The sequence below is a fragment of the Engystomops pustulosus genome, chromosome 6, assembly GCF_040894005.1.
Source record: "Engystomops pustulosus chromosome 6, aEngPut4.maternal, whole genome shotgun sequence".
Taxonomy (NCBI): domain Eukaryota; kingdom Metazoa; phylum Chordata; class Amphibia; order Anura; family Leptodactylidae; genus Engystomops; species Engystomops pustulosus.
In genome coordinates, this window is record NC_092416.1 from 129,572,362 (window position 1) to 129,704,060 (window position 131,699).

A 131,699-nucleotide genomic window follows, 5' to 3' on the forward strand; every position below is an offset into this window, starting at 1 on the left:
TATACATATATATATATATATATACATATACACTGTATATACATATATACACATTTATACTGTATATACATATATACACACACAGATAAATACATATGTATATACTTACCTTTTAGGGTGACCAGGTGCTTGTTCTGGCGGGTTGGGGGTCTTGCGGGTGCTTGTTCGCCCGGGGGGTAGTCGGTCGGTTGCTTGTTTGGCCGGGGGGGGTTGGTGGGTACTTGTTTGAGTGGGGGGTGGAGGGGGGGGCGCTTGTTCGGCCGGGAATGGGGGGTCGGCGGGTGCTTGTTTGAGCTGGAGCGCGGTCGAGCGGGGTTGTTTGGGCGGGCCGCCGGGGGCTTCGTGGCTCGGCCATGCATGGCAGCGGGATGGGCGGGCTGGGAGGCGGTCACCTGTGCCGGAGGAGGGGGGCGAGCATGGAGGTGGAGTCACCTGTGCCGAAGTGCGGGCAACTCGATATGCAGTAGGATGGGTGGGCGGGTAGGCCATGTAGGGGGTGGGTGAGCTGGGAGGCGGCTCGGTCGTGCAGGGAGGCACTCACCTGTGCCTGGAGGCAGCGGGTGGCTCGGGAGGGGGGGCATGGGGGGTGCTCTGGTTCGATCTGGTGGGGGGGCCTAGGGGGGGGCAAGATGGTGGGGGCCCCTGCCTATAATCCGGCTCTGCTGCCAACCCTAAACTCAGAAGATACAGGGTTGGGTCCAGGGGCAACCATAATTATGTCCACCAGGACTGATAGAGACAAGTTAGTATTATATCTATGAAATGCTGTAGTACTGTTTTGTTAATAACATTGAATTTGAGAATGTGTTATTTTGTTATCCTGAGTATATTTAAGAAACTTGTCTTTGTGGAAATACGCATTTAAGCCAGTGGACGCCATCTTCTAATACCTGGTGGCCAGGATAAGAAGTGCTGGCATTACTCAAAATACATCACTCCATTTACTGAATGTAAATGACACTAGATGATCTCCAGGATATGGAGAGCTTAAGGTATCACCCTCTGATGGCATCCTCTATTAACAGGGTTGGCTCAGTTTCTTCACAGCCAGGCAATTGAGAAGTTTTATAGCCATCAACAAAGAAATCCATAAAAGATAGTTATGGGTCTGTCATAGTTGTACAATTGTAGATATGCCCACCCCTCACCCAGCCATGTACGGGCCAGAGCTGCTTACATTGTCTGAAAAGGGCTCACAAGGTGCATATTGCCTCCTTGATTGTAGTGGCTGCTGCCATCTTTATTGAGAATGTCGCTCCCAAGATGTCATTTTAAGACCCGATGACTTCTACAGATTTATTACAATGTGTCAGTGGCATATTGTAATGAATCATATGGAAAAACATCACATACTTCAATACAGTAGTATTGCAATATATGGTAGGAACGACCAGACCTTCTAGGGTTAAAAAAGGCTAAAAAAAGTTAAAGAAATTTAAAAAAATAAAAAAATTAGAAAAGCCTAAAAATTCTAACCACCCCTCCCCCCATTTCCTACAACTTATATAAAACAAAAAAAAAACTGTAAAAATCAAAAACACGTTAGGTAATACTGTGTCACAAAATGCCCAATCTATCAAAACGGCAGTGGACCTCGTAACGGAAAATAGTGCCCAAATGTCCGAAATGCTACTTTTACACCATTCACATCACATAAAATATTTAATAAAAAGTGATCAAAATGCTGCATAGTCCTCAAATTGGTAGCAATTAAAACAGCATCTCATCTCGCAAAAAAAAAAAATCTGTCTTACACAGCTCTGTACGCTTAATTATTAAAAAGGTAGTAGCGTCAGGAGATGGCAAATTTGTTTTTTTCATACACATTGGGGCTCATTTACTAAGGGCCGCAGATCGCACTTTCATCTGACTCTGCATCTTTTTGGGGATTTGCACAGCGATCGGTTTTGGGCGAAGCTGTGCTGGCTTCCAGTGGGGGGCGTGCTGTCTGACGATCCAACTGATTCGGACTGAACGCAGGATTTAACTTTTAAATTTTGTCGCAAGTCCTAGCACTTAGATGCACCACGAAGAAGAAGGTGAACTTCCTGGAACATGAGCAGGGAAGCGACTCAATATCGGGTGGACGATCTTAGTGAATAGCTGCACACTGCATTATCATCGGACAATGCAGTTTCTGTGAACTCCGTCGGACAGGTAAGTAAATGTGCCCCATTGTTTTAATTTTTGAAAATGTATTAAAACACAACAAAACCTATATAAATCTGATATCATCGTGATCGTACCGAACCAAAGAATAAAGAAGATATATCATTTGGAGCGCACAGTGAAATTCGTAAAAAGTAAGCCCACAGGAAAATTATGCAAATTCATTTTTTCACCAATTTCTCCACATTTGGAATTTTTTTGCAGCTTCCCAGTACAGGGCATGGGATAATGAATAGCGTCACAGAAAACTTAAATTTGTTACACAGAAAATAAGCCCTTACACAGCTCTGTACACTAAGAAGTAAAATTTGTTACACAGAAAATAAGCCCTCACACAGCTCTATACACAGAAAAATGAAAAAGTTCTAGATCTTTGAACATGGGGAGCAAATAATGAATGAAAAAATAATGCAAGGACTCAATGCTGCATTGCAACATTTTAGCAAATCCCTTGACGAGATGTAACTCAAAACTCACAACTATTTCCTAACTGCACATATTTGTATTGTAAAATTGAGTTATTTGAAAAGCTGACATGATCTTGACATGTTAAACTATGAGAACACAAAATTATAATTTGAAGGACATTGCTAATTCTGGAATGTGGTTTGTGACAAGACAGTGAGAAGAAGGTATGCCATCCATTAGCTCAAAATTTTCAAGGCTGCTCAATGCAATCCCTAAGACCAAAGTATCATACTATATTTAACCGGTTAAGGACCAGGCCCTTTCCTGTTTTTTCATTTCCATTTTTCACTCCCCAACTTCAAAAATCTATAACTTTTTTATTTTTACACGTAAAGAGCTGTGTGACGGCTTGTTTTCTGCGTAACAACTTGCACTTCATAGTGATGGTATTGAATATTCCATGCCATGTACTGGGAAGCGGGAAAAAAATTCCAAATGCAGTGAAAATGGTGAAAAAACGCATTTGCGCCATTTTCTTGTGGGCTTGGATATTACAGCTTTCACTGAGCGCCCCAAATGACATTTCTACTTTATTCTTTGGGTTGGTATGATTACGGGGATACCAAATTTGTATAGGTTTTATAATGTTTTCATACATTTGCAAAAAAATTTTTTATTTTTTATTTTGCCATCTTCTGGCGCTAATAACTTTTTTACACTTTGTTGTTTACTATTTTTCAGACTCCCTAGGGTACTTTAACCCTAGGTTGTCTAGTTGATCCTATCATATACTGCCAGTATGGCAGTATATGGGGATTTTCCTCCTCATTTATTACAATGTGCTATCAGCACATTGAAATGAAGGGATTAAAACGAAATAGCCTTGGGGAGCGACAATCCTAGGCAAGATGGCGGCGCCATCTTTTTGAGGCTGCCGGCAGCTTTGCCGTGCTAGCACCGATCGCGGGTGTTACCGGTAAGTCTTTGCTGCAATATGCAGCAAAGACTTACCGGCTATGGAGAGGGCTCAGCCCGTAAGCCCTCTCCATGCAGCGGGACCCGACCGCCACCGTGAATACACTGCGGGCGGACGTGAACCAGTTAAAGTAGTGGGAAAGTTATTAGATTGATTAGTTCAGAACACAAATGTAGCTCATATTGCACACCAGAGTCCTCCTCCACTTATTCAGTGTGGAAAAGAGAAAATCTTCAAATTACAATCTTACTGCACTTCATCAGATATTAATTTTCACTTACAGAATGAGGAGTAATGACAAGAATAAGTCTTCATTAGATTATTTTATATTCCAATGTTTTTGTATTTTATTTGTATTTACAGATTATCCCTGATCAGTAAAAACCCTGAAACATAAAACAATATTTACAATATATAATACTATGTAGAGCAAAATTTAAGGTGGTGGAGCATGAGACTCCTAGCCCTGCACCAGGCATAACATAACACAGTGTATTAATTGTACCAGAGTTCACAGGGCCATAAATGATTTTCATATATAGTACAATGTCCATTGGTTCCGCCCCCAAAAAAGTTTCCAAAGGTGAAAAAATATTATATATTGAATCACAGTCAGGATAAATCTTCAACGCTGTGGCCAAATAAGCATATTGCCACCCTGAGATTATTTTTGTTAATTACAACATGTCTTTTAAAATATGTTTATAGAGTGGGTATGAAAAGTATTCAGAACACTTTACATTTTTCACTATTTGTTTCATTGCAGCCAATTGGTAAGATCAAAATTGTTATTTTATTGCTCATTAATGTACATTCAGCACCCCGTCTTGATAGAAAAAAACTGAAATTTAGATATTTTTGCTAATTTATTAAGCATGAAAAACTGAAATATCACCTGCTCATAAGTATTCAGACCCTTTGCTGTGACACTCATATTCAACTCACATGCTGTGCATTTCCTTCTGGTCCTCCTTTATTCTGCTCCTTCATTGGAGTCCAACTATGTTTAATTAAACTGATTGGACTTGATTAGGACAGGCACACATGGGTATATATGACTTCACAGGTCACAGTGAATGGCAAGGCACATGAGAATCATGAGGTCTAAGGAACTGCCCAAAGAGCTCAGAGAGAGAATTGTGGCAAGGCACAAATATGGTCATGGTAAAGAATTTCTGCAGCACTCAAGGTTCCCAAGGGCACAGTGTCCACCATAATGCTAAAATGGAGGATGTTTGGAATGACCACAACTTCCTCGACCTGGCCATCCAGCCAAACTAACCAATTGTGGAAAAATAGCTTTGGTGAGAAAGGGAGACAGAAAACAAAACAAGATCATTGTGGCTGAGCTCCAGAGATGCAGTAGAGAGATGGGATAAAGTTCCACAAATTCCACTATCACCGCAGCCCTCAATCGGTCAGGGATTTATGGCAGGGTGTGCCTATGGGATCCTCTCCTCGGTGCAAGACATATGAAAGCAGCCCACAGTGTCCAAAAAAAAACTAATGAAGGACTCCCAGACTATGGGAAATAAGATTCTCTGGTCTGATGAGACAAGATTGAACTTTTTGGTATTAATTCTAAATGGTATGTGTGGAGAAAACCAGGCAATGCTCATTACCTGCCAAATAGAATCCCAACAGTGACACATGTTGGTGGCAGCATCATGCTATGGGGGTTTTTGAGCTGCAGGGAGAGGACGACTGGTTGCATTAGGAGAAAAGAGGATATTTCACCAAGTACAGAGATATCCTTGATGAAAACCTCTTCCAGAGTGCTCTGGACCTCAATCTGGACTGAAGGTTCTCCTTCCAACAAGACAATGACCCTAAGCACACCTCTAAAATAACAAAGCAATTGCTTCACAACAACTCTGTGACCATTCTTGACTGGCCCAGCCAGAGCCTTGACCTAAACCCAATTAAGCACTGGATTATACATCCAGTCTTGACTACATGGGACAGTCTCATAACTGTTATACTTTTGTTCATATTGGGCATTATAACTGTAGTCATATTGTTGCTGGGACTTGATAATTGTATATTTATGTTGTAATTTATTATTATATGTTACTAAAATATATTATATAGAACTGAGTATCCAAATATATATTCCTTATGCCAATTTGACAATGGGGGAGTTTCACTAATTTACTGTGTACCAGAATTTTGGCTCAAGCTGTCATTGGCAAGAAACGTTTTTCAGCCTTGTCAAAATAGTGTCACAAATTAAGCCATTGAGTAAATCATGTGCATCTTCAGACTGGTTTAAACAGTGTACAATGTCTATATATTTAGACTGGATTAGTATATTTGTTACAAATATTTGTTTCAATTATGTAGAAGGACGCGTCAATGATCAATGGAGGAACATATTGAGGCAAAATGGGAAAATCAAAATACAAAAGTTAGGATAAAGTATGGATTCTGCTGTGGCATCAACTCCGCATCATATCATGTCTCTCTCCATCCACCACAGGCATATTCAATATGTATAACTTGGAGACATTTAACCATTCAGTTCAAAAGTAAACCAACCACCATTCAATGTGTCCAGAAAAGTAAATTGCTATAAAAAAAATCTCAATGACTTTCAGTGAGATAATGAAAAATGATATGTCAATATATGATAGCATCCAGCTTGACATATAGAGTGCAGTTCAGACATAGAAGATGACTGGGGTCATCTCCATTCAATGTCAAAGTCCAAAATGCAGGTGAGATGAAGAAATGGAAAATCCACCCAGAGCTTGCCGACCGACACAGCACAAAAATCTGACCCCTCATTAGGGGTATGTGACCCTCGCTATTTTTGAACTTTGTCTTCCATTTTCAACATCATATCTTACCATACATCAGCAACATATTGTGATTAGTTGCTTTCAGTTCACAAGATATGTAAATTAGTTGACACATGATATCCTATTGTCTAAAGATCAGTCGTAGGAACTTTCACCATGTGGTCTTCACAAATGTTCTCTAGTACGTTGAATTTTGACCCAAAGCTCTGAAGACTTGAAAGACTGCCGGTACTGCCGGAGATGCTGATGGCTTCCAGAGAAGAAGCGTGAGATAATTCGCCTTCCTCAGCATATACACGAGGCTTGTACATGTCTTGTGTGTTCATCTGGGCCTGTAGTTTCTGTAAATAAAAATAATGCATAGAAAAAAGCCATGAGGTATTGAATAAAGGTGTTACATCAGGCATAAATGAAAACTCAAAGATAGAGACAAAACGGGTGCAGGGACTGTAGTTGTAGGACCACAGTGTTTCTAAGCTCAGTAGTTGTGTTCTCTGTTGTTATTAATATGGTATTGTATGTACTATCTGCATTTTCTGAGAAGATGATTGGTGTTTTTTTTAAGATTTTCCTGTTTATTTTAGAAATGTAGCATTGAGAATCTGCAAAAAATAGGGCATATAAAAAAATTTTATGGATTGGTCACATGGGTCAATTTATTCTGATGCAATTCACTCACTGAAATGAATGCACCAGTGAAAAAATCTGGATTTATTTTTAGTGAACATGATTTAGTGAGGGATCTACGTATTTAAAAACCCAAAGGACTATTTGTGGGCCCAAAATGTCAATTTACAGGACCCATGATACCCTTAATCTGCCACTGATTATTGTTTAAACGAAGAGATATCGCAGGAGTATTACATTTTTTTGGCATCAGCTTAAACTTGTACACATTAGCATATCATCAGTAATCCGGTACAAGAAATATTAGAGGTCTTAGGCTCTAAACTAGAAAAATAGCTTTGGTTTAGCAAATCCTAACTCGCCACTAGCCCCCAGCTATTATCACAATGGTAAATCTCCTTCTGCTTATATGTGATATGTGTACAATCTCATGTAAAACTACACACCCTTAGATACCTATCGATTCTTTTCCATTACATGGATTCAGTTGTGGGTATAACAACATCATAGTTTATTGAACTAAAGGTAAATTTATATGATATAAAATCATATGAATAATGTGCTATACGTATAATACATATCAAGTAATCAGCACAAAAGAATTATGTTGCAAAACGTTAATAAGGCACCAACAGCTTAGATTCTGTATGTCTTGATTGTTCTCTTTTCCCCATCCTTTTATCTTTAGCAGTTTATATATTTCTTAGATAATTATATATTTATAACCTAGAATACTGCAACCTGGAGACATCACACTTTAGGAAAGCATTTCGCAGTATAAAGACAGTAATTTGTTAGTGCAGAATCATTATTTTTTTCTGTTTGCTGATTTGTGTTTTTAGAGATCTGGGAATGATCATTAAATGCCTAGAATAGAATTCAGCCTCTCTCATCCAGCTTATAGTTTAACTCTCATATCTCTGTGTGCCAGGATAAAGATTCAATTCATTATTAGCTGTTAGAGATGTGGGGAAACAACATAAAAGATATTTGAAGGGCATATGTAACCCTTTGCGACATTTAAAAGTTTTTTCATACTCATGTTGGCCTTTTAAATTATGGTATTGGTGGGGTACGGGGGTTAATGAGATGAAATTTCCAATACATAGAACTATAAACAGCAGAACTTGGTAGGGGGCAGAAGCCCATTTGAAATCCAGTTTGCGTCACACATTTGAAATGTATCAGGATACAGGCACTTTCTGATAACATATCAGAAGGGAAGATATTAAGAGATGAAAATAAGACAACACTATTAAATGTAAAGAGATGTGATGAAAGCCTGTGCAAAAATTAAATCTAAACAAGAGCATATAGTAGGATTTCTCAGCAGGACACCACCTGGGGTGTAGTCTCCAATTTAACAATGTATCTTTGTACTTATATTTGTAAAGATGCTAAAGCAGCTGTACTGTAATGGGTCCTGCATTGAATCTATCTGGCATAAACATAGAACTTCTGCTAGCGCAAAAACCGTGCATCACAGTGCAAAGCCAGATTCATGACATGAGTCCCATAAATAGTTACTCCAGTCCCCAACTTGTGTATGTGATGGGACTTTTTGAGCAAATTATGATTTATTAAAGGGCCAAAGCCACTTTAATGAGACTGATGGGCAGCGGAGCTCCAAAACTAGACCTGGTACTGTCCCAAAGGGCTACCTAATTATAAATAACCCCCAGTAGGTTGATAATCCCTCTTTCGAAATGAAGAGACATCATATGGGTTGTAATGAAAAAAGCTTTGATTACATGGAAGGAAATTTGTGCAGACAACAAATTAGAAGCCTTGGCTGGCAGAGACAATTAACCAGATGAGTCACCGTACTGGGCCTGCTTCTTAGAAAAATGTAGCAATTGGCATTCAGCTGTGATTTGGCACTATGGGGGTTATTTATCATTGGTTTTCCTGGGATTTCTGGTGTAAAAACTCTTAAAGTAGTCGCATTGTGGTTTTTTGAGACTTTTCACTGCTAAAATGTCTCACAGGACTATTTATACTTCTTTATTAATCTGGTATAAACATAGAACTACTGCTAGTGCAACACAGTGCAAAAAGTCCCTTAAAAATTCTAATAGTCACTCCAGTCCCTGCTGGTCTATCTACTGGGACTTTTTATGCATGTTTAGACTTTTGTGGGACTTTTTGAAAAAAAATCCCAGACATAATGCAGATCATAAGAACATTTATTAAAGGGCTAAAGCCACTTTAATGAATGTGAGGGGCACTGGAACTCCAAAAATAGACATAGAACTGTCCCAAGGAGCTGCCTAATGATAAATAACCCCCTATATATCTCTGCCATATTACCCCCAACAGTTCTATTACACGTAGAACATATTATAAGTTAGTAGGGTGGGGCCTTGAACACACACACATAAAATCAGTATAGTCATATAACTAGGCGTTGTACCTTTATTAATGTTGTCTCCAAAGTCCTGGAATATTTTCTTTGTAAAGAGTTGTAGTTAGCAAGAAAAGCCTGATTTCCAGCATTTGCCTGCTAAAAAAAAAAAAACATAGTATTAAAATAATTATTTCTGGTATTTAGTCATGGTAGAAAGACCCCCTACATCCACGGAGCTTAACAAAGAACTTGGATGCCTGAAGGAGTTTTGCAGCAGTTTTCTCAGCATATGTTACCATTCCTACAATTCACTTGTCCCTGTGGATTAACACAATGACCCAGTGGCTGAAATGACTAATTATTGCTCCACTAATATACAGAATGGCAATGTCCACAACAGTATTTGATTCACAATGAGTACCTCTGGAAAAATATGAACGTGTGCATAATTGCAACCAATTAGATACAGCGAAACTTACTTGAATTCTCAAGGAACTACCTCTTTGCAAGCTCATTTGTCTTCTCCCAGCATGATAACTCTATAAAAAAAATTGTACACATTTCAAGTTTTTTTAACTGAGCACAACATTGCAGATTTTCTATTGAAGTTGGCCTTATCTGCCATAATTTGAGCATAAACGTGTCGTTTGTTATATCTAGTTTAAGATCTATTGGGGAGCATTTATTATATACTTTCAAACAGAAAACTGGTGGAAAATTTTTCTTTCTCTTGCTGCACCTCTTACGCCTTATTGTCACCACCACAATTTTGGTGGTTTTCTAACACTTACAACTTGTTCTGTTTTTGGGTTTTGCAGCTTGTGAATTCAACACTTCTCTGGTTCTATTTTTCAGACTGTTTTTGTGGCGCAATTTGTCTCTAAAAAAATGAGAGCAGCGTAATGCAAGTCTAGGGAGTTCTATTTCACCCTCAGGAATAGGGAGACAGTTCTAAACCTTATTCTTCATGCACCGAAACATTAATCCCTTGCGCCACAAACTTAAATCACACCCAAAATAATAGCACACTTCCAGCGTCACCCTTCACCCAAATTAATAATTGCCCCCCAATTTTTCTGACTTGCTTGGATAAGACTCCATGGGATCTGCATGGTTTTGCACAAATGAAGGAAAGCTTTAGGTGCAGAGTTTTCCCTAGAACTCTGTCCCTAAGTAAGCAATCTGTAAGGTGGTCATACAGATGAGACAGACTATATATGTGCTGAATATATGATTAATACATATTTGCCATATTGCAGTGCATAGTGAAGTTCATATTGGCTCTATTCACAAGATCTACATGACAGAGTGGTCAGATTTAGATACCAAATGCGACTGCTACATCTGCTAGACCCTGTTCTGATTCCCACAGAGGCCCAAAGCTTACCGAATGTCGGCGCCTGTTTGCTCGATCAAAAGCCCCTGCTCCAACCCGGGTGTCTTCATTATTTCTACTTGAATAAATCTATGAGAATGAAAATGAATAAGACTTTTTGTAGATCGCTACAGCCAGAACCAGAGGGATTTTCAAACCCTACATAAACTTACTTGAATGCTGTTGGAGCGACCCACTTTTGTCTTATTATGGACAACCACTGCTGGTGCCTGGATTATATAAGACATGAAAAAACTTTTTACCAGTGTGAGAGATATATAAGAGCTTTGCAATTGCAGTCAATAAAACATCTTAGAAAAGGGATCATGCAGAGGTGTTATAACAATTACAGTCTTTATGGATGAAAAGCCATTGCAACCACATTAATGCGTGACCCAAGAAATTAATGAGACTCCCTCACGTGGGTTCATGCAACCCCACAATGATGGTAACAGACATGCCTGGCAATAGTACACCCTCTTCCCAAAAATTGTAAGGCTGAAGGTCTTGTAAGGAAAAAGAAATTCTGTAGAGGGTCTCATCACTGATAGACGTATGACATAAATAGGGTGTAGATGGTCAATAACTTGGGCAATTCTAATCAAGTGATGCTTCATTAGCTTGTGTTGTGTCACAAATTACCTCATTATATACAATAAGGTTTTCAGTTCAAGTGAAGCGAAACACTCTGAAATTCACAGAAAGACCACTGTGCAGTGCCAGCTATTGTTGGGGGCATCTTGATACATAGCATGTATGGTTTACTCGCCTATTTGTGTGACACCCACAGTATCAGAACAGCATAAAGATGGATTGGTGTTGTGGAAATTACTAAGCCGCTACCTAACCTTCAACAATACATCTATAATGGGGCACATTTACTTACCCGTCCCGTCGCGATCCCCACTGTGCGTTGTCCAACCACATAGCTCGTGCACCCGATTTCCTGCATCTGTGACTTCCCCCCTGAGGTCCGCCGGAGTTCACCTTCCTCTTCCCGGTGCATATGAGGGCTGATCTTGCGACATTTTCGTTTTAAAATTCCGCAGTTTGTCCGAATCAGTCGGGTTGTCTGATGTCCACCGCCCCGATTCGTGTTGCATGCAAGCCGGGGCCGATGTGCCACAATTCGATCGCGTGCGCCATAAACCCAGGGCAATTCAGGGCAAAACGGTAAAAAGTTGGGAAACCTGACGAAAATGCGCTGTTCAGACCCTTAGTAAATGTGCCCCATTGTTTTTTGTTCAATTTCAGTAACTCCAGTGGATTTCCAGATTGCAATGCTTTTTTAAGGAGGTGCTCCCTAAACTTCTTAAATGGTGTCTGACACACGCACATGTTGTTGATGTTCATTTTTAGTTTTTTTTTTCAAATTTGAAAAAAAGTAGAACACAGGGACCCAATACAACCTGCCGATACTAGTCATGAGACACAGCAGCCACAATTATGCTTTTCAGACCCATTTTGGTTGTTCTACATAATTTTTTACCTTTATATAATTATAACATAAACAGATCAATTTTCTACTTTTACTTAGCATTACCATAAATTGCTCCCCCTCCCACAGTCATCTCAGTCTCTGGGGTATAAGAGAGATTGCTGGTTTGTTGAAAATAAAAAATAAAAAAATTGGAAATGTTTTTTTTTCGCTCTAATTAGTCGTTTTTACTGGCATCGTTTTCTACCTTTTACCTCTAAATATGTAAATTTATTCCCAAAGCCTTTGCAGCAGACCTGAGAATAATTCACAAGTTTGCTGATTTGAGATTTTCATTGAATATTGTGAAATTGCTTACAACGTGAACACCTCTCTTTCTTAATCTTCTCCATTCCATGCTTTCATGCAAAAAAAAAAGGTTTATACTTCTACTTACCGACAGCCTTCTGGTACTGGATCTGTGGAATGCGGAGTCAATCTCCTCCTACCCCAGAGATAAAAATGTGTTCAGGACCTATAAGCTCAGCAAATATATGAAAGGGTTGTTCACTCTCCCTTTTTGTCAAAAGAAAATCAACCATGAAAATCCAGCATGATAAACTAAGGACACGTACTCATAGATCCAGGCATTGTGATTGTGGCAATCTTCTTGTATCTTTCATGGCCTGTCATCATGCTACAGATTTACAGTTGTAAGATTGTATCCCCCTCTTCTTTCTCAGCACTTCAGACAGCAGAGGATGTTTGAGCATGTGGTGGGAGGGGGGAATGCTTCTGTACAGTGTAACAGCCTGTGAAACTGCAGTAGCAAGGGGCTCTGATAACTCCCCCAGAGATCTTTCGTTAATTGCCATACTTTTAAAGTTACATTTAGAAGGAAGGGGCCTTGGATAACAAATATTAGATTACCACAATCACAATGTCCAGATCTAGTAATAAGTGTACCCAGTTTATAATGCTTGATTTTGATGATGAACCCTGGTTGTCCTGATGCTGAGAACATCTAAGTGATCATCTAAAACTTGTTGAGCCACCTGGTAGGAGGTTAAAATTTCTTCAGCTCTATTACCATGAAAAAAGTACTAGTACAGGGGCGTAACTTGAGGGGGTGCAGTGGGTGCGGTCGCAACCGGGCCCAAGAGGCTTAGGGGGGCCATAAGCTGTAACTTTCCCATATGAGTAGACTAGTATTATCTTAGGGGGCCAAGTACAGACTTTGCACTGGGGCCCGTCAACGTCAAGTTACGCCGCCGCTACCGTCTGATTTTTCCTGAGACAGTGAACTCTTTGTAGTTTTTAGTTGTCCTTCGGGATTGAGTACGTTATTATGGTGGTTTTAAAAGTTTTTTAAAGACAAGACTGCTTTGTTAGAAACAGCACCATATGTATCCACAAGTTGTATCCAGGGCCGGCGCTATGGGTAGGCAAAGTGGGCAATTGCCCAGGGCCCCCTGCCCCCTGGAAGAGGAGAATCTCTTCTTTCAAATGAATCTTGAATTGTGTTTCTAGGTGCCATGGATCCAGAGATATTCAGGTTTAAAGTGATAATATCAGGTGGCATTTTTATACATAAAAATCACTGACAACAGCCGTTAAACAGTTAATATCTCCGTTTTCCTGACACTTCCAAATACATTTCTATAAAAGAGGAGACTCTTCTTTCATAGGAAAAAAGAAGTGAGGTTCTAGGTGTCAGAGAGCCAGAGATACAGCCGCCTGAAGTGTCTCCCCCCCCCCCCCTCCAGTCTCTTAGCCATCAGGGTACAGGGAGCATTTGCTGCACACAGGAGCTGCTGCACCTCACAGATAATGGAAATATTCACTTTATATGTTACTACATTTTGAGAAGGAATAAAATCAACTAATATTCATGTTTTTAACCCTTCTCTATGCAGAACTATCTGAGAACACACTTGCTCTCTTATTGCCTTTTATTTGGTGACAGTTCTTTTTGCAAAAATTGACTGATATGATGGACATTCGCTCCTCTTCGCCTAATGTCGCTACATATTAACACCGCAACCCAGAACATGCCCATAAAGTTATATGTAACACCAAAAACACACACATGGAATAAAGTTATTATTTCCCACCATCCCCCATTACTTACACCTATGTTATGACGTTCTCACTCAGATTCTTATGAAGCGCGGAGGGTTCTGTTATTGTGCAGATAATACATTGGCGCGTATCTAAAAGTGACTTTTATTATGTCATAAGAGGGGTTTATGGATATATAGTTATTATTTGGGTGACCATTGTGTAAGGAGCATATAATGATAGATCTGTGTGACGCTCACGTAGTTTGGTGTCCCCTGTGAATGTAACGTTCCCTTTGCTGTAATATTTTGGTGAATATCCACATGTGGGGTCTGTATGATCTCCTCACCTCTTACTGTTTTAGGAAAGTAGATTTTCTTTATATAAGTATCTGGATTTGTAAATATTTTAGAGCCAATTTTGAATGTTAATTGCCAAATGCATCGCCTGGTTGTTGGATTTCAAAATTATAAAGGTTTTATGTCGCCTTTACTGTTTATTCTGTTTTATTGCTATATTTTGCAGGTCTTGACTGTCTTAAAATTTCTTGCTGAAAAGCAGATATCTAGTTATTACAGTTTTAGTGATATTATGTGGATTTATATATGTGAATATATCAATATGGGACATTTGTGAACTCTACACATGTCTATCTATTACATTTAGGAGATGTTAAGGTAAATATTTTCTGTTTGGAGAACATTTTTTGCCATCAAAGTTCAAATTTTAAGTATTTTTTATAAAATGTTTCAGTTTGAATCAAATTTGCATGAAGGCGCCTATGTCTATAAACTGTTTAATGCAATTTTGAAAATAGGGCAAAATTTTATTTTTTAAACATCAAAATTGTAAAAATTGCTCTGGTCGATAAGGCGACAAAATATCCAGAAATGCCTGGCGGTGAAAGGGTTAATAGCCCTTGGTTGAATTCCTGGGTGAAGGTGCTTATCATCTATCTCCTGTCTATATATCTATCTGTCTAGCTATCTATATCATATAATCTGACCATTTATATATCTCCCTTTTTCTCTATCAATTTTTTAATCAATCTTCTATTTCTCTTCTACTGTATTTATCTCTCATCCATCTCCTGTATATATACTATAACTACGTTATAGTTCTGCATCTGGAAATCATCTTTCATATTTATCTTCTATCATAATAATTATAATTAATAATGCCCACAATCTATTCAACCTACCAGTCATTTTGTGGAGTGTGGGAGGAAACCGGAGGACCCGGAGGAAACCCACGCAAACACAGAGAGAACATACAAACTCTTTGCAGATGTTGACCAGCGCTGCAAGGCTGTAGTGCTAACCACTGAGCCACCGTGCTGCCCATCAATTTCCCTATCATCTATCATCTCCTATAAAATACTCCCATACTACAGTTTGTTTTACCATACTAAAGGGGGCCTCTTACTGACTGACTGGTCATAAAATAGTTTTATTTTGGGGCCCCACTTTTAGTTTTGCCCAGGGCCCCACTTTGTCTAGCACCGGCCCTGGTTGTATCTGGTATTACATCTCCGTGAAGTGAATGGGACTGTGCTGTATTACTATATACAACAGTACAAATGGGCAACCCAACCAAAAACATTAATGGTAATTTTTATTTGTGTGGCCCCTGAGCACCTGCATTGTGTTAGTGCAGTCCTGGCCAAATATTTGTCTAGAGCCCCCTAATGCATAGCCCCCATAGAGCAAAGAGTCCTAGCTTCAAACTGTTTTGATTCAGAAGGCACTTAAAAAAATGTAACACATGCAGGAAGTATGGAGGTTTGCATCCTGCTTCTCCATGGGAGTGATTCTGCCCTTGTCCAAGTAAGAGAAGGATGATATGTCACAATCCAGGTGGCCTTACTACTACTACTGACATTTTTTAACACCTATAGATCTCCAACCAATAAAGAGTGTGAATGAAAATCTTCTTAAGGTGTCCTATTCTGGTCCTTTTATAATTCGTTCAAGACAGAGATTTTTGGACATCACCAGTAACTGGGTTTGAACTGGTGTTTTTTTCTCTCATTTAAGCACACCATTTTCAGTATAATTACAGAGTATATGGACAATGATAATAATATTAATATTCTATTGGTAAATCATTCTTTAAGTTATGGAAAAATTACCTGATCATTGGTTGTAACATTAGCCATGTTCCCCACTCCATTCAAAAAATCTGCAGCCTAATGAGAAATAAACAAATGACATAGGTTTATGATAGATATGAGTTAGATAAAAGATATGAGATAGATAGTTTGTGCCTAGGTTCTAGAGCTTGTAATGTATACTTGCATAAGAATTCAGAATTGCTATGCAGAATTTGGGAAAAGCTGGAGTGCCCCAAAGCAGCACAACAGTCACCAATTAGAATAAACATAACTTCATACCATACAATCCTTCTTCTCTGATTCCTCATTGTATGTTATCATTGAATTCAGAGGCTCATTATCAACAGGGACCATGGATTTCTTGGTTTGTATCTTGCACAGTAGGAGACATAGTACTGTTTGTAAAACAAAAGAACAGAAAAATGACACTGATAAAATTAAAGACAGGTGTGGAGTGGGGGCGTGGCTAACCAATGATAGGAGAGACAGCTCCACCTGTGGCAATCTAATCCTTCACCATCCATTCCTCCTGGCACCCCGAATCGCTTGGCAGTGCCCACTACAGACCTGCTGAAACCCCCACGAGACCCTGCATATTGATATTTTGCAGCCTGGGCCACTCCATCTGGATCCGGAGCTCCCTTTCTCCGCATCTGACCACCTGGGAACTGTTTTAGGCTCCATCCTACATCCCTGAGGCCCCATTTGCAGCTGAATCCCCGACATTAATTAGGGGCCCCACCAGGTGCTGGACCACTTCTGGCCAGATCGGAGTGCAAGGAACTCCCTGCTGGTCCCGGCAGTCTTCCTGTGCTTTCAGGATAACCTTGGTGGCCTTGGTTAACCCTTGACCACCAAAAGGCTTTGGTGAGTGTGTATAGCCCACAGCATTCTTCACAGCTACAGCCCTGGAATCAATTTGTGCGATGACCCAGTGCTCCCCTCAGTGACCACACAGACCATCACTGCAGCCCAAGTGCCCATCCTGCCTTGATAGTGCCCACCGAAGAATCTGGTACACCCACACTGCCTGTAGCTGTATCCACTTGTGAAATAAAGAAACCTTTTTCCACGGAGTGTTGCCCGTCTGCCTTTTCCTCTGAAACTTCCAGGGTCCCTGAATCAGACCCTTCGAGCTTGCACCCACCTTTGGATCTTAATCCGCTATCTCACTGTGCTGCCCTCCTCTGACGTGTGTTCCACACTGCCTGTAGTCCGCTCTCTATGTCAAGATCTGAGCTGAACCAGCCCGGGACACACGGGGTGCTGGCTACAACTAATAACTGACACCCCAGTGTAACATCCGCGGTCGGAGCGGGCTCCGATCGTGGGTGGTTAACCCATTAAATGCTGCGGCATTTAACATGTCTTTGGGGGGTCTTTCTTCCACGATGCCCCCCACACACACACCGTTTTCAGGGGGTGCTGATCATTGCTATGGCAGCCCTGGGGTCCGATCAGGCGCTGCCTGAAAGATGGTGTCCCTGACATGGCTAAGAGCAGTTAGTTACTATCCTGGGCAATGCCAGAAGATACAGCTAGTATGCTATGTAATAGAAAACATGACTGTAAGATGCAACACTGTGTCTTAAAGGACATATCCAAAATGATAAGAATGCTTGAAGTGATATTCAGTTCTTGGCACCTCAATATAAATATCTGCAGGTCTCACTCTAGTCTCATATTATATCTGATGACTGTGTTTGCCTCTTACATGCACCACTTACTAAATGGTGAACTCTGTCAGAACTGAGTGGGGAAACAACACATGCAGGATATCGGGTGCACGGTCTGAGTGAATCGTGGCACAGTGCATTATCGTCGGACAATGCACTTTCGGTGAACTCCAGTGGCCGGCTAACTAAATGGGGCACATTTACTTACCCGGTCCAGTCGCGATCCAGCGGCGCGTTCTCTGCTCTGGATTCGGGTCCGGCCGGGATTTATGAATGTAGTTCTTCCGCCGTCCACCAGGTGGCGCTGCTGCGCTGAAAGTCATCTCATCGCGCCGGAATGCACCACCTCGGACCAGGTGAAGGTAAGCGCTCCCCAAGCGACACTTTTTCGGTTTTTAAATGCGGCGGTTTTTCCGAATACGTCGGGTTTTCGTTCGGCCACGCCCCCCGATTTCCGCCGCGCGCATGCCGGCGCCGATGCGCCACAATCCGATCGCGTGCGCCACAATCCCGGGGCAATTCAGGTACAATCGGCGCAAATCGGAAATATTCGGGTAACACGTCGGGAAAACGCGAATCGGGCCCTTAGTAAATGACCCCCACTGTGTTACTTAGTGATCAAGGTGTTTAAATAACATACTGTTCATCTGGCAATGCTCCACGTCAGTCAGAAAATTAATAGATAATGGGGGTCATTTACTAAGGGCTCGATTCGCGTTTTCCCGACGTGTTACCCGAATATTTCCGGTTTGCACTGATTTCCCCTGTATTGCCCCGGGTTTTTGGCGCATGCGATCGGATTTTGGCGCATCGGCGCTGGCATGCAAGCGACGGAAATCGGGGGCGTGGCCAAACGAAAACCCGACGGATTCGGAAAAACCGCCGCATTTAAAAAACCGAAAGTGTCGCGGAGCTTGCACTCACCTTCATCCAGGATAGGCCGGTGTATTTGAGTGCGTTCCGATGCTCTTCAGCGCAGCAGCGCCACCTGGTGGACGGCAGAGGAACTACCTTAATGAATCCCGGCCGGACCCTAATCCACCGCAGAGAACGCGCCGCTGGATCGCGAACGGACCGGGTAAGTAAATCTGCCCCATTATGTTACAATAGCAGAAGAGCTGCAAGTTGAGACCACTTAGGTTTGACAAATTTAACTAGCTTCTATTCTCCAGGAGTTGCCATTTTATGACAACCAGTTTATGTAGATAGTGGTTGTTGCTGAACTTAAAAGGGGTTTTCCAATTGTAAATTTTAGGAGCTTGCCTGGGGAGGGATTTAAAAAAAAAAAACCTGTACTCACCTCCTCCGCCCTGTGCTGCCATCTCGCCTGTCCGTGCCCCTGTAAGCTCCATTGAGTTCAGCTTATGGCCAGCCGAGGTGGCTGGCTATGCCCACCCTTCTCCATATATAAGTGCATTCTACAGTGCTGGGAGTGGTCAGCCACCTCGGCTAGCCGGAAGCCGAACCTAGCGGAGCTTCCATGCCCCTGTAAACAAACAGTGGTATGGACCGGCAAGACAGCAGCACGGGACACCGGGAGTGACCCAGGAGGTGAGTACGGTTTGTTTTTTTAAAATCCCTTCCCAGCCTGGCTCCAGAATTTAATAACAATCGGCAAAACCGCTTCAATGCTTTAAGTTAACTTTTTTTAACAGTGCCCCTACAGAAGCATAGGATATAACATAGGGTTTTATGAATTTAGACTATATTAATAAATCTACTCACAGAGAAAGATTACTGGAACCAACAGTAGTAGTGCAATGGCACCTCCACCCAGAGCTGGTGGGTCTGTCAGTTTTTCGATACAGACTTCACCACCCAAGCAGTCGCAAACATACACAGTGATGTTCTCAAAAGCTACATTGCCTTGAAGATCATAGATTTCTAGATGTAAGGTGTGGTTTCCTTGGTAAGCATCTTTTTCCTTCTTCACCTTAAGGATATCATCTGAAACACAGACATTGACAAACATCATTTTTTGGCTATAAAGAACTCCTAAGTATTGAAGAAAAAAATATCAGAGTGTTAAAGGAAAAACTGATACACTGGGGCATATTTACTTGCCTGTCCGGAAGAGTTCACAGAAAGTGCATTGTCTGACAATCATGCACTCTGCCGCGATTCACTAAGATTGTGCGCCCGATATCCTGCATGTGTCGCTTCCCTGCTCAGGTCTGACGGAGTTCACCTTCTTCTTCCTGGTGCATGTAAGTGCTTGATCATGCGACACAATTTGAAAGTTAAATCCTGTGCTCAGTGCGAATCAGCCGGATCATCTGACGACACCCCCCCCCCCATTTCTGTTGCATGAAAGACAGCACAGCTGCATCACAATCCGATCACATGCGACACAATTTTCTGCTAAATACCTGTCCCAGCTGTGCAAAACCCGAAAACGACGGAATGTAAATGCCAGTATTAAATTTCCCCCACCAATGCATGTTGTCCCAGATCTACTGAGTGGCTCAAGCCTCTTAAAAAATCCAAATGGGAACCCTGTCAGGTTGCAGCTGTTTAAACCAGGTCTGACTCGGGGGAGACTTTAGCTATAGTCTCCTAAGGTTTTTGTTGCAGAAACTATAGCAATTATGTGGGACAAGGCATTCACGACCACTGCCACTCCTGCTTTGGGTGAGACAGGGTGGAAAAGGAAGGAAATTGGTGGGGCTGTGACTTTATAAATCCCTTTTCCATCAAAAAAATGATGGAAAAAGCTTTATAAATTCCACCATTGTAGTTATGACAGCCCCTATATCCTGATCGCTCTTGGGTACACCTTCTGACAACACCATTTGTGAGCCTTTATTACAAAGGGAACCTGACAACCTGCAGAAATTTAACAGCTGTTCATCTACTGTATAAATGGGACAGGTCAACAAGGGAAAGGTCTTGAGTTACCTGCACACAAACGAATAGGGGACATTATTGTCTGTTTTTCATGGCCAAATTGACTCACTCTGGCATCTGTTTTTTATAGATCCTAATAAATTGAAGTCTAAGAGTAATTTGTGAAAATGTTTCTGACTAGAACAATGTTAAGGAAGTAAGACTTCTCCTTATGGAGACTGCCAATTAAGGCCACCATGTAGGTGTGTGGAGTCTTATAGCCATGGATGCTCCACAAGGGGATTCTGGAAAAATATGCAAAGTTTTCCAGGATGGGATAAGGAAAACCACGCCTCTTTTAACTACCTTGTAGAGCAGCTCCCTTGACATCAAGCATGACCTACAAAAGGCCTTATGACATGGTGTGGGATTAAAACCAATCCAGTTTATCTATTACAGAAGGAACAGACTCCCAACTGTAGACACCACTGTTTCCACCTGGTTGGGTCTCCTCAGTACAGCGTAGGAAACTGGTTTGGCTGGGTGAGAGGCTTGTGATTAGGGTTAGGAAGTAAGAAGGAATAGATATACTGGATTTGTTTTAATCCTGCTATTAAGCAGATTAGTCGCCCAGACCATTAAAATAACGTCTGTGGGCGCTGATCCATTATAATGCATGCATGTGTCATCCACTAAAAAACTGAAAGCACATGGATGATTTTGAATGTAGTGCTCCACTGGCCTTAGTGATTGATCAAGAAAAGTCACCAGCCTGCTTCATAACATTTTCTGTGTAGTTTGTATACCAAATGCAAATTAAAGGATACGTTTTAAAGTCTAAGAAAAATAAGCCATTTTAAGACTTGCATGTACAGGCAGTCCCCGGGTTACATCCAAGATAGGGTCTGTAGGTTTGTTCTTAAGTTGAATTTGTATGTAAGTCGGAACTGTATATTTTATCATTGTAACCCCCAGCCAAATTTTTTTTGGTCTTGGTGACAATTGGATTTTAAAAATGTTGGATTCTCATAAGAACCAGGATTAACAATAAAGCTTCATTATAGACACCTGTGATAACTGTTATAGCTGTTTATTGTAGCCTAAGGATAAATTACAGTAAATTACCAACATCCAGAGGTCCGTTTGTAACTCTGGATCGTATGTAAGTCAGGTGTTCTTAAGTAGGGGACCGCCTGTATAGCAGAATTGTGTGGTGACTTTTCATGGTGACATTATAGATTTTCCACTTTGCAACCATAAGAATGACTTCACTTTAAGAAAATTTACAATACTATTCATTGTATGCAGTTGACTTTTTTGTCTCTTGTTTTTTAATAACCTCTGCCTTACATACATAGATGGGCTGTTAGCTGCCTACCTTGACATTGGAATGTGGCATGATTTGTAGATGATGTCTAACAAACAGAAGAACTTGTTAAGATATTACCCAGAAATAATTTTCACAATGTAAGGTCTCATCATGGCTCTCACTATGGGCTTTGCCTACGGGAGCTTGTAGGTGTTTCTCATTCCTTTAATAACCAGCTATTCAGGTTTGTTAGTGACTGTCCATCTATATCTATAACAGGTTACATTATTTGATATATAGACATAATTGTTAGTTTTGAGTCATCTAATACCTCAAAGACAATACCATCTGTTGTGTATGTAGCTAGTCCAGCATCTTCATGGTGGTGACACCCCCAGGTCTATATGTCACTACAATCTCTCTCCCTCATCCTTTGATAAATGTTCATATAAACTTAAATGTGATCAGTAGTTTGATTATAGGTCTACATCAAGACAAATTTAATGAATGTAATGTTACAAGAATCAAAAGGCCTATACTTTTATTTCATATAAGAAAATACGTTGGCGTCTGGTCAAAACTATACAGTAGTCATTTCTTCCCTTGGTAATAAAGAGTAATAATAAAGAGTATTAGACGTGCACCCAGCATTACAGTTAAAATATTTAGCAAGACAGTGGACTTACAGCCATGAATCATATTCCACATGTATTGATAAAGCCGAATTCTAGTCCTTTCACACGGGCACCTTACTTCACCTTCCCATACCTATTTATGCTAGTATGGCCTCCGATCTTCTGTTCTGGGATAACAATAAACTTGGTACAACCCCTTGAGTCTCAAAGACTCACATTGCATAGATATAGAATTAAATGTAAAAATTTAAATTACTGGCAAGGAAAATGACTATTTACATGAATACAGAACAGTATTTAATTTTTATAGCAATATGTGTATCATTTTTAACCCTTTCCCTGCCAAGGGTTGGTTTTTTATATCCACAAAAAACACTTCAGGATCCAGCTTTTGTGTAGAATAAAACCGCCTTTATTCAATACTTCATGGCATCCAACAGGTAAAATACAGGTCAAGCCTGACCGTTCCACCTGTATTTTACCTGTTGGATGCCCTGAAGTATTGAATAAAGGCGGTTCTATTCTACACAAAAGCTGGATCCTGAAGTGTTTTTTGTGGATATATTGCTCTGCAGCGGGGAGGATCCGTGCTAGTGGAAGGAACTTGCTGTGGATCTAGGTGAGCTGGAGAAAAACCCTTATATACATTGGTATTTTATATGTCCTCACAGGATGCCACCTCAGTGGCCAAGGACATATCTAATAAACCCTGGCTACTAAGAGCCACAACTTTGGAATGGAGGCACTAGACAGTTCTAGTGTCATATGAAACAGGAGAATGTCTTTCATATAATACCAGACATCTGAAGATATTCACAGTCAAGAGTAAAAGCTGTACATGAAGATCGCAAACCCAAATTTCACTTTAACCATGAATATATGTGGTTTCTTTGGAAGCTTGAAACACAATGATTCTCCTTTTTGAGATGACACCAGAATTGTGATTCTAGATTTCATCGATCCAATGTTAACCCCCTCTGAAGTGTTCCTCCCTCCAGCCTTTTAGCAGAAAGGGGGAATTACAGCTTACAGATAACACAATTATTATCTGCATCTGTAGCTAAACCTGGAGGAGCATTAACATGAACTTATGTTATTAATCCCCTCCTACCTATACCAATCAGAGTGCACACTTGCTCATATAATGAGTGTTCTTTTACTTTTCTTAAAGGAGCAGTGTCACGGGTGCTCCCGCGATACCTGTCTCAGATCACAGGTACACCCATGTCTCTCCGTGTACCCCCGGAGCCACTAAGATTTAAAGGGCCAGCGCGCCGATAATTGATATAAATTCCTGCCTCTTCCTGTGACCCTTGCCGGATCTACAAGCCTTCCCCTGAAGAGAAAGCTCCCCTGTGTATTCCTGCGTTCCTGTGATTCCTGTGTTCCTGTGTGCCAGTCCGTTCCTGTGATTCCTGCGTTCCTGTATGCCAGTCCGTTTCAGTGTATCCTGCATTCCAGTCCGTTACTGTGATTCCTGTATTCCTGTGTGCCAGACCGTTTCAGTGTATCCTGCATTCCAGTCCGTTACTGTGATTCCTGCATTCCTGTGTGCCAGTCCGTTTCAGTGTATCCTGCATTCCAGTCCGTTACTGTGATTCCTGCGTTCCTGTGTGCCAGTCCGTTGCTGTGTTCCTGACCGGCGTGCCTGCTCCTGCGATTCCTGACGTAAGTCCTAGTGTGCCTTTCACTGCTATTCTCCTGCCGTCACCCCGGGTACAGACTGTCTCCTGTATTACTACCTTGGCAGCCACCTCAGGCTAGTCACACCTGTGTAACGACCTGGTGGTATCCCGCCGCAGCAAACCCATCTCTGGGCTCTGGTGAAGGCCAGGTGCCATTTAGACTCCGTTCCCAGGTCGGCTAGCACCATCTCCCGCGGCTAGCACAGACTCCCAGCCCTGACAAGCAGTGGATGAACATTAGATCCTCTGTTCTAATGTAGATACATGTTAACACTGTGACCCAGAACTTGTCCAAAAAGTTGCAGGTAACGTGTAATACACATACATGTTCCTGAATAACTATAACTCAAATTCTTATGAACTGCAGAAGGGTCCGTCTTTGCGCTGCTAACACATATTACACCCATATAAAAGTGAGCTTTGTTATCTCATTAGTTTGGTTTAGGAATACAGTTTTTTATTTGTGTTACAGTTGTTTAAGAGAATGTAAAATAATATATCTGTGTAATCCTTCTGTGGAATGTGGGGTTTTTATAAACTCCTCATTATTCTGTTTGTACATTTTCATTTTTATAAGAAGTCTGAATTTGTCTGAATTTGTACATATTTTAGTGGAAAATTGTTATTTTTACGTAAATTTTTCATTCTATACTGTGGATAGGGCCTAACATTTGTTCATGGGAAAACCCCTTTAAAGTGATAACATTGGGATACCAGGGAGTGTCATGCATTCATCAATTTTGCATGTTAATTTAATATGCATCATCTTATAATTATAACATCCCCATCTAGCGGCCTTCTTTAGTCATAATGTGTTACTACAAAATACCAATTTTGCCCCATGGGAGCCACTGTAGTTTTCATCCTTGACCTGCTGACATCATCAGTCAGTTATACAGGAGCCATACAGGAGAACCTGAAGTAGAGATGGTAGCATCTTTGACCATCCTCCAGTCTACAGTAACATCGCTGGTTTTTAGTTGCCATCCAGCCTTGTACTTCATATATTAGTGCATATTATTCTGTCAGCATGTCTCCATCTCCTATTCCCTACCCATAGATCCATGTTGGTTATATATAGGACACCACCTGTCCTGTATGTATGGATGTTCATCCTCACTGTATTATTACTATGACCATAACTTAAAATGGGCACCACTCCAGATTAAATGGGGCTCATTTACTAAGGGTCCGTCAGATGCACTTACGTCGGGTTTCCTTGAATATTTCCGTTTCGCGCCGAATTGCCCCGGATTTTGGCGCACGTGATAGGATTTTGGCGCATCGGCGCCGGCTTGCAGGCGACAGAAATCAGGGGCGTGGCCGTCGGACAACCCAACGGATTCGGACAAACCGCAGAATTTAAAAAAGGATTTGTGTCGCAAGATTAAGCACTCACATGCACCAGGAAGAAGCAGGTGAAATCTGGCGGACCTCAGCGCAGCAGCGACACAGGAAGGAACTCGGACCCGAATCCACGTCGGACAGCGCACCGTGGGATCCCGACGGGACCGGGTAAGTAAATCTGCCCCAATGTGTTCCTAGGGGGGAGTTTAGCTAACTTATGCCCCTATCGCAAAAGGAAGACAGAACAACATGTAATACATTACAGAGGACATCTTTCTTAGAGAATGCAAATCCTTTTTACTTCTGTTAAATACATTTTTAGTATGACAATTGTCACTGGCAAAATATAGAAATGTAGAAAGTCTAAATGCAATCCTAAACCAAAGGCCCTATTGCAGTGATGGCGAACCTTTTAGAGACCGAGTGCCCAAACTACAACCAAGACCCTCTTATTTATCGGATAGTGCCAACAGAAAAATTTAATTATTGATTTATACTCCCTTCTCTGTCACAGTTTTCATTGATACCTGCACCCTGAGGACACCAGTAAAGCAGAAAATAGAATAATTTTGGATGATCATTGTAGCTTCCCTCCAGGGTCCCATAAACAGGAAGAATTGTCAGGGCAGGAGCTACAATGAGCTACAATGATAATCCAGATCTGTCCACACCATCCCACTCCTCCAGTAGTCCCAGTTAGCACTGTCAATTTAAAATAGCTCTGTGCACAGCAAGTCCTGGGCTGTCTGGAACTGCAGGAAGATACCTGGACTCCTCTCTGTTCATGGCCTGGGTGCCCACAGAAAGGGCTCTGAGTGCCACCTCTGGCACCAGTGCCATAGGTTAGCCACCACTGCCCTATTGCATTCACATGTTTAAAATCTCTGGTTCTATGTTCTTGCCAGAAAGAAGACTGTATATACACTCACCGGCCACTTTATTAGGTACACCATGCTAGTAACGGGTTGGACCCCCTTTTGCCTTCAGAACTGCCTCAATTCTTCGTGGCATAGATTCAACAAGGTGCTGGAAGCATTCCTCAGAGATTTTGGTCCATATTGACATGATGGCATCACACAGTTGCCGCAGATTTGTCGGCTGCACATCCATGATGCGAATCTCCCGTTCCACCACATCCCAAAGATGCTCTATTGGATTGAGATCTGGTGACTGTGGAGGCCATTTGAGTACAGTGAACTCATTGTCATGTTCAAGAAACCAGTCTGAGATGATTCCAGCTTTATGACATGGTGCATTATCCTGCTGAAAGTAGCCATCAGATGTTGGGTACATTGTGGTCATAAAGGGATGGACATGGTCAGCAACAATACTCAGGTAGGCTGTGGCGTTGCAACGATGCTCAATTGGTACCAAGGGGCCCAAAGAGTGCCAAGAAAATATTCCCCACACCATGACACCACCACCACCAGCCTGAACCGTTGATACAAGGCAGGATGGATCCATGCTTTCATGTTGTTGACGCCAAATTCTGACCCTACCATCTAAATGTCGCAGCCGAAATCGAGACTCATCAGATCAGGCAACGTTTTTCCAATCTTCTACTGTCCAATTTCGATGAGCTTGTGCAAATTGTAGCCTCAGTTTCCTGTTCTTAGCTGAAAGGAGTGGCACCCGGTGTGGTCTTCTGCTGCTGTAGCCCATCTGCCTCAAAGTTCGACGTACTGTGCGTTCAGAGATGCTCTTCTGACTACCTTGGTTGTAACGGGTGGCGATTTGAGTCACTGTTGCCTTTCTATCAGCTCAAACCAGTCTGCCCATTCTCCTCTGACCGCTGGCATCAACAAGGCATTTCCGCCCACAGAACTGCCGCTCACTGGATGTTTTTTCTTTTTCGGACCATTCTCTGTAAACCCTAGAGATGGTTGTGTGTGAAAATCCCAGTAGATCAGCAGTTTCTGAAATACTCAGACCAGCCCTTCTGGCACCAACAACCATGCCACGTTCAAAGGCACTCAAATCACCTTTCTTCCCCATACTGATGCTCGGTTTGAACTGCAGGAGATTGTCTTGACCATGTCTACATGCCTAAATGAGTTGCCGCCATGTGATTGGCTGATTAGAAAGTAAGTGTTAACGAGCAGTTGGACAGGTGTACCTAATAAAGTGGCCGGTGAGTGTACATGTTAACCAAGCTGGGATCTTTGCAATAAAACATGCTTTTTGTATAATTTAGCTAACTGTAGAAAATAAATCCCTACTATAGTGGTTTCCTATTCAACAGTATGACCAAAATCTTACAATATGGACCCATTTGGCAAAAATATATAGTCACATAAAATAACTCCTACCGTCAAAGGTTATAAGTTTGATGGGTATCTTCTCAGGTTCTTTGTCTAATACATGGACGTAGAATGGTCCAGAGTATGGTTTGAGGTCTTTGTCAATGATGGGTGTGCTGAGAAAAGCCTCCTCCTCATTTTCGCAGGTGGCTATGTAGGGATTTAGTAGTCTTGGGACATTGTCATTGATGTCCTTCAGCTTAATAATTAGGGTAGATGTACCAGTCATAGGGGGTTCACCTAAAATAATACAGCATTTTTTAAAACCTCATAAGTGAACATATTTTAATGAACCCAGTTGTGTAATTTTCCATTACAGTCACATTGTCATTATTGTTCAAAAGCCACCATTAACAACTTCCCTCTTCACATGACCTGCAATATCAGACACTTTCTATTAAGGTCATCATCCCACTCAAAGAGGGCACTGTTATCTGAATACAACAGCCATATATTTCTAATCTGATACTATGCCTTTACCAGTTCACAGTGCAAATGTGTATGTTTTGAAGTACAATAACTTTCTTGTAAACCAAGACTAACATAGCAACATTATCACCTTCAGGTACATATTACCTAGAATGTATGGATTAACCCATTATACATTTCTGAACATATTCTTCAGTGAATAGAATCATTATTGTTTACTTACATATGCTAATAAACCCTACTAACTCTTCTGAAGTGACATGGCTTCAGCAATTTAGCAAAAAAATGGACACTCATTACTTGTGTTTTATCCATGTCACATCAATTTGTTTCCTTATACATTTCATGTAAGCCAATCCTCAAAAGGGGCACTGGTATAATTAATTGTTGTTGAGAATTTTGTAGAACTTACCAAGAGACTCAATGACGTAGTCTTTGAAATGGTCATGTGCTGTACAACCCTTACAGAAGAGCACTAAACATCATATTTCATAGTGTTAAGTTAGCCATTTGTTAGTTAGTATTTGTGTTATTAAATAGTAGTTTAGTATTAGTTATATGACTAAGGCTACATTTACACGAACGTATGCTGGGCATACGTCCAGCGCCATGGAGAGGAGGAGGGGTGACCCCTCCCCTCTCCATAGAGATCCACTGTGCACGGTGTTGAACACAGGGAAGGAAAGTTCATACGTCCTCTACAGGCCGACAATGGGTGCACAAAGCGATATGGTGATGCACATATGCTGCGACACCTTACCGCTCTGTGTGCTCATTGCCGACCTATGGAGGATGTATGAACGGCCACAAGCTTGCAGCCATACATACGTCCGCCTAAGGCTGTGTGAATGTAGCCTAATTCTGTAATTGTACTCACCATCATCCAATGCCAGAACCTTCACAATATACTTGCTGTCGGTCACATAATCTGACTCTCTGTCAAGCTGGTTTTTGGTGGTGATGACTCCAGTATCTTCATTTATCTGTAGCCATTCTGCAGTATCATTCTCCAAGTAGTACCTTGAAGAATTATATATGTATCTATAAACCCTGATTACAAACCCATTACTGTATTAATTTCACAATTTGTGATAAAAGGATTTTCTTTGCATTGTTCAGCATTCGCACTAAGCATACACACATGTTTGCAGTGTATGATATATTCACCTGTAAGATTGGTAAGTACTATAATTTCTTATTCTGCTAGCTGCCTCTTAACAGTATGTTTACCTTTATTTGCCATATAAGTTTGCACATTTCCCTTTTCTCTTTTGTATGTCCTCCTGTCCATGAGGAGGAGCCAGCATCAGCAGAGTTTACAGCAAGGGCAGCCCTCTAATAGTGCACACAGCTTTGAATGCACAGACAACCAGCTTGACCGGCTATAAATGCTGTTTTAGTAGTACACAAGATGGGCCAATAGGAAAAAGAAAGAACCACAAGCCATTGTGAGTAACCAGACATGTAACTTTGTACCTGAAGATATATTCATGACTTTAGCCATTGAACAAAGAAAACAAAGTTGTCAGGAAGATTTATCATTTATAAAGTTTAACATCTACAAATTAGTGTAACAATGTTGCTGCTATAAGGCAACTCATCTGAATACCTTTACCATTCCACCAATTAAGGAAAGATAAAGTGGAAATTAACTATTATATTGGGCCTTGAACCATTATCTTTGTTTAAACAATATATTTCCTTCCTTGGGGGGAAAAGATCCATGTTGGATAGTCCCATGAAAGGTTGTGATGAAACAGACATTATAATCTACAGAAAAGTAGAACTGCATAAAAGTGTGTCCGACTCTTAAAGTCCTAAAGGTACGAGCTGCATAACCAATCAATTTGCCACTATCCGCCTTGGGGAATATGGTCTGTGTATTTCAGGATAAGTGCTCCAGAGTGAAAACTATTCCTTGGCTCTCCACAGTAGAAAAGAAATGAGGATCCTTAAAATTTTACCCCTATTACCCAAAATAATACATATATAAATTAAAATAAACTACCCATTAAATACCTACTTGATTTTATTGGGTGCCACTATATCAGGGTCTTTGGCTTCAAGGGTCACTAGTACAGTGCCTGGTTGAATTGAATGTTCGTCCAAAGTGACCAATGTGCTCTGAGGTTTAAATACAGGAGCGTCATTCCTATCAAGGATATCTACTGTGATTTGATTTTTCTCTTTGGCTTGTCTTTGTAGACCTTTGGATACCTCTGTAACCCATAATCCTATTAAGGGCTTCTGTATGACTTTGCAGCTAATTATCGGTTCTTCATTATCAATAATGAAGACAAGATTACTCTTGGTATTTGTTTCATAATCCAAGGCCTGTAGATGAAAAATACAAATAGAGAATGAAAACCTAAGTTTAAGGAAGAATTCTTGAACTTCCAAGATGACAAGCTCCATGGTTAAGTTTTAAAACAGTTCTTGAATGGTTGTCTCACTTATCTTCCAGGTGGGCCCCCATGAAGTTGGTTTAAATGGTTTAAAGAAGGAAAAAGTGCTCCTTGGCCTATACTAATTTGGAAATAATTTTAAATGGTCACTACAGATCCACAAATTTTACCAAGTAAACTCACCTTAACCACCATAAGAACACCTTCATTTGTCTTTGGATCTGTTGCAATTGTATAGTGTTCATCATCATCTCCATCTATTATTGAAAATTTGGCTCTCCATCCAGGGGTTAATGGGGTATCGTGATCAATGATTCCAAATCGCAATATAGTTACATTTACATCTTGCTCAGGAACCTCAGCACGTAGCTGTAGTGGGATAAAAAGATTTTACGAAACTTCACCTTTAGATTTTACTATACAACAAAACGGAGGCGGTGTCTACAGGCCAAATGTTATAATCATATCACCAATATATTTTATCAGTTATTTGGTACTATCAGGATTTGCACATGTCCTGAATGCCACCACACATATTCTGCAACCTAGTTGGCTAACATTGCACCAGTGGTTATCAAAGAACAATAGGGTTCTAATTGGAGTAACTACATCCATGTGGTAACTTAATTTCGGTCTTATCCCTTCATCATCATAAGTGGAAAAGTAGGTGAGCAAGGATGTCATTTTGGTGCAAAAGTTTCTTACAAATGTATTGGGGTAACAATGTTATTGCAAGAGCTACAATGCAAGTAGAGTTTCCAGTTTATTGATTATTTTCTGTGGTTAAATCAGCCTCAGTCCAGGCAAAATTCTGCACTGCTTTTAAGAACATACCTCTGACACTGATAATGTTGGAGCATGAGTGTTCCTATCTAGAACCGTAACATGGACCTCACAGGTACTGCTTTGTCTTAATTCCACACCGTTGTCTTGAGCTTCTATCACCAATTTGTAATTCTTATTATTCTGTAAAAAAAAATACATTCATTTTATTAGGGCTTATAATATTGCCTTTATTCTGGAACACAGTACATTAGCAGTGTATGATTAGGAGATAACCAAAGCCTGCTTTTATACTGCAGCGTCCTACAACTAGTCTGTACCATGATCATATGATATTAGCACAGGGTACAGTCCCGGAAGCAGGCAGCTCTATACACTGGCCTAGTGGCCATGCTTTACTAATACATCTTTGCTCCAAGTTTAATTTATAGGAGCTGCGCTATTATGACATAGCATGACGAAGCTATCTTCTCCTGGCTCTGTATACTCTGGGACCAGGCGTCTAATGTCTACAATCTCCAGTTACTGTTGTATCCCAAGTTAAAACCTTTAAATGTCAGTTTTGGACAAATTTCTTGTAGATTTATCACCAACTTACAATTAATAGTTATACTTTCACCCTAGGTTGTTTGATTGATCCTACCATATACTGTTATTCTACAGTATGGCAGTATATGGGGATTTTCCCCCTCATTCATTAAAATGTCCAAAATGCACATTGTAATGAATGGGTTAAAACGAGACCTTGGAAGACCCGCGGCTGTCATGGCAACCGACCGGTGCTCCCCGATGACATCAGGGCAGCTTTTCCGGCGGCAATCGGTGGGATAACACCCCTGATTGGTGCTTGCACTGATCGTGGGTATTACCGGTAAGTCTTATATATATATGTATATATATATGAGGTATAATGTGGTATTTTATTTGTAAATGTCCCCTATGATTTTAAAGTGCTATGGAATATAATGGCCCCATATAAATAAAGATTATTATTATTTGTCAGGGATTTTTTATGCAGGGCCCCAACAGCCCTCTTGACTTATGTAAGGTGAGTCCTAATTAACCCATGATTGAACATAAAGACCAAGACATACGTCAATCTCTTAGTCAAGATCTTCTACCCTTTAATAATCAAAATGCATAATATATAACAGACAGAAGAGTCATCAAAGGGGCGTGAATAGTATACTCAAAGCTATTGGACATCAGCACATTCTGGGAAAAAAGTGAATTAATTGTGCTCAGTTCTCAGAGACCTTGTACACAGATATTGTTTATACTAGTTTGCTGAGAAGAAGATGATAAGTGGCTCCAGAATTATAATATAATCAAGGACAGACTGGCTTCTCATTAAATGTCAAAGGGTATTAGCTGACAGGCCAGCAAACAGGTTACATAAAATGAAGTTTGAATCATGACATTAACTTGACAATGGTTAGGGAACATGGCCGCTGTATCTAAGATGGCGGACAGTAGTCAAGATGGCGTCCGAAACCTGTGCGATCTCCTTAACATTATTATAAATCTGTGAAACAAAATTCATCATTTTTATGAGGGCTCATGATATTGTCTTATTGTAGCACAAAGTACATTAACATTAGACAAACTTTTTGAAACATAGTATATGCAGTAGACTTTTCAGTATTAAAGGCAGATCCTGAAGTATGTTGTATGTCTTCAGGACAGAATCTTCACTTATTTTTTTTTCTTATGTTAGATTATCCTTTTAAAGAATCTGCTCAAACAAGACTATGTTCCCACTACAGCTTGCGATAACCACTGCCGTAGTCCATTATGTAACAGAATAATTACAATAATCACAACTGATGATAAACAGAAAACCTGCCATATACAATCTGGTCCCATTGAGTTGCATGGATGAAAGCTTCCTTTATGCTTTCATTATTTATAATGGCAAAACTAGCCCTGCAGAAAGCATTTTTAACATGATAAATAACAGCTTAGAGGCAGACCCCAAGAACAGTGATGTGAACTGGACATAACTTTATCTTAATGAGAATATTTATAATGCATTGAATTATTTGTCAAAATGTATTTAGCTCGTTTATGTGTTACTCTTTGTTTTAATAGCATGTAGCTGCGTACCTCATAATTTAAGCATCCCTTGAAGGAGATGAAACCTTTCTTTTTGTCAACAGTGAACTCCACATTGGGATCAGCGGGTGTTTGGGAAATCAGGTAATAGCTGACTATTGAGTTGGGGGTGTTTTCTTCATCCTTGTCATAAGCCAGCAATGTATGAATTGTATAACCTGAAAGAAAGATATGTTTCCAGGATGAAACTAAAAATGTCCTCAGGCCCTTTCACCAGCAAATATACAAAGTCTTCAGTGTCATCCTCATTACTATTCATACTACTAGCTCCTCTTTCACATCCATTTGTAAAATTTCCCATCCACTCTTCGCTCCAGGGAAAAGAAATATTACACTCGTCTTCAGTGGTTTCGGGAAGGAGATTAGATAAGTAGTTAAATGTCAATCATTACTATATTATATTTGGATAAGTTTACAGCTCATTTTATTTCACAAAAAGTTTCAAACCTATAAACTGCTCTAATTTTATTTGTTAATTATTAGAATGATATGAACATATGTTATTTAAAATACTTGTAAAAATGTGATATATGTATCTTTATATTTGCAGATTTTGGATGGCTGGACACGAACCGGTTCAGCCCACAGAAACAGACCCATGTGTCTTGATCACACAGACAAAGTACACATTACAAAAGATGAGACTCCTTGCATCATTCAGAAATGTGAAGCAAGAATTTCCCTGATGCTGGCCAAACTTATAGTATCAGTGCTGTAATTTTGCCGGGGGTGATCCTTGTTTCATCATAATTGTAACTGTAATTATATATATATAATGTTTAAAAAGTTTGCTGTTTGGGTCAGCAGACAGTCCATTTCTTTATGATGCAAGGGCTCCCATCCTGTGCAATATATTCAGTCTGTGGAATCGGAGCACAAAATGGGTTCGTTTCCATGGGTTTAACATGTTTGTGTGCAGGTGAATTTACATGTATACACAAATTATCAATGATTATTAATTACAGTACATATTAATATAGAATACATGCAAAAATATTTTTTTTTTTGTTAATCAAAATTCTGGATTGTCCAGTAAAAGTATTTTATACACATACTATTGTACAACTGTAGGACAGGGGAATAGCTCAACTACAAAGTCATTCCAGTGACTGTCTCTGTCTCAGGCACTCTCATTGCAGTGACTGTCTGTCTCAGGGAACTCTCATTCCAGTGACTGTCTGTCTTGGGCCCTCTCATTCCAGTGACTGTTTCGGTCTCCGACTATAACTTTGTCTATCGATAGATTTATCAGAAGTCTCTGAGAGCAGAACTGCTCTAGTTGCCCATGGCAACCAATCAGAGCTCATGTTTGATTTCCCCATAGCTGTTTATAAAATTAAAGCTGATCTCTGATTAGTTTCCATGGGCAACTGGAACAGTTTTACCTCAGATATTTCTGATAAATTCCCCCTATCTTTGTCTCTTTCCATCTTACCTCATACATAAGCGTCTTATACTCATTGCCTAAAGTAACCAATCACAGCTCAGAGCTCATATTAATGACCTATGGCAGAGCAGCAGCCAATAGCGGCTCAGCTTCCAAATGCCATCCCAGCAGCAGACAATGGCTCCTGTATATGGTGGGTAATAAGTGGATTTTGGAAAGCGTGGGGTTAAAATTTTAACTCAAAAGTTACAGGCAACAACTGTGCAAAATTTGTTGATTTTAAACACGACGGTACAGATTCCTTTAGCGGACATTCATACACACACATACATCCAGCTCATATATATATTAGGGTATTTAACCATATCTTGTGATTGCTAGGAGAGAACTTGAATATGCAACATATCAATGCCCCTTGAACTTTTCCCCATTTTTAAACATTCAAAATGTAAGTTATGTAAAAGAGTAACACAAAGGGGGACATGTATCATAGTTTTGTCTCTCTGTGGTGCATTTTTTAGACATTTGGCAGCTCTGTTTTGCACCTTACGTATGATCATGTCTTTTTACTTGTGATACATGTTCAGTTTTTCCTTTCCTAGCAGGCGCAAATTTTGGCTTCTTTTTGAGACTTTTTGTTGCAAATGTCTCAAATGCACATTGACTTAATTTGGGATTTGAGGCTTTTAATCACTCTAGTCACACCCCGTGGAGATGATGACATATGAGGCAGTGGTCACATGTTGCGTTTTGATTGTGTTTTGTAAAAGCAAATGTTAACAGTAATGTAATAAGGCAAATCACCTTTCCTCAGCTGTTGTAATTGCTTTCAAAATGCAATTAAAATGCTATGTGTGACCTCACCCTTAGAATTAACCAATAAATTTAAAAAAATGTAAATGCAAACATTTCAGAATTTAAAAAAAAAACAGGTTACTGTGCAAAATTTTAAACATTTAAAGCATGTGAAATAATTCCAATTTACATGTTAAAATAGGATCCATGAAAAAAATCCTTCCTTTGCACCTGCCCTGGACCATGTGCAGATTTGCACCTAAAAAGTCGCAAAAATAAGCCAAAAAAGTGACACATAAGTGAAGAGTCACACGGAACATCTGGGAAACAATGATACATAAGGCACACTGCACAAGGTGCAGCCAAGGCGTACTTGAAAAACGACGGAAGTCGGAAAAAAGTCGCAAATACAACAAAAGTTGCAAAAATGAGACAATTTGCCTAGCTGAAATCATGATACATGTCCCCCAAAGTATCAAGTATTAAAGTGGTTCTAAAATTTTAATCAGCTAGTGATGTTTACACAATAAACATCATTCTTAACCCCTTAATTTACAATTTTAATCAGTTTTAGAGCTGGTTTCAAGCCTATCACTCAGTGATAATCAGTGTAAGATTCAGCAGTAGTCTATAGTTGAATCAAAAGAAAGTGATTCACTACAGCACAAGATGTTCTTTGTTTCAAATCTTTATTTTCATTCCATCCAAATATAATGTAATAAAAGCAGGTAACATAAGTAACATCACCGTTTGGGTCAGCAGGACCTGGCCTACGCGTTTTAAGTGCTCATGGAACTCTTAGTCATGGCTTTAAAATTCAGTGGTGGTTTCGGGCTTAAAGTGTTGAACACCTGATGACGTAGAATCCGTACATCCAGTAATAGCGTGTCATTAATTAAGCCTGAGAACACTGTTACAATTTTAAAATACAATGTAATTAAGAATAAAAGAAACACATATGTGTATACCAAAAATATGATCAACACCAAGCCATCCTAAATAAGACAGGAGGAAAAAATTCATACAAAACATTAGTTGGGAATATCAAATAATAACAACTTGTGGCCACTTTATCTATATTCTCTACAACTGAGCATCCCCTTAGTGGCTATTTATCGGATACAAAAGCCACCTTGCAAATACCTCGTACCTCGGGCGTGCGCGGGTAATTCCAATGTACTGCAAGACCCAGTGAACCCACAAATGCGGGTGCCAGGAACTCCATCCACATAAAGAAACAACATTCGTGAGTATAACTAACTGATGTTTTATATTTTAGATGAACAGAGATTCTAAATCTGTAAATATATATTAGTGTCGCAAGTGACTGTAATGGATTAGGTGGATATTTTCAAGATTCAAGTGATGTTAATGTTGTTATCTGCTTTTATTACATTATATTTGGATGGAATGAAAATAAAGATTTGGAACGGAGAACATCATGTGCTGGAGTGAACTGCTTTCTTTTCATTCAAGTACACAATGTTGGGGTGCGGACACATTCCAGAACACGATGTCCCGTAGGATGGAGTTGAGCCGTTGAACACTTTCTTTTTTAGTTTGTAGTGCTGGTCTTGTCTGCATGCTGCAGTGCTCTCTGCCTCCTGACCCACCCCCCTGTGGTAGAAGAAAAGCTATTCATGCCAGAGGAATCTGCCCAACCATTGTAAGGAGTTTATGGTTGACTCCAGGGAGAATCAAAATAAAAAACACCAGGAGTGATAGAGACAGGTTTTAATCAAATCTGTTAATTGCAGTATTTTTGTCAATAAAATTGAATTAGAAATGTGTGATTTTATTATCCTAGGTATATTTAATGGGGTATTACCACAAAGATAAGTTTCTTAAATATACTCAGGATAACAAAATAACGCATTCTCGAATTCAATATCATTAACAAAAATACAGCATTTCACAGATATAGTTCAAATCTGTGTCTATCAGTCCTGGTGTATACAATTTTGGTTGCCCTGGGAGCTGAACGTAAATCTTCTGACTATGGTCGGTAGGGCAGAGTCTTCTTAGTAATAGCTTTTACTGTTCGCATACTGCAGTGCTCTCTGCATCAGAAACCTCAATTACAAGACCAGCTTAGACACTTCCTGTCGGCAAGCAGCATGCAGAGTTTACTCTAAACGCTACAGATTAGTTAAGGACTTTTTGCAGGGGAGGAAGGCACTCTGTGTGTGTTATATCTGAGATGTAGTAGAGCTGAAATTTGTCATTGTGTATTACATCCATCTGATGGATCTCTGATCTTCTCATCTCTCTTTTTCTATGTGTCAGATATAAGTAAAATGTTCAGAAGCTAATTAAGTATAAATAAACCTGTACCCTGATAGTCTCAGCACATTATCAGCACACAGCATTTCACAGCACTAGAGAAATCATGAAGTTCATGCTTAGAGAGTCCCCACCCACACTCTGGAATTTTACACTGACCATCATTGAGTGATAGGAACTAAAACAGCAATAAAACTGAGAAAAATTGTAAGGTAAGGGGGTTAAAAATGAGCTTTAGCAGGTTAGACTTGTTGAGGTGTGGTACCACCAGGTCGTTCCACAGGCGCGACTTTGTCCACAATGGCGCCCAAGGGGACTGGCATGAGGTCGAGACAGACAGCACAGGATCAGAGTTGGGGGCATAGCGGCAGCACAGGAGCGAGGTTAGGAACAGAATCGAGGTCACAACGGGAAATTAGGATAATCGCACAGGGCATCAGACAAGCTTTCTCTAAGGCTATGAGGCACAAAGATTCAGCAGGGCGCGGGCATCATGCAGTTCGCCGCTGGAGCCGGGAAAGGTGAGTTGACGTTCAGGCTGGCTCTGGGGGCACACAGAGGTACATGGGTTCGCCTTTATGAGCAAACCCCTTTAAGAATTTTGTCTTCGTGGGAGTACCCTTTTATGTATTTAGTGTTTGAATACATTTTGGAAATGAAAAGAGTGGTGTGCAAATGAATTCAGCCCCCTTCACTAAAACCCATCCCAGTAAAATGCAGTGAGTCAAATTGCCTACTTATTAAATAGAGTACATCTTATATTATCAGGATAACTACAGCTGCTTTGTAATGGTCTCACAGATTTGTTAAAAAACATTATTACACAATAGTGAATAATATCATAAAAGCCAAGAAACACATCAAATAGCTCAGCAATAAAGTTGTGGCAGGATTGGGTTCAACAAAGAATAAACAGCCTATTTGGGAAAAGGAGCTCTGTTCAAAAAAGTCCAAAATTTTACTTTTTATCCTAAATGCCTAATGCAATATGTCGATTAAAGCCAACACTGCACATCAGCATGAAAATACCTTACACAATGTGATGCCTAGTGGTTGTGGCACCATCATGCAGTCCAGGAGGGACTGTTTCTAGATGTGCCAAGGTGATAGAGACAAACCTTTAACAGACTTGCACCTAAAGGTGGTCCTACAAAATACTGGCTATATTTGCCCATGTAAACGCTTAGATATTTAAAAAATTTACGCAAATATGCACAAATGATTTTTTTACACTTAACAAATACTCTTAATATCTAATATCTAATACGCTTATTTACTAAGGGTTCAGCGGATTGCACTTTCGTTGGCTCTTAGAAATTTTCGGAATCAGCTATTTAGAAGAGGGTTGTGTTGCACGCAATCGGATTTTGGCGCAATCGTGTCTAGTTTCATGCGACAGAAATCGGCTTTGTGGGCCTGCGGACAATCCAACGGATTCAGACTGAGTGGGGGATTTAACTTTAAAATTGTGTTGCAAGGCAATGCGCTTACATACACCAGGAAGAAGAAGGTGAACTCTGGCGGACCTGAGCGGGGAAGTGACAGATGCAGGAAATCAGGCACACAATCTTTGTGAATTGCGGCAAAGTTCATTTTTGTTGGACAACGCACAGCGGGTATCGCGACAGGACTGTGTAAGTAAATATTTCCCTTTGTGTTGCTCTATTACATATAATATTTACAAATTATGTTTACATTTCTGGCTGTAACATTTCAAAATTAGAATACGTTCATGGGGTGTAAAAACAATCAATAGATATATGTCAGGGTTTCAAATTTATATTTATTCTTTCAAGGCAGATAAATATGCAGACATATGAGTATCAGGGCACAGATTTGGGATACAAGCTGAGGAACGGGGTCCAGGCTCTGGGTTTAGAGTACAAGTTTGGGGTTTTAGATCAGGTTGGGTTTCAGGGTTACCGGATCAGGCAGGAAACATAGTTCCAGATCAGTATAGGATACAGGGTTTTAGATCAAGTTAAGAATACAGTGGTTACAGATACAGGTTCAGTATTCCAGATTAGGTCAGAACATAGGATCAGGTACATTTTTAAGTTCAGGCTGGGACTCAGAGTACTGGCACAGACTGGATAAAGGCTTAGATACTAGTTCCAGTTTAGGTTGAGGTTCAGGGTACTGGTTCAGTTTGGATATAGACTAAAATAGAGGTCAGACTAGGATTCAGGGTACTGACTCAGGACCATACTCAAATATAGAATCCAGTTCAAACTTGGGTTCAGGGCACTAGTTCAGGCTGGATACAGGCTTAGATATAGGCTACAGTTCAGAGAATTTGAATGACCAACTTGTCTTGCTACTTTCTGATAGGGTCACCCTTTTAGCCTTCATCTGGGCAACCTGCTGCTAGGTGGTTTCAAACACTTTAGAACAGCACATAATTTTTGCAAAGCCGGTGAAAACTGGAATGTTTGGCTGCCAGTTATATAGGATTTGTCAGATAATTAAGTAAATTAGCATCAGGTGCCACATTAAGGCCCCTATCACACTGCTGTATGCTCAACTGGCAATAGAGAGCATACAGCCGCGTACTGAAGAGGAGGAGGGGTGAGTGGTGATCAACTCTCCCCTCTCCATAGCGTGGCATGGCGCCCGGACATAAACACGAGGCCCATGGCAGGATCTCAAGCCTTGAGGCTCTGAGCAGGAGAGCAGGAGGGACACCCAGGACACCAGATTTTGGAATTTTGGGGTGCTACTTTAAAGGGCAACAGTCAGACAGTGATCCAAGTGAGAGTCATGATTGTTTGCCTGTAAATGATTCTAATGAGTACTGTATTCACTTTTGATTCAGTAGTATAAATCTTCTGCACAATGGCTATGTAGAAGCAGGAAATGTCAGGGGATTTCATTACAATGGACCTTATATAGTGGTAGAGAACAAATGATGTACCTGACAGTGTTATTAGCTATTTCTGAGTTTCATTTTTATGTGTAGTTTGGTGATGGAGTTGGAACTTACATATATAAGAGAGTGGTGAAACATAAAACCAAACTTTAAAAATCTCATATGCAGAATTTTACATGTCACTTATTACAGCCTTACTTGCTTGGAAAAGAACCCTTTCAATTTTCATACTTTCGGCAAAATTCCCTAGATAATAGGCTACATTAATATACACATAGACCTCTATGGCTCCATAGTATATAAATGTGGGCTTGGACTCAAAAATATGGCATGTCAGTAGAAGACAAAAAAAAGTCATTTTATTTAGTAACTAATATTAAGAATATAAGATAATTTTTTTTGCCTTCAGCAGGTAAGCCAGAGTTAGACACTGTTTATTATGCTTACATCACACAGCAATTTGTGCCTAGCTGTGCAATTAGTAAGAAGCAGTGTAGAGCAAATGAGCTGACCCGACAGCAGCTAACAGATGGTACAGAGACTTGTCTCACCATACCGTACCTTGAGTTGCGCTTTCATTAACTGATACATAATACGTCTTGCTTGTGAACTCAGGGGCATTATCATTGATATCCAGGATCTTCAGATGAATCCCGAGTCTTGTACCCACTGTCATGGAAGTTTTGTTGATTGCATTGAATTTCCACTGCACATAAACAAAAAGGAAAAACTTGTAAAGAACTTTGCCAGTTGGTGCTATGAAAGCAAAATGCAGCAGTGGTGCGGTATTACAAAGCAGCTGTCAGCAACTAGCGAGCATATGGTGCCTGGAAAGTTCTGGCCAATTATCTATGGGAAAGGTGAACGTTTGGGGGTGATAAAATGATTAAAATCAACACACAATTTTTTTACATGAATTGAGAAAATACAGCTATTTTTATTATTTTTATTAGAATATCGTAGAGATGGCTAACTATACATTATTAACTCTAGTGGGAAAAGTGGGCAATTTGTTTTTGCTATTACGGTAGTCTTCTATGTTCCTATTTCTAGTTTTCTTCATATTTCAGTCCCGTTTTACATCTCCATTTGCAGTCTATACACTGGTTTATTTTCTGGTCTTATTTTGCAGATAAAAAAACTGATCTGGCACTGGCAGAGACAAAAAGAATCCCAAATTCAAAAAAAGGTCCCAGTATTCAATATGTTTTTAGTCTTAAAGGGGTATTCCCATCTGGACATTTAAATTTAATTTAATTCATTTGCCATATGTAAACATTTCTTCAACTGGATATTATTAAAAAAATTGTTCCTGTGTGAAGATAATTTCTCATAAAAGTAGCCATGTTGTCCCTTAGTAACGAGATAGCTTCCTCAGATACGACCACCTCACATTTTGGCAGCAGTGGCTAGACATGTACTATTGGGGTCCTGTCTGACCACCTGGATTCTCCAATCATTACCACAGGACAGCTGTAGTATATACAGTAACTCCCGGACATTTTATATACAAAAACTTTTTGTTTCTTTGGGCAATCACTCCAGCAGAGGTGGCCGTATCCAAATACACAGTCTTGTTTCTAAGGGACCATATGACTACATTTATGAGAAATTATCTTCATACAGGTAAAAAATTTTTAATAACATCTGATTGAAGAAATATTTATATATGGCAGATTAATGAATCTGGATGTGAATGCCTAGACGAGAATTCCCCTTTAAAGGTTTGTTTTAAGCTGGAGCTACACTGTGAAATGTTGTGCCATTTTTAACTGTTTTTAACTGTGGTGCATATGTGTACAATGGGGTTTAAGTGGTAGCAGCCATAGTAGCCATGTTAGGGTCCCCATCTTCCGACCTGACACTAAAGAATAGAGGATGTGCACCACTATATACATTGTACAGAGTAATACGGCTATAACATATATGTGGTTTATAAATGCTGTATATGTGTGCATATGTGATGTGTATATACTGTAAGTATGTATGTATGCTGTAAGTCTGTATGTGTGTGTATATGTGATGTGCTCAATGGGGCACATTTACTAAGGGTCTGAATCGCATTTTTCCACCGGGTCTCCCGAATTTTTCCGATTAGCATCGAATTGCCCTGGGATTTTGGAGCATGCGATCAGATTGTGGTGCATCGGCACTGGCTTTCACGCGATAGAAATCGTGGGGTGTCACCATCGGAAAAAACTTGAAAAAATAGCACTTACATACACTGAGACGAAGGAGGTGAATTCCGGCGGACTTCAGCGCAGCAGCGACACCTAGTGGACATCGGGCGCACGACCTTAGTGAATCCTGGCAGAACCTGAATTAGCGTCTAAGAAAGCGCCGCTGGATCGCGACTGGACCGGGTAAGTAAATGTGCCCCTATGTGTGTGTTATACAATTAAAGGGGAACCTCTCATCACTAAGGTCATTTTCAGCTTTTAAGGTCATTGACAGATTGAGTATGCAATGCTCAATATAAATCATCTTTTAGTTAGTCCTTAAAAACTGGTTTACTTCTTTACAATCCCTTAGTTTATATTACCTGAAAATTTATCAGCATAATAATACATGCTTTGTGTTTTATATTACCTGCCAGAATCCTGTGCTCAGTCCTTGGTTGGGGCAATTCATATCTAAGCAGTCATTTGCTTAATCGCATCCTTCCTCTCTTCAGTATCTCTTCTCACTGCTCTTGAAACAAAACTCTCCCTGACCGTCCAGATTTGAAGTGCCCCTCCCCACCCCTCAGGACTCAGTACAGGATTCTGGCAGGGAGCCAGGTAAGATAAACTAAAGGATTAACCAAAACATTATTTATATTTGATTACAGGTTTCCTTTTAAGCATAGACACAATGGGGAAGATTTATCAAGTGTCTGAAAGTCAGAATATTTCTAGTTGCCTGTGGCAACCAATCACAGCTGCCCTTTAAAATATTAATGAACACTGGTAAAATGAAAGCTGAGCTGTGATTGGTTGCCATGGCAGCTAGAAATATTCAGACTTTTAGACACTTGATAAATCTGCCCCAATGCTTCTGCTTTGATGATAAAAGGGATAGGGTCTTTTTCCTGTGATCAGATATAGTGCAAAGTTTAAAATTTCATATTATCCTGAACTATTGATTTACAAATATATTTGAAATAAGTTTAATTGTCAGATGGTCAGAAATACTGTGAAATGAGAGATTGAGCTGCTAAATTAAGTCACCTCAGTCTTACACTTACTTGAAATAAAGGGGTAGTTTCATAGTCTACTTTCTGATGCACATAAATTGTTCCAGTATCTTCATTTATATGGAAAAGTCCTTTGGGATCTTCATCCACCCCTGGTCCCTGCAGCTTATATGCTAGCTGAAATCCTTCTTCCAGTTTCACCTGCCAACATTTAAGGAAAGATAAAATAAATCTAATGTTGGTAATCTGGGCAAACAAAGGCAATAACCAAAATAGAAGTAGTGTGTGTGTGTGTGTGTGTGTGTGTGTTTATTGTGTCATCACTTATAAATCTGCCCCACTAAATGGAATGACACTGTGAGGATCATAGAGATATCATACAATTTTAACAGTTAAGATTTAACAAGTGTTACAGCACTGATGTTAAAACTCTAACTTACCACAGTGATTTGGGGATGTCAAACATTGCACTTAATGTTAGTTTGGTCGGTATGTTGGTCAGTATGTTTTGCAAATATTTAAGATAACTAGTAGAAGATCATACTACCAAAATCTGTGAATTACTAGAATTTGTCATCGATTTGAATTTTTGAGGATTTTGAGCATCAATTTTTCAAGTATTAAAAGTAGAGATGAGCGAACATGCTCGTCCGAGCTTGATGCTCGGTCGAGCATTAGGGTACTCGAAACTGCTCGTTACTCGGACGAATACTTCGCCCGCTCGAGAAAATGGCAGCTCCCGCCGTTTTGCTTTTTGGCGGCCAGAAACAGAGCCAATCACAAGCCAGGAGACTCTGCACTCCACCCAGCATGACGTGGTACCCTTACACGTCGATAGCAGTGGTTGGCTGGCCAGATCAGGTGACCCTGGGATAGACTAGCCGCTGGCCGCGCTGCTCGGATCATTCTGTCTCTGGATGCCGCTAGGGAGAGAGCTGCTGCTGCTCAGGGAAAGCGTTAGGGTGTTCTATTAGCTTACTGTTAGGCAGGAGTGATTCTCAAAGAACCCAACAGCCCTTCTTAGGGCTACAATAACGTTCTACTTTTTTTATTTTAATTTGCATCTTTTACCATTTTGTGAGGAATTAGCAGGGGGACTTGCTACCGTTGTGTTTAGCTCTTAGTGGCACACATATCCATAGCAAAGACCGAAGTGGGAAAATTCAGTAGGGGTTGGATTTCTATTAGGCAATAACTCAGTGTCATCTCATCTGGCATAGTACTGTGCTTCCTTTGATACTTGGCTAGAAAATAGCCATAGGAGAATACAAACAGCTTCTTGAAGCCTACAGTAGCGTTCTATATATTTGATTTCTGGTTGATCTGCTGGTGGCTGTAGTTTCTGCAGTGCATGTACTTGCCAATTCTGAGCAATTTGTAGTGAGACTTGCGACCGCTGTGTTCTGCGCTTAGTGGCGCACATATCCATAGCAAAGGCTGAAGTGGCAAAATTCAGTAGGGGTTGGATTTCTATTAGGCAATAACTCAGTGTCATCTCATCTGGCATAGTACTGTGCTTCCTTTGATACTTGGCTAGAAAATAGCCATAGGAGAATACAAACAGCTTCTTGAAGCCTACAGTAGCGTTCTATATATTTGATTTCTGGTTGATCTGCTGGTGGCTGTAGTTTCTGCAGTGCATGTACTTGCCAATTCTGAGCAATTTGTAGTGAGACTTGCGACCGCTGTGTTCTGCGCTTAGTGGCGCACATATCCATAGCAAAGGCTGAAGTGGCAAAATTCAGTAGGGGTTGGATTTCTATTAGGCAATAACTCAGTGTCATCTCATCTGGCATAGTACTGTGCTTCCTTTGATACTTGGCTAGAAAATAGCCATAGGAGAATACAAACAGCTTCTTGAAGCCTACAGTAGCGTTCTATATATTTGATTTCTGGTTGATCTGCTGGTGGCTGTAGTTTCTGCAGTGCATGTACTTGCCAATTCTGAGCAATTTGTAGTGAGACTTGCGACCGCTGTGTTCTGCGCTTAGTGGCGCACATATCCATAGCAAAGGCTGAAGTGGCAAAATTAAGTAGGGGTTGGATTTCTATTAGGCAATAACTCAGTGTCATCTCATCTGGCATAGTACTGTGCTTCCTTTGATACTTGGCTAGAAAATAGCCATAGGAGAATACAAACAGCTTCTTGAAGCCTACAGTAGCGTTCTATATATTTGATTTCTGGTTGATCTGCTGGTGGCTGTAGTTTCTGCAGTGCATGTACTTGCCAATTCTGAGCAATTTGTAGTGAGACTTGCGACCGCTGTGTTCTGCGCTTAGTGGCGCACATATCCATAGCAAAGGCCGAAGTGGCAAAATTCAGTAGGGGTTGGATTTCTATTAGGCAATAACTCAGTGTCATCTCATCTGGCATAGTACTGTGCTTCCTTTGATACTTGGCTAGAAAATAGCCATAGGAGAATACAAACAGCTTCTTGAAGCCTACAGTAGCGTTCTATATATTTGATTTCTGGTTGATCTGCTGGTGGCTGTAGTTTCTGCAGTGCATGTACTTGCCAATTCTGAGCAATTTGTAGTGGGACTTGCGACCGCTGTGTTCTGCGCTTAGTGGCGCACATATCCATAGCAAAGGCCGAAGTGGCAAAATTCAGTAGGGGTTGGATTTCTATTAGGCAATAACTCAGTGTCATCTCATCCGGCATAGTACTGTGCTTCCTTTGATACTTGGCTAGAAAATAGCCATAGGAGAATACAAACAGCTTCTTGATCTTGAAGCCTACAGTAGCGTTCTATATATTTGATTTCTGGTTGATCTGCTGGTGGCTGTAGTTTCTGCAGTGCATGTACTTGCCAATTCTGAGCAATTTGTAGTGAGACTTGCGACCGCTGTGTTCTGCGCTTAGTGGCGCACATATCCATAGCAAAGGCCGAAGTGGCAAAATTCAGTAGGGGTTGGATTTCTATTAGGCAATAACTCAGTGTCATCTCATCCGGCATAGTACTGTGCTTCCTTTGATACTTGGCTAGAAAATAGCCATAGGAGAATACAAACAGCTTCTTGATCTTGAAGCCTACAGTAGCGTTCTATATATTTGATTTCTGGTTGATCTGCTGGTGGCTGTAGTTTCTGCAGTGCATGTACTTGCCAATTCTGAGCAATTTGTAGTGGGACTTGCGACCGCTGTGTTCTGCGCTTAGTGGCGCACATATCCATAGCAAAGGCCGAAGTGGCAAAATTCAGTAGGGGTTGGATTTCTATTAGGCAATAACTCAGTGTCATCTCATCCGGCATAGTACTGTGCTTCCTTTGATACTTGGCTAGAAAATAGCCATAGGAGAATACAAACAGCTTCTTGATCTTGAAGCCTACAGTAGCGTTCTATATATTTGATTTCTGGTTGATCTGCTGGTGGCTGTAGTTTCTGCAGTGCATGTACTTGCCAATTCTGAGCAATTTGTAGTGGGACTTGCGACCGCTGTGTTCTGCGCTTAGTGGCGCACATATCCATAGCAAAGGCCGAAGTGGCAAAATTCAGTAGGGGTTGGATTTCTATTAGGCAATAACTCAGTGTCATCTCATCCGGCATAGTACTGTGCTTCCTTTGATACTTGGCTAGAAAATAGCCATAGGAGAATACAAACAGCTTCTTGATCTTGAAGCCTACAGTAGCGTTCTATATATTTGATTTCTGGTTGATCTGCTGGTGGCTGTAGTTTCTGCAGTGCATGTACTTGCCAATTCTGAGCAATTTGTAGTGGGACTTGCGACCGCTGTGTTCTGCGCTTAGTGGCGCACATATCCATAGCAAAGGCCGAAGTGGCAAAATTCAGTAGGGGTTGGATTTCTATTAGGCAATAACTCAGTGTCATCTCATCTGGCATAGTACTGTGCTTCCTTTGATACTTGGCTAGAAAATAGCCATAGCAATAGGATAGCATTGTTTGGTTTTAAAAACTCAAAAAAAAACAAAAAACACAAAAAAAAAAAAAAAACACAAAAAAAAACAAAAAAAAGTAAAAAAAAAAATAAAGTTATAACTCTCATTTTAAAAATGTTTAACCCGAGGGCTAGGGGTAGAGGACGAGGGCGGGGACGTGGGCGTCCAACTACTGCAGGGGTCAGAGGCCGTGGTCCTGGGCGGGGTGAGACACCACCTGCTGATGAGGGAGCAGGGGAACGCCGCAGAGCTACACTCCCTAGGTTCATGTCTGAAGTTACTGGGACTCGTGGTAGAGCACTGTTGAGGCCAGAACAGTGCGAACAGGTGATGTCGTGGATTGCTGACAATGCTTCGAGCAATTTGTCCACCACCAGTCAGTCTTCCACGCAGTCCACCCATGTCACCGAAATCGCCACTCCTCCAGCTCCTGCACCTCAGCCTCCTCCCCCCCAGTCTGCCCCCTCCCAGGAAAATTTGGCATTTGAACCGGCATACTCTGAGGAACTGTTTTCTGGACCCTTCCCACAGTCACAAACCACTTGTCCGGTTGCTGCTGAGCAATTTTCCGATGCCCAGGTTTTCCACCAGTCACAGTCTGTGGGTGATGATGACCTTCTTGACGTAGTGGAAGTGTGTAAAGAGGTGTCCGACGATGAGGAGACACGGTTGTCAGACAGTGGGGAAGTTGTTGTCAGGGCAGGAAGTCCGAGGGGGGAGCAGACTGAGGGATCGGAGGATGATGAGGTGACAGACCCAAGCTGGGTTGAGAGGCCGGGTGAACACAGTGCTTCTGAGACGGAGGAGAGTCCTCGACCTGAACAGGTTGGAAGAGGCAGTGGTGGGGCCAGACGGAGAGGCAGGGCCAGAGCTGGTGCATCAGCGCCACTGTCAACTAGTGAAGCTCCCGTGGTGAGGGCTCTTGCGGCGAGGGCTAGATCTTCAGAAGTGTGGAGGTTCTTTAAGGAAACACCGGATGACCGACGGACTGTGGTGTGCAACATTTGCCAAACCAGGCTCAGCAGGGGTTCCACCACTACTAGCTTAACTACCACCAGTATGCGCAGGCATATGAATGCTAAGCACCCCACTCAGTGGCAACAAGCCCGTTCACCTCCGGCCGTGCACACCACTGCTCCTTCCCCTGTGTCAGCTGCTAGTCAGCCCCCTGCCCAGGACCCTGGCACAAAAACCCCATCGTCGCCTCCACGATCCTCCACAGCATCCACCAGCGTTCAGCTCTCCATACCCCAGACGCTGGAGCGGAAACGCAAATATAGTGCAACCCACCCGCACGCCCAAGCCCTTAATGTGCACATCTCCAGATTGCTTAGCCTGGAGATGCTGCCCTATAGGCTAGTAGAGACCGAGGCCTTTCGCAACCTCATGGCGGCGGCCGCCCCTCGGTATTCGGTCCCCAGCCGCCACTACTTTTCCCGATGTGCCGTCCCAGCCCTGCACCAGCACGTGTCAGACAACATCATCCGTGCCCTGACCAACGCCGTTTCTGACAAGGTCCACCTGACCACGGACACGTGGATGAGTGCTGCCGGGCAGGGCCACTATATATCGCTGACGGCACATTGGGTTAACTTGGTGGAGGCTGGGACCGAGTCTGACCCTGGGGCTGCTCATATACTGCCGACGCCGAGGATTGCGGGGCCTACCTCGGTCCAGGTGTTTCAGGCCTACTATGCCTCCTCCTCCTCCCACCCCTCCTCCACCTCCTCCTCCGAACTACCATCCGTGGGCACGGCGCCATCAGTCGGTAGCTCTAGGCACAGCAGCAGTGCCGTCGCTAAGCGACAGCAGGCGGTGCTCAAACTGCTGAGCCTAGGCGACAAAAGGCACACCGCCCAAGAGCTATTACAGGGCATCACGGCGCAGACTGATCTGTGGCTGGCACCGCTGAACCTCAAGCCGGGAATGGTTGTGTGTGACAACGGCCGTAACCTGGTGGCGGCTCTGCAACTCGGCAGACTGACACATGTGCCATGCCTGGCCCATGTGTTAAATCTGATAGTGCAGCGTTTCCTCAAGACATACCCCAATCTGTCTGATTTGCTCACGAAGGTGCGCCGCATCTGTGCGCATTTCAGGAAGTCCAGCACAGATGCTGCCACTCTCAGGGCAGCGCAGCGCCGCCTCCAACTGCCCGCTCACCGACTGTTGTGCGACGTGCCCACGAGGTGGAATTCAACACTGACCATGTTATCCAGAGTTTACCAGCAGCGCAGAGCGATTGTAGACTGCCAGATGTCAACTTCCACCAGAACTGGTAGTCAGGTCAGTCAGCTTCCTCAAGTCTACAATGAGGAGTGGACGTGGATGTCTGATATCTGTCAGGTGCTGAGTAACTTTGAGGAGTCAACACAGATGGTCAGTGGCGATGCCGCCATCATCAGCCTCACCATCCCGCTGCTTGGCCTGTTGAAAAACTCTCTGGTCAGCATGAAGTCGGAAGCTTTGCGCTCGTCACAAGAGACGGGGGAAGAATATTCCCTTGTTGATAGCCAAAGCACCCTGAGGTCTGTTTCTCAGCGCATATCGGAGGAGGTGGAGGTGGAGGAGGATGAGGAGGAAGAGGAGGAGAATGTTGGCGAGACACAAGAGGGGACCATTGTTGAGTCCTTCACTGTTCAGCGTGTATGGGCAGAAGAAGAGGAGTTGGAGGAGTTGGAGGAGGAGGAAATGGACAGTCAGGCCAGTGAGGGGAGTGAATTCTTACGCGTTGGTACTCTGGCGCATATGGCAGATTTCATGCTAGGCTGCCTATCCCGTGACCCTCGCGTTCAAAGAATTTATTCCAGCACCGATTACTGGGTGTTCACTCTCCTGGACCCACGGTACAAGCAAAATCTTCCCACTCTCATCCCTGGAGAGGAAAGGAGTGTGAGAATGCATGAATACCAGCAGGCCCTGGTGCACAAGCTGAAACAGTATTTCCCTTCTGACAGCGCTAGCGGCAGAGTGCGTAGTTCTGCGGGACAAGTAGCGAGGGAGAGTAGGCGAGCAGGCAGCTTGTCCAGCACTGGCAAGGGTACGCTTTACAAGGCTTTTGCCAGCTTTATGTCACCCCAGCAAGACACTGTCACCTGTCCCCAGTCTCGGCAGAGTAGGGCTGATCTTTACAGAAAGATGGTGAGGGAGTACGTAGCTGACCATACCATCGTCCTAAATGATCACACAGCTCCCTACAACTACTGGGTTTCAAAGCTGGACATGTGGCACGAACTGGCGCTCTACGCCTTGGAGGTTCTTGCCTGCCCTGCCGCTAGCGTCTTGTCCGAGCGGGTTTTCAGTGCAGCTGGTGGCATCATCACCGATAAGCGTACACGCCTGTCGACTGACAGCGCTGACAGGCTGACGCTTATCAAGATGAATAAAGCATGGATTTCTCCTAATTTCCAATCTCCAGCAGGTGAAGGAAGCTCAACCTGAATAATTTATCCACTCCTCCTCCTCCTCCTCATTTTCCTCCTTCTCCTGCTCTTTGTACAGTAAAGCAGAGGAAACTGGCTATTTTTTGACAGGGCCCACTGGCTCTACCTATAGTACTTTATGCATTTAATTTTTCTGGAGGGCCACCTACCCGGTCCTCTGTTTGAAACAATTTTTGTGAGTGCCACATACAGGCACTCAATCTATTCCATTTTTCTGGAGGGCCACCTACCCGGTCCTCTGTTTTAAAAAATTTTTGGGACTGCCACATACAGGCACTCAATCTATTCCATTTTACTGCAGGGCCACCTACCTGCTCCTCTGGTTTGAACAATTTTTGGGACTGCCACATACAGGCACTCAATCTATTCCATTTTACTGGAGGGCCACCTACCTGCTCCTCTGGTTTGAAACATTTTTGGGACTGCCACATACAGGCACTCAATCTATTCCATTTTACTGCAGGGCCACCTACCTGCTCCTCTGGTTTGAACAATTTTTGGGACTGCCACATACAGGCACTCAATCTATTCCATTTTACTGCAGGGCCACCTACCTGCTCCTCTGGTTTGAACAATTTTTGGGACTGCCACATACAGGCACTCAATCTATTCCATTTTACTGGAGGGCCACCTACCTGCTCCTCTGGTTTGAAACATTTTTGGGACTGCCACATACAGGCACTCAATCTATTCCATTTTACTGCAGGGCCACCTACCTGCTCCTCTGGTTTGAACAATTTTTGGGACTGCCACATACAGGCACTCAATCTATTCCATTTTACTGGAGGGCCACCTACCTGCTCCTCTGGTTTGAAACATTTTTGGGACTGCCACATACAGGCACTCAATCTATTCCATTTTACTGCAGGACCACCTACCTGCTCCTCTGGTTTGAACAATTTTTGGGACTGCCACATACAGGCACTCAATCTATTCCATTTTACTGCAGGGCCACCTACCTGCTCCTCTGGTTTGAACAATTTTTGGGACTGCCACATACAGGCACTCAATCTATTCCATTTTACTGCAGGGCCACCTACCTGCTCCTCTGGTTTGAACAATTTTTGGGACTGCCACATACAGGCACTCAATCTATTCCATTTTACTGCAGGGCCACCTACCTGCTCCTCTGGTTTGAACAATTTTTGGGACTGCCACATACAGGCACTCAATCTATTCCATTTTACTGCAGGGCCACCTACCTGCTCCTCTGGTTTGAACAATTTTTGGGACTGCCACATACAGGCACTCAATCTATTCCATTTTACTGGAGGGCCACCTACCTGCTCCTCTGGTTTGAAACATTTTTGGGACTGCCACATACAGGCACTCAATCTATTCCATTTTACTGCAGGGCCACCTACCTGCTCCTCTGGTTTGAACAATTTTTGGGACTGCCACATACAGGCACTCAATCTATTCCATTTTACTGGAGGGCCACCTACCTGCTCCTCTGGTTTGAAACATTTTTGGGACTGCCACATACAGGCACTCAATCTATTCCATTTTACTGCAGGGCCACCTACCTGCTCCTCTGGTTTGAACAATTTTTGGGACTGCCACATACAGGCACTCAATCTATTCCATTTTACTGCAGGGCCACCTACCTGCTCCTCTGGTTTGAACAATTTTTGGGACTGCCACATACAGGCACTCAATCTATTCCATTTTACTGCAGGGCCACCTACCTGCTCCTCTGGTTTGAAAAATGTTTGGGACTGCCACATACAGGCACTATCCAAATTAAATTGTCTCCATAGCAGCCTCCACACGTTGTCTCCATTGCTACCTCCAAAAGTCGTCCATATAGCTGCCTCCATACATCGTCCCTTTATCAAACGAGGTGTGTCAGGCAGAAATTTGGGTTGTTTTCATGGATTCCACATCAAAGTTGTTAACTTTGTCGCCACCCTGCTGTGTAATCCCCAAAATATACTGGCAAACTTTTACCATTTAGGGATATTATTTCAGCGCTTCTTGCGCATCTGTTTACATTCCCCTCACCCGGCATATCCTAAACTTATAAGAACGCTACTACACTTGATCTTATACAAAAGGTTCTTAGAAGTGCTGTTTGGGGAGTAGCCTAGAGACAGGGGCTTGGATTGGCGAAAGCTCGCCTGGCAGCGGAACGCCAGCTCCATGCGCATCATGCGCTTCTTGCGCATCTGTTTACATTCCCCTCACCCGCCATATCCCAAACTTATAAGAACGCTACTACACTTAACTTGGTGCAGGCTGGGACCGAGTCTGACCCTGGGGCTGGTCATATACTGCCGACGCAGAGAATTGCGGGGCCTACCTCGGTCCAGGTCTCAAAGGCCTACTATACCTCCTCCCACCCCTCCTCCACCTCCTCCTCCTCCGAATTACCATCCGTGGGCATGGCGCCATCAGTCGGTAGCTCTAGGCACAGCAGCAGTGCCGTCGCTAAGCGACAGCAGGCGGTGCTGAAACTGCTGAGCCTAGGCGATAAAAGGCACACCGCCCAAGAGCTATTACAGGGCATTCCACATCAAAGTTGTTAACTTTGTCGCCACCCTGCTGTGTAATCCCCAAAATATACTTGCAAACTTTTACCATTTAGGGATATTATTTCAGCGCTTCTTGCGCATCTGTTTACATTCCCCTCACCCGGCATATCCTAAACTTATAAGAACGCTACTACACTTGATCTTATACAAAAGGTTCTTAGAAGTGCTGTTTGGGGAGTAGCCTAGAGACAGGGGCTTGGATTGGCGAAAGCTCGCCTGGCAGCGGAGCGCCAGCTCCATGCCAAGATCCAACTAACATAGTTTTAACTGCAGCACCTTTAATCTACTACTAGTTCACTGCCTCCATACATCGTCCCCTTATCAAACGAGCTGTGTCAGGCAGAATTTTGGGTTGTTTTCATGGCTTCCATGTTAACTTTGTCGCCACCCTGCTGTGTAATCCACAAAATATACTGGCAAACTTTTATCATGTACCGATATTATTTGAGCGCTTCTTGCTCACCTCCTTTGGTTCCTCTCTGCCACCCATTGGTTTGAAGCCTGAGTCCATTTAGGGTATGTCGCCATGACACTCTCTAGCCTGCTGCCGCTGCCTCTGCATGCCGTCCCCTATAGTGTCAGGGTCAATTATTGGATGTTTTAGATGCTATCTAGCTTCATTCTGTCACTCTGTCATGGCCATGCTGTTGCCCATAATTTTGGCATAATGGTGCGATTATGCAGCCTCAGAGGCATCCATGCATGCTGCCCCTGCTGTTTCCTGTCCATTTCCGTGGTGTTTCCATCCTTTTCTGAGGTTCCCAGGTGTTTGGCCAAGCTTCCCTGTGCAGAGCCTTGGTCCCCTTGAAAAATGCTCGAGTCTCCCATTGACTTCAATGGGGTTCGTTATTCGAGACGAGCACTCGAGCATCGGGAAAAGTTCGTCTCGAATAACGAGTACCCGAGCATTTTAGTGTTCGCTCATCTCTAATTAAAAGCCTATATTTTACAAAATCATTTCACTTCACAATTGCCTTTTTCTATACCTCAAATCTCCATAAGTATTCATAACAACATTGAAGATCTTCCGTAAACCTTTTACTATTTCAAAGGAATTAAAACAAAAAAGAGGTGAAATAAATCAAATTATTTTGCACATATAATTTTCGCAAATATTTTTTTAAAAAAATGCTTTGACAAGGAAAACTTTAGTGATATTTTTTGCTTAAGGGGTTTGAGGAGATCACACCCAGTTTAAACAAAACTAAGTAACATATTAATTACTTATGAAGATTTGGTTATGATTCCAGAAGAATTTTTCATCACCAATGAAAGGCCAAAAAAGCCTGTTTAAAACCTCTTCAAAAACCTTTTGTAAAGTGTATGGGATTTAGAGGAGTTTTAAAGGGGAAACATCTGCTCAAAAAACTATAAATGAAAAGGAGGAAAAAGTACATTAGTTTTCTAAAAGTAATCAATATTAAATTAGGGGTGTCCAGCATCCAGAACCCCTGTGGATTTAAAGGGTATCCTTCACCAAGCTTTGCTTACCCAAACTAAATGCTATGTTACATAAGGCTATGCCCACACATGCCACCCATTCTTTGACCCCTGCCAGGCCAAAGCTTTACTTTACAAATATACAAATATTTTGCAAATTCTGAAGTGCTTCGGTGGTCATAATCTGAGTACCTAAAGGCGCCAGCTACACAACAGTAACAACTCCTCCTGCTACACTTCCAACTCCCAGTACCTTCATTCATCCCTCTCCCATCAGCTACATTACTCTTGTTTCTAGCCAGATGTTGAGCCAGGACACTGAGGCGTTCTGTCAAGGTCCCTTGATGCATATTACACTCATTTGCATATTTGAAAAGTGTAGTTTTGACATGGAAGTAGCAGCTGCACAATTAAAACAAAGGTATGGGTGCTGTGAGCAAAAGAAAAACAGGTATTCCTGCACTCGAAATGTCTTCATAAAACCAAGAAATGTATTCCATTATGTCTAAAAGTGCAAGGTGACATGTTGCACAACCATAGTCACCAGATCTACACGTTTCGGACTGTAGTGTTTAGTCCTTAGTCATGATCTCCTATGGGTGATATGTCTGACCATCACTTTATAACATAGCAGTTAGTTTGGGTAGGTAGTCCCTTTAATGGCCTCTTCAACCTTTTCACTGGAGCTGCTGAAGTTCACCGAAAGTGCATTGTCTTCACGATTCACTATGATTGTTCAACCGATATCCTGCATGTATTACTTCCCCGCTCAGGTACGACAGAGTTCGCCATCTTTTTAGTGTTGCAAGGACTTAGGCTTGCGACACAATTTGAAAGTTAAATCCCACGCTCAATCCGAATCAATCGTGCAGCGTCCCCCCCAATTTGTGCAGCGTGGAAGCCAGCGCAGCTGCACCCTAAAACGATCACGTGCGACACAATCCCAGTGCAGACACCTGTTAAATACCTGTGCAAACCGTGCAATCCCCAAAAACGGCGAACAGCCCGACAAAACCCCATAATGCTGTATATTATACAGTGGCTGTGCCTGGTATTGCAGCTCTTTCTTTTTAATTAAATGGGACTGAGCTGCAGAAGAGACATGTGACTGCTGGATATAAAGTCATAGTCACATCAGTAAGACCCCTACTGATCTGAAACTGATAATCCCAACAAAAAAAAATCTTATTCTCAGGAAACTCCTTTAACTTTTACAGTACCTGGTTTTTCTTCAGATTTTTCCAGGAACTGTACTCAATTTATTAAAAGGCGATTTTGAGTACCCCCTAGAGAAATATGCCACACCTGCCAGAAAGTAGGCTATGAGAGTTAGAAAAGCAGACATAATCATTAAAATACCATGTTGTCACAAAAGATGAAAAACTGCATTGTGCTCATACACTGAATGGGAAGACAAAAGAGTATTTCATTGGATGGAGATCCTATTATTTGTTAAGGGAACACTCCAGTCAAAACTGATACACTGGGAGATTTCATACATATGAAATTGATAAAATATCTATTTTACATATACACTCACCGGCCACTTTATTAGGTACACCTGTCCAACTGCTCGTTAACACTTAATTTCTAATCAGCCAATCACACGGCGGCAACTCAGTGCATTTAGGCATGTAGTCATGGTCAAGACAATCTGCAGTTCAAACCGATCAACAGTATGGGGAAGAAAGGTGATTTGAGTGCCTTTGAACGTGGCATGGTTGTTGGTGCCAGAAGGGCTGGTCTGAGTATTTCAGAAACTGCTGATCTACTGGGATTTTCACGCACAACCATCTCTAGGGTTTACAGAGAATGGTCCGAAAAAGAAAAAACATCCAGTGAGCGGCAGTTCTGTGGACGGAAATGCCTTGTTGATGCCAGAGGTCAGAGAAGAATGGGCAGACTGGTTCGAGCTGTTAGAAAGGCAACAGTGACTCAAATCGCCACCCATTGCAACCAAGGTAGGCAGAAGAGCATCTCTGAATGCATAGTACCTCAAACTTTGAGGAGATGGGCTACAGCAGCAGAAGACCACACCGGGTGCCACTCCTTTCAGCTAAGAACAGGAAACTGAGGCTACAATTTGCACAATCTCATCGAAATTGGACAGCAGAAGATTGGAAAAAACGTTGCCTGGTCTGATGAGTCTCGATTTCTGCTGCGACATTCGGATGGTAGGGTCAGAATTTGGCGTCAACAACATGAAAGCATGGATCCATCCTGCTTTGTATCAACGGTTCAGGCTGGTGGTGGTGGTGTCATGGTGTTGGGAATATTTTCTTGGCATTCTTTGGGCCCCTTGGTACCAATTGAGCATCGTTGCAACGCCACAGCCTACCTGAGTATTGTTGCTGACCATGTCCATCCCTTTATGACCACAATGTACCCAACATTTGATGGCTACTTTCAGCAGGAGAATGCACCATGTCATAAAGCTGGAGTCATGTCGGACTGGTTTCTTGAACATGACAATGAGTTCACTGTACTCAAATGGCCTCCACAGTCACCAGATCTCAATCCAATAGAGCATCTTTGGGATGTGGTGGAACGGGAGATTCGCATCATGGATGTGCAGCCGACAAATCTGCGGCAACTGTGTGATGCCATCATGTCAATATGGACCAAAATCTCTGAGGAATGCTTCCAGCACCTTGTTGAATCTATGCCCCGAAGAATTGAGGCAGTTCTGAAGGCAAAAGGGGGTCCAACGCGTTACTAGCATGGTGTACCTAATAAAGTGGCCGGTGAGTGTATATATATAATGCAAGAGAATTTCTAATTTGTTCAAAAATTCTGTTCATCATTATTATATATGTAACATATCTGCAGTATACTAGTGTATTTTTTAAAACATTTTGACATTTTTATGACTTGTACTAAAGAGCATAGGTGCAACACATTTAAAGGGAACTTGTCACCAGGAGACCCATTTTTAGCACTCCCCCAGTCCCCACAGAGCATAGTACATATACTGCCAAAGTGTTTTTGTATAAAAAATAGGTTTTACAGAAAAAAAGATATGTTATATTGTACCTTTCATGAGCATCTGCTGTGTGACTAGGCACTCGTCCCCTGGGAGTGGCTGGAAAGGAGCAGTCCCCCCCCCACCCTTGGGAAACAGCTTCTCCATGTGTCCTTTTCAAATATATAAAAACACCCATCACTTAGCTTAGTAGCGACGCCCCCTGCTCCTCTACAGCCAATCCCGAGTAAGGGGAGTTATTCATATATTTGAAAAGGACACATGGAGGAGCGGTATCCCAATGGTGAGGGAGAAACTGCTCCTTTCAGCCACTCCCAGGGGGCAAGTGGTTATTCACCCAGCAGATGCTAATGAAAGGTACAGTATAACATATCTTTTTTTTTCTGTAAAACCTATTTTTTATACAAAAACACTTTGGCAGTGTATGTACTATGCTCTGTGAGGACTGGGGGAATGCTAAAGATGGGTCTCCTGGTGACAGATTCCCTTTTAGCCACACTGGCCCACATTTACAAAAAACTGTGAAAATTTGACTATGTGTTCAGAAGGCACCAGATTCAGGATTTCTGGCGCATGTTCTTCATGAATCTGGCAAACCCTGCACTGCCCCGACAGAGTGCAACACTTTTTGGTGCATCTTTAACATAGGGCATGCAACACAATTCTGTTGGACTTTGCATGATAAATGTGGGGCACGGTCCAGCTGAGTACATCAACGCCCATTTCACTGCAGAAATTTGCGTCACATGAAGAATAGTGCAGCTGTGACACAAAACGGTTGCATGCAATACAAATGTGGCCCTTCTTATATACCTGTGCAAGCAGTTTGCACATAAAAGAATGTGTAAAGTCTGACCGAAAACTGGGACACAGCCTTTTTCAAATGTGGGCCATTGATCGATGTGATTCATCTAAAACATCATTATTAACCCATTCCCGCTGCAGCCCTTTTTCGTTTTTGCGTTTTCATTTTTCACTCCCCACATTCAAAAATCTGTAACTTTTTTATTTTTTCATGTACAGAGCTGTGTGATGGCTTATTTTCTGCGTAACAAATTACACTTCAAAACGGTGGTATTTAATATTCCATGCCGTGTACTGGGAAGCGGGAAAAAAATTCCAAATGTAGTGAAATTGGTAAAAAAACGCATTTGTGCTGTATTCTTGTGGGCTTGGATTTTACGGATTTCACTGTGCACCCAAAATGACATGTCTACTTTATTTTTTGGGTCGGTACGATTACGGGGATACCAAATTTGTATAGGTTTTATAATGATTTCATACATTTAAAAAAATTAAAACCTCCTGTACAAAAATTTTTTGGGGGATTTTGCTATTTCTGGCGCTAATAACTTTTTCATACTTTGGTGTATAGAGCTGTGGGTGGTGCCGTTTTTTGCGGACTTTGATGACGTTTACAATGTTATCATTTTTAGGACTGTACGACCTTTTGATCACTTTTTATAGAATTTTTTAATTTTTTTTAAATTTGGGCGCGATTTTCCGTTACGTGGTTAAACGCAGTGAAAAACTGTTATCATATTTTGATAGATCAGCCATTTTTGGACGCAGCGATACCTAATGTGTTTATACTTTTTACTGTTTATTTATATCAATTCTAGGGAAAGGGGGGTGATTTGAATTTTAAGGTTTTTTTATTATAATTTTTTTTTTACTTTTTTTATTTTTATTTTTACTATTTTTCAGACTCCTTAGGGTACTTTAACCCTAGGGTGTCTGTACGATCCTATCATATACTGCCATACTACAGTATGGGGAATTTTACTACTTATACATTACAATGTGCTGATAGCACATTGTAATGAATGGGTTAACCTGAAATAGCTTCAGGTCTTCGTGAGACCTGAAGCTACCATGGCAACGGATCGCCACTGCCCAATGACGTCACTGGGAGCGACGATCCTCAGAAAGATGGTGGCGCCCACGCCTGCGGCGATCAGCAGTAAAACACCCGCGATCGGTGCCGGCACCGATTGCGGGTGTTACCATTAAGCCTTTGCTGCAATATGCAGCAAAGACTTACCGGCTATGGAGAGGGCTCGGCCCGCAAATGGTGCAACTAGCAGCAGATGTGTGGCATCAGGCGGGTGGCAGCATCAGAATAGTAGCTGAGGCGGGTAGTTAGAACCCCGACTCATTTCTCAACGTTTGGAGGAGGCGTCATGGCTAATCTAATCTGATGCATTAGGCATTGGTGAGTTGAAATCCTGACCGATCCAAGCCTGATTCATGTTGACAAAGGTCAGTCTATCCATGCATCAAGTTTGGCTGCCCAGTAGTCCTTGGGATCCTCTACCTCAGGTGGTAAAGTGCTGTCCAAGTAGGCCACTACCTGCTGGTGCAGGGTCTGCTTCATGTCCTGCTGCTGGTGGCGGCTAGTGAAATTGGTAAAAAAACGCATTTGTGCCGTATTCTTGTGGGCGTGGATTTTACGGATTTCACTGTGCACATTGCTCATTAAGGAATCCAGACTTAAGCGACTGTTGATGGAACTGCTACTGCTCCTACCCCCCCTGCTCCCCACAGCCGTGGTAGTAGTACGTGAGCAATGACTGCCAGGAATCCCCGGGTCAGACCTGACAGAGGATGGACAATGGCGCACATAGGCAGCGGCCAACTGTGTGCTCAGTATTTCTCTATAGTATGCCAGTTGTTCCTTCCTCTCAGCAGCAGGAAAAAAGTCACCCATTTTGGAACAGTAGCAAGGGTCCAAGAGGGTGGAGAGCCAAAAGTCATCCCTATGCCGGATGTTGACTATTCGGCTGTCACTAGGTAGGCAAATCAGCTTGCTGCGGGCCATCTGCGCAAGTGACTCTGAGGGACTCCCGGCCTCCATATCCACAGTATACTGCCACGGTGCTTCTGGGTCATCTGCCTCGTCTTCTACCTCCTCCGGATGCTCCTGCTCCTCCTCTCCTGTCACCTGAGTAGAAAAACCACAAATTGCACCAGACTCTGCTTGTGCTCCAATGTCCTCCTCCTCCAGTTCATCCCCCAGCGGACTCATGTGGCCATGAGATGTAGTCTCCACTTCTCCAGTGCCCTGACCAGACAGATTTTGCAGCATGAGTTCCAGGACATGAAGCAGTGGAATGACGTTATTAATCCCGCAGTCCTGGCGACTGACAAATAATGTGGCCTCTTCAAAAGGCCTGAGCAAATGGCAGGTGTCACGCATGAGCTGCCAGACTACCAGATTAAATACGTGCGCCATGCAGGGCGCATGGACCATCCCTCCTCGGTGCAGCGCGGACACCATGTTCCTCCCATTGTCTGTCAACATGGTTCCGATTTTTAGTTGTCGCGGAGAAAGCCACACATTGATTTCTTCTTGCATGACGCGGAGCAGTTCCTCCCCTGTGTGACTTCGTTCACCCAGGCAAACCAGGTGTAGAACTGCGTGACACCGCTGTGCCCTGCACATGTGGTATGATGGAGCAGCACTTGTGGAGGCTGAGGTGGTGGTGGAGAAGGAGGAGGCGGACACTGGCGCAGGAGCAGCAGTTTGACAATGTGGAGGAGAAAGCGCCGTCTCTTGTGGAAGTTGTTGGTGTGGCTGGGCGGGAAGCACATTCACCCAGTGGGCCGTAAAGGACATATACTTGCCCTGACCATAATTACAGCTCCACACGTTCGCGCTACCGTGCACCTTGGAAGAAACTGATAAGCTCAAGGACTGGCCCACCTTCTGTTGTACATATTGGTGAAGGGCTGGCCTTTTTGGAAAAAAAATTGCGGCTTGGAACTCTCCACCTCGGTTCGGCACAAGCCATTAGTTCTCTGAAGGGTGCAGAGTCCACGACTTGGAAAGGGAGAGACTGCAGTACCAACAACTTCAACAAGAGCACGGTCAGTTTCTGCACCTTAGGATGGCTGGACGCATAAAGTTGTCTTTTTGTAATCGTCTCGCTCAACAACTGCTGGCGCCATGCGTAGCGAGGAGCAGGAGCATCTGGACCGGGAGATGATGTCAAAGACAAACAGCTCCCTTCGGCAGAGGTGCTGGAGCCTTGACTTGCTGAAACAGCATGTGTGCCACTAGGTGCTGCTGCTGTTGCTCCCAGGCCATTGGATGGTGACGCTGCAAGTGTTGGCGCAGGGCCGTGGTGCCAAGGTTAGCTCCCTGGCCACGCTTCACTTTCTGCCCGCAGATACGACATATACCCACGCTCGGCTCCTCTGGTGTCTTTACAAAAAACTGCCACACCGATGAGGTGGTAATTTTACCGCCAACACTCTGCACTGAGCGATTACTACTGCCGCTGCCTCGCTCAGCCCCTGTGCCACTGCTTATTTGGGCCTGCGAATCAGGATTTGTACCCCGCGGATGTTTAACTCCCGTGCTCCCACTGCTGCCACCCTGTTGATTCACAGCCACAGTAGCGACTTGCTGTCTGCTCCACAAGCTGACACTCTCTTCGCCCAACGATGATGAATCCCCTGCTACACCTGGCTCCCAAGTGCGATCGGCTACATCATCGTCAATTTGCGTTTCCCGGTCACTGCTACTCTCCTCACCAGTGTCAGTATGCACAGTCTGCCTACTGCAGGAAGCAGCGGAAGTCTGCCCCACCTCTTCACTGCAAATCAGCTGCTGACTGTCCTCAAACACTTCGTCCTCGCTGAATAGTGGCGTGGGCCCAGACCACCTAGTAGCTCTCTGGCTGCCAGAAAGGAACAGGACAGGCCTCACAGAGTCACCCCTGCTGTGACATCCCCTTACTGTGCTGCCACCTCTGCCTGCTCCACCTGCCACCTTTCCGGCTGGCATAGTGGTTTATAAACTACGTGGATTTGACACGTAAATCTGGCTGTAAACTAGAGCCCCCAAAAGGCATTGCAATGTGCGTTATACAGATACCTCACAACTGACAGTGTAATTTCAGCGAAAATCACTGTATAAACTATGTGGATTTCACACGTAAATATGGCTGTAAACTAGAGCCACAATAAGGTATGGCAATGTGCGTTATACAGATACACCACAACTGACAGTGTAATTTCAGCGAAAATCACTGTATAAACTACGTGGATTTGACACGTAAATCTGGCTGTAAACTAGAGCCACAATAAGGTATTGCAATGTGCGTTATACAGATACCCCACAACTGACAGTGTTATTTCAGCGAAAATCACTGTATAAACTATGTGGATTTCACACATAAATCTGGCTGTAAACTAGAGCCCCCAGAAGGTATTGCAATGTGGTTTATACAGATAACCCACAACTGACAGCTCACTACTGCAGATGCATGAATGTCAAACAATTTTCTTCCTATTCGATTTTGTCACTAAATGGAACTGCTATTTGGGGTATACAGATCCCCCTTAAAGAACAACCAGGGATTGGTCCACCAACCGCTACTGCAGATGCATGAAAGTCAAACAGATTTCTTCCTATTCGATTTTGTCACTAAATGGAACTGCTATTTGGGGTATACAGATCCCCCTTAAAGAACAACCAGGGATTGGTCCACCAATCGCTACTGCAGATGCATGAAAGTCAAACAGATTTCTTCCTATTCGATTTTGTCACTAAATAGAACTGCTATTTGGGGTATATCGAACCCCCTTAGAGAACAGCGAGGGAGTGCAGTAAGAATCGCACAGTACAATAGCAGCAGCTGGATGCTACAACATGAAGTGTGAAGTGCTGAGATAGAAAATGGCTGGGTTTTATAGGGCTGTGTGGCATCACATAAGCCTGCCGGTCGCTGATTGGCTTAAAGGTCTGCAGATGTCATCAGGGTGTTCCTTTCTCCTTCCCAGAGTTCTCTGCCCCATGTAACACGTTGTTCTCGCGCCCATTTAGCAGAAACATGGGGGGGGGGAGGAAACCCGCGAATCAGCATAAACTTCGGCTTCGTTACGAATCGAATTTTTGCTGAAATTCTAACCGAAGTTAGAATCATTAGAATCGATTCGCCCATCTCTATTGCCTGCCAATCAAGCACTGAGATACTGTGGTTATTAGACAAGGTAATGGTAGTTAGACAAGTGCCAAGTCCTCCTGTAAAAAAGGAAAATTCCAAAAAGCTTGTTGGCAAAAGCGGAGCATGAAGTTTTCTAAAATTCCCTGGTAGGTGGCTGCGCTGACTTTATAAATGGTTTATTATGGTCTTTATAAAACACAGTGGACCTAAACAAGCACAAGACCCCAAACCATCACTAATTGTGGAAACTTTACATTAGGCCTCAAGCATCTTGGATTATGGCCTCTCCACGCTTCCTCCAGACTCTGAGACCTTGATTTCCAAATGAAATGCAAGATTTACTTCCATCTGGAAACAACACCTTGGTCCACTGAGCAACAGTCCAGTTCTTTTTAAACTCCAGAAGGTAAGACACTTCTGGAGTTGTCTATTGGTCCAAAGTGACGACACATGGAAAGTGACACTTGTAGCCCATGTCCTGGATATGTCTGGTTGTGATGGCTCTTGAAGCAATGACTCCAGCAGCAATCCACTGATTGTGAATCTCTTCCAAATTATTTAGCGGTCTTTTCTTAGCAATTCTATCAAGACTGTGGTAATTCCGGTTGCTTCTGCACCTTTTTTTAATTCACTTTTTCCTTCCACTCAACTTCCCATTAATAAGCTTTCATACAGCACTTTGTGAGCAGCCAGCTTCTTTAGCAATGACCTTTTGTGGCTTACCCTCCGTATGGAGTGTCTCAATGACTGCCTTCTGGACATCTGTCAGGTCAACAGTCTTCCCCATGTTTGTGTCACCTACTGAACCAGATTAAGGGACCTTTTAAAAATGATTAGGAAGCCTTTGCAGGTGTTTTGCATTAATTATTCTAATTTTTTGAGATAATGCCTTTCAATGAAGGAATTTTCCTGCGTGAAATGTTGCCATCACAAGGGTGAAATGTTGGTGCAATAAACTTATCTTGGATTTGGTGCACTGTTTCGTAGCTGATTCTTATGATTTCATGGTAAGGCCAAGAAAGCCTTCTGAATGCTTGCATCTTATATACCTTTCAAAAGACTTTTATATATATCCTCTATTTACACCTCAGCTTGCTACTGACTTCAGAACCGATGCTCCTTGCCTTTACACTCTGTAGGTTGCCCGATTATGTTACTTTGCTACCTCCCCTGACAGACTGTTCCTGAGTATCATAGTAAATAAAGTAGAAAAAATATGTTGGTCCATCAAGTTCAATCCATAAATCCTACACTGTGGTTTTAGAGTAATGCAAAAAATCCTACAATATTCATGCCAATTGGCCATAAAAAGAAGAAAGTTCCATCCTGACCAAAATATTGCAAACAAAATAACTCCCAGGATCTACAACAACTATTAAAAAAATATTATTTTTTTTTTTTATTGACCTATATACCAATAATGTGGCTAAGGCAGTCTACTCTTCCTTCTTGTGTGAACACCTAACTCCCTTACTTGTGCACAGGCAGCCATTTTACAATAAGTGAGGAGGACACAATTTATTGGAAGTAGTTCTCTAAGCTTTGAAACATTGTAATATAACTGTTGTTTGATTTAGCTGCTTTTGCCTTTTTTAGTTTGAGATCTAGTGAATCAAGATGAAAGATGCTTTACAGCAAGCAGCAGGTGTTGCCTGCTTGGCCGTAGGCTGTTTAGGGTGTATCAGACAATCTATGGTATATGAAGATACAGATTACCATCTGTTAGCTTTAGGTAGATCACCATTCCACACCTCATTAGTAATTAAGGCTTCCTGTTGCAAAATCAGAAATATTCTAATATTGTAAAGCCTAAAATTAAAATTGAACTACAATATAGCTAAGAGAAAGTACCACTAAGATGTGCCATAGAATACAGTTTTTGATTATAGTTGTGATATGTGGCAACTAGAGCTGCCCATATTTAGTGTTTGGCAACCAATTTGTAAATGTAACCTATTCTGAAACTGATAAAAAACAGGATTACATAATTTGGTCATGTACTAAAAATAGAAACGCTTTAAGTTTCCAGATCTGAGACCAGTAAAATTGTAAATATTGGTCTGAGGTGTAATGCCATATATGTAGGGATAGGAGTTGGCCCAAGGCTAATGGAAAGTGCATGGTCATATTCTGCTGCCGTTGTAGCTTTAATGGGTCTAACAGTCCCACCTAAAATGTATTGTCTACCAAATAAAAGACAACAGTATTATGTGATGGAAGGTGTTTGGCCATCCTGTTATTTAAGGCCAATATCCCCATCAGCTCCATATAGATTAACAGGGCTTTCTCCTTATCCGTGTGGGTCCCATTACTGCGACCCACACCGATCAGCAAGTTAGGCACTACCCTGTGGATATGGTCAAAAAAATAGAAAGTTTACTGGACCCAGCTCACACTAATTGGAATCCTGGCAGCAATCATGGGCAGGTCAGTCTCCAAAGGTTAGCGGTGCTTAGCCCAATAAGTTGACATCCAGGACACAGTGAATATAAGCAAGATGGTACTCACCGGTACATTCATTACTTTATTGCAGACTTTGGTCAAAGGCTTGGGTAAGTGCCTATGCAGCACGAAACGACCCATCGACTGTTTGATACGCTGAAGTCTGCAATAAAGTACCGGTGAGTACTGGCTTGCTTATACCCACTGCATCCTAACTTGCTTAGATGGGACAACTCCTTTAAGAAAAACATTAAGGGGATGGTTTATGCTCATGCTCATACCCCTACCGCTGCTCTTGCTCAGTCCGATAGATTAAGAGGCTTTGGCTTTGTATGTGGCGGGGTCTTGCGCAGCGTTTATCTCATGGCATAGAAATAAACTTAGCCGCCAGCGACTTTTCACATGTGGCCCACTGGCATGAAGGTGGCGGATTGGGGAAAATAATTGCAAGTGCTAGCAATAAGCTTGCATTTGTGATTATTATCAGGGCATTCAAATGTCAGAATAATTAAAAGAAGGCAAGTATGTGGTAAGTATATCCAAATATTCCTGCAAGGGCATTCCTAACATTTTCAGGGGATTGTAACCTTATTTACGTGATGGGGCTAATTATATAAGGCAGTTAATAGTTGGAATGTTATTAGGTTGTAAAATTGCATTTTGTGTCATTCTGCATTCCCAATAACACAATGGAACCTCCAGCTTTTAAGACCTGCTGCCTATTATGTGAAAATACAACACCAAAATACAAGCTTTTCTTCCATTTGTAATATTTGAGCTTGTTTCCCTTGTCATAAACTGCAATCATGGCACAGATCACAAGTACATTTAAAAAGTTAATTTTTATTTTAGAATCTGTTGCATTCTTTCCAATAAAGATGAAACTTCTCTCGGAGCAAATTTACTAAAAACTTATTGGAACTTTCTTAGTTATAGCGAAGAACTTAAACATCTAATTCTTCAATTGTTTGTGCAAAACATTGGGGGTCATCTACTAAGGGCCCGATTTGCGTTTTCCCGACGTGTTACCCGAATATTTCCAATTTGCGCTGATTGTACCTGAATTGCCCCGGGATTTTGGCGCACGCGATCGGATTGTGGCGCATCGGCGCCGGAATGCGTGCAACGGAAATCGGGGGGGGGGGGGCGTGGCCGAGCGAAAACCCGACAGATTCGGAAAAACCACCGCATTTTTAAAAAAAATTGTGTCACAAAAATTTCACTCACCTTCATCCAGGATAGGCCGGTGTATTTCGAGGCATTCCAGCGGACTTCAGCGCAGCAGCGCCACCTGGTGGACGGCGGAGGATCTACCATCATAAATCCCGGCCGGACCCGAATCCAGCGCCGAGAACGCGCCGCTGGATCGCGAATGGGCCGGGTAAGTAAATCTGCCCCATTGAGTTAATCAAAGTGAGCCATGAACTTTCTGCAGCTATGAAATATTATTATATTGTTTTGTTTTTTATCCCCAGGGTCTTTTGTATCTTCAGGTGGCAATAAACACGTACATATACCAGTATTTCCATTATGTGAAACTGAAAACAGATATTTCAGGTTTATGGAGCATGAGTACGAAATATCCTATACATTCTTTACATTGTGATCTAGTTGTATGAAGCTTTAAAGAAGTTGTCTGGTCTTGAAGACTCATTTACATCAAAGAATATTTACAAAGATCATAGCCGACAACCCAATTTTATACATTGGCAGCCCATTGATTTCTTTGTTTAACCTTTACAGGGTTGCTTCCGGGAAGTTATCACTTCCTGAGAGATTTCCTTATAAATTATAGCCAATTACTGGTTTAGTGCCATCTCATAACAGGAAAATCCTGTAGTGCTTACCGTGCCAATTACTTGAGGGTAAGTGCCTGGCAATTCTTCTTGAAGGGTAAAGGTGTCGATAATCCAGTCTCTCTTGTGGCGGCTGTGTGCCATCCTGCGATATAGTCTCTGTTGAAAGATGGGGAGAGACAGACAGAGTTAGGTGAAGACATATTTGATATTTACCAGCAGATGTGTAACATGAGCATAACTACACGTAATTACAGTGTGTGTTAATTGGCATCCATTGTTCAGCAACATCTCAATGTTACTGTCTGTGCGTTACCCTAGGGCTCCACATTTACAAAGGTAATTGTACCGAATTGTGTTTTAATTAACCAGGTATTAGGACTTTCTTTACAGATTACAGAGTCTGCGTTTATTGTATCTAGGCAGCAGCAAACTAACATACCAAGAAAAATGCTTTAGACATGAACAAAGAAAGTATCTGTCACGGTGCTATGTATTTTTAATGATGATGGTGTGATGGATCTTATTTTTGCACAGCCTCAGGTGGAAGTTTACTATGAACTCTACCCTTTAGAAAACATAAGGTTGAGGCAGTCACGCAAAGTGGGCAGATGACTAAAGCTCCAAAAGTTTCAAGGGAATACTAATTTTTCTATTTTCTATTTCCAAAAATAGAAATAGGCAAAATGGACAGGAATCAGCAGGGGCAGCATGCATGGATGCCTCTGAGGCCTAATCTTGGGATGGAGCTGGCGGTCCACTGCCAGGCGAGATTTCGCCTGTCCAAGCCCCTGTCTCTCGGCTCCTCCCCACCCAAAATGGTCCTGGGGGCCAGAAGCGTTTACTTTGAAAAAATTATAATTTTCAAAGCAGGCCGGGTCGTTTGAATATTTCACCTAGGAATAATGGAATAGCATAGTGGTTCTATTTTTAATTGTTTTTACGGAAATGGTTCCATGATTAAGAGCGACAGTATGGGGCATCCATATTGCGCTGCTATGATTGCAACTTCAGGTCTCCAGCATGGCGGCGACAGATGGGCCGATTTCCACTATGTATCTGGTGAAACACCTGAAAATTCTGCCTGACACAGCTGCTTTGATAGGGGGACGATGTATGGAGGCAGTGAACTAGTAGTAGATTAAAGGTGCTGCAGTTAAAACTATGTTAGTTGGATCTTGGGATGGAGCTGGCGCTCCGCTGCCAGACGAGCTTTCGCCTATCCAAGCCCCTGTCTCTCGGCTACTCCCCAAACAGCACTTCTAAGAACCTTTTGTATAAGATCAAGTGTAGTAGCGTTCTTATAAGTTTGGGATATGGCGGGTGAGGATAATGTAAACAGATGCGCAAGAAGCGCTGAAATAATATCGGTAAATGATAAAAGTTTGCCAGTATATGTTGTGGATAACACAGCAGGGTGGCAACAAAGTTAACAAGTTTGATGTGGAAGCCATGAAAACAACCCAAAATTCTGCCTGACACAGCTCGTTTGATAAGGGGACCATGTATGGAGGCAGTGAACTAGTAGTAGATTAAAGGTGCTGCAGTTAAAACTATGTTAGTTGGATCTTGAGATGGAGCTGGCGCTCCGCTGCCAGGCGAGCTTTCGCCAATCCAAGCCCCTGTCTCTAGGCTACTCCCCAAACAGCACTTCTAAGAACCTTTTGTATAAGATCAAGTGTAGTAGCGTTCTTATAAGTTTGGGATATGGCGGGTGAGGGGAATGTAAACAGATGCGCAAGAAGCGCTGAAATAATATCGGTGAATGATAAAAGTTTGCCAGTATATTTTGTGGATTACACAGCAGGGTGGCGACAAAGTCAACAAGTTTGATGTGGAATCCATGAAAACAACCCAAAATTCTGCCTGACACAGTTCGTTTGATAAGGAGACCATGTATGGAGGAAGCTATATGGACGACTTTTGGAGGCAGCTATGGCGATGACGTGTGGAGGTAGCAATGGAGACAACGTGTGGAGCCAGCTAAAAAGACGACATGTGGAGGCTGCTATGGAGACAATTTAATTTGGATAGTGCCTGTATGTGGCAGTCCAAAAAAGTTTTCAAACCAGAGGAGCAGGTAGGTGGTCCTCCACAAAAATTAAATAAATTGAGTGCCTGTATGTGGCAGTCCAAAAAAGTTTTCAAACCAGAGGAGCAGGTAGGTGGTCCTCCAGAAAAATTAAATAGATTGAGTGCCTGTATGTGGCACTCCCAAAAATTGCTTAAAACAGAGGACCGGGTAGGTGGCCCTCCAGAAAAATTAAATACATAGAGTACAATAGCTAGAGCCAGTTGGCCCTGGCAAAAAATAGCCAGTTTCCTCTGCTTTAGTGTACAAAGAGGAGGAGAAGGAGGACAATGAGTAGGAGGAGTGCATACAATATTCAGGTTGAGCTTCTTTCACCTGGTGGAGAATGGAAATCCTGAGAAATCCAGGCTTTATTCATCTTGAGAAGCGTCAGCCTGTCAGCGCTGTCAGTCGACAGGCGTGTACGCTTATCTGTGATGATGCCACCAGCTGCACTGAAAACCCGCTCGGACAACACACTGGCGGCAGGGCAGGCAAGAACCTCCAAGACGTACAGCGCCAGTTCGTGCCACATGTCCAGCTTTGAAACCCAGTAGTTGTAGGGAGCTGTGTGATCATTTAGGACGATGGTATGGTCAGCTACGTACTCCCTCACCATCTTTCTGTAAAGATCAGCCCTACTCTGCCGAGACTGGGGACAGGTGACAGTGTCTTGCTGGGGTGACATAAAACTGTCAAAGGCCTTGTAAAGCGTACCCCTACCAGTGCTGGACAAGCTGCCTGCTCGCCTACTCTCCCTCGCTACTTGTCCCGCAGAAGTACGCCCTCTGCCGCTAGCACTGTCAGAAGGGAAATACTGTTTCAGCTTGTGCACAAGGGCCTGCTGGTATTCATGCATTCTCACACTCCTTTCCTCTCCAGGGATGAGAGTGGAAAGATTTTGCTTGTACCTTGGGTCCAGAAGAGTGAATACCCAGTAATCGGTGCTGGAATAAATTCTTTGAACGCGAGGGTCACGGGATAGGCAGCCTAGCATGAAATCTGCCATATGCGCCAGAGTCCCAACGTGCAAGAATGCACTCCCTCACTGGCCTGACTGCCCATTTCCTCCTCCTCCAACTCCTCCAACTCCTCTTCTTCTGCCCATACACGCTGAACAGTGAAGGACTGAACAATGGTCCCCTCTTCTGTCTCGCCAACATTCTCCTCCTCTTCCTCCTCATTCTCCTCCACCTCCTCTGATATGCGCTGAGAAACAGACCTAAGGGTGCTTTGGCTATCAACAAGGGAACCTTCTTCCCCCGTCTCTTGTGACGAGCGCAAAGCTTCCGACTTCATGCTGACCAGAGATTTTTTCAACAGGCCAAGCAGCGGGATGGTGAGGCTGATGATGGCGGCATCGCCACTGACCATCTGTGTTGACTCCTCAAAGTTACTCAGCACCTGACAGATATCAGACATCCACGTCCACTCCTCATTGTAGACTTGAGGAAGCTGACTGACCTCACTACCAGTTCTGGTGGAAGTTGACATCTGGCAGTCTACAATCATTCTGCGCTGCTGGTAAACTCTGGATAACATGGTTAATGTTGAATTCCACCTCGTGGGCACATCGCACAACAGTCGGTGAGCGGGCAGTTGGAGGCGGCGCTGCGCTGCCCTGAGAGTGGCAGCATCTGTGCTGTCGCTTAGCGACGGCACTGCTGCTGTGCCTAGAGCTACCGACTGATGGTGCCATGCCCACGGATGGTAATTTGGAGGAGGAGGAGGTGGAGGAGGGGTGGGAGGAGGAGGCATAGTAGGCCTTTGAGACCTGGACCGAGGTAGGCCCCGCAATCCTCGGCGCCGGCAGTATATGACCAGCCCCAGGGTCAGACTCGGTCCCAGCCTCCACCAAGTTAACCCAATGTGCCATCAGCGATACATAGTGGCCCTGCCCGGCAGCACTCGTCCACTTGTCCGTGGTCAGGTGGACCTTGTCAGAAACGGCGTTGGTCAGGGCACGGATGATGTTCTCTGACACGTGCTTGTGCAGGGCTGGGACGGCACATCGGGAAAAGTAGTGGCGGCTGGGGACTGAATACCGAGGGGCGGCCGCCGCCGTGAGGTTTCGAAAGGCCACGGTCTCTACCAGCCTATAGGGCAGCATCTCCAGACTAAGCAACTTGGAGATGTGGACGTTGAGGGCTTGGGAGTGTGGGTGGGTTGCGCTATACTTCCTTTTGCGCTCCAGCGTCTGGGGTATGGAGAGCTGAACGCTGGTGGATGCTGTGGAGGATCGTGGAGGCGAAGATGGGGTTTTCGCACGGGAGGTGTTTGGGCCGGGGTCCTGGGCAGGGGGCTGACTAGCAGATGACACAGGGGAAGGAGCAGTGGTGTGCCCGGCCGGAGTTGAACGGGCTTGGTGCCATTGAGTGGGGTGTTTAGCATTCATATGCCTGCGCATACTGGTGGTAGTTAAGCTAGTAGTTGTGGAACCCCTGCTGATCCTGGTTTGGCACAGGTTGCACACCACAGTCCGTCGGTCATCCGGTGTTTCTTTAAAGAACCTCCAGACTTCTGAAAATCTAGCCCTCGCCACGGGAGTTTGACTACGGGAAACATTTGGCGCTGATGCACCAGCTCTGGCCCTGCCTCTCCGTCTGGCCCCACACTGCCTCTTCCAACCTGTTCTGCTATAGGACTCGCCTCCGTCTCAGAAGCACTGTGTTCACCCGGCCTATCAACCCAGCTTGGGTCTGTCACCTCATCATCCTCCGATCCCTCAGTCTGCTCCCCCCTCGGACTTCCTGCCCTGACAACAACTTCACCACTGTCTGACAACCGTGTCTCCTCATCGTCCGACACCTCTTTACACACTTCTTCCACTACGTCAATAATGTCATCATCACCCACAGACTGCGACCGGTGGAAAACCTGAGCATCGGAAAATAGCTCAGCAGCAACCGGACAAGTGGTTTGTGACTGTGGGAAGGGTCCAGAAAACAGTTCCTCAGAGTATGCCGGTTCAAATGCCAAATTTTGCTGGGAGGGGGCAGACTGGGGGGAAGGAGGCTGAGGTGGAGGAGCTGGAGGAGTGCTGATTTCGGTGAAAGACTGACTGGTGGACAAATGGCTAGAAGCATTGTCCGCAATCCACGACATCACCTCTTCGCACTGTTCTGGCCTCAACAGTGCTCTACCACGAGTCCCAGTAACTTGAGACATGATGAACCTAGGGAGTGTAGCTCTGCGGCGTTCCCCTGCTCCCTCATCAGCAGGTGGTGTCTCACCCCGCCCAGGACCACGGCCTCTGACCCCTGCAGTAGTTGGACGCCCATGTCCACGCCCTCGTCCTCTACCCCTAGCCCTCGGGTTAAACATTTTCCAAATTAAAGTGTAAACTTAAAAAAAAAAAAATTTTTTGTGTTTATTTTTTTTTTATTTATTTTTTTTTTTTTTTAAACAAAACGATGCTATCCTATTGCTATGGCTAGTTTCTAACCTACACTGACAGCACACAACTGGATTTTGTGCTGTGCCTGATGACTTTGAGTTATAAAAAGAAATAAAGGTAAAAAAAAATAAATCAGCAGACTCTGCCTAATTATAATCAAACCCCTTATAAATTGTCCCACTTCGGTGTTTGAGGTGGATATGCGTGTCACTAAGAGCTAAACACAACGGTCGCAAGTCTCCCAGCAAATTCCTCACAATATGGTACTAGCTGCACTACTAATGCCAGCAAGCCCAGCCACAAGCAAACAAAAAAAAGGAAAATATAACGCTATTGTAGGCCTAAGTAAGCCGTTGGGGTTCTCCTATGGCTATTTTCTAGCCTACACTGAAAGCACACTGCTTTGCAAGATGACTTTGAGCTATAAAAAGAAATAAAGGTAAAAAAAAATAAATCAGCAGACTCTGCCTAATTCTAATCAAACCCCTAATAAATTGTCCCACTTCGGTGTTTGAGGTGGATATGCGTGTCACTAGGAGCTAAACACAACGGTCGCAAGTCTCCCAGCAAATTCCTCACAATATGGTACTAGCTGCACTACTAATGCCAGCAAGCCCAGCCACAAGCAAACAAAAAAAAGGAAAATATAACGCTATTGTAGGCCTAAGTAAGCCGTTGGGGTTCTCCTATGGCTATTTTCTAGCCTACACTGAAAGCACACTGCTTTGCAAGATGACTTTGAGCTATAAAAAGAAATAAAGGTAAAAAAAAAAAAATTAGCAGACTCTGCCTAATTCTAATCAAACCCCTAATAAATTGTCCCACTTCGGTGTTTGAGGTGGATATGTGTGTCACTAAGAGCTAAACACAATGGTAGCAAGTCTCCCTGCAAATTCCTCACAATATGGTACTAGCTGCACTACTAATGGCAGCAAGCCCAGCCACAGGCAAACCAAAAAAAAGTAAAATAAAACGTTATTGTAGCCCTAAGAAGGGCTGTTGGGTTCTTGTAGAATCACTCCTGCCTAACACTATTCTAATAGAACACCCTAACGCTTTCCCTGACCAGCAGCAGCTCTCTCCCTAGCGGCATCCAGACACAGAATGACGCGAGCAGCGCAGGCAGGGACTAGTCTATTCCAGGGTCAACTGATCAGGCCATGCTGGGTGGATTGCAGAGTCTCCTGGCTTGTGATTGGCCGCCAAAAATCACAATGGCGGGAGATGCCATTTTCTCGAGCGGGCGAAGTATTCGTCCGCGCAACGAGCAGTTTCGAGTACGCTAATGCTCGAACGAGCATCAAGCTCAGACGAGTATGTTCGCTCATCTCTAGTTATAAACATAAGAAAAGGATATAAAATAGAGAACAAATGTAACTATAGTGATCAGTACCAGGTAGCAGCTGCCATTAAATAATGAAAGTATCAAGACAGACACAGATGCTCATAATAAGAACTGGCTTTTTGGTGCAAAAAAAGTCCTCAGGGCTATTCCTGGATCAGGATCAAATACTGTAAACCATGCACACCCACATGTAAGTGTGAGACCCCTTTGGAAGGATCTCTTCTTCTTTTAGCTTCTTATGCCCTCGTTTTTAAGAAAAAAAGGCATAACAATTATGCAAATGATCCTCAGGGGCTCCAGGCTCCAATACCACCTTTAGAGCCTAGAGCTCATTAGGCTTATTTGCATAATTTTAAAAGCTTTATTTGTAAAAACCAGGGCATAAGATGCTAAAAGAAGAGCAGATCCTTTCAGAGCGGGCACACACCAGTATATCAGTGTGCTTGGTTTACAATCCTTCATCCTGGTGGTAGATGTCCTTTAATCTGGCTTTAACACAGAACTAATGCTAGTGCAACACTGTGCAAAGCCAGATTCATGACTTGGGGCTTTTGCAAAAAAGTTGCATAAAAAGTTCAATGGTCACTTCAATCCCTTGCAGGCATAAGTGCTGGTACTTTCATGCATTTTGTGACTTTTTGTAAAACAAAAAAATTCAGGCAGCATAAGAACATTTATTAAAAGATCAATGCCACTGTTATGAATCTGACATAGTGAACAGACTTAGAACTGTTGCAATGAGGTGACTAAATGATAAATAACCCCCATAGTAGTTTTGCCCTTATACATAGAATGAACAGGCTTTCCCAAATCATCAGGTAACTGAAATCCAAACTGTGCTAAGTGTAGCAGAGATCCACTACTGGTTACTATTGAAGAGCCCATGTTAAAAAGTTCATGTGGAAGAACTGCTTTCTGCATTTCACTAGAAGAGATAGATGGCAAATAAAAAAAAACAAAATTTGATTCCTTGGAAGATTGAAAAGACCATAATATCAGAATAATAGCTTCAACTTAAGTTGAATAGTAAACAGTTTTATCGACCCTTGTCTACAACTGCCTAAATCACAGGCAATGGCAAACATGCACATTCTGCTCATATAGGCAGATGAAGCAACTCGTGAAGAAGAAGGTCAGGTTGGGGCATTGATTTGGATAATATAAACCTATTTAAATTCTCCACCTCCTAAAAATATTCAGTGCTGAGGAAACAGGGGAGAGGGTGAGACAGTCTTACAGCCTGTTAATCTTCAGCATAGAGGAGCTCTGGGAACAGCTCTAGTAGCCTTTAGTGATCATTAGCATAATTTTCAAAGTACCGTATATTCCGGCGTATAAGACGACCTGGTGTATAAGAGGACCCCCCTACTTTCCTGTTTAAAATATAGAGTTTAAGATATATTTGCCGTATAAGACTACCCCTTTTCCAACGCATACAAAACACCGGTAAAAATTTAAAAAAAAACAGATTTGAATTTAACATGGTCCTTTTTTTAATGTAAATTCTTATGACATGCAGATATATAGCAGGAAAACTGTCGCTCAAAAACATAAGGCATACAACAACAACATTACCATCACAGCACAGCCCCCAGTAGTATACAGCACAGCCCCCAGTAGTATACAGCACAGCCCCCAGTAGTATACAGCACTGCCCCCAGTAGTATACAGCACAGCCCCCAGTAGTATACAGCACAGCCCCCAGTAGTATACAGCACTGCCCCCAGTAGTATACAGCACAGCCCCCAGTAGTATACAGCACAGCCCCCAGTAGTATACAGCACTGCCCCCAGTAGTATACAGCACTGCCCCCAGTAGTATACAGCACAGCCCCCAGTAGTATACAGCACAGCCCCCAGTAGTATACAGCACAGCCCCCAGTAGTATACAGCACTGCCCCCAGTAGTATACAGCACTGCCCCCAGTAGTATACAGCACAGCCCCCAGTAGTATACAGCACTGCCCCCAGTAGTATACAGCACTGCCCCAGTAGTATACAGCACTGCCCAGCATTAAAAAAAAAAACTTATATACTCACCCTCCGGTGGCCCGATGTGACTGAAGACAGCACAGCGCGGTGAGTATTTTCCCCCCGATGTCTTTTTGAGGCTGCCGGCAGCTTTGCCGGCAGCCATCGCTGTGCAAACACCCGCGATCGGTGCTAGCACCGATCGCGGGTGTTACCGGTAAGCCTTTGCTGCAATATGCAGCAAAGACTTACCGGCTATGGAGAGGGCTCAGCCCGTGAGACCTCTCCATGCCGCCGTATAAGACGATTACCGGCGTATAAGACGACCCCAGAGAAGACAGAAGATTTTTCTGTCTTCAAAAGTCGTCTTATACGCCGGTATATACGGTACATTTTAGAAGAAAGGAGGTCATGGAGAACAAATATTAAAAAATAACCAAAATCACTGTGCCTGGATCTATGAGTGTCCCTGATTTATCATGCTTGATTTTGATGGTAAATTTCATTTAAAATAAGGGATGATGGGTTTTTTTAACATTAAAACTTTATTTGGACAGACCCTCAATACATACATTAAATAAAAAAGACAAAGTAGTACTTTTCTCGGTAGTGCTGGTACCATATAAAGCAGTGGTGGCGAACCTATGGCACGGGTGTCAGAGGTGGCACTCAGAGCCATTTCTGTGGGCACTCAGACCATCGCTCCAGGTCAGAGTTCACCAAATAGGACCAAATCCACCTGCAGTCCCAAGAAACTTAAGAGATGCTGCTCTCAGCACTGTTTTAAAGCGACATTTCATTGGCTTTTTGGAACTGCGGGAAAAGTGAGAAGGTGTTGACAGAAGTGCAATTTCTTTGGAGGTCCTCCTGCTGAACCCAACATTCTTCTCTTCAGTGAGTCCCTGGAGAGAAGCTACAAAGAGAGTCTGCATTTGCCCTCCTTCTTTTAACTGTATTGGTGGCCTCAGTGGGTCAATATGATTGAAAGAGGAAGAACAGGTAGCAATAAGTTTCTGCTTAAAATGTTGTGTTGGCACAGAGAACCCGTCATGCAAAATAACCCCCCTAAACTAAATATATTTTCATAAACTGCCATTAGAGAGCATTGCCTCTATCCCTTCATTGTCCCTCCACATGCCTGTAAACCTAAGCAATGAGGTCCTAAAGCTGTATGCAAATGACCTGTGAAATGTCCAATGAAGCATTAGCATATTCAAGCTGTCCACCTTATTCATGAGTGGGAGGAACAGCCACACCCCCAGTGCATGACTGATAGCCTGTATAATGATGTGAGGCTGTATAATTATGTGCTTCCTGGTGCTGGTGGCCACCCCCCCTGCCTGTATATTAGGAGGATGCAGCATGTCAGCAGACACACTAGCAATGCTTTACTATACATTACACACAGACATGAGCAGGGGGAGAAGAGGGGAATGGTAACAGGAGTGACATCGATGCCTCTGACCATGTGACCCGCCTCATTTACATAATAAAAATATGTGATTTTACAATGAATAATGTATGAAATAACTAGATAAAGGCTGGGATGGGATCCTTGTGAGCTGCTCCAACAGGTAGAGGTGACAGGACAAGTGACACAGACCTGATGACAGGTGTCGTTTAATGGTAAATAAATGGATTTTGGTTGTAGTTTGGGCACTCGGTCTCTAGAAGGTTTGCCATCACTGATATAAAGGGTAGCATGGTATATACAAGCATGACAGCATATTAGCATTTAAATAATATCATATCAATAAAATAATATTTATATAGCGCCCTCATATTTTGCAGCACTTTACAGTTTATGGAGTTCATATACATAATAGAGAGTGATAAAATGGCCTGCACACAACAGTAATAAGTATTTTTTTAGGACTGTATAATATTCCCTTAATGTGGACTTTGCTTAGATGCAATTGTTAACAAGCATTATAAATCAATACCAATAAGAGATAATTAGTATTACTGAGAAGCCTTGGAGGCAGATGTGATGGCTACGTTTATGGTCCAGAAGTAAAGTCATTATTTGCATATGGTATAATATTTATCCTGTATTACACTCCAGAGGTGCATTCTTCTTGTCACTCTTGCTAATCTTAGATACAGCACAGACAGGGAGTTTTTCTTCGTCAGATTAGTGTTTAGTAGCTAATGAAAATCAATAGAATCAGCTCTATATAAAATCTCCAGAAAAGCATACATGCATGCATGTATATAATTCAATCAGTATTGAATCAGTAATAGTTACGGTACATAATGTTATATATTTAACCCCTTCCCGCCGAGGCCCTCTTTCGTTTTTTTGCGTTTTAATTTTTCACCCACCTTCAAAAATGTCTAACTCTTTCCCTTTTCCATCTATAGAGCTGTGTTTTCTGTGTAACAAATTGCACTTCATAGTGATGGTATTTAATATTCCATGCCATGTAATGGGAAATGGGAAAAAAATCCAAATGCAGTGAAATTGGTAAAAAAAAATATGCATTTGCACCCCAAATGACATGTCTACTTCATTCTTTGGGTCGGTGCGATCACAGGGATACCAAATTTGTATAGGTTTTTATAATGTTTTTGTATATTAATGAAAAACATAAAAATTAAAACCTCCTGAACAATTTTCTTTTTATTTTCCCATCTTCTGGTGCTTATAACTTTTTAATACTTTGGTGTATGGAGCTGTGGATGGTGAAATCTTTTGCAACTTTTCATGATGTTTTGAGGACTGTACAGCTTTTTATAGGATTTTTTATATTTTTCAAAATGGCAAAAAAAGGCGCTTTTTTCCGTTACGGGGTTAAACGCAGTGAAAAAACGTTATTATGTGTTTATGATTTTTACTGCTTATTTATATTTATATCAGTTCTAGCGGAAGGGGCGGGAATTGAATTTTCAGGGTTTTTTTTATATAATTTTTTAAACTTTTTTTATTTTTACTATTTTTCAGAACCATCCTAGGGTACATTGTCATTCATTACAATGTGCAAATCGTAGTGAATGGTTTAAAATGAGGCAGCCTCATGTCTTCGAATGGTGTCATGGCAACCATTCACCGCCCCCTGATGACATCATGGGCACGACGATCTTCCCCATCTTTTTTAATCCACCGGCAAACGGGTTAACACCCCCAATTGGTGCAATCACCGATCGTGGGTGTTATTGAAAAGTGTTTTCTGCAATATGTAGCAAAGGCTTACCGGCTATGGAGAGGGCATAGCCTGTGAGCCCTCTCCATTCACCTTCAGCCGACACGTGAAGTACTACCACGTCACACATCGGTAAAGGGTTAAACAGTGACACCTTCTGCAGAAAACTAAGAGCAGCGCTGCAATATGATACAAGATGCAGTGTAGAATAGAATCAACTTTCTGCATATAAAAATTGTAAATTATGACTTTATTTACCTTATTGTTGCTAATGATGCTCACTCTAGCACCCGAAGAAGATTCATTTTGAGGAACACTTGACAGAAGCATCAGAAGAACCTTAAAAAAAACAAATGTATAAATCAATACAGTATTTAGTTGGATTCCTATAATTTATGATCACTCACAGTGTGCTTGACATAATAGTTTTATAAGAGCTAGAAATGCTACCAAATTGTAAATCCCTACTTTATTTAAAAGGGGTTTATTGGGCAACAGATATTGACCTATCATTGAGATAAATCATCAGTATCGGATCATTTAGGGTCTGACACTTGGCACCTCCACATGTCAGCTGCTGTGAAACTACTACTGGGTGAACTAAGCTGGTGATAGTTTACTTCACATTCATTTGAATGGAAGCCATTTTTTCAGTGGATGGAATTGTCAGGAATCTGATAACCTATGAAATTCCACAAATTATTTAGTAAACTTAATGGTACATATTTTTCCAAATGTACAGAATATAAGTTAAATAACAGTTTTACATTTTTTAACATTTTTTTTGCAATCAATGTATTTAATTGACTACATAATCTTAACATTCACAGTGCTGAGAGTAAAGTAAGTGTAAACTAAGGCCAAGTTCCCCTCCTGCATCTGAGGTTTTGCTTATGTTGCTCCATAATAGAAGAGCATAACAGAGACAAAACACAGAAGGTGAATGAAAGGTCTTTAGACAGGTTTTAACTTAGCCTTATTAGCTAAAGGTGTTACAAAAAATGAAATTGGAACTGTGGGTTTCAGAGGTGTTTTTGTTATAAAATGAAGGATTACATCCTAGTTAATGACATAGCTGTCCTTCTGAGGTTCACACGTGGCATTTACATTGTATTTGGAAATGCATTACAACAACTGAGGAGAGGAGATTTGCCTAATCACATTAATGTTAATATTTGTGTTTACACAACATAATGTTAACATAATGTTAAAATATAAGTTAATGTTATGTTAACCCTTGCATTTTGTAAATGCAATGTTAACTTAAAGCAAAGCTGTCACCAATGTCATTTTAGTTGGTGACAGGTTTCAATAGCCTATGCTGTACTTATTTTAAATGCAGTATTCTTAATCATTTCAGTAGTTTATGTAAGTGTAATTCACACTACCTGTCTACCTGCCAGCAGCATTTGGTGGCAGCCTGTGCGTGCCTGTGTCTGCCTCCTCCCTCACTCCTCCCCACTTCCTGTCATGTGCATTGAGCAGGCAGGTGAGAGAGAGGGATGGTGTGGAGTAGAGAAGCAGAACATGAGGAGACAAAGGCACCCACAGGCTGCAGCAGCCCCCTTCTCGGGGACACACCACACTCAACTTATTCAGAACGCTGACAAAGGTAAAATCAGCACAGCATAGGCTATCAATAGCTAAAAATCACATTCATGGTAACAGGTTCGCTTTAATGTTAACACTGTGTAAATGCCTTGTAATACATACCCTGCAGGGGCACAATAAGACTGCCATTTGTGAAAATATTGGGCTATAAGAAAATTTTGAATGGTTTGACATTTACTAACTACATAAAGCAGCAGATCTAAGCTTCTAGGAAAATGGCAGATGGTCCTTTTTGTCAGGTTTTAGTTCAGCAAATGTGTATACATATATATGTAGAGAGTCACGATTATGAGGATTTCAAGGCTGAAGGGCAGTATAAACTATGTGGGTGAGTACTATGAGCAAGAAGCATCAAGAAAGAATAACAGCAGACAACTTGTTTATGTGTTTAACACTTAAAAATAGAGGATCAAGACTAATGTTCATGGAAAATTCTACATTTTATAATAATGCATTTAAGCCATCCCCTGCATCACATTGATCCAAGAGAATGGATTTACAAGACCAACATGAGTTTCTCAACCAATCACAAGGAAGGCTGGGTCATGGTTTTGCTTTGCTGCCTCATTCTCTGTAAAGTACTTTATTCCAATTATATGCATCACTATTGTACAAGAAAACATTTTTATTCAGCTCAAGTTGTTTCATGGAGACAATCTTGGTAATTCACAATGATTCATAAAAAAATGTGGATAAAATGAGAGAAAAGTGGATCATTTTAGCACAGATGTACAACACTGTGCTTTGAGGGAAAAAATAGACATAGTACATACAGTAATAATAATTGCGTGTCCTATTAATGAAGCAGGAGGAAGGCTGGATGATAGTTTGGGGCCACTTTGCTGCCTCATTCTCTGAACAACCTACAATCGTCGATGGAACAAAGAATGTTAGGCACTTACATTCAGCATCACTCGCCAAACATCAATACATAATCAACCAACAACAAGAAAAAAGGGATGCATCCAAAAACCCTAATATGTACAGAAATGCACTCTGTATATAATGTAACGGTATAGGGGTAATCAACCTGTATTGTGGAATAACCCCCCTTGTCCTGTAACCTATAGCTTTGTGTATGCACATTACACGTCACACTAGGGCAGATTTATCAATGTCTCTTATTACGCTCTAAATATTCTTATACATCTTGGTCAAGGAATTTAGAAAGTTTTTAGATGACTCATATCACAATAGAGCAAGGCCTTCTTAAAAAAGGACTTAGCTTCAAGGAAAAAAGGGTTTATGCCAACATTTTCACCCATTTTTGTAATGTAAACTAGGTCAACTTATAGGAGGTACAAAATAGATTAGACAGTTTAACTTTTAGACAGATTCATCAGTCAGCATTAGGCTACTTGCACCTGCTCACTGGGGTCGGATTCTGGGTGTAACACACAGCTGGTTGGAGAAGGGAGCAGGAATGAGCACTCCTCACCTCAGCCCTCTCCATTGAAGGATAACAAGGCGTTTTTTTTTCACGTGTTTTTTTTTTCACAGAACCCACTTAGACTTAAGGACACCTGCAGATTGGTTTTCTCTTCCTGGCTTCAGTGATTTTTTTTTACTGATGCCTTACTGACCCATTCCTTTCAATAGGCTTTTTCACACTTCAGTTTTTTTCAGTGATTAGTTTAGAACATGTTCCTTTTGTGTTTATTGACAAAATTGGATAAGTGGAAAAAAAGCACATTGAAAAGAATGGTTCAGTAAGGCATCAGTAAAAAAAATCACTGAAGCCAGGAAGAGAAAACCAATCTGTATGTGTCTATAAGCCAAAATTGGCTAAGTGAAAAAATGCCAATGTGAAACCACACTAAGGGCTTATGCACACAACCATTGCTTTTGACTGTGCTAGCTAATGTTTCAGTGGCTAGCACACAACCCAATAGCTTTTTTTGGGCCCATGCACAGTTGTTTTCCATGTGGTTTTGTGGATCTTGAGTTGTACTTGTGTGTGCATCAGAACTGTTTCTTGTACCAGGTGGGTCAGCAGACGGCCCCAGGCTAACTTTGCACTTTTCACTGTCAAGCTTTGTCAAACGCTGTTCAGAATTCTGAAACATTTTTCCAACTTTAACCCCTTCCCGATGTTGCTCCGTAATAGTACTAAGCGCGTCGGGTGTGGATGCATGGAGAGGGCCCAGGGGCTGAGCCCCCTCCATAGCTGGTAAGTCTTTGCTGCATATTTCCACCGTCACTATGAAGTGTAATTTATTACGTAGAAAACAAGCCCTCACCGAGCTCTTTACGTGTAAAGATAAAAAAGTTAAAGGTTTTTGAAGGTGACGAAGGTTTTGAAGCCCGCCGAGCCGGGCGATACGCGTGGGGCATCCCTCTCTCCCCAGACCGCACCTTTGTAATTGGTAATGTAGTTTTGCACTAAATGTATTTATTTGCTTTTGTTGGACCTTGTTGTACACTGACCACATTTGTGATACCATTAATTATTTTCCTTGGTCCTGAACAACATCTGTGTGCACTATTTACAATCTCTTGCCTATGTATTGTGTCTATTACGGTTTGTATACCGTTTATATATGAGGTTGCTCTGGGGAGCTTATGTGATATGTACCCAATCCTCTTGTTTTGGGCTTTTAAGTATGTTTTAAATGTTGCATTAATAAAGTTTATATTGTGTCATCTATATACATCTCGTTTCTGGGGAGTGAAAAATGGAAATGAAAAAACAAAAATGGACCAGGTCGTTAAGGGGCTAAAAATACATCTTGAATACAGTACCAGTCTCAATCAGTCCATGAACCTAGGGGTGGTTTTAATACAGTTATATTATAGGAATATGTTTTTATCTGATCATTTTCCACCATTTAAAAATACAAATGATCACCATAAGTGTCTTATAAATAAACCATGGTTACCTACAATTAAAACTTAATCAGGTCTGTAAATTGGAGTAGCTCTACTGGTTTTGAATTAGTTAAAATTGTATGTGTTCATTTACAAAGTGTATTCTGGCTCTGACCTTGAATAGATCTTGGAATAAGCCCTGGGCTGTTTTCTGGGCCCAGCGTAGCAAGAATCAACAGAGCTACACAAAGAGCCCTAGGTAAGAACTTAAACACTCTAGTCCCTTCCAAACAAGACTCAGCAAGAGAACACCTTGCTAAATAGCCAATGTCCACCCAATGCAAGGGGTTTCATCTGTGATCAAGCTATTGAAACAGCCAATACACGTGGACCCAGAAACATCAATACAGAAATATGATTTGTAAAAAAATTGGATAAATAACATTCCCATTGCTTTCCAAGATATGAGGTGCTATAGTAGAAGAAGGGGTTGGGCTTCCGCTAACTCGACAGAAGATTTAGTTACAAATCTTTTGCATTTTTTAACTGTTCTCAAGGGTGTGTTAAGGTAATCAGGTCACCTCCTGAGCCTGAGGTGCCTCAATGTTTTTTGACTTGCACATAAGGGGCCTTTTTTTTGCTATTATGTCTTATTTGTGGTAAATTTTTACCTTTGCTTGTTTTATGCATAGTCCATCCACATATATCTGTTTTAGAGGGTATTACTTGAGCTTAGCACAGAAATTAGTTCAATTTATCAGTTTTTGACATATTAAAAAAGTCACATTGTTTTAAATGTACATTATTCCAGTCCAGAGGTGGCATATACACCCCAGCCACACCTTACCCCCATCTAATTGCAAGTTTCTCTGTTACATTTTTAAAACAAATTATGTTGCTGCTTATCTGTGGTTCATTTTCAAAGGCTCTGTCACTGTGTACACATGTTGCAGGTGTGGTACATTTTTGAATTTAGATGCAAAATATAGAATATAATTTGTAGCCCAAATAAATGGGTGGGTGGTCAAGCATGTATGCTGCCGCTCCATGTATCCTCCCATTTTTTGGCACTATCTCTCTCAGTAACATACAGATGAATAGAGTAGCAGGTTATATATGTATGATTAGCTGCTTTATTAATTTTAAGTACAATGCACCCCCATTCCTGTGGTAATTAGATACTTGTTATTATAGGAATACCCACACTTTGTATAAAAAAATGGTCGGACTGGCATAAAATTCACCACGCCATGGGATTGTGTGCCCATTATACCAAGAGGCCAGAGTCTTTAAATATGTAGAGCACATTGTACACTGGCCAGGAGACTCAACTCAACTCATGATTCATTTTTTCACTGATCACAAAATCTTTACATCTACTAGTTTGATTAGTGATTACACAATAGATTTGCTAATTGAGTTCAGTTGGTCAATGAAAAATACAGACAGCATATAAACACATACATGGGCCCAAGTTGTCAGCGGGGGCATCTTTCACTATTTATTCCAATTATTCTAGCCCCAGTAACCCTGACTAATTGGAATAAAATAGTAAACAATGTGCAGTTTTACAGATTGCAGTATTTATACCAATATCTGTTATGCCTCGTAAAAAAAGATCTGCTATGGTGGTCAAAATGACAATTTTGTAGGTACCCTGTAGCACATTATGGTTCCCATACACAACATGTCATTGTGGCAAGCCTGGCAAATTGTGATGCTTCTCAAGCATTTACCACTGGAGGGTTACAATGAGTATGAACAACCTTGGGCAGCATACATGCAATGTACAATTCAGCCTGTGGTACGCAGTCATATGTATAGAAGAATACAACCATAATGTTCTTATGTTTCCAAGCCTGCTACATCCTTGCTATGATAACATCAGAGTGCTGTCCTCTTTATTGGATGCATATGAAAAAGGCCATAATACTAACATTCTGAACAATGTGGCAGAAAACTGATCAAAAGCTAATGAAAAATATTTGTTTTTTAACTAATGCAGCGTTTATGTCAGCCGTTTTTTACATATAAAGAGTCGCTGGTGTGGGGACTACCGGCCGGCTGCGCCCCCCTTCACGCCCCACTGGGGCAAATAATCGTAAGTGCTAGCAATAAGCTAGCATATGCGATTGTTTTAGGGCCTCTGCGCCACTGACGTGGCACAGAGGTACTGATGAATATGCCCCATAGAACTGTCCCAAGGAGCTGGTCTAATAATAAATAGCCCCCCAATGACTGGTATGAAGCATTCATGCTGCTGGGTAGCTCCCAGTAGCGTGAATACATTAATATGTTTGTAAGGAGTAATGCACCTGTACATAGGCTTAAACAAGTACTTTAAACTTAATGCAAAAAAAGCGCAAGGGCTCTAGGACTCAAAGTGCAAGGTATCACCAGAGTCCCTACTGGCTCTTGCTGTTATATTAGCAACAATGCAAAAACACACAAAATTATGACCCATGTGTCATATTCTATTTACAATTAATTTGCAAAAGCAGCAGCTCAAAGCAGGATAGAAAAGAAGTGTGTGGGAGCTTAGAACAGGACAGAGAAGTGTCCCTGTGTAGCAGGATAGAAGAGTAGTGTGTGGGAGGTAGCAGACAGGACAGAGAAGTGTCTCCATGTAGCAATTTCTGAGGAGGAATACTGGCCAGAATAACAGGGGGAGGCAGAAGATCAGCACCGGAGGATCCTCTCCAGGGTGAAGAGGATAACTGGGTGAAGCTTGTCACACACCTGGGATCTGCTATGAGTGTCATTTTCATGCTGGGGTGTGAGAGAGAAGCAGAGTGGAGCTTACACCTATATTGTGCCTAAAGTAAAATGCAGTCGCGCAATCATCCTGAGACTCACAAGTGATTAATAAGAGGCATGAACTCATCACAGATGGTTGTAGTTTGTGATAATTCATGCGCCACAATGCGCCTCATTTAGGTGCAAAAACTAGTGAGCCACAACTGTGATACATCTGGCTCATAGTGTGCAATAGGCAAAATTTTATATACCTTGTGGCATGATGGAGCAGTAAGTTGTTCCTCATCAAAAGAACACGTTTCCATTCTATCGGCTTTGTCAGGAAGTTGCTGTTACTTACCCCTTGAAGCCCTTGTAACATGCAACCTGCTCCTCCAGCTCCTACAGCTCAGAGCTAAAACTCCCTGTTGCCACAATATAGGGGTGTTCTGCCAGAGGAGCAGGGCAGCATGTAAGAAGTACGGGAGCAGAGCTCCTAATAAACATATTACTGTATTCACACTGCTTGGAGCTACCCAACAATATGAATGATTCATAGTAGTCAAAATGACTGGTAGTATGCAAATAATCATTGACAAGGACTGGTCACAAATCAGGTACATGGCCTCACTACAATTGACTCAAGAAAACGGCCAAGAAAGCTAGTTAATACACTGGTATCGTATGTCTGTACCTTTCATACGCCATGCCCCTTTTTCAGAAAGTGGCAAGGGTGGTGCAAAATTCTATTTCCGAAAAAAAAAATTTTGGCAAAGAGAGGAGAGAAAGTTACAAACCAGTGAAGTTTGCCAAATTCTAAGCCAAAAAGGCATTGATAAATGCCCCGCATAGGATGAAACAGTGCCCTGCTGGGTACTGGGAAGATATGTTATTGCTAGTAGTCTAATAGTTAAAGACCAGCTGTATTCACATGCTACCAGCACTGAAATTATGCAGTGTAGAGAGTGAAAGCAGTGGAAGACTGTACTGAAGATTGATCAAACGTGTTGAAAAGTAAGACAGCAAAGGCACAATTATACTAGATAGTCTTATATTGCGCCAAATTTATCACTGTGTCTGATGGTTAAGGATAAATCTGGAGCATTTGTTGGTCCATTAAAATTCATCAGATTTTAAGCAGTATCTTTTGTAAATGTGTATAGATTTTTAACAGAATTAATAAAATGGAAATCATTAAAAATGAAATTGTCAATGTACAATGGGCATCATGACAATGAGAGCAGCTATTTGCAAGCTGTAAAATGTTATTGAGTACACACAGAGGGGGTCATTTATCTTTAGTCAGAATATTTGTGTGTATCTTTTCTTGGTTTTCCGGGGTTTTAGACTTGTTTGATTTATCTTATAGATTGATATATTAGGCAGCTGAGTCTGGGATTTTTTGAGAATTTTACCGTAACTAAAAAGTCGTACAAAGTCAAACAATAGTCTCCAATTCTTCTGCAACTTGTTCTAAAATTTTCCTACACCTGATTGGGACTAAAATTTATTTTTGTCTTTTTAACCAAAATTTGCGCCAAAATTGTGATATTTTCATTTTCGCCCACATCTGGATTTTAAACATACATTAAGCGCAACACTGAAAAATTCTTGTGCAGCTAACTTTTTCTGGGCAAGTGGAAAAGTCGCAAGTTTAGGTTTCTATATATCAAATTTGCCAAAATAAAGTTGCAAAAAAAAAAAATTCTAAGATAAATGACCCCTAAAGTATCATTAGAAATGTCTAATTGTTTTGCATTTACATATTCCTCACGCAGCCTTGTTGTGAATTTGCCACAATTTCAAAAATTGCAATATCAAAATCACCTTGTGAGTCATTAGGTCAAATAGGTCACCAAAGATCTTGTAACTGTGGAGTTAGGAGCAGTAAGGTCAGTAGAGCTTTGCTAATTGCATTAGTTTCCTGTAGATGACAAACTAAGCTCTGATACACTAAAGCTCTGTACTGCAAATCATTAAGAGTTTATTTTGTTAAAATAACAAAGATTGTAAGTTCATGGTTTACTTAGGATCAGTAATTATCGGATAAGGTGTGGACATACAAGCCCTTTTTTAGCTCTCCATTTACAACATCCTTACCAACCTTTTACCCACCTACAGAGACATTGGGGCAGATTTACTTACATGTCCCAGTGCGTTCCCTGACATTCTGCATCTGTCGCTTCCCTGCTCAGGTCCACCGGAGTTCACCTTCTTCTTCCCGATGCATGTAAGTGCTTGGTTTGCGACACAATTTTAAATCCTGTGCGTTGTCCGATTCCATCGGATCATCCGACGGCCCGCCCCCCGATTTGTGTCGCATGAAAGCCGGCGCGATTGCGACACAATCCTCATCCCCGGCGCAATCCCCGAAAACATCTGAAAACGTTGGGACCTTAGTAAATAAGCTCCATTGTTTACTATAATAACCTGCACCCGTTACTAGATATGGCTCCCATGTAGTCTTGGGTCAAAGGATTCACAAGGTCACTTGATCATACTGATTGATACTGTAGCCATCAGTACAGTAATCCAGATGCCTCCAGCTATAAATATATTCATTTCATTGTGCTCTTAAATATGTAAAAGTGTTGTACAGCTTCTACTCTATGTATATAATGTATGTATAGGTTGTGGATTTCTGCTAGTCCCAATGAATTTAATGAAAATTTTAAGAAAATCAGAAGATCAATCAGATCTGTGTCTGTATATATCAATCCTATAAGAGTGTGTCACACAGTACACCGTATCATAACACATTTATTCTTTCTCACCTAGTGATAATGTATGAGCGATTATGACATGCTTTACATTCATTATTTTTAAATTACACTGCAGATGAAGAAAACTGTACATTGACAATGCAGACCCAAAAACATGCAGAACAATGCAGCCCCAAAACGGAAAAACAAGATTGCATCTATTTCTATAAATGCCATGTCATGTTATTGTATTGTAAGATTTACATGGGGCTGCAGGTATTTCTAAAGCCTTTAGTGGAGAAAGACTTGGAGTAAATTTTCTCTGCTGTATTGTAAAATGCTGGAATAAGTGTCACATACCAACGGTTACAATGATTTTCTAAATTGGGTCATATCTTTATCTGTCCTACTAATTACCATAATCCCTGCTTGTCACTACCACTCTCAGCATGTCCTTGCTGCCTTCTGGAGCTTGCTTAGAGGTCTAGTTTAACAGCATCTGAAACCTACTAGAAAACAGTTACTTTTTCAATGGAACAATAATCTGAAGTTATTTAGTGAATTCCTAGTTTATACAATTAGATTCATCCTCTTACCACAAGAATTTTCTCAGTAATCCCTTCCATGGTCAAGTGGAAAGCCAGCAAAGTCAAGGGTCGAGATCTACACCGCAGTCTGTTTCTTCTGCAACCTTACACCTCAGCAAACATTCCTTTCATCTGTGTTTGACTCTATCCATCTCGGGAAGACTCTCCCACCCCCACTAAACAAGAACAGTAGCCGGTTATGCAAATTTTAGAACAGTTTTGGAGGTTGTGAACTATTATGAAGCTGCCTCGCTCTACTGTCAATGCTAACATAGGGGGAGGGAGGGCAGCAGGGCTGGTGTATATGGGGGCTAAGCCCAAATGAGACTCATACACTTCAGATTTTCCCCTGTGGAATTTAACACAAAAAATCTTAAGCTATTCCAGCAGCAGGATAAAAATTGCTGAATTTTTGGTGGAAAAAAAAAAGCGTCGGAATTTAATAGAAAATTTACTCATGGAACAGATTAAGATCTGCAGCATGTCAATTTATGTTGTGAGGTTTTTATAGCTTTAATTTTCTATAAATGTTTCCAATTGTAAGACAAGTGTTGCAATGTTTAGACAATACAGCAGACATAACAAAATAGTTTTCATTTTCCATACATTTATGGATAATCCATTTATATTCTGCAATATTTAGTACATTTTCTGCCAATATTGATTCCACAGCTCATCATTTTCAAGTAGACATACCTAAAGGCAGGAGCACATGAGAGTATAAATGGACTGTGTAACATCAGTTTTTGAATGGATGGCACATGGCTACACTAAATGTTAACGTTTTAATGAATCAGTGCCTGCAGACTTCATTTTAATAGACCATGGGACCGATCCATGGTCAGAGTAGATATTCATAGATCACTCATATATACAGATGGCCAACCACAGCCATGGCTAGTAGCTAGGGGCATTCATTTGCTGGATTCTCTGCACGGCCGCCATAATATGTCTGTGTCACACGGGAACAGTTTAGGTCCTGCTCATCTCTACTCATAGTGTATAATTTCAAAGGATCCATGAAAAACGAAGACCAAACTGATGCAAATCATCCTTGAATAATGAAAGAAAATATCCTTTTTTGCGTCCCATTACTATCTTGTCCATGTGCAAATAGCCTAAAAAGTACAGTCTTGCACAGAAGATGTGTTGCAGAAATGTCTGTGATTGAACACCACTTTAATGATAACAATGTTTATTTTATGCCTATGCATGTGAATTTCTGCAGGCCCCATTGAGATGAATGAGCCGACTCATCAAGAACAGGCACAATAAACCTTACTCACCCCCCCCCCCTTCTCCTCTGTGATTTTGTTGAAAAGTGCAACACAGGCATATTAGCTTAAATCTGCCTGCCTCCTTTGTCTATGTTGGCTCCACCCACTGCCATGTGGCTCTGCCCACTGCCAATTGTACCTTCCTACGTAATATGGAGACAATGGGGCACATTTACTTACCCGGTCCATTCGCGTTCCAGCGGCAGCTTCTCTGACGAGCGTTCGGGTCTTCCGACGATTCATGAAGGTCCTGCGCCCGATGTCCACCAGGTGTCGCTGCTGCGTCGAAGTCCGCCGAGGTGCCCCGGAGTTCATCGTCTTCATCGTGGTGCATGTGAGTATGGCCCATGCGACCAATTTATTTTTTTTAAATGCGCCGTTTTTTCCCGAATCCATCGTGTTACGGTTCGGCCACACCCCCCCCCCCCATTTCCGTTGCGTGCATGCCAGCCCCGATGCGCCACAAACCGATCGTGTGTGCCAAAATCCCAGGGCAATTCAGGGAAAACCGGCGCAAATCGGAAATATTCGGGTAACACGTCGGGAAAACGCAAATTGGGCGCTTAGTAAATGATCCCCAATGTCTACAGTTTCCCCACACAGTTCTTACTGCTAGATTCACAATGCAGGAGAGGGTCAGAATTCTGGTTAGGAAATGGAGACTTTCTGTCTGCTCAGGCCAAGTTTTGAAAAAAGCTGTCAATCAAAAAGAGGAAACAGGGTTCACTGGCAGCCTGGAGACAACATGACTCTTCTTTTCAGAAATTGACACTTCCCTACTAATTTGCATATCAGATGTACCAATATACATTTATTAAAATGAAGCCTCCTGTCTTTTACTTCATCAGCCAGGCATTCCTATCCATAAAATGGCCGCAGATGAAGGGTCATGTGATCTCTAACTGTCCATGAACAATTGCCAGTTAGAGATCACATGACCCTCTATGCCTTTGACAGTCATACTAGCCAGAAAGCTTTTATTCTGTCTAAATCTATTTTTCTATGAGTCCTCTTCATAAAGCTTTAATGACTCTGCACCAAACTATAGAATCCTTATGATTTCTAAGCTATAATAAGTCTATCTTACCCATTTCCCATGAATCCTTGGTTGGGTGTAATGTTGATATCGCACACTCCCAGGACATTCTGGACTTGAATTCTGAGCAAAGCAAGTACAGACACATCTCTATCAAACTATAAGCTTCATTGCAATAATCTTGCATAATGCAATGACTGGACAAGACAAAGAATCCAAAATATTACAAATCGCACAGACCTGACACCTGGAATGTCCACAGAACTGGTCAGTCAAGTACAGTAATGGGGCTGACTGCTTAAAGGGACAGCAGATGTTACAGGAAGGTTATGTAAACTCTGTTCTGTGTAGGTTGTGTAAACTCTATGATTCTAATTTTAAAAACCTTCATTAAAACAATGAATAACATTTCTTTTTTTATTTCTAGGAAATCAGGATTTAATTGCATGTCCTTTTTATCAACCAGATTTGCTCTAGTTCTAAACAATAAGTCTGCTTAGGTTTTTAAAAATATGACAGCAGGAGATCTTTGTGCTTAGCATTGTGGATGAGCATATAGTATATGCTGATTTATTAGTTACAAAAGGCCCCAGATGTTGGAGCAGACCCACACGAGCCATAGGACATCATCATAGAAGCATCCCCTGCTAATACTCTTGACCACCAGGGATGCTCCTATCAACCCCTTTAATGACCTACAGAAGAGAAGGTTAAAGCGCAACTCCAATATTTTTTTTTTTTTTTCACCAATCAATAGCTCCTGGGATGTAAAACAACTTCGCCCATTGTCTTGATTCCCTGTGTGCAGCAGTTTCTTTGCTATCCTCCTCAGTTTAGCCTAATTCTGCAGTAGCTGTGTCTCTTGTTGCTGATTCTTGTTTCTGTGAGTCAGTAGAGTTGTTTGCAGATATGGATTCACAAAGGGGATGGGCTGCTTCTCCATGCTCATTCCAGAGGGAAGAGGAGATCATGTGATTTTGAATGTTGTGAATGTTGACAGCAGGAAAGCTGAGTATGTTCAGTTCTGTAGATGACAGAATTCTGAGAATTCTGTGGATAATATTTACCAACTCTCAGCAATTGATGTCCCTGGAAGAATGTGGTCTATGCAGGTGGAGGGACACTATACAGGTGGATAGGACACTTGTGACAATATGTTGTAAATCTTTAAGTCTCCAGTCAAAGAATAAATCAAGGAGGAATGTATGAGACATGTCACTTAGATACATTGCTAAAATGAATTCTGACAAGGTTTTTATGGTTACATAAGTAGATTAATTACCATATTTGTGCTACTTGATTGTAGTTAAGAGAACTCAAAAAACAGCATGTTAGGAAACTTAATCATTTTCTAAAGTTTCAAAAAAAAAAATTTTATTCTTGAATGAGTGCATCAATGATGTGATTCCTGAATTACAGAAAGTATGTTTAGAAGACATGGACGGCACGGATATCAGGCTACTGACGAATATGTTCTAGTGAAGCCAGATATTGTGCATAAAAGGCAAAATTAGGAACACGAGGCCATAGGAACTGACAAATATGTTAATGTCAGTAAGTGGCAACCAGTGTACTGCCTCTAAATCAACAGCTGGAGATCCTCAGGAGCACAAGGTATCATCACAGGGGGCCAATTGGTAAATGTAGCTTGACTGAAGTTCAGCCATACATGAAAAAATGGTTCTCTTTTAGATTGGTGAGGCGCCCTATTATATTAACATGCATATGGCAGATTATTAAATATAGCAGTGGTACAATTAGATTTAACAGCAGTTTTGTAGTTGCATTTTATCACTTGAATTTTACTTATTATACTGTATATGTTAAAGACTATTTGATTGATTAGTTGTAGACTTGTGTAGCCTAAGAAGTATGGCTTTGAGTTACTCATAAAAGTGTTGTCTATATGACCTCTCCTGTGTCCCTTTAAATTTCAATAGAAAGATTTGGACTACAATGCAGGTAAATCAGAAGGTCACTTAATTGAAGTTTTCCTGGCGCAGGTGGAATCTGGCCTGGGGCCAAGAGACACCAATCTAAAGTACTAGGGGCCAGACAAAAGAAAAGTCAGGTTCAATCCACGATCAGGGCATGGTGGAGTACTTGCAATGCTTATTATCAGGCTGTAGATTGGGGCCAACAGAAAGTGGGAGGGAAGCTGGGGTCAAAAGAGGAAATCAAAAGATCAAGAATTTGTTAGGATAGCAAAATCAGAGGACAAATAAAAGGCAGGAACACAGAAAAGGTGTGTATGCAGAAATACAGAAAACCTCACCAGAAGAAGGATGATATGAGTACAAGGACTGAGGTTGTTGTATAAGTAAAAACCAACAAAAAATTGCGTGGTGCTTCACCTTCCCTCTTATGAGCTGTCCTTAACGGTCCTAGATGGATCCAGCAAACATCCACTATTCAATAATCCAGTAGAAGAAACTCTTTTGTGACTGGAGCTCAAAAACTAAAAAGACGATCCATGCAGGTTTTCACTCAATATTTTCACTCCTGTCCTAGTCTCCTCCACTCACTGCATATAAGAGACATATCCAGACATAGTGTAGACAGTTTTAAACTTTTAAAACTTTTATTTCCAGTTCTACTCACATATGTAGATAAAAAATGCGCATATCACAAATGACTCCACGAGGACGCCAATCCTTGCCCGACCCAGGGTTTCGCCTCTGTGCCTCCCTGAAAGTGATCCCTTGTGTTTGGTGCACAAATAAGGAGGAAATCTGCATGGATCGTCTTTTTCGTTTTTGAGCTCCGGTCACAAAAGAGTTTCTTCTACTGTTGTATAAGTAGCCTATCCTGGTCTAATTATGCCTATGGTTGTAACTCAGATGTCATAATTAGAGATGAGCAAGCACTAAAATGCTCGGGTGCTCGTTATTCGAGACAAACTTTTCCCGATGCTTGAGTGCTCGTCTCGAATAAACGAGCCCCATTGAAGTCAATGGGAGACTCGAGCATTTTTCAAGGGGATCAAGGGTCTGCACAGGGAAGCTTGGCCAAACACCTTAAAACCTCAGAAAATGATGGAAACACCACGGAAATGGACAGGAAACCGCAGGGGCAGCATGCATGGATGCCTCTGAGGCTGCTTAATTGCACCATTATGCCAAAATTATGGGCAACAGCATGGCGATGACAGAGTGACCGAATGAGGCTAGATAGCATCTAAAACCTCCAATAATTGACCCTGACACTATAGAAGACGACATGCAGAGGCAGCGGCAGCAGCGGCAGGCTAGAGAGTGCCATGGTGACATACCCCAAATGGACTCAGGCTTCAAACCAATGGGTGGCAGAGAGGAGCCAAAGGAGGTAAGCAAGAAGCGCTGAAATTTCCTATGTGAACAAAAGATTGACGGTATATTTAGTCAATAACACAGCATGGTGGTGACATAGTGACCAAGTTCCATAACGTATCTGGTGAAACACCCAAAAAATGAGCCTGACACAGCTCGTTTGATAAGGGGACGACATGTGGAGGCAGCCATGGAGATGACTTCCATGATTAAGAGTGACAGTATGGGGCATCCATATTGCGCTGCTATGATTGAAACTTCAGGTCTCCAGCATGGCAGCGACAGATGCGCCGAGTTCCATTATGTATCTGGTGAAACACCTGAAAATTCTGCTCACACAGCTCGTTTGATAAGGGGATGATGAGCTGCATATCCTCTCGCGCTCTAGCGTCTGGGGTATAGAGAGTTGAAAGTTGCGCATGGAGACATTGGTGGACGCTGTGGAGGATCGTGGAGGCGAAATGGACAGGAAACAGCAGGGGCAGTGTGCATGGATGCCTCGAGGCTGCCTAATCTTGGGATGGAGCTGGCGGTCCGCTGCCAGACGAGCTTTCGCCTGTCCAAGTCCCTGTCTCTCGGCTCCTCCCTATCCAAAATGTGCCTGGAGGCCAGAAGCGATTACTTTGAAAAAATTATAATTTTCAAAGCAGGTGGGGTTGTTTGAATATTTCATCTAGGAATAATGGAATAGCATAGGGGTTCTATTTTTAATTGTTTTTTCGGAAATGGTTCCATGATTAAGAGCGACAGTATGGGGCATCCATATTGCACTGCTATGATTGCAACTTCAGGTCTCCAGCATGGCGGTGAAAGATGGGCCGAGTTCCATTATGTATGTGGGGAAACACCCGAAAATTCTGCCTGACACAGCTCGTTTGATAAGGGGACGATGTATGGAGGCAGTGAACTAGTAGTAGATTAAAGGTGCTGCAGTTAAAACTATGTTAGTTGGATCTTAGGATGGAGCTGGCGCTCCGCTGCCAGGCGAGCTTTCGTCTGTCCAAGCCGCTGTCTCTCGGCTCCCACCCAAAATGGGCCTGGGGGCCAGAAGCGTTTATAAATTATTATTAAATTATAAATTATTTATTAAATTATAATTTTCAAAGCAGGCGGGGGCTACAAACAGCACTTCTAAGAACATTTTGTATAAGATCAAGTGTAGTACTGTTCTTATAAGTTTTGGTTATGGCGGGTGAGGGGAATGTAAACAGATGCGCAAGAAGTGCTGAAATAATGTCGGTAAATGATAAAAGTTTGCCAGTATATTTTGTGGATAACACAGCAGGGTGGCGACAAAGTTAACAAGTTTGATGTGGAAGCCATGAAAACAACCCAAAATTCTGCCTGACACAGCTCGTTTGCTAAAGGGACGATGTATGGAGGCAGCTATATGGACAACTTTGGGAGGCAGCTATGGAGATGATGTGTGGAGGCAGCAATGGAGGCAATGTGTGGAGGCAGCTAAAAAGACGACGTGTGGAGGCTGCTATGGAGACAGTTAAATTTGGATAGTGCCTGTATGTGACAGTCCAAAAAAGTTTTCAAACCAGAGGAGCAGGTAGGTGGTCCTCCAGAAAAATTAAATAGATTGATTGCCTGTATGTGGCACTCCCAAATATTGGTTAAAACAGAGGACCGGGTAAGTCCAGAAAAATTAAATACATAGAGTACTATAGCTAGAGCCAGTTGGCCCTGGCAAAACATAGCCAGTTTCCTCTGCTTTAGTGTACAAAGAGGAGGAGAAGGAGGAAAATGAGGAGGAGGAGGAGTGCATACATTATTCAGGTTGAGCTTCTTTCACCTGGTGGAGAATGAAAATCCGGAGAAATCCAGGCTTTATTCATCTTGATAAATCCAGGCCTGTCAGTCGACAGTCGTGTACGCTTATCGGTGATGATGCCACCAGCTGCACTGAAAACCCGCTCGGACAACACGCTAGTGGCAGAGCAGGCAAGAACCTCCAAGGCATACAGCGCCAGTTCGTGCCACATGTCCAGCTTTGAAACCCAGTAGTTGTAGGGAGCTGTGTGATCATTTAGGATGATGGTATGGTCCAGGGCCAGCTCCAGGTTTTAGTGGGCCCCTGGGCGACAGAGCTCTAGTGGGCCCTTTTACGGGCCACTCTCCAGTAGTCACACAGCCCCCCCCCTCTGCCGCGTGGACACACGGCCCCTCATCCCCATGTACACATCCCCCCCTCCTGTATACACACTGCCCCCCTCCTCCCCCTGTATACACACTGCCCCCTCCTCCCCCTGTATACACACTGCCCCCGTCCTCTCCATGTATACACACTACCCCCCTCCTCTCCCTGTATACACACTGCCCCCCTCCTCCCCCTGTATACACACTGCCCCCATCCTCCCCCTGTATAATACACACTGCCCCCATCCTCCCCCTGTATAATACACACTGCCCCCCTCCCCCTGTATACACACTGCCCCCCTCCTCCTGTATACACACTGCCCCCTCCTCCCCCTGTATACACACTGCCCCCCTCCCCCTGTATAATACACACTGCCCCCCTCCCCCTGTATACACACTGCCCCCCTCCTCCTGTATACACACTGCCTCCTCTACCCCTGTATACACACTGCCTCCTCTACCCCTGTATACACACTGCCCCCTCTCCCCCTGTATACACACTGCCCCCCCTGTATACACACTGCCCCCCCACCCCTCTATACACACTAACCTTCCTCCTCCTGTATACACACTGCCTCCTCTACCCCTGTATACACACTGCCTCCTTTACCCCTGTATACACACTGCCTCCTTTACCCCTGTATACACACTGCCTCCTCTACCCCTGTATACACACTGCCCCCCCACTCCTGTATACACACTGCCCCCCTCCCCCTATATACACACTGACCCCCCCACCCATGTATACACACTGACCCCCCTCTTCCTGTATACACACTGCCCCCCCTGTATACACACTGCCCCACACCCTCCACCTCCTCTGTACACACTGCCCCCCCTCCTCCTGTATACACACTGCCCCCCCCTGTATACATCACAGGTCCTTCAGCCTCTGCAGCTCCTGCCGGGGAAAGCAGTGACTGCACATGTACTCATTGCGATCTGTGTCCGGAGGCAGATGTCCTGCTGACCCGGGGGCCCGAGTGGGCCTCCAGTACCCCAGAGCCCCGGCACTTGCCCGGGTTTGCCGGGTGCTGGCGCCGGGCCTGGTATGGTCAGCTACGTACTCCCTCACCATCTTTCTGTAAAGATCAGCCCTACTCTGCCGAGACTGGGGACAGGTGACAGTGTCTTGCTGGGGTGACATAAAACTGGCAAAGGCCTTGTAAAGCGTACCCCTGCCAGTGCTGGACAAGCTGCCTGCTCGCCTACTCTCCCTCGCTACCTGTCCCGCAGAAGTACGCCCTCTGCCGCTAGTGCTGTCAGAAGGGAAATACTGTTTCAGCTTGTGCAGCAGGGCCTGCTGGTATTCATGCATTCTCACACTCCTTTCCTCTTCAGGGATGAGAGTGGAAATATTTTGCTTGTACCGTGGGTCCAGGAGAGTGAATACCCAGTAATCGGTGCTGGAATAAATTCTTTGAACGTGAAGGTCACAGGATAGGCAGCCTAGCATGAAATCTGCAACATGCGCCAGAGTCCCAACGCGCAAGAATTCACTCCCCTCACTGGCCTGACTGTCCATTTCCTCCTCCTTCAACTCCTCCAACTCCTCTTCTTCAGCCCATACACGCTGAAAAGTGAAGGACTGAGCAATGCTCCCCTCTTCTGTCTCGCCAACATTCTCCTCCGCTTCCTCGTCATCCTCCTCCACCTCTTCCGATATGCACCAGAAACAGACCTGAGGGTGCTTTGGCTATCAACAAGGGAATCTTTTTCCCCCGTCTCTTGTGACGAGCGCAAAGCTTCATGCTGACCAGAGAGTTTTTCAACAGGCCAAGCAGAGGGATTGTGAGGCTGATGATGGCGGCATCGCCACTGACCATCTGTGTTGACTCCTCAAAGTTACTCAGCACCTGACAGATATCAGACATCCATGTCCACTCCTCATTGTAGACTTGAGGAAGCTGACTGACCTGTCTACCAGTTCTGGTGGAAGTTGACATCTGGCAGTCTACAATCGCTCTGCGCTGCTGGTAAACTCTGGATAACATTGTTAATGTTGAATTCCACCTCGTGGGCACGTCGCACAACAGTCGGTGAGCGGGCAGTTGGAGGCGGCGCTGTGCTGCCCTGAGAGTGGCAGCATCTGTGCTGGACTTCCTAAAATGCGCACAGATGCGGCGCACCTTTGTGAGCAAATCAGACAGATTGGGGTATTTCTTGAGGAACCGCTGAACTATGAGATTTAACACATGGGCCAGGCATGGCACATGTGTCAGTCTGCCAAGTTGCAGAGCCGCCACCAGGTTACGGCCGTTGTCACACACAACCATGCCTGGCTTCAGGTTCAGCGGTGCCAGCCAGAGCAGTCTGCGCCGTGATGCCCTGTAATAGCTCTTGGGCGGTGTACCTTTTATCGCCTAGGCTCAGCAGTTTGAGCACCGCCTGCTGTCGCTTAGCGACGGCACTGATGCTGGGCCTAGAGCTACCGACTGATGGCGCCATGCCCACGGATGGTAATTCGGAGGAGGAGGGGTGGAGGAGGGGTGGGAAGAGGAGGAGGTATAGTAGGCCTGAGAGACCTGGACCGAGGTAGGCCCCGCAATCCTCGGCGTCGGCAGTATATGAGCAGCCCCAGGGTCAGATTCGGTCCCAGCCTCCACCAAGTTAACCCAATGTGCCGTCAGCGGATGATGTTGTCTGACACGTGCTGGTGCAGGGCTGGGATGGCACATCGGGAAAAGTAGTGGCGGCTGGGGACCGAATACCGAGGGGCGGCCGCCGCTATTAGGTTGCGAAAGGCCTTGGTCTCCAGCCTACAGGGCAGCATCTCCAGGCTAAGTAATTTGGAGATGTGGATGTTGAGTGCTTCGGTGTGTGGGTGGGTTGCACCAGCGTCTGGGGTATGGAAAGCTGAACGCTGCGCATGGAGACATTGGTGGATGCTGTGGAGGATCGTGGAGGCCAAGGTGTGGTTTTCGCACGGGAGGTGTTTGGGCAGGAGGCTGACTAGCAGAGGCAGCAGATGACACAGGGGAAGGAGCAGTGGTGTGCCAGGCCGGAGGTGAACGGCCTTGGTTCCATTGAGTGGGGTGTTTAGCATTCATATGCCTGCGCATACTGGTGGTGGTTAAGCTGGTAGTGGTGGAACCCCTGCTGATCCTGGTGTGGCACAGGTTGCACACCACAGTTTGTCGGTTATTCGGTGTTTCTTTTAAGAACCTCCAGACTTCCGAAAATCTAGCCCTCCCCACGGGAGCTTCACTACGTGAAACATTTGGTGCTGATGCACCAGCTCTGGCCCTGCCTCTCCGTCTGGCCCCACAACTGCCTCTTCCAACCTGCTCTCGTCGAGGACTCGCCTCCATCTCAGAAGCACTGTGTACACCCGGCCTATCAACCCAGCTTAGGTCTGTCACCTCATCATCCTCCGATCCCTCAGTCTGCTCCACCCTCGGACTTCCTGCCCTGACAACAACTTCACCACTGTCTGACAACCGTGTCTCCTCATCGTCCGACACCTCTTTACACACTTCTTCCACTACGTCAACAATGTCATCATAACCCACAGACTGCGACCGGTGGAAAACCTGGGCATAGGAAAAGAGCTCAGCAGTAACCGGACAAGTGGTTTGTGACTGTGGGAAGGGTCCAGAAAACAGTTCCTCAGAGTATGCCGGTTCAAATGCCAAATTTTGGTGGGAGGGGGCAGACTGGGGGGAAGGAGGCTGAAGTGGAGGAGCTGGAGGTGTGCTGATTTCGGTGACATGGGTGGACTGCGTGGAAGACTGACTGGTGGACAAATGGCTAGAAGACAGCACACAACAGGATTTTGTGTTGTGCCTGATGACTTTTCTTCTTTTTTTTTTTTCAAAACTAAAAGAAAAAGCAGACCGTGCCTAATTCAAACAAACCCCTAATAAATTGTCCCACTTAGGTGTTTGAGATGGATATGTGTGTCACTAAGAGCTAAATAGAACGTAAGCAAGTCTCCCTGCAAATTCGTTCCAATATGGTACTAGCTGCACTACTAGTGCCAGCAAGGCCAGCCACAAGCAAAAAAAAAAATAGAACGCTATTGTAGCCCTAACAAGGGCTGTTGGGTTCTTGTAGAATCACTCCTGCCTAACACTAATCTAATAGAACACCCTAACGCTATCCCTGACCAGCAGCAGCTCTCTCCCTAACGGCATCCAGACAGAGAATGATGTGAGCAGCGCGGGCAGGGACTAGTCTATTCCAGGGTCACCTGATCAGACCAGCCAACCACTGCTATCGACGTGTAAGTGTACCATGTCATGCTGGGTGGAGTGCAGAGTCTCCTGGCTTGTGATTGGCTCTGTTTCTGGCCGCCAAATATCAAAACGGCGGGAGATGCCATTTTCTCGAGCTGGCGAAATATTCGTCCAAGCAACGAGCAGTTTCGAGCTCACTAATGCTCGAACGAGCATCAAGCTCAGACGAGTGTGTTCGCTCATCTCTAGTCATAATGATTTCACATTCAAGTGTTGTATTCGATTCCCATTTAAAAACAAATAGAATCCTGCAATTTTCTTTCTAGAGTCATGACATTTTCTGAAGCTGCTTGTCAGAAATCTTTCTCAGCAGCGGCGTAGGGGGCAGACACTAACCTCCTCTTCTATCTCCTATAAAGCCGAGTCATAGTTTAGCAGTGAATCAAGTGAGATTCCTACAAGTAAATCCACTTAACATTGCACAGTGTACATACATGATATATATAGCAGTGGTGGCGAACCTATGGCACGGGTGCCAGACATGGCACTCTGAGCCCTCTCTATGGGCACCTGCACCATCACCCCAGGGTAGAGTGAGTCCAAACAGGACTCAAGGCCTCTTGCAGTCCAAGGCAGCCCAGGACCCTGGAAGGAAGCTACAATGATAATCCAAACTTCTTCTCCTTCTATACAATTTAAACCTATGACAGAGGAGGGAGTAATTTGTTACTGCTTAAATTGTCGCATTGGCACTTTGCGAAAAATATGCAGGTTTTGGTTGTAGTTTGGACACCCAGTGGCTAAAAGGTTTGCCATCATTGGTATATAGGGACAAGCCAGGCAGCTTTCATCACATGTAGCATGTACAGTAGACACCGGCAGTGAAAAAATTATAAATTTTATAATTTGTGCTATGCAAGCACTAAGGATTAACAGCTTCTCTGAGTGTCTGCAGAAGGTAAGGTAGCGGCCTACAGAGAAACTTTGACACAGCTCGAGGTGCAAGGAAAATGAGAAAATTCTGCTGAATCACAGACTAGGAAGGTGGAACTGATAGGGAACAGGGTAGATCTTGTACCTCACTATTCTGTGTAGCAAACTTCTACATCCACAGAAATGAACACACACAGCTTTCCTGCCAGAATCATTCACTACATTCAACATTAAATGATCTCTCGCAGGCAGCAGCAGCTACTGCCCATTTATGAAATCATATCTGTAAGCAACTCTACTGACAACCAAGAGAAACAACTACTGCACAACTAGGGTAAACTGAGGAGGATATCAAAAAACCTGCTGCACATAGGAAATCAAGATAATGGGCAAAGTTGCTCTATATCCCAAGACCTATTGATTTGTGAAAACAAATTTAAATATTGGAGTTGCACTTTAACCTTCTCTACTTTGAAAATTGGTCAATATAGAAACTCTTTAGGGTCTCAATTAATATACCATCTATTCTTGGGTTTTAATATTTTCTGGGTAATGAATGTAATTCATACAATTCATCCAAAACATATCATAGTCATAATAGTATAGTAAAAAAAGGTTAGAAAAAGGTATCAGTCCATGAAGTCCAACCTATTAATCCTACATTATACATTGTTGAAACCTGCAGGGTTGATGCTAATTGGCCCAAAGTAGGAAAATTCCTCCCTACCCATAATATGACAGAATAACAGAATATTAGATCTACAGAAACTACTTACAAAAAGTTATATTCCAAAAAGATGCGTCCAGGCCTTTCTTGCACAGGTTCTACCATAATGACTTCCTGTGGCAGAGAATTCCACAGTCTCACTGCTCTTGCAGTAAAGAATCCTTTTCTATGGAGATGGTAGAACCCCATCTCCTCTATTTGTATTCCATTTTTTTTATTAATGCAATAACATATACAAAATAGAACATTCGTGCAATATTCTACATGGATCATAATAAAATACACAAAGAATATAATCAATATAAACACGAAATACAAGGTACTGCATTATACTCTAAACCCCAGTCTCCTTCTTCATGCTTTTTCTCCTGGCAAGAGATAAAAACAGAATACATAAAGGGGCAGCCACACTGTCAGCAGTGGCCACACATGCACTGTTGAGGTGTCTGATCACCTGGATTCGGTGTTCAGATGTGGGACATACAGTAACTCCCAAACATTTCATTTGTAAAAATTATTTATTTCTTTGTGCAATCCCTCCCACCTTGTTTCTAAGGGAGCATATGACTACATTTACGTAAAATTATCTTCACGCAGACACATATTTTTTTTTACAAATGACATATAGATATGAAAGATTTAATTCATCCGCTATATACATACATTTCTGCAACACATTTCTTAAATTCAATATAAATCTGATGAGAATGTCCCTTTAATGCTAAACTTACCCTATTTTCTTCCACTTCTCTATTGATCCTTTACTCAAAAACAAAAGTTTTTCATATTTGAGGAACATGGTTTAACCATTGTCTCTTAGAAAAGGGATCTTTACTTCCCTAGTTCCTAGCAATACAAACACAAGCTATAATTATATGTTTTGCAATTAATAAACAAAGGGACTAGTTTATTTCCACCTCTTTCACCAAACCAAAATTGTCTGTTTGGATAGAGGGACTCTACCCCTACAATCTCAGTTAAATATTTAAACACCTCCCCAAAAAAAATTTATCATTACTGGACAAGCCAGGATTACATGTAAAACGTTTGCCTCTACAGGCGGTCCTTACTTAAGGACACCCAACTTACAGAAGACCCCTAGTTAAAGACAGACCCCTCTGCCCTCTGTGACATCTGGTGAAGCTCTCTGGATTCTTTATTTTAGTCTCAGACTGCAATGATCAGCTGTAAGGTGTCTGTAATAAAGCTTTATTGATAATCTTTGGTCCCATTACAGCAAAAAAAATTTAAAATGCAATTGTCACTGGGACAAAAAGAAATTTTGCCTGGATCTACAATTATAAAATATATAGTTTCGACTTACTTACAAATTCAACTTAAGAACAAACCTATGGAACCTATCTGGTATGTAACCCAGGGACTGCCTGTATACAGTTGCATCTAATACATTTGGAATAATCCCTCAATTTCATTGTGGATAATCATTAGAGATGAGCGAACATACTCGTCCGAGCTTGATGCTCGGTCGAGCATTAGCGTACTCGAAACTGCTCGTTGCTCGGACGAATACTTCGCCCGCTCGAGAAAATGGCAGCTCCCGCCGTTTTGCTTTTTGGCGGCCAGAAACAGAGCCAATCACAAGCCAGGAGACTCTGCACTCCACCCAGCATGACGTGGTACCCTTACACGTCGATAGCAGTGGTTGGCTGGCCAGATCAGGTGACCCTGGGATAGACTAGCCGCTGCCCGCGCTGCTCGGATCATTCTGTGTCTGGATGCCGCTAGAGGGAGAGAGCTGCTGCTGGTCAGGGAAAGCGTTAGGGTGTTCTATTAGCTTACTGTTAGGCAGGAGTGATTCAACAAGAACCCAACAGCCCTTCTTAGGGCTACCATAACGTTATACTTTTTTTTTTTTTATTTGCAGCTAGTACCATATTGTGAGGAATTTGCAGGGGGACTTGCTACCGTTGTGTTTAGCTCTTAGTGACACACATATCCACCTCAAACACCAAAGTGGGAAAATTTATTAGGGGTTTGATTTCAATTAGGCACAGTCTGCCATTTACTTTTTATTTTACGTTTATTTTTTTAATAACTCAGTGTCATCTCATCTTGCATAGTAGTGTGCTTTCATACTTGGCTAGAAAATAGCCATAGGAGAATCCAAACGGCTTACTTACGCCTACAGTAGCGTTATATATATTTGATTTCTGGTTGATCTGCTGGTGGCTGTACTTGCTGCAGTGCATCTACTAGCAAATTGTGAGCAATTTGTAGTGAGACTTGCGACCGCTGTGTTTTGCGCTTAGTGACGCACATATCCATCGCAAAGACCGAAGTGGGAAAATTTATTAGGGGTTGGATTTCAATTAGGCACAGTCTGCCATTTCCTTTTTTATTTTACGTTTATTTTTTTAATAACTCAGCGTCATCTCATCTGGCATAGTAGTGTGCTTTCATACTTGGCTAGAAAATAGCCATAGGAGAATCCAAACAGCTTACTTACGCCTACAGTAGCGTTATATATATTTGATTTCTGGTTGATCTGCTGGTGGCTGTACTTGCTGCAGTGCATCTACTAGCAAATTGTGAGCAATTTGTAATGAGACTTGCGACCGCTGTATTTTGCGCTTAGTGACGCACATATCCATCGCAAAGACCGAAGTGGGAAAATTTATTAGGGGTTGGATTTCAATTAGGCACAGTCTGCCATTTCCTTTTTTATTTTACGTTTATTTTTTTAATAACTCAGCGTCATCTCATCTGGCATAGTAGTGTGCTTTCATACTTGGCTAGAAAATAGCCATAGGAGAATCCAAACGGCTTACTTACGCCTACAGTAGCGCTATATATATTTGATTTCTGGTTGATCTGCTGGTGGCTGTACTTGCTGCAGTGCATCTACTAGCAAATTGTGAGCAATTTGTAGTGAGACTTGCGACCGCTGTGTTTTGCGCTTAGTGACGCACATATCCATCGCAAAGACCGAAGTGGGAAAATTTATTAGGGGTTGGATTTCAATTAGGCACAGTCTGCCATTTCCTTTTTTATTTTACGTTTATTTTTTTAATAACTCAGCGTCATCTCATCTGGCATAGCAGTGTGCTTTCATACTTGGCTAAAAAATAGCCATAGGAGAATCCAAACGGCTTACTTACGCCTACAGTAGCGTTATATATATTTGATTTCTGGTTGATCTGCTGGTGGCTGTACTTGCTGCAGTGCATCTACTAGCAAATTGTGAGCAATTTGTAGTGAGACTTGCGACCGCTGTGTTTTGCGCTTAGTGACGCACATATCCATTGCAAAGACCGAAGTGGGAAAATTTATAAGGGGTTGGATTTCAATTAGGCACAGTCTGCCATTTCCTTTTTTATTTTACGTTTATTTTTTTTAATAACTCAGCGTCATCTCATCTGGCATAGCAGTGTGCTTTCATACTTGGCTTGAAAATAGCCATAGCAATAGGATAGCATCGTTTGGTTTTAAAAACTAAAAAACACAAAAAAAAACAAAAAACACAAAAAAAAGTTAAAAAAAAATTAAAGTTATAACTCTCATTTTCAAAATGTTTAACCCGAGGGCTAGGGGTAGAGGACGAGGGCGGGGACGTGGGCGTCCAACTACTGCAGGGGTCAGAGGCCGTGGTCCTGGGCGGGGTGAGACACCACCTGCTTATGAGGGAGCAGGGGAACGCCGCAGAGCTACACTCCCTAGGTTCATGTCTGAAGTTACTGGGACTCGTGGTAGAGCACTGTTGAGGCCAGAACAGTGCGAACAGGTGATGTCGTGGATTGCCGACAATGCTTCGAGCAATTTGTCCACCAGTCAGTCTTCCACGCAGTCCACCCATGTCACCGAAATCGGCACTCCTCCAGCTCCTGCACCTCAGCCTCCTTCCCCCCAGTCTGCCCCCTCCCAGGAAAATTTGGCATTTGAACCGGCATACTCTGAGGAACTGTTTTCTGGACCCTTCCCACAGTCACAAACCACTTGTCCGGTTGCTGCTGAGCAATTTTCCGATGCCCAGGTTTTCCACCAGTCGCAGTCTGTGGGTGATGATGACCTTCTTGACGTAGTGGAAGAAGTGTGTAAAGAGGTGTCCGACGATGAGGAGACACGGTTGTCAGACAGTGGGGAAGTTGTGGTCAGGGCAGGAAGTCCGAGGGGGGAGCAGACTGAGGGATCGGAGGATGATGAGGTGACAGACCCAAGCTGGGTTGATAGGCCGGGTGAACACAGTGCTTCTGAGACGGAGGAGAGTCCTCGACCAGAACAGGTTGGAAGAGGCAGTGGTGGGGCCAGACGGAGAGGCAGGGCCAGACCTGGTGCATCAGCGCCAAATGTGTCAACTAGTGAAGCTCCCGTGGCGAGGGCTCCTGCGGCGAGGGCTAGATTTTCAGAAGTCTGGAGGTTCTTTAAGGAAACACCGGATGACCGACGGACTGTGGTGTGCAACATTTGCCAAACCAGGATCAGCAGGGGTTCCACCACTAATAGCTTAACTACCACCAGTATGCGCAGGCATATGAATGCTAAACACCCCACTCAGTGGCAACAAGCCCGTTCACCTCCGGCCGTGCACACCACTGCTCCTTCCCCTGTGTCAGCTGATAGTCAGCCCCCTGCCCAGGACCCTGCCACAAAAACCCCATCGTCGCCTCCACGATCCTCCACAGCATCCACCAGCGTTCAGCTCTCCATACCCCAGACGCTGGAGCGGAAACGCAAATATAGTGCAACCCACCCGCACGCCCAAGCCCTTAATGTCCACATCTCCAGATTGCTCAGCCTGGAGATGCTGCCCTATAGGCTAGTAGAGACCGAGGCCTTTCCCAACCTCATGGCGGTGGCCGCCCCTCGATATTCGGTCCCCAGCCGCCACTACTTTTCCCGATGTGCCGTCCCAGCCCTGCACCAGCACATGTCAGACAACATCATCCGTGCCCTGACCAACGCCGTTTCTGACAAGGTCCACCTGACCACGGACACGTGGACGAGTGCTGCCGGGCAGGGCCACTATATATCGCTGACGGCACATTGGGTTAACTTGGTGGAGGCTGGGACCGAGTGTGACCCTGCGGCTGGTCATATACTGCCGACGCCAAGGATTGCGGGGCCTACCTCGGTCCAGGTGTTTCAGGCCTACTATGCCTCCTCCTCCTCCCACCCCTTCTCCACCTCCTCCTCCGAACTACCATCCGTGGGCATGGCGCCATCAGTCGGTAGCTCTAGGCACAGCAGCAGTGCCGTCGCTAAGCGACAGCAGGCGGTGCTCAAACTGCTGAGCCTAGGCGATAAAAGGCACACCGCCCAAGAACTATTACAGGGCATCACGGCGCAGACTGATCTGTGGCTGGCACCGCTGAACCTGAAGCCAGGCATGGTTGTGTGTGACAACGGCCGTAACCTGGTGGCGGCTCTGCAACTCGGCAGACTGCCACTCTCAGGGCAGCGCAGCGCCGCCTCCAACTGCCCGCTCACCGACTGTTGTGCGACGTGCCCACGAGGTGGAATTCAACACTGACCATGTTATCCAGAGTTTACCAGCAGCGCCGAGCGATTGTAGACTGCCAGATGTCAACTTCCACCAGAACTGGTAGTCAGGTCAGTCAGCTTCCTCAAGTCTACAATGAGGAGTGGACGTGGATGTCTGATATCTGTCAGGTGCTGAGTAACTTTGAGGAGTCAACACAGATGGTCAGTGGCGATGCCGCCATCATCAGCCTCACCATCCCGCTGCTTGGCCTGTTGAAAAAATCTCTGATCAGCATGAAGTCGGAAGCTTTGCGCTCGTCACAAGAGACGGGGGAAGAAGATTCCCTTGTTGATAGCCAAAGCACCCTTAGGTCTGTTTCTCAGCGCATATCGGAGGAGGTGGAGGTGGAGGAGGATGAGGAGGAAGAGGAGGAGAATGTTGGCGAGACACAAGAGGGGACCATTGTTGAGTCCTTCACTGTTCAGCGTGTATGGGCAGAAGAAGAGGAGTTGGAGGAGGAGGAAATGGACAGTCAGGCCAGTGAGGGGAGTGAATTCTTACGCGTTGGTACTCTGGCGCATATGGCAGATTTCATGCTAGGCTGCCTATCCCGTGACCCTCGCGTTCAAAGAATTTATTCCAGCACCGATTACTGGGTGTTCACTCTCCTGGACCCACGGTACAAGCAAAATCTTTCCACTCTCATCCCTGGAGAGGAAAGGAGTGTGAGAATGCATGAATACCAGCAGGCCCTGGTGCACAAGCTGAAACAGTATTTCCCTTCTGACAGCGCTAGCGGCAGAGTGCGTAGTTCTGCGGGACAAGTAGCGAGGGAGAGTAGGCGAGCAGGCAGCTTGTCCAGCACTGGCAAGGGTACGCTTTACAAGGCTTTTGCCAGCTTTATGTCACCCCAGCAAGACACTGTCACCTGTCCCCAGTCTCGGCAGAGTAGGGCTGATCTTTACAGAAAGATGGTGAGGGAGTACGTAGCTGACCATACCATCGTCCTAAATGATCACACAGCTCCCTACAACTACTGGGTTTCAAAGCTGGACATGTGGCACGAACTGGCGCTGTACGCCTTGGAGGTTCTTGCCTGCCCTGCCGCTAGCGTCTTGTCCGAGTGGGTTTTCAGTGCAGCTGGTGGCATCATCACCGATAAGCGTACACGCCTGTCGACTGACAGCGCTGACAGGCTGACGCTTATCAAGATGAATAAAGCCTGGATTTCTCCTAATTTCCAATCTCCACCAGGTGAAGGAAGCTCAACCTGAATAATTTATCCACTCCTCCTCCTCCTCATTTTCCTCCTTCTCCTCCTCTTTGTACAGTAAAGCAGAGGAAACTGGCTATTTTTTTACAGGGCCCACTGGCTCTAGCTATAGTACTTTATGCATTTAATTTTTATGGAGGGCCACCGACCCGGTCCTCTGTTTTAAACAATTTTTGGGAGTGCCACATACAGGCACTCAATCTATTCAATTTTTCTGGAGGGCCACCTACCTGCTCCTCTGGTTTGAAAACTTTTTTGGACTGCCACATACAGGCACTCAATCTATTCCATTTTTCTGGAGGGCCACCTACCTGCTCCTCTGGTTTGAAAACTTTTTTGGACTGCCACATACAGGCACTCAATCTATTCCATTTTTCTGGAGGGCCACCTACCTGCTCCTCTGGTTTGAAAACTTTTTTGGACTGCCACATACAGGCACTATCCAAATTAAATTGTCTCCATAGCAGCCTCCACACGTTGTCTCCATTGCTACCTCCAAAAGTCGTCCATATGGCTGCCTCCATACATCGTCCCTTTATCAAACGAGGTGTGTCAGGCAGAAATTTGGGTTGTTTTCATGGATTCCACATCAAAGTTGTTAACTTTGTCGCCACCCAGCTGTGTTATCCACAAAATATACTGGCAAACTTTTATCATTTACCAATATTATTTCAGCGCTTCTTGCGCTTCTGTTTACATTCCCCTCACCCGCCATATCCTAAACTTATAAGAACGCTACTACACTTGATCTTATACAAAAGGTTCTTAGAAGTGCTGTTTGGGGAGTAGCCTAGAGACACCGGCTTGGATTGGTGAAAGCTCGCCTGGCAGCGGAGCGCCAGCTCCATGCCAAGATCCAACTAACATAGTTTTAACTGCAGCACCTTTAATCTACTACTAGTTCACTGCCTCCATACATGGTCCCCTTATCAAACGAGCTGTGTCAGGCAGAATTTTGGGTTGTTTTCATGGCTTCCATGTTAACTTTGTCGCCACCCTGCTGTGTAATCCACAAAATATACTGGCAAACTTTTATCATGTACCGATATTATTTGAGCGCTTCTTGCTCACCTCCTTTGGTTCCTCTCTGCCACCCATTGGTTTGAAGCCTGAGTCCATTTAGGGTATGTCGCCATGCCACTCTCTAGCCTGCCGCTGCTGCCGCTGCCTCTGCATGAAGTCCCCTATAGTGTCAGGGTCAATTATTGGATGTTTTAGATGCTATCTAGCTTCATTCTGTCACTCTGTCATGGCCATGCTGTTGCCCATAATTTTGGCATAATGGTGCGATTAAGCAGCCTCCGAGGCATCCATGCATGCTGCCCCTGCTGTTTCCTGTCCATTTCCGTGGTGTTTCCATCCTTTTCTGAGGTTCCCAGGTGTTTGGCCAAGCTTCCCTGTGCAGAGCCTTGGTCCCCTTGAAAAATGCTCGAGTCTCCCATTGACTTCAATGGGGCTCGTTATTCGAGACGAGCACTCGAGCATCGGGAAAAGTTTGTCTCGAATAACGAGTACCCGAGCATTTTAGTGCTCGCTCATCTCTAATAATCATAGATCCCAGCTTAGAGAGTCAACTTTCGTATTGTTATGAATATTTTTTACATTTCATTGTCCCCTCATTTACCATTTCCTCTGAGAATTATTTTTATGCTGCCCTGTAAAACCCTTAACCAAGTGTTTATTAACTTTTGGAACAATTTTCCTATGAACAGTGATTTGATGTAACATGTTAATACAATCATATTTATTTTATACTTACTAGCCTTTAAAGCATGAAACTATTGCATATACTGTCTATACTTGAGTATAAGCTGACCCTAGTATAAGCTGAGGGTGCTTATTTTACCACAAATAACTGGGAAAACGTATTGACTCAACTATAAGCCTGGGTGGGAAATGCATTGGTCCCAGCCTCCCCGAGTAATGTAATGCCCAGCAGCTGCCCCCACTAATGAAATGCCCCATGTACCCCTATAATGAAATGCACTTCAGTAGCCTCCCTAGTAATAAAATTCCCTGCAGCAGCCCCCTCAAATAATGAAATGCTCGATGTAGCCCCTTAAATAATGAAATGCCCTGCAGCCCCGAATGATGAAATACCCTGCAGCCTCCCTAATAATGAAATGCCCTGTAGTCTCACTATTGATGAAATGCTCTGCAGCACCCCCACTAATGAAATGCCCTGCATTCCCTCACCACCCCCTATCACATGGTCCCATGGCTGTAACACGCATTTCCCCAGGTCACCAAGTAGGTGTGTCCTATGCTCGTATAAAAGAAAGTCAAACGCACGACATTCATTGCATTAACAATAAAGAATACCACTATCATTGTAGCAGCATCTAAGGTACTTTACTCTGAATCATAGGTTTTTTTCCTCTTCCATATATCTTAAAAAGACACATATTTGTTAAGTGTTATAATCTCTGAAAAAAGTACCAATGTGCCCTCCCCCCATAATTTGGGAATAAATTTAGTCCCCAATAAACAACATCCAAAATTGACAAAACTTCCCGGATTAGTGCCAACAATTTAACCAATGCTGTCCTATTTTCCCAATCCACCAACTTTCCCTATAGGGCTGCAATATAATAACCAAAAAATGTACAGTAAGCCTAATTCTCCTCTTTCCAATTGGGCCATGTACCATGTATACTCAAGTATAAGCCGAGGCTCCTAATTTTACCACTGAAAACTGGGAAAACCTATTGATTCAAGTGGGTGGTAAAGCCATTGTTGACAACCTCCCCACTCCATAGCTAGCAAGCCCCCAGTAGTATATAGCCATCCAGCCCCCTCTAATATATAGACAGCCAGCCCCCTTTAGTACATAGCCAGCCATCCCCTTGTAGTGTATAGCCAATCCCCTGGAGTATATAGCCGGCCCGTGTACTATATAGCTTGCCAGCCCCCAGTATGCCCAGCATATAAAAAAATAAACTGAATACTCACCTTTCCAACACCTCATACAGGTCCTCTGCTTACTTCATGTGTGCCAGCGCCAGCTCCACGTCAGCGACGGATCAGTGCAAACTATGACGTAAGAGCTGAAGTTAGAAGAGCACCTGCCTCGGGTGTTGGAAAGGTGAGTACTCAGTTTTGTTAGTATAAGATGAGTAGGAAATTTTCAGCATAAAAATTGTGCTCAAAAACTTGAGTATATACGGTAAGCATGCTAGCTTTATTCTCACTTTTTTCTTTCCATTTATTAGATCATTTATTCAACATTATCTTTAATCCATCTTTTTACCCCATCACTTAGACCTCTCATATTCCAAGTTACTATTCTTATTTGTGTAGTTATCCATTTTAAAAAGGGTATAAAAATACTCTTGCCAGTGGTACCCGATCCACATCCTCCTAACACCCCTAACCAACCTCTATATAAAGGTCTCTTTTATCTCAGGTATTTTGAGTGTCTCTTGAGTAGTCTAGGAAAATAAAAATACATTCACCGCTGACCAATATTGGGGATCTCCCGCTACTTTCTTGTATTTTACAATCATGGTCTCTTACAAGCTAATGATTTGAACAAAATAGCCCTAGGAAGACTTCTTAAAGGAGGTCTTTCTAAACGGCACCCTATTTGCTCTACTAACCATTTCTGTATATATCTTCATGTATACAGTATCGTGGGTATCATCACCTTCTGGATAACCGAGTATTGGGTTATAACACCCGTTATAAGTAACCTGTTTTCTGTTTTTGAATCTGCCGGCTTCTTCTGTACTTCTTTGACCTCTATTTCCAAATTTTTAAGGCTAGATTCTCTCTTTTTTGACTATACTTAACATTCTATTCGACCTGACTCAACCTATTTGTAGATTTGCAGAGGCTTTTGTCTCTTTTACTCCTATCAAGATTTGAGATTTAATTCCCTTAATAAACATATTATATTTCAAAATGACCTTCATACAATAGAGTATTCATTGATAATGTGAATTTTGTTCAAAATTATCTATTAAACGTTAAAAAAATGCTTTTTTCACTAACCACTAATATAACTAAAACTGGAAAAAACTTTTACACAATTGTTAAGTTTTAACTGGCCCTTTAGGTTATGAAAAAAACTAAGCAAAAATGTTTACAGTATAATACCAAATAAGTTATGGACCTTAAACCACTAAGTCCACAACTACGCTAGAAATAGTTGGTCATTAAATGCTTTTCAGGCCTCATTATTGAAGAGCTTGAGATAAGATATGGTTCTCTTAGTCATGTTTGTCAATAAGTTATACCAATTTTATAGGAAAGCCACAGAACAATGTTGTAATGGATGTAAGCCGTGTGCTGGGGGATTGCCTGGTATTTGTTTCATATTTGTTATCCTGGAGTCTGGACATGCTTAACGCTAACTTCCGTAGGAGTCACATAGAACAATGATCCCGAAAGGGTTGGAGTTTTCAAGGTGCCTCATATACAATACAGTCAAACATGGGTTTAAGAATCCTATATTTAGCTGCTTTTACCAGACGCATTATGTATTCATCAAATCTCCTGTGAAACTTTTAGATATTTAACTACCAAAAACTGCACCATTTTTATGATTTTACTCTGTTATAGAACATTCATTTAGTTTAATGTCTTGTGATTTACATGGTTTAACAAGCTTTTTAAAAGCCATTTTGAAAAGTTAGCAGTTTTCAAAAAGAAGTGTTTTATGGGATAATCTAGTAAATAGACCTTTCATAGCCACTGTGGAAATAAATTTGTCCCTAAAATAATTGATTCTGAAAGTTCATTGAAAAAGTGTTAAATCATTGTTCACATGGTAAGGCTTGAAGTACAACATGACACAATTTAACTTAACTTAAAATCACATCAGCCAGTTATAGGAAATCAACCTAGACATACTCACCTTCATCAAGATGAAGCGGAGCAGAGGTGATTATTTCTATTTTTTTGTGTGTGTGTGTTTTTTAAGTGGATGATTTTCTTTAACCCCTCAACGTCCTGACCCTTTGTTTTTTCATTTCCATTTTTCACTCCCCACCTTCAAAAATCTATAACTTTTTTTATTTTTACACGTAAAGAGCTCTGTGATGGCTTGTTTTCTATGTAACAAATTGCACTTCATAGTGATAGTATTTAATATTTAATGCCATGTACTGTAAAGTGGGAAAAAATTCCAAATGCAGTGAAAAAACATTGGCGCCGTTTTCGTGTGGGCTTGGATTTTACGGCTTTCACTGTGCCCCCCAAATGACATGTATAATTTATTCTTTGGGTCGGTTTGAACACAGGGAGAACAAATTTGTATAGGTTTTATTATGTTTTCATACATTTACAAAAATTAAAACCTCCTGTACAAATTTTTTTTTTACATTTTGGCGCTAATACATTTTTTATACTTTGGTGTATGGAGCTGTGGGTGGTGTAATTTATTGGGACTTTTGATGACATTTTCAATGCTACAAATTTAGTATTGTATGACCATTTGATCACTTTATTGAATTATTTTATACTTTTCAAAATGGCAAAAAAGTTCCATTTTCGACTTTGGGTGCTTGGGGATCTTCACCAAGATGGCTGCGCCCATGCCATCTTTATGAAGCCGCCGGCAGCTTTGCCAGCGGTGAGCGACAGGATGTGCTAGCACCGATTGTGGGTGTTACTAGTAAGTCTTTCCTGCAATGTGCAGTGTAGACTTAACAGCTATGGTGAGGCCTCTCCATGCATCCACACCCGAAGTGCACCATATTATTACGGCGTCAAGTGGTTAAAGCATTTTCTACAATTTTTCAATATACTTTGTATATGAATTCCAGTTTTCTAGATCTCTGCTTGCTGTCATTTTACAGGAAGCTTCACTGTTTAATTCAATTGGATAAAAAGCAGCCCATGACAGCCCATGGTCACACAGGTGTACGGCACATTACAGCACCCTCCTTTGATTTCCCCTGATATCATGTGACCATGATCATTTCTGTCCGCAGGAAGTTAACAATGAAGTTACCTGTTTAATGACAACAAGCAGAAATCTAGCAAATCATGAGGAATTAATACAAATAGTTAATTGGAAAATTGCAGAACTTACAAAAATGATATCAATTATTTGCTGGAAGCAGACAACCTCGTTAATATATGTAAAAAAAGAATCTTCTTATCACCCAGCTCTGGGGTTTATTAAACTGCATCAATTTGTTACAGTCACTGCAATTGTGTAAGCTAAGCATGATGAAGACATCTTTAGATGTAGTAAAATGAGTCCAAAAAATCACCCATTTGTTTCTGCATAGGACTGCAGCACTGATAAAGGGGTTGTCCAGTAGTAGAAAAATATTGCTGCTTCCTACCAAAAACAGCTCCACTGCTTACCATGGATAGTGCGTATTACAACTAAGCTCCATTGAAATAAGTTGGTTTGTATTATAAATCTAGGTATAATAGAGAGCGATTAGTCTAGCCCTTCGCAACCACCTGAGCGCCTGAAACACTACCTCTCCAATTACAGATCATGCTTGACAAAGGTCGATTCAGACCGAAACGTCGCTGAAAGAATTTTTTTGATCTGTTATTATATTATATGATTTCTTATGATCTCTATGGTGGAGCTGTATATAATATGATATGAATTTAAAGAATAATCATTAAAATCCACAAAGGATGTGTGCTACGTTCTTCTCTATTGTCACGAGTTTTTGAGAAAATTCTGGACTACAAAGAAAAAACAGCTGGGCTGCTGGGTCACTGTAAATATAGGAATGTGTGTTAGCCTTCACGTCAGCCTTGTAGCCTGTGGGTACTAGAGACTGACTTTGGGGCATGTTTGTAAAATTTAGGTTATTATAAAAATGTTTACTCCAAAGCTTTTCTAACAAGATATTGACCAGTAAATACTGAAAGACAAATTCATGTAATTTAGCAAGTGATTGAACTTTTTATAATTCTGAGCTTTTTAGTTCCTTACTAATGGATACATCTGCCTTGGCTTGCTGTACTTCCATACAGGGAAGGGGTAAAGAGTTAAAGGACACCTGTCATCAGGTCTCTGTCACTATTTCTGTCACCACTGCCCGTTTGAGCAGCTCACAAGGATCCCATTCCAGCCTTTATCTAGTCAATTCCAACATTAATTCATTCTGAAATCATTTTCTTTATTATGTAAATGAGGCTGGTCACATGGTTAGAGGCAGTGATGTCACCCCTGTTATCCCTCCCCTCTCCCCCCCTGCTCAGGTCTGTGTGTAATGTATAGTAAAGCATTGCTAGTGTCTGTGCTTTATCTGCTGACATGCTGCATCCTCCTAACACATGCGAGAGACACAGACATCAGCTACACAAGTACCTGACATTTTCTGCTATAACATGGCTGCCTGGAGCTGTTGTATCTCTCCTATAAACACACAGGCTGCAGGGGGCACCAGCACCAGGAAGCACATGGAGGAGCCATTACACCATTATACCTCACATCATTATACAGGCTGTCAGTCATGTGTATAAGAGTATCTGATATACACACAGGCTGCAGTGGGCCCCAGCACCAGGAAGCACATGGAGGAGCCATTACACCATTGTGCCTCACATCATTATACAGGCTGTCAGTCATGTGTATAGGAGGATCTCATACACACAGGCCGCAGGGGCCGCCAGCACCAGGAAGCACATGGAGGAGCCATTACACCATTATACCTCACATCATTATACAGGCTGTCAGTCATGTGTATAAGAGTATCTGATATACACACAGGCTGCAGTGGGCGCCAGCACCAGGAAGCACATGGAGGAGCCATGATACTATTAGACCTCACACCATTATACGGGCTGACAGTCAAGTACCTCCCACTCATGAATAAGCTGGACAGCTGAATATGATAATGATTCATTGGACATCTCATAGGTCATTTGCTTTAGGACAGGAATGTAGAGGGACAATGAAGGGATAGAGACAATGCTTTCTAATGGCAGTTAATGAAAATATATTTAGTTTAGTGCAGGAGTCAGGAACCTATTTGGCTGTGAGAGCCATGAATGCCACATATTTTAAAATGTTATTCCATAAGAGTTGTACCATATGTACATGGCCCCCAGTAGATCGGTAGTCCAAGTGTCACGGGTGCCCCTGCGATCGGATCGCAGGCACACCCGTGCCCCTCCTATGGCGCTGACTCAACTCACCCCTTTCCGGCTCCTGTCCTGGCATGCCAGCATGCCCCGGCACTCACAGATTTAAAGGGCCAGTGCGCCGCTGATCCTATAAAGACCAGTGGCTCCCAGCATTCCCCGTCGGATCTTAGTTCTTCATGCTTATGAGGAAGCTTTCCACAGTGTTTCCTTCCCAAGTGTTGACCTCCCATTGTGACCCAAGACCTGTTCCTGATTCTGCTCCTTCGCTGCCAGCCATGATCTCTAGCTCTGTCCCTAACCACGCAACATTGCAGCCTGCCTTGATGGTCTGCCTGTTCCTGACTACGAGACTGCCTAGTGATCCTGTACCACGAGCTTGGAAGCACCGTGGACAAGTTGCGCCTGTGGAATGACTTGTTTGTACCACTCTGTAGACTGGTGGGCTCTGGTGAAGACTGGGTGCCACTTAGATTCCGGTCCCAGGTGTCTGCTTACATCATTGTCCGCGGTAGTCTAAGGGGTTCCCTATTCCAAATCCTGACACCCACCACATGCCTCCCAGTAGATAGGTAGCTATAGCACATACTTCCAGTAAATAGGAAGCCACAGCACATGCCCCAAAGTAAATAGGTAGCCACAGCACATGCTTCCCAGGAGATAGGTAGTCACAACAACCTCTACCAGTATATAGGTAGTACCCAGCACATACCCCCAGTAGATGGGGAGCCACAGCACATACTCCCAGTAGATAGGTAGCCACAGCACATGCCCCCAAGTACATAGGTAGCCATAGCACATGTCCCCCATGAATAGGTAGCCTTAGAACATGCCCCCAAGTAGATAGGTAGCCACAGCACACGCCCCCAGAATATATATAGCTAGCCACGGCATATACTCCCATTAGATAGGTATCCCCAGCACATACTCCCAGTAGCTAGGTAGCCACATCACATACTCCCAGTAGATAGGTAGCCACAGCACATACTCCCAGTAGATGGGTAGTAAAAGCAAAAAAAAAATGAATATTCACCTACCAGTACTCCCTGCAGCCAGATCCTCATCGCTCCCACGCTCTTCTCTTTTACCCAGTCTTAGACGATGGCGGTGATGGCGCCTGGGTCGTACAAAGGACGTAGGCAGCAGTAACATCGCTGCCTGTGTCCAGTGATCAATCTCAGAGACACATAGCAGCCATCACTATTTATTAAAGATATGTCTGAGATCCAGATGCAGCCAACAAAAGAGCGATATCTGGCTCCCGAGCCGTAGGTTCCCTACCCCTGGTTTTAGAGGGTTAATTTGCTTGACGTTTCTCTTTAAACATCTACTAGCAGTGTTAAGTATGTTGTAGTGACCCCCTTGAGTGTGTGTATGACAAGATGGATTCCGCTTCATAATTATGATAATATAATAAGCCAAGTTTTGCACAAACAGGGGGAGGCACGAATGTCCTGAGCTGTTAGTTTACAGCAGAGTTCGGTGAACTGTGATGATCCAGATACGTCAACTCAACCAGTTTTTCCAGACAACACCCTGTCAGTGCTGAATTTCAAATGCCCAGTGCAATAGTAGAATACCATAACAACCCTTGACCGGCCACCTAATTAGCTCTGCGTGCTAAGCCTCAGATTTTCCAAGAAGAATTATAGACTTCGGCTGTATTCACGTGTTGCAGTTAAAACTGCATCTCAACTGCATCGAAATCAGTTTTGATGTGGTTTTAGGTGCACCCTAACAGAAACAGCTGTGTGACAGATGCACTCAGCAATGCAACAACAGAGTAAAGAAGCTGGAACATGGTCAATTACATTCCTAACAGAACCCCCCAACCCATGTTCCTAATAATGGAGACCATCTAACCCCTAAATCCTGGACTGACATTGAAAAAATGTTTTTTTTTCTTTCATAAAATTATAACCTGATGCTTAGTAAACAATACTTTGTAATTTGAATTCTAGGTTTCCTCCCACTTAAAGAGCAATGGGAATCTTGAGCGGAATGACTACAAAAAGACACGATTGATCATTTGAATAAAATGGATAGAGACTAATGTATTTAACGCACAAGTTATGGGATGGTATTTGAAGTTGCATTTTTTAAGTAGAAAACCACACCTTTTGCCCTACAGAGTATCACAGGGCTGACTGAACATTTTTTAAATTGCATATTTTTCATTAACTTTTCATTTACGTTATGATACTGCTTTCACTGCTGAGTTTTCTGTAGTGGAAGTCAAATAATGATCCAAAACAAAGATGAAACTTATAGTAACAGTAACATTGCAAAGTATCTTGAGAAACAGGATTTAGATGTTTAAAAATACCATAAATACAAATGGAAGATAGGACAGAGAACTCATTCTGCACATGTGGCCGACCAGCTGCAGGATTTTTAGAGAATTTTTCTTACTAATTGATTTAAGCTCCATAACTCCCTCTTTTGTGCAATACCTTAAAAATGTTTGCTGCTTTTTGTTTGTGATAAATATGGATAGTTAAAACAAAAAAATGGGCCTTTTTTTAATTTTTTATGTGTTTTGGGGGGTTAAAGTTACAGATTTTTTTTGTAATAATTTCAAATTAACTCAAAATCACCTTTATAAAGTAATTCCCTTGTATGTGATGGTCGTTTTGATACATTAACCCCTTCCTGATGCGCGCCGTACTAGTACGGCACGCACTGGGTCCCGGTGCATGGAGAGTGCTCGCGGAACGAGACCTCTCCATAGCCAGTAAGTCTTAGCTGCATATTGCAGCAAGGGCTTACCAGTAACACCCGCGATCAGTGCTAGCACAGATCGCTGGTGTTTTCATGTCAATTGCCGCCGCCATATTGCCGAGGATCGTCGCTCCCCGATGACGTCACGGGGAGCGGCAATCCGTTGCCATGACAGCTTCGGGTCTCACTAAGGCCCGAAGCTGTCTCATTTTAACCCAATCATTACATTGTAATGAATGAGTAGGAAAATCCCCATATACTGCCATACTGAAGTAAAGAGCCCTAGGGAATCTGAAAAATAGTCAAAGTAAAAATTTAAAAAAGTTTTTAAAAAATTATAATAAAAAAACCTAAAAATTCTAATCACCCCCCTTTCCCTAGAACTGATATAAATATTAATAAACAGTAAAAATTATAAAGACATTAGGTATCCCTGCGTCTAGAAATGCCAGATCTATCAAAATAAAATAACGTTTTTTCACTGTGTTTAACCGTGTAACAGAAAATAGCGCCCAAAGTCGAAAATGGCACTTTTTTGCCGTTTTGAAAATATAGAAAAATTTATAAAAAGTGATCAAAAGGCCATACAGTCCTAAAAATTATAGCAATGAAAACACCATCTAATGTCGCAAAAAATGACACCACTCACAGCTCCGTACACCAAAGTATGAAAAAGTTATTGGCGCCAGAAGATGACAAAATCCAAAAAAAAAATTTGTACAGGAGGTTTTAATTTTTGTAAATGTATGAAAACATTATAAAACCTATCATGTTATCCCCATGATCGCACCGACCCAAAGAATAAAGTAGATATGTCATTTGCAGCACACAGTGAAAGATGTAAAATCCAAGCCCACAATAAAACGACGCAAATGTGTTTTTTCACCATTTTCACTGAATTTGGAATTTTTTTCCTGCTTCCCAGTACACGGCATGCAATATTAAATACTGTCACTATGAAGTGCAATTTGTTACGCAGAAAATAAGCCATCACAGAGCTCTTTAGGTGGAAAAATAAAAAAAGTTATAGATTTTTAAAGGTGGTAAGTGAAAACTGGAAAAGAAAAAACTAAAAAAGTCCAAGTCGTTAAGGGGTTAAATGTATTGTCTCGGGCAAACAGGAGACTGTATACTGTATGTCTAACATTGAAGGAAATCTGCTATCATGATAAACCAGGCATACTTTCTCATAGATCCAGACACTATGAGGCAGATTTACTTACCCGGCCTATTCGCTATCGAGCAACGCGTTCTCTGCGGTGGATTCAGGTCTTCTGGCGATTCACTAAGGCAGTTCCTCCGACGTCCACCAGATGTCGCTGCTATGCTGAAGAGCTTCGGAACGCACTGGAGTACACCGAGCCGGGATGAGTGAAGGTAAGCGCATGCCGAGCAACACTTTTTTTTTAAAATGCGGCAGTTTTTCCGAATCCATCGGGTTTTCGTTCGGCCACGCCCCCAATTACCGTCGCGTGCATGCCGGCACAATCCGATCGCGTGCACCAAACAGCCGGGGCAATACAGGAAAAGATCGGCGCAAATCGGAAATATCAGGTAACACGTCGGGAAACCGTGAATCGGGCCCTTAGTAAATGACCCCCTGTGACTTTGGAAATCTTCCTATATGGGTTATCCCCAGTCTTCTTCCTTCTAAAATCTTGCTAATGGAAGAAAAACAAGTCATAGAGTAGTCATTAGAGCTCTATTAGGACTCTTTTAGCTGGATTTTGAGGGCCATACACCTGCCCCAGTTGCAGACATAGGGCCACATTTATCAAAAGCAGTACAAACTGCACTAGGTGCACTCTCACTAATGTGTAGAGTGCGTCAGATTAATCAAAGGTGGTGCACGGTCTTCATATCATGCACCCTACACTGCTCGGGAAGTGTGCACTGACTTTTTTTTTGGTGCTCCTTTCACATACAGCGTGAGACTGAACTCTGTCAACTTGCAGTAATAAATGTGGTGCATGGTCCCACTAGGCACCGGGACGTCCCTTTGTGGCACAGCAGACACAGTGCAGCCGTGACACAATACTGGCACAAACACTTCAAAAATGCACGTGCAAACAGTTTGCACGTTCTTTTTAGTGCAAATTCGGACAGACAGCTGTTAAAAAAAATAAATGTGGGCCATAGATGCTCAACAACTTGTTTAGGAGGATGAGGATGTCTACAGCAGAACATTGCAGGACATCTACGCTGAGGATAAAACCCAAGTGCAAACTGCTGCATGTTTCTGCAAAGTAGAGACTGACAAAGAGGGCTGCAGTGGGGGCAAGGGTCCAAGGTCAAGGTGACAATGTCTTAGACCCAACATGGATTGAAAAAAAATTAGCGTTCAGAGTTAATCAGTGAAGACATGTAAGAGTGAAAAGTAGTAATCGTAAGCCCATCACCTCAATGCACCTCAATGATGCATGCTACTGCCTACCATGCCCAGAAACTTAGCATGGAAAAGCCGGTCCAGAGAAATGCAGTGGATGAGACAAAAAATACCTTGAAAACACCTGAAGCTTTCTCTGCTGCTTTGGTTGTATTACCCTTTACCACTGACTCCAGAGTGTCAAGATCACCTGTCTCCCGGAAAAGGAAGAGTGTGACACTACCAACAGCAAGATCATCAAGCTTGTCCACACCATTCCAGGAAAGCGATCAGCTTTCTATCCCCCAAACAATTGAGAGAAAGAGGATTTGGCCCATCTCACCCATGAACCTTGGTCCTAATAAGAGTATTTCAAAATTGCTTTCCTTTGAAATGCAGACACTTAGGCTGGAGGAGGTGGAGAGTTTTAAGAGTACGACAGCAGCTTTCCCACTATGGCGGCAGCCTACCCTGCTCTGCACTTGGGCACACATGATGGAAATAAGGTGTGAACTCTGCAATGCCATTAGTGGTAGGATGCATTACATATATTTAACAGCCCACTGGGTTAATATAGTGATGGCTGACCTTGAGACAGGAAGTGCTTTGAGGCATATACTTCCACCACCAAGGATTCCTGGACATTACTTATTGCCTCCCGTTGCCTTCTCCTCTTACTCTGCTTTCTTCTTTTGTAATGGCTCACTAAGTAGGGAGTAACAAATTAAGGTCCCATTTGTTACACAGAGCAGGGCCGGCTCCAGGTTTTAGTGGGCCCCTGGGCGACAGAGCCCTAGTGGGCCCCTTTATGGGCCGCCCTCCAGTAGTCACACTGCCCCCCCCATCCCTGTGTACACATTCCTCCCCTCCCCCTGTATACACACTGACCCCCCTTCCTGTATACACACTGACCCCCCTTCCTGTATACACACTGACCCCCCTTCCTGTATACACACTGACCCCCCTTCCTGTATACACACTGACCCCCTCCTGTATACACACTGCCCCCCCTTCCTGTATACACACTGACCCCCCTTCCTGTATACACACTGACCCCCCTCCCTGTATACACACTGACCCCCCTCCCTGTATACACACTGACCCCCCTCCCTGTATACACACTGACCCCCCTCCCTGTATACACACTGACCCCCTCCTGTATACACACTGACCCCCTCCTGTATACACACTGACCCCCTCCTGTATACACACTGACCCCCTCCTGTATACACACTGCCCCCTCCTGTATACACACTGACCCCCTCCTGTATACACACTGCCCCCTCCTGTATACACACTGACCCCCTCCCTGGCCCCTGTCATGTCTCCCCCTCACCTGATGTAGCTCTCTCTCCGTGTTGTTACTGCTTTCCCCGGCATGTCATGTGACCATGACATCATCAAAGGTCCTTCAGCCTTCAGCAGTGAGTGCAAATGCTCTCATTGCGATCTGTGTCCGGAGGACACAGATCGCAATGAGAGAGGAAAGGAATCTCCCGGGCAGCGGGGGCAGATGTCCTGCTGACCCGGGGAGATCCGTGGGCCCCTCCAGTACCCCGGGGCCCCGGCACTTGCCCGGGTTAGCCGGGTGCTGGCGCCGGGCCTGACACAGAGTCTCATTACCAGAAGTCTTTGACATCCTAGTATTGCAACTTTATTCTCTATCTGTCTGGAAGATACATTTCATGCATTAACCAATCATAACCAATGTTTTATTATTGCTAATCCTTAGTGGAAGTTTATTTATACTCCCCCTGGGTGAAGTTCCAGAGACTTCTTTAAAGTTCTTCAAGAGACTATCAGCCTGCTTCTGCTGTCTCCACACAGAGGTCTTACCCTTTGCTAGTTCTGCATCTATACAGAGCCTGCCTAAAGTTGCTGCCCAGCAGCCTACTACTTCTCCAACCCCAAGCTAGTGGATCTGGGCTGTGAGCTTTTACCAGACCGCATCCAACACCAGCTACTTGGGACATGGCAGATAGTACCACTACCTGACCCTGTAACTGTAAGTTTGATGTTCATAACTTCTGTCTCCACTTGAGATACCATCATGGGCCTCCCCTTTACATCTACCTGGAGATCCTTTCCCCAGGGGGAACCTTCATGGTATTTTAGCCTCCCACTCTTCCTGTATCCCCTCACTGGCCCTGCCCAGCATGATAGAGGTCTGTTCTCCTGGACCATGCTAAAGTGACACCAACTAGCGCTAGGCCACACTTCAGACAGCCACTCAGGCACCAGGGTAATCCAGCTGCCCCCATGCCATGAGGTTAGGCCCTGGTGGGAGGACGTTGCACTTTCATGCCTCTTCAATCAATCAAGCCTGGCAAGATGGTGAGTGACAATGGGTAGAGCCTAGTAGCAGCTTTGGGCTGAGCCAGGTCGATGCACACCCCTTGGCTGGTTGATGTGCTCAACTTGGTGGTGCAAAGCTTCATCGCAAATTCTCCAAACATGCTGCAGCTGCTAAATAAAGTGTATGCTGTGGGTGCACACTCTTGGTGTTCACACCCTGCTGCTTGCCTATCTGCACTGTAGAGGAACTTTGTCCTGGTCCCCCCCCCTAGGGCCCTATATGTGATGTACCAACCAGATGGAATTTCATTTTACATTTGCTGGAAAGAGTGTGGGAGCAGCAGCAGAAAACAATCAGCTATCGTTAGTGTTTTAGCAGAACGTACCTGATTAGGACTTGGCATTGCTTTAACATGTTGTGAATACAAAATAAATATTATTTCTTGCATTTAATACAGGACAAATAAGTACAATACTTTATTTCTAGGTGAGGTTCATGTGCTTGGACCTTGGCCAAGGAATCTCCCTGGAGGGTAGATGGCTAGATTTGATAATGTGGGAAGGGTTGTTCTATTGCTAGTACAGAGTTTTGCTCCAAAAATGAATAAAGGGTACTTGTTTACAGGTTGTTTAACCTTGTAGAGTGAGTCAATGAAATGCTAAACTTCATAACATCACAGGAAGAAACTAACACCAAGGCAGACTCTCACAATTGGAATAGCAATGTCCCCTTTACCAAAATGTGTGAGATTGTATCTTCAATTCTCATGATGTTTAAAAGGGGAATTGAATCCTGGTCGACTTTAGGCCATGGACAGAAAGAAACCTAAAATGTTAATGACTTGAAGCGTTTTTTTCTTGCACACATCGTGATGCCATATTAAAGTTATCATGAATTACATGATACCTATTGTAATGATAAATAAATAATAAAAATTTTGTAAAAATTATTATAGAACCCTCTGAAAAGGTTATGGTTATGTTGGTTAAATCAGAACTGCAACTACAGAAGCCTAAATGGGAAGGAAGGAATAATTGTTATTTATTATTATTTATTTATCATTACAGTAGAGTAGATCAACAAGGTATAACAAACTTCTATCTATATATTTTAATTGGGAGATAACTATACATGCTCTAAGTTATCTATGATACAAACACTGGACACATCAATTGTTCGGCAATCTTTAGTCACTACTTCTGCGAGTCCTTATCATCTTTTAATACAGACCCGATCCCTAGTTACCTAGCCTTGAGAGGTTGTAACACGCCAGTTTTGGAATAAACTCTTCTTCACTTTTACTTGCTTGGATTTGGAGTGCTGCTTTATTTTTGGATATTATATATATATATATATATAATATATATTATGCCCACTCTTGTGGACTGTATTTTTTAGGGACAAGAGAGTGTCAAAGGAAAAGTAAAATTTAACTTTTAATAGATAAAGATTAAAACAAGTAGATTCGAATGTGTGGAGGTACAAGAACCTCTGCCACAGGAGTGTATGTCTAAAACAAGTATTTACACAAAGTCTAGTCCCAGTAAAGGCACGATTGAGGCCGATCTAAACTGGGGACAGGACCACAGACACAAACGGGGGTATAGGCTACTGATACATTACACTGGTCCTGCTGAATAGCTGATATGAGACCTGTGTAACACAACCACCCCTCTCACAGATGGATAGATAATATGCCAGCAAAGCTAGCAAATCGACACCAGTATTGCCACCATACACGCGGCCTGACCTGGGGTCATTCTATGATGTATCGGAGGCTAATTGCTCATGATGCTAGTGGATAGCGAACTGCTAGTAGGTCTAGACTAGAATATAAATTGATAACTCCTAGCTAGTTGACCCCTCAAGCTATCATAGTACCACTATCCTGAGCTCGCACTCCTAAGATGAAGTAACCCAACGCGTTTCCTGACTATTAAACATTCATCAGGGATTAGATATAATAGTAATGGTAATACACTGATTTTGTGTGAGTACACATTCACATAGCGTGTCCCCGCATTGATAACAGCGGCCGCTGTTCCACTAATCCCTGATGAATGTTTAATAGTCAGGAAACGCGTGGGTTACTTCATCTTAGGAGTGCGAGCTCAGGATAGTGGTACTATGATAGCTTGAGGGGTCAACTAGCTAGGAGTTATCAATTTATATTCTAGTCTAGACCTACTAGCAGTTCGCTATCCACTAGCATCATGAGCAATTAGCCTCCGATACATCATAGAATGACCCCAGGTCAGGCCGCGTGTATGGTGGCAATACTGGTGTCGATTTGCTAGCTTTGCTGGCATATTATCTATCCATCTGTGAGAGGGGTGGTTGTGTTACACAGGTCTCATATCAGCTATTCAGCAGGACCAGTGTAATGTATCAGTAGCCTATACCCCCGTTTGTGTCTGTGGTCCTGTCCCCAGTTTAGATCGGCCTCAATCGTGCCTTTACTGGGACTAGACTTTGTGTAAATACTTGTTTTAGACATACACTCCTGTGGCAGAGGTTCTTGTACCTCCACACATTCGAATCTACTTGTTTTAATCTTTATCTATTAAACATCTCAGTGAATCAATAAAAATTCAGAGAGGCGAACAATCTGTATCTTTATTCAGTGAATGCTCGGACTGTATTTTTTAACATTAACAAAATAGTATCTAATGATATATGGTATCGCGCCTAATGCTTGAGGATCTACGAGAGACTTTGTCGGACACCCTTACCGGACGACCATCCATCGGATGAAAAATTGTATAATTTTCCAATATACTTTCTGTATCAATTCCTCGCGGTTTTCAAGATCTCAGGTCCTGTTATTGAAAGCTTCATTGTCTGCTTCCAGTACAGTACAGAAATCTGACCATGGTCACACAGCTGCGTGGCTTGTTATTACCATAGAGAGTAACACACCAAAAAAAGAAGAAAGGGGTGGAAACAGGACCACAAACCACCCCCTCAAATCGAATACGACAAACCCAAAACGAATAAAAGATATGGTGAAAAGTAGGATGTAAATTAGTAGAAAACTTTATTGCATATTAATAACGATAACAACAATAGTTAAAAGGTAGGCAAACAAATAGGGTAACAAACAGACAAAGAAATCTTACAATGGACCGGGTGTAACCATAGAACGAATAAGAAATGCTCATATGTACAGCTAAAGTGCTTAAATAATGAGACCTGGAGCGGTCAGCATAAATAAATTGAGCATAGGAAAGAAGTAATGTAAACATGCATACAAACCACGGACCAAGGAAGAGAACACAGCCCCGACACGTGTTTCGCCACTAAATGTGCCCCAGAGGAAGCCATTTAGTGGCGAAACACGTGTCGGGGCTGTTTGCCGGACGAGTTTGCAGGATTGCCGGACGAGTTTGCAGGATTGCCGGACGAGGGCGCGCAGCTACGTGGAGCTGCGCGCCGAAGATGGGTGAGTAGGAGGGGAAAAGAGGCTACCGGGGCGTGAAGTAGCTGCCTCGTGTAACCTCAGATGCGGCTACTCCACGCCCCAGTAGCCGCATAAGTAAATTTGAATATAAATCTAATAAAAGTTATCAAGAAAGTGCAGGGACGTGAGGATTAGCCCTTAAAAGGGCTATCCTCACGTCCCATTGATCCACCTACCACCCAATCTACCTTTATAGGTAGATTTGTGGTGGTAGGTGCCCTTTAAGTACATGGAACAAACCTCAGATATGGCTGGAAAATCAGCAGTAGGCAAATTTAAAGAAGTTTTACGATAACTAAAGTTCAACTCCAAATGAAAACATACAAATATGAAGGCAAGAGAATGATGCTCTTGATATACAAACTAATAATGGATAACTCCCAGATAAAAGTAAGAATTGTACTGGGAGTGTCACAACCAACATTAACAAGTTACTGATAATAATCCCTTGGCCATGTAAACTCGAGACCTGCCACCATCCTAAGAAGAATAAGATAAAAGATAAAACAGAAAAAGGCCTCATCTGATACCATCTCCCTTTATAATACTACCTTTTATCATGGTTCCTGGATCTATGAGTACTCACCAGTGTCCCTGGTTTGTCATGCTAGTTGATTTTCTTAAAATGTGTTTTCTACCTTCCTATGGATAGTTCATCAATATCAGATTGGCGGGGGTCTCAGGCTCATTAGCCACTGCCCAGAAAATAGATCTGTACTTATGGTTCAATTGAATTGTGTTGATTGAATTGTGTTCAATTGAATTGTGTTGATTCTAACAACTTTAGATCAATCATCAATATTCGTGTAAACCCCTTTAGGCATAGTCCCTGCCACCATTTTTTGACCCAGGTTCTACCTGGATGCTGCTTTCTTGTTTCTATGATATATGAATTTAATGATCCTTTCTCTCTATTTTGGTAGTAGATGTGTTTCTTAAGGTCACAACATTCAATTTAGTTGTTTTTATTGCATTTATATAGCGTTTTTTGTTTGGGCTCTTAGACTTTTTTGTCTAATCCTTCAAGATTCATGTCAGTTTTCTACAGCTACTCCGTGTACAGTACTTACACGTTCTTGAAGAGTACTCTGGATAATTGGCCTCTTTTGATAATTGTTTCTAGTTTAACTGATATTTAGGATCCCTATACAGAAAGGATTTCATGTAACTACTCTGTACCCATGGCCTTGTAGCTCAAAGCATGGAACAAGGCAACATACCTATAGTCTAGTTCGATGGACCCTTTCATGTTCTAGGTGAATATCTATAAGAGATTTTGCCTTGCGTAAGTATTAAGAAGATT

The 131,699-nt window shown here is 42.8% G+C and overlaps 1 protein-coding gene across 3 annotated transcripts; it reads right to left on the bottom strand.

Annotated features, from left to right (window-relative positions):
* Positions 1-3,678: 3,678 nt before the first annotated feature.
* On the bottom strand, positions 3,679-91,316 carry LOC140064272 (cadherin-like protein 26). 3 transcript variants are annotated; one of them, XM_072110991.1, is made up of 20 exons: positions 91,183-91,316; positions 80,988-81,068; positions 68,856-68,963; positions 44,365-44,514; positions 41,700-41,844; positions 33,796-33,962; positions 31,741-31,872; positions 31,090-31,275; positions 30,525-30,835; positions 29,379-29,521; positions 28,082-28,312; positions 19,696-19,917; positions 16,574-16,689; positions 16,313-16,369; positions 12,578-12,625; positions 10,877-10,933; positions 10,716-10,793; positions 9,808-9,867; positions 9,395-9,484; positions 3,679-6,695 (listed from the first exon to the last, which is right to left on the bottom strand). In XM_072110991.1, exons 1-20 carry the CDS (start codon positions 91,210-91,212, stop codon positions 6,483-6,485), a joined length of 2,625 nt encoding a protein of 874 aa, XP_071967092.1. In that variant the 5' UTR covers positions 91,213-91,316; the 3' UTR covers positions 3,679-6,482. The 3 variants fall into 3 exon arrangements, with proteins under 3 accessions (XP_071967092.1, XP_071967093.1, XP_071967094.1); XM_072110992.1 differs by lacking the exon at positions 91,183-91,316 and adding an exon at positions 82,118-82,226; XM_072110993.1 differs by lacking the exon at positions 12,578-12,625.
* Between the last annotated feature and the right edge of the window lie 40,383 nt (positions 91,317-131,699).

Excerpts from the sequence above, each read along its gene's own strand:
- LOC140064272 (XM_072110991.1), bottom strand. The coding sequence starts at position 91,212 with ATGGAAGGGATTACTGAGAAAATTCTTGTG. Across the intron at positions 28,313-29,378 it reads GGTTCTGGCATTGGATGATG|GTGAACCCCCTATGACTGGT; the intron begins GTGAGTACAATT and ends GTATTATTTTAG. Across the intron at positions 10,794-10,876 it reads GTCGCTCCAACAGCATTCAA|ATTTATTCAAGTAGAAATAA; the intron begins GTAAGTTTATGT and ends TCATTCTCATAG.